The 121,896-nt window shown below is 40.8% G+C and overlaps 2 protein-coding genes, 1 long non-coding RNA gene, 1 other non-coding gene and 1 pseudogene across 4 annotated transcripts; 3 read left to right on the top strand and 2 right to left on the bottom strand.

Moving 5' to 3' along the window:
• Nucleotides 1-19,814: 19,814 nt before the first annotated feature.
• ARL13A (ADP ribosylation factor like GTPase 13A) lies at nt 19,815-32,369 on the top strand. Its single transcript, XM_038588814.1, is given in 8 exon segments — nt 19,815-19,873; nt 20,251-20,321; nt 26,478-26,687; nt 26,690-26,776; nt 28,014-28,114; nt 28,854-29,068; nt 29,786-29,840; nt 32,205-32,369. Coding segments are annotated over 8 exon segments (963 nt in total).
• LOC119868473 lies at nt 21,035-21,312 on the top strand (annotated as a pseudogene).
• A 22,792-nt stretch (nt 32,370-55,161) lies between the features above and the next one.
• On the bottom strand, nt 55,162-100,463 carry TRMT2B (tRNA methyltransferase 2 homolog B). Its single transcript, XM_038588815.1, is given in 17 exon segments — nt 55,162-55,339; nt 62,484-62,575; nt 62,988-63,115; nt 64,103-64,204; nt 64,338-64,381; nt 64,383-64,547; nt 64,875-64,964; nt 67,236-67,312; nt 67,372-67,452; nt 67,516-67,662; nt 91,308-91,374; nt 93,288-93,316; nt 93,318-93,393; nt 94,194-94,327; nt 96,807-96,861; nt 97,577-97,835; nt 100,448-100,463. Coding segments are annotated over 17 exon segments (1,740 nt in total).
• Nucleotides 82,284-82,387, top strand: LOC119868626. The gene has a single exon (XR_005386612.1). It is a non-coding gene; the product is annotated as a U6 spliceosomal RNA (small nuclear RNA).
• A 4,689-nt stretch (nt 100,464-105,152) lies between the features above and the next one.
• Nucleotides 105,153-107,372, bottom strand: LOC119868474. Its single transcript, XR_005386388.1, has 3 exons — nt 107,079-107,372; nt 106,614-106,686; nt 105,153-105,203 (listed from the first exon to the last, which is right to left on the bottom strand). It is a non-coding gene; the product is annotated as an uncharacterized LOC119868474 (long non-coding RNA).
• Nucleotides 107,373-121,896: the final 14,524 nt, after the last annotated feature.

Here is a 121,896-nt window from a genome sequence, read left to right on the forward strand (position 1 = left end):
CCTCAAACAGTTAAAAATATACCTGCCCTACGACCCAGCAATTGCACTTCTGGGGATTTACCCCAAAGATACAGATGGAATGAAACGCCGGGACACCTGCACCCCGATGTTTCTAGCAGCAATGGCCACGATAGCCAAACTGTGGAAGGAGCCTCGGTGTCCATCGAAAGATAATGGATAAAGAAGATGTGGTTTATGTATACAATGGAATATTACTCAGCTATTAGAAATGACAAATACCCACCATTTGCTTCAACGTGGATGGAACTGGAGGGTATTATGCTGAGTGAAGTAAGTCAGTCGGAGAAGGACAAACATTATATGTTCTCATTCATTTGGGGAATATAAATAATAGTGAAAGGGAAAATAAGGGAAGGGAGAAGAAATGTGTGGGAAATATCAGAAAGGGAGACAGAACGTAAAGACTGCTAACTCTGGGAAACGAACTAGGGGTGGTAGAAGGGGAGGAGGGCGGGGGGTGGGAGTGAATGGGTGACGGGCACTGGGTGTTATTCTGTATGTTAGTAAATTGAACACCAATAAAAAAAAAAACAAAAAAAAAAAACAAAAGCAAAAATGAACTATTGGGACTTCATCAAGATAAGAAGCTTTTGCACAGCAAAGGATACAGTCAACAAAACTCAAAGACAACCTACAGAATGGGAGAAGATATTTGCAAATGACATATCAGATAAAGGGCTAGTTTCCAAGATCTATAAAGAACTTATTAAACTCAACACCAAAGAAACAAACAATCCAATCATGAAATGGGCAAAAGACATGAACAGAAATCTCACAGAGGAAGACATAGACATGGCCAACATGCACATGAGAAAATGCTCTGCATCACTTGCCATCAGGGAAATACAAATCAAAACCACAATGAGATACCACCTCACACCAGTGAGAATGGGGAAAATTAACAAGGCAGGAAACAACAAATGTTGGAGAGGATGTGGAGAAAAGGGAACCCTCATACACTGTTGGTGGGAATGTGAACTGGTGCAGCCACTCTGGAAAACTGTGTGGAGGTTCCTCAAACAGTTAAAAATATACCTGCCCTACGACCCAGCAATTGCACTGCTGGGGATTTACACCAAAGATACAGATGCAATGAAACGCCGGGACACCTGCACCCCGATGTTTATAGCAGCAATGGCCACGATAGCCAAACTGTGGAAGGAACCTCGGTGTCCAACGAAAGACGAATGGATAAAGAAGATGTGGTTTATGTATACAATGGAATATTACTCAGCTATTAGAAATGACAAATACCCACCATTTGCTTCAACGTGGATGGAACTGGAGGGTATTATGCTGAGTGAAGTAAGCCAGTCGGAGAAGGACAAACATTATATGTTCCATTCATTTGGGGAATATAAATAATAGTGAAAGGGAATATAAGGGAAGGGGGAAGAAATGTGTGGGAAATATCAGAAAGGGAGACAGAACGTAAAGACTGCTAACTCTGGGAAACGAACTAGGGGTGTTGGAAGGGGAGGAGGGCGGGGGTGGGGGTGAGTGGGTGACGGGCACTGGGGGTTATTCTGTATGTTAGTAAATTGAACACCAATAAAAAAAAAAAGTTACTCCCTCCTCTAAGAGGTCCTCCCCCAACTAGTTTAGCCTACACTGAAGCCCCATCACCAGTAATTCAATCACTATTGTCAGGTGCTGTATTTAACTGGTTTCAGGGGCAGCCTGAATGGCTCAGCGGTTTAGCACCACCTTCAGCCCAGGGCCTGATCCTGGAGACCCCGGGATCCAGTCCCATGTCAGGCTGTATGGAGTCTGCTTCTCCCTCTGCCTGTGTCTCTGCCAATCTCTCTCTCTCTCTCTCTCTCTCGAATAAACAAACAAACAAACAAACAAACTGGTTTCGGTAGATATACCATCATCCCAGGTAAATACTATACTTCTTGAAGGAAGGAACTATGTCCTAATTTTCTTTTTTCCTGTTTGTCAAGACCAAGCATCTTGAGATTTATTGAATGTAAGTATACAATAAGCACTGGAAGGATGAAGAATTCAGAAAAAATAGCAGGGGACCAAATTTCAAATTTCATTTTTCTATTAGAGCTTCTGAGGACTTAGCTGGCCTTGTGTAGAAATATGCAGGCATAAAGGACAGCTCTGTCTCCCATCTACTCACTTAGCATTTTAAAAACACTCTTCTAAATAACCCTTGGGTTAAATAGAGAATCAAAACAGAAATTACAACTGTTCAGAAATGATTTACAGGGAAATCAACACCCATCAAAACCCACGATATGCAGCTAAAGTGGTACTCATAAGAAAGTTCTAGCACCAAATTCATTTATTTATTCTAATATACTCAAATATATTTCAGCTGGCAATATGAACTATTTTGGCTGACAATAAGTGAACTAAATGGTCAACTCAAGAATACAGATAACTAACAACTAAATACACCCAAGGAAGGCAGACAGGAAAGAATAAATTTTTTTTTCAAAATTAATGGCTCATTTCTTACCAATCCTCCCTCTTACAACAAAAAAACCCTGGATGAAATAACAATCAAGCATAGAAGAACCTGAAAAGTAGAAAGGAGTAAGTGGACTTTCTAGGGACTTTAGGATATAAGAAACACTACAATGGTAAGTTGTCCGGGTGCTCTTGGGGACCCTGGGTGGCTCCATTGGCTGGGCGCCTGCCTTCAACTTAGGTCATGATCCCAGGGTCCTGGGACTAAGTCCCTGCATTGGGCTCCCTGCTCAACAGGAAGCCTGCTTCTCCCTCTCCCTCAGTCTGCTGCTTCCCCTGCTTGTGCTCTAACTCTCTCTGTCAAATAAATAAAATCTTTTTAAAAAAAGTTGTCTGGTGCATCTTTTTGCCTCCTATATTGCAGATGGGGTGCTAGAGAAGCCTGCAACCTGAAACTGCCAATAAACCCAGACCAAAAAAGGGCCAAAGATAAGCTTGTTTCCTTTAGTTAAATAATCAGGGAAAGGGTGACCTAGCACCTTTTTGATAATACCCACCCCACTCTAGCCAAACATCAAAGGAAAAACTACCCCTTCCCTGTAGTATCAGTGGTATCACATAGAGTCACCCATGTCTGGTCCTACGTGGCAGCAGTTAGGCAGGGTGAGTTAGCTCTCTGTTTCCTCCACAGGGGAGGTGCCAACATGACCAAACAGGGAACTGAACATCCACCCCACCTCCCCAGTAGCAAAGAGATGGAATGAGGCAATACTAGGTGGTGCTAGTTAGCACTCCATCTTCCTCACTGTGGTAATATCAGTAGGGACTTCCTTACCTGGCAGCAATGAGGTGGTAAGAGTCAATCCATTGCCCATTTTTCCACCTGATGTGGAAGGCACCAGCAAGGGAGCTGAACTCCCACTGCCTCCCAGCAGTAATTAGAGATAAGTGAACCAAGTAAGCATTAGGACTTGCAGGAAAATAAAAAAAGGACAGAACATTCATATTATGGGAGTCATAGAAAAAGAGAAGAAAAGACTATGGAGCTGAAAGAATATTTGAAGAAATAATGGCTGAAAGCTTTCCAAAGGCTAAGATGTTGACATTAGTGGACTGTGATAAGTTACTAAGATATAATGCAATAATTAGAGCAACTACTAAAAAAAAATCTATGCAAAAAAATATAATCAAGACCTGTACAGATTAACCAAAATGGAATTATTATTGTTTTTTTAAAGAGTGATGTCACAGTTTTTATTTTTAAGCGCTAATATTTACAATATGCAGGCCATTACATCCTTTACAACTATTTATTTTTTAAAGATTTTATTCATTTATTAATGAGACCAGAGATAGAGAGGCAGAGACACAGGCAGAGAGAGAAGCAGGCTCCAGGCCGGGAGCCCAATGTGGGACTTGATCACGCCCTGGGCCAAAGGCAGACACTCAACTGCTGAGCCACCCAGGCATCCCCCAAAATGGAATTATTAAAAAAGATTCAAGTAACACATAGCAAAGCAGGAAAAATGAAGAGGAACAATAAACAGAGAGAACAAACAGGAAACAAACAAAAAATAAAACAACAAACTTAAGCTTTAATATATCAGCAATTATGTGAAATATAAAAGGCCTAAGTAAACCAATTAGAAAATGAGACTGACAGGCACCTACGTAGCTCAGTTGGTTAAGCATCTGCTTTTGGCTGGGGTCATGATCTCAGGCTCCTGGGATAGAGCCTGAAGTCAGGCTCCCTGCTCAACAGGGAGTCTGCTTCTCCCTCTTCCTCTGCCCCTCTGCCCCACTTGTGCACATACTTGCTCACTCTCTCTCAAAGAAATAGATAAAATCTTTTTAAAAAGTAATAAAATAAAAAATGAGATTGAAAGAATGGTTAAAAAAACATGACCCAAACATGCTGTCTACAAGAAATCCACTTCAAACATAATGATATAGGTAGGTTGAAAATAAAAGATATATCATACAAAAAGAGTAAAAAGATAAGGTAGACTTTAGAACAAAGAACATTACCAGAGACAGAGGAGACATTACATAATGATGAAAGGGTCAATTCTACAAGACAGAGCAAATCTAAATGTGTAGGCACCAAACGACACAGCCACAAAATATATTAAGCTAAAACTAACAGAAATGTAAAGACAAACAAATCCACAATTATACTTAGAAAACTTCAATACCCCTTTCTCAACAACTGCTGGAACTATTAGAAAATCATCAAGGAAGGAAAAAAAAAAGAAAATCATCAAGGATACAGAAGAACTGAACAGTACTATCAACTAGCATTTGCAAGACATTCCACCCACCAATGGCAGAACATACATTCTTTTCAAGAGCCTCTGGGACATTCACCAAGACAGACTATCTCCTGGATCATAAACTAAACTTGAACCAATTTTCTTTTCTGAACAAATTTTTAAAAACTACAACCATACAAACTGTGTTCTCTGACCACAGTGAAATCAAACTAGGAATCAGTACCAGAAAACAACAGGGAAATCTCCAAACATTTAGAAATTAAACAACTCATGTATAAATATGTCATGAGTCAAAGAAGTCTCAACAGAAATTTAAAAAAATACATTGAACTGAATGAAAATGAAAGCACAATATATCAAAATTTGTGGGATGCAGCTAAAAGCAGCGAAGAGAAGTAAATTTATGGCACTAAATACTTATATTAGAAAAGAAAAAAACTCACTCACATAATCTAAGCTCCTACCCTAAGAAACTAGAAAAACAACAGCAACATATACTCAAAGCAAACAGAATGAAAGAATATAATGATAAGAGCAGGAATCAGTGAAATTGAAAGACAGAAAAACCATATAAAAATGAAACAAAAAGCTGGGTTCTTTGGGGAAAAAAAATTAAAACCGATAAACCTCTAGAAAGAATAACAAAAAAGAGAGAAGGTACAATTTACCAGTATCATGAATGAAAAGGAGATATGGCCACAAAACTTTCATACATCAAAAGGATAAGAGAATATTATGAATACCTCTGCAGAGATAGATTAGACAACTTGGATGAAATGGACCACAATTCCTCAAAAAGCACAAATTACCACAACTCTTCCAATATGAAATAATTTGAATCTATAATTATTTAGGAAATTGAGCTCATAGTTCAAAAACTGCTGAAAGAGAAATCTCCAGGCCCATAAGGTTTCACTAGAGAATTCTACCAAACCATTTAAAGAATTATTAACAATTCTGCACAATCTCTTTCAGAAAAGATAAGGTAAAAAAAAAGATAAGGTAAGTCCAGCTTACATTTATGAGGGCAATATTATCTTGACACCAAATCAAACAAAGCCAGTAAAAAAAAGCTTACAGTCCAATATCCCTCATGGTATTTATATCCCTCAGATATAAAAATCCTCCAAAAGATATAAACAAATATAATCCAGCAATGTATAAAAATAATTATACACCACAACTAGGTGGGGTTTATTCCAGAAATCTAAGGCTAGTTCAATATTTAAAAATTAATGTCATTCAACTATCAACAGGCTAAAAGGAAAAACCACATGATCATATCAAAGGATGTAAAAAAAAAAAGCATTTGACATCCATTAATTATAAAAACTCTCAGAAAAACTAGGATACAAGATAACTTCATTAACCTAGTAAAGAAAATTCTCAAAAAAAAACTAGAGCTAATATCATACTTAAGATTAAAAGAATGAATAATTTCAGAAACAAGGCAAAGGTGTCTGCTCTCACCGCTGCTATTCAACATAGTACTAGACATTCTAAACAGCTTGATAAGGCAAGAAAAATGAAATCAAATAAATAAAGATTGGAAAGGACAAAATAAAATTCTCCCTATTTATAGATGACAAGATTATGTAGAAACCCTCAAGGAATCCAAGCACACAATAAAACTATTAATACTACACACAAGAAGTTGGATTGATCTAAAGGGAATTATGTTGAGTGAAAAAGCCATTCTCAAAATGTTACATACTGTATGCTTCCACTTATATAACATTCTAAATGATAAAATTATAGAGATGGAGAACAGATAAGTGGTTGCCAAGATTTAGAAACATGGGAAGAGAGATGACTTACAATAAAAGGGTAGCAGGGATCTTTGTGGTTACAGAACAGTTTTAGGGACACCTGAGTGGCTCAGTGGTTGATTGTCTGCCTCTGGTTCAGGTTGTGATCCCAGGGTCCTGGGATCGAGTCCTGCATCAGGCTCCCTGTGGGGAGCCTGCTTCTCCCTCTGCCGATGTCTCTGCCTCTCTCTCTCTCTCTCTCCCATGAATAAATAAATAAAATCTTAAGAAAAAAAAAACAACAGTTCTAGGTCTTTATTATGATGGTGGTTACATGAATCTATGCATGTGTTAAAATTGTTCAGAATTTTGGGATAACTATATATCCACCTGCAAACAAATACAGTTGGGACCCTATCTTATACCATATATAAAAATTAATTTAGGGGGACCTGGCTGGCTCAGTTGGTAAAGCATGCAACTCTTGGGGTTGTGAGTTCAAGGCCCACATTGGACAGAGTTTACTTAAATAAAAACAAAACAAAAAGATTAATTTAAAATGGATGAAAGACCTACATGTAAGGGATAAAAATTTAAAATTCTTAAAACAAGCATAAATCTTCACAAACTTGGATTAAGTAATGGTATCTTCAATGTGATAGCACACAACAAAAGGAAAAACAGATAAACTGGACTTCGACAAATTTAAAAATTTGTGCTACAAAGGATACCATTAAGAAAGCACAAAAATTATTAGTCAGCCATAATAAACAATGAAATCTTGCCATTTCCAGCAATGTGGATGGAAGTAGAGAGTTTTATGCTAAGCGAAATAAGTCAGTTCACAGAAAGACAAATACCATATGAATTTACTCATATATGGAATTTAAGAAACAAAACAAATGAGTAGAGGAAAAAAAGAGAGACGCAAACCAAGAAACAGACTCTTAATATAGAGAACAAACTGATGGTTACCAGAGAGGAGGTGGGTGGAAGGATGAATGAAATAAGTGATGGGGATTAAGGACTGTACTTTGGGGGGCACCTGCATGGTTCAGTTGGTTAAGCATCTGCCTTTGGCTCAGGTCATGATTCCAAAGTCCCAGGATGAAGCCCACATTGGGCTCTCTGCTTGGCAGGGAGTCTGCTTCTCCTTCTGCCCCTCCCCCTGGCTCATGCTTTCTCTCTGAAAGAAGAAAGAAAGGAAAAAAAGAAAAGAAGAAAAGAAAAGAAAAGAAAAGAAAAGAAAAGAAAAGAAAAGAGAAAGAAAAGAAAAGAAAAGAAAAGAAAAGAAAAGAAAAGAAAAGAAAAGAAAAGAAAAGAAAAGTCTTTTAAGAAAAAGGAGTACAGGGTTCCCTGGGTGGCTCAGTGGTTTAGCACCTGCCTTTGGCCCAGGGCACGATCCTGGGGTCCCAGGATTGGGTCCCGCGTCAGGCTCCCTGTATGGAGCCTGCTTCTCCCTCTGCCTGTGTCTCTGCCTCTTTCCCTCTCTGTGTCTCTCATGAATAAATAAATAAAATCTTAAAAAAGAAAAAGAAAAAGGAGTACACCTTCGATGATGAGCACTGGGTGATGTATGGAAGTGTTGGGTCACTGTGTTGTACACCTGAAACTAGTACTACTCTGTATGTTAACTGGAATTTAAATAAAGACTTAAAAAAGAAAGTGAAAAATACAAAAATCAAAAACAAAAAAAACATAAAAAAAACAAAGTGAAAATGCAACCCACATGACAGAAGAAAATTTTGCTCATTATTTATCTAATAAAGGACTTGAATCCAGAATATATAAATAACTCTTACAACTCAATAATAAAAAGACAACGAATTTTCTTTAATGGACAAAAGATATAAATAGATACTCTCCAAAGAAGATATACAAATGGCCAATAAGCACATGAAAAGATGCACATCATTAGACATTAGGGAAATCCAAATCAAAACTGCAATGAGATATCTTTTCACACCCACTAGGATGGCTATCATCAGAAGCACATAAAAAAGTGTTGGCAAGGATGTGGCAGAACTGGAACCTTCATCCATTGATGGTGGGATTGTAAAGCAGTGTAGCTGCTTTAAAAAGTAATCTGGCAGTTCCTCAAAAAATTGAACATGGAGTTACCATATAACCCAGTTATCATATGATCCCTACCTAAGTATATGGTCAAGAGAAATAAAAAGATAAGCCCCCCCCATACAATTTTGTACATAAATGTCCATCACAGCATTATTTCTAATATTCAAAAAATAGGGCAGCCCTGGTGGCGCAGCAGTTTAGTGCCGCCTGCAGACCAGGGTGTGATCCTGGAGACCCAGGATCGAGTCCCGCATCCGGCTCCCCGCAGGGAGCCTGCTTCTCCCTCTGCCTGTGTCTCTGCCTCTCTCTCTGTGTGTGTCTCTCATGAATAAATAAATAAAATCTTTAAAAAAATAAAAATAAAATAAAATAAAAACAATCCAAATGTCCATCAATTGATGAAAGGATAAATAAAATGTGGTATATTTAGGCAATTGGAATATTATTTAGCAATAAAAAATGAAGTCCTCATACATGCTACAACATGGATGAATCTTCAAAATATTATGCGAAGAAGCCAATCACATGTGCTCGCTTCGGCAGCACATATACTAAGAAGCCAATCACAAAAGATTATGTTCCACTTATATGAAATGTCTAGGATAGCAATCAATAGAGACAGAAAGGAAATTAGTGGCCATCAAAGGCCAGGGGTGGTAAGAAAAGACAAGTGACTTTCATCCAAGAATACTCTACCCGGCAAAGTTATTATTCAGAATTGAAGAAGAGATCTCCAGTCAAGCAAGAGCTAAAGCAGTTCATCACCACTAGACCAGCCTTACAAGAAATGTTAAACGGATTTCTTTAAGCTGAAACAAAAGGGTGCTCATTACTAATAGGAAAACATATGAAAGTACAAATCTCACTGGTAAAGGTAAATACATAGTGAAATTTAGGATAATCTAGTGTTGAAAAAGTGGAGAGTTAATCACTTATAAAGCTAATGTGAAGGTTAAAAGACAAAAGTAGTAAAAATAATGACAATAACTTGTTAATGGTTACACAAGATAAAAAGATGTAAATTGTGACATCAAAAACATATTGCAGGGGAGTAAAACTGTAGGGCTTTAGAATGTGTTCAAATTTAAGTTACTTTCAACTTAAAACGGATTGTTATGAATCTAAGTTATTTTAAATAAGCTTCATTGTAACCACAAAATGAAAACCTATAGAAGATATATAAGAGAAACAGAAAGAAATCTAAGCATATCACTACAGAGAACCATCAAATCACAAAAGAAAAGAGCAAGAGAAGAAAATAATAGAGGAACTATAAATCAACCAGAAAACAATGAACAAAATGGCAATAATGTCTTTAAATATAGATTGACAAAATGCTCAAAAGACATAGGCTGGATGGAAAAAAGTCTATATGCTACCTACAAGAGACTCATTTCAGATGTGATGACACACAGACATAGAAAGTGAAGGGATGGAAAAAGATGTTCCATGCAAATGGGAACCAAAAGAAAGTTGGAGTAGCTATACTTTTATCACACAATAAGACTTTAAGACAAAGACTGTAATAAGAGACCAAAAAGGTCATGACATAATGATAAGGGTATCAATCCAACAAGAGGATATAACTTTTGTAATCCATTTATGCACCCAACATCAGAATAGCTAAATATATAAAGCAAATATTACCAGACCTGAAGTGAGAAAGAGACAGCAATACAATAATAGGGGCATTAATATCTCAGTTTCACTCATGGATAGATCGTCCAAACACTTTAGACCAGATGGACTCAACAGACATACAGAACATTCCATCCAAAAGCAACAGAATAAAGATTCTTCTCAAGTGCACACAGAACATTCTCCAGTATGTATCATATGTCAGGTTACAAAACAAGTTTTAATAAATTTATGAAAATTGAAATCATATCACACAACTTTCTAAACAGAATGGTATAAAACTAGAAATCAATTACCAGAAAAAATGGGAAAATTCACAAATAGATGCAGATTAAACATCATGCTACTGAACAACAAATGGGTCAAAGGAGAAATCAAAAGATACCTTGAGGCAAATACAAGTGGAAATACAACCTGCCAAAACTTATAGGCTGCAGCAAAAATTTTCTAAAATTGATTGTAGTAATGGATACACAATTCTTTGAACATAATAACCACTGAACTGCAGATTTTAAATGTGAAAATTGGTTTGTGAATTATTTCTCAATAAGGCTATTATTTGGGGCACCTAGGTGGCTCAGTGGTTGAGTGTCCGCCTTCTGTAAAACTATAATTATTTCAAAATAAAAAGTTAAAAAGGCAAAAACAAAAAATCTTGATTATAGATACTTATTCTAGCTCTATTCATAATTGTCAAAAATTGGAAATAATCCAAACAGCCTTCAAAGGATTAAATAAATACACTTGTTAGTACATCCATACAATGGAATATTACTCAGCAGTAAAAATAAACCAACTATTTATACACTCAAAAACTTAGATGAATTTCAAAGCCATTAGGCTTAAGTTAAAAAACTAGTTTGGGACACCTGGCGACTCAGTGGTTGAGTGTCTGCCTTCAGCTCAGGTCATGATCCTGGGGTCCTGGGATCAAGTCCCACATCAGGCTCACCGTGGGGAGCCTACTTCTCCCTCTACCTATGTCTCTGGCTCTCTGTGTCTCTCATGAATGAATAAATACAATCTTTAAAAAAAACTAGTTTCAAAAGGTCATATACTAGTGCTCGCTTTGGCAGCACATATACTAAAAGGGCATATGCTGTACGATTCAATTTATGTAACATTCTCAAAATGACAAAATTGTCATAATAGAGAATAGATTATTGGTTGCGAAAAGTTAAGAGTGTGTAGGGGGAGAGGTTGAGGGAGAGGTGTAAGTGCCAAGAAATAACAAGAGGAAATTGTTATTGTGGGGGTGATGCAATCATTTTATATATAGATTATGGTAGTGGATACATGAATCTATGTGTGTTAAAACTCTATGGATAGATGTGTTTTTTAATTTTTAAAAAAAATTTATCAATTTATCTGGGGCTCCACCGTGGCTCAGTCAGTTAAGCATCTGCTTTCAGCTGGGGTCATGATCCCAGGGTCCTGGGATTGAACCCCGAGTCGGGCTCTCTACTCAGCAGGAAGCCTGCTTCTCCTTCTCCCTCTCCTGTCACTCCCCCTACTTGTGGTCTCTGTCTGTCAAATAAATGAATAATATCTTTTTAAAAATATTAAAGATTTTGCTTATTTATTTGAAAGAGAGAGTAAGTGAGTAAGAGAGAGAGCACGAGCTGGGAGGAGGGGTGGAGGGAAAGGGAGATGCTGACTCCCTGCTGAGCAGAGAGCCTGATGCGAGACTCGATTCCAGGACCTGGGACCATGACCTGAAGGCAGATGCTTAACCAACTGAACCACGCAGGTGCCCTAGATGTGTTTTTCAAAAGCCTATTTTAAAATATAATAATTTTAAAAGAAAACAAATGATAAAAGAAAGGAATGAAGAGTAAATCTGTAGATTAAATGAGATGTTAAAATATCAAGTTTTCTAAAATGGACAATACTACAGTGTGTAAGGGGATGACATCAGCTAATGGCAGAGTAGGCAGCTCCAAACTCCCATCCCTCCACAGAAACACAGAAAAACAAGCAGAAACTGTCAGAACCAGTGTTGTCAGAACTCTGAAAAACAATCAAAGGTTTAGAAGCAACCAAGTGAACCCTGAATTTCTTTTTTTTTTTTTAAAGAAAACTTAAAAATGGCAAGAAAGCTTTGTGGTGTTTTTACCTACCCTTGCCTCACCCCTGTGCAGCTCAGTAGGTGGTCCTGAAAATGGTAGCCTACATTCCCAGTGTAGGACCCTGGTCCTTGGTTCCAGAGATGGTGGAGCAGACCTCACTCACAAATGATTCTGTGGATCTGTTCTAACTCATCTGGAGGATACCTGAAGGAGTGACACTATGTTCTAGTCTTTGTTTCCCCTAAATCAGAATTCATTCAGGGCAGAAAAGTGACAGGTACTGCTCAAAAATATTGTAAGACAAACAGAATCCTGCAGCTGCCTGGGGTAAAGATTATCTTAAGCCATACCATCAATATATGACCTAAATCCTGGGAGGAAAAGCCAGGAAGAAAGTTCCTTTGGGAAATTAGAGCATTCAAAAGTGCCTGTGTATATTGGGGAATTTAGAAAGCTACATGCATACCAAGGGCAATACATATACTTAGAAAAGACCTGAGAAGACCCTAGGCTTGCTCCCCTGACTGATATCTAGATTCAGTACAAATAGGAAGTGAAGGCTAAGGTAGAGGGTGTAAACAGCCCAGATACAAATTGAAGGAGTCCCCCAACACAGAGCTAATCTGCAAAGACTAGAAGACGTGGGGAGTTTTTTCTTTTGTTTTAGTTCTTGATATTCAAAGAAATGTCTTCAAAACTAGGTGAATACAAGCTAAAAAACCAAGACTTCCATGACAACAAATAACACATAATATAGTTTTTGCAAAAATGGTTTGGAAATATCATTAGACAAACAGATGAACATAGCCCTCAACAATAAAAAACAGAACTCTGGGGGAAGGGGAAATCTGGTTTCCAGAGTTATCACATTATATTTAAATGTCTAGTTTTCAATTTAAAAACCACAAGGCATACAAACAAACAGGAAAGTATAATTCATTCACAGAAAAAAAAAGTGAACTGATAGAAACCATCCCTGAGAAAACCCAGATATGAGACTCATTAGACAAAGATTTTAAATTAGCTATCTTTTTTTTAAAAAGATTGTATTTATTTTTTCATGAGAGACACAGAGAGGCAGAGACATAGGCAGAGGGAGAAGCAGGCTCCCTGCAGGGAACTCTATCTCAGGACCCCAGGATCACAACCTGAGCCAAAGCCACAGGCTCAACCACTGAGCTACCCAGGTGCCCCTTAAATTAACTATCTTAAATATGCTCAGAGAGAGAAAACAAATCATGGACAAAGAACTGAAGGACATCTGGAAAATGATATGTGAACAGAATGAGAATATTAATAAAAAGACAAATTCTAAATAGAACCGTAGAAATTCTACAGCTGAAAAGCACAATAACTAAAATAAAAATTTACTAGAAGGATTCAATAGCCAATTTGAGGAAGCAGGAGACAGAATCAATGAACTTGAAAACACAACCAGCAAAATTATGAAGTCTGAGGAGTAGAAAAAAGGAATGAAGAATGGTGAACAGAGCTTAAGAGATCTGTGGGACACCATCAACTGGACCAACATACACATTATAGAAGTCCCAGAAGGAGAAGAGAGAGAAAGAATTTGAGGGAATAGTGGCTTAAATTTCCCAAATTTGATGAAAAGACACAAATCTACACATTCAAGAATCCCAATGAGCTCCAAATATGATACTCAAAAAGATCCACATGAGAGGGCAACCTGGGTGGCTCAGCAGTTTAGTGCTGCCTTCAGCCTAGGGCATGATCCTGGAGACCTGGGATCGAGTCCCACATCAGGCTCCCTGAATGAAGCCTGCTTCTCCCTCTGCCTGTGTCTCTGCCTCTCTCTCTCTCTCTCATGAATAAATGAATAAAATCTTTAAAAAAATAAAGATTTCTTAAAAAAAAAAAAGATCCACACTGAGACATAATGAGTCCCATAATGTGTCAAACTGTTGAAATCCAAAGGCAAAGAGAGAATCTTAAAAGCAGCAAGAAAGCAGTGACACACACATACAAAGGATCCTCAATAAGATTATTAGCTAATTTATCACTGGAGATATTGCAGAGCAGAAGTCAGTGAAATGATATATTTAAAGTGCTGAAAGAGGGGCACCTGGATGACTTAGTCAATTAAGTATCTGGTCATGATCTCAAGGTGGTGAGATCAAGCCCTGTGTTGGACTCCATGGAATGGAGCCTGGTTGGGATTCTTTCTCTTACTCTCCCTCTGCCCCCTTCACCTCCTACCTCCATGCTTGCTTGCTCTCTAAAAAAAAAAATAATAATTAATAAAGTGCTGAAAGAAAAAAACCGTTAACCAAGAATTCTGTAACTGACATAGCTGTCCTTCAAAATTGGAATAATTAAGACATTCCCAGATAGGGCACCTAGGTGGCTCAGTGGCTGAGCATCTGCCTTTGGGTCAGGTCATGGTCCCAGGGGCCTAAGATCGAGTCCCACATTGGGTTCCCCACAGGGATCCTACTTCTCCCTCTGCCTATGTCTCTGCCTCTCTCTCTCTATGTCTCTCATGAATAAATAAACACAATCTTTAAAAAAAAGATAAATGCATAAAAATAATTTTAAATTTAGGGGCATCTGAGTGGCTCCATCAGTTAAGTGTCTATCTTCAGCTCAGGTCATGATATCAAGTCCCTCATCAGTCTCCTTGCTCAATGGGGAGTCTGCTTCTCCCTCTCCTTCTGCCTGCTGCTCCCCCTGCTTATTCTGGGAGCACAATAAAATAAATAAAATCTTAAAAATAATAACAATTTTAAATTTGTATTATTGGGCACATAATATATAAAATTTAAGTTGTAACAACAAAGCTGGGTGGAGTTGCAAAGGAGCAGAATGATTGGATGCTATTGAAGCTAAGTTGGTTATCAATTTAACAAGTTTTTTAAACTTTATTTATTTATTCATGAGAGACACAGAGAAAGAGGCAGAGACATAGAGGGAGAAGCAGGTTCCTCACAGGGAGCCCGATGCGAGACTCAATCTCTGGACCTGGGATCATGCCCTGAGCCGAAGGCAGACGCTCAACCACTAAGCCACCCAGGCATCCTGGTCATCAATTTAAACTAGATTGTCAGGGGTGCCTGGATGGCTGAGTCAGTTAAGTGTCTTGGTTTCAGCTCAGGTCATAATCTCAGGGTCCTGGGATGGGCCTAATTGGGTTCCAGGCTCCGCAAGGAGTCTGCTTGTGGATTCTCTCCTTCTTCCTCTGCCCCCGCCCCTGCTCACGCCCTCTCTATATCTTTCTCTAAAAATAAATAAATAAATCTTTATTAAACTTGACTGTCATAAATTTAGGGTGTTCCTGGAAACCACTAAAAAAATCTCAAAAAAATAAACTATTGTGTCTAGGGATACACACTTAGGTGACAGAAACCATAAAGAAACACAAGGATGTGACTCCTAAAAGTCATGATAGTGGTTACTTTTTTGTTCTATTTAGGCTTTCAACTGATTGGGTGAGGTCTACATATTAAGGAACACAATTTGCTTTACTCATTTAAATGTTAATCTCATCCAAAAACACTGTCTCAGATACACCCAGAATAATGTTTGGCCAAATGTCTGGGCACTCCATGGCCCAGTCAAGTTGATACATAAAATAACTTATCACAGTATATGTATTTCAAATGTATGAAACAACTTCACTAAAGGAAGTAGGATAAGTACTGACCCAAGTAACTTTGTTAGTTGGTGGAATAAGTGGAATCTGTAACAGCAAAAGCAAAAGGAAGTGCACACAGCACTATAGTCTAGCTGATCAAGTTGTTCCCCATGGATATGAGTTAATGATTCTAATACTGCTATATATGTATACTGGAATTGAACAATCAAGTAAATAGATCATGTATGATAGAAGCTGGGGAGGGAGAAGGCTGGAGTGATCTACATGGTGATGGGTTAGAGTTGAAAATATCAGTATGATCTCACATTTAGTTCAATTTACATAAACACTATCACATAAATATTTATAGGTATATACACAAGTTAGTATACATTTCCTTTCTCTGTCATCTGAGAGGGCCTAGAAGCAATGACACTTCAGTAGCAATGAGCACATCTACTACCCAGATCTGGATTTCTAAGACCATTCTCTAATGAAAGGATCCAGGACTCCTTGAAGAGTCCTGATTCTATGTGTAGGGCAAGGAATACAGAGGAGCCTGAAAGCATCTTATAGTGCCAGAAAGTAAAGAAGTGCTCAAAAAGAAAGAAAGAAACAAATAAACAAAAACACAATGATGGAGGTATGTCAGAAGGATATGGGAGTGTATTGAAAGAATTCCCAGTGCCAAAATTGGAACAATTTGAGCAAAAAAAAAGTAGTATTGGATTATAATTCAAAGTATAAAATAATACCCATGAGTCCATACTGCATTAATAAATGACTTAATAAACAAATAGGTGAAAATAGACAAACTTCCCATACAGAAGAATCCCAAATAATTTATGCAGATACTCCACTTTCAAGGAAGTAGATTATAGCTCCCCATTCCCTAAGTGTGGGCTGCACATAGTGACTTTCTTCCAAAGAATCAAGTATAGAAAGGGGAGAATAGAGTTACTTCACAGTGTAGAGACTGGACAAACACCACCTCAGCTAGGTGATCAAAGTCAACATCATCAACAATTAGCATGTTGACAGCATGGGCTCATGATATGATGTGATGAGAAAGGCCTTTGCCTGTGTGGTTTTCCTCCCAAGAATTCATAACTCTAGTTTACTCATGAGAAAAATATCAGACGAACACCAAGTGAAGAGCATTCAACAAAAAACCTGACCAATACTCCTGTTTTGGTCATCAAAAACAAAATCTGAACAACTATCACAGCCAAGAGGAGCCTAAGACTTAACAACTAAATGTACTGTGGTATTCTAGATGGGATCTTGAAATAGAAAAAGGACATTAAAGAATATTGGTTCACTAATTGTAAAAAAAAGTACACCATACTAGCACAAGATGCTCAGACTAGGGGAAACTGGGTGTAGAGTATTTGGGAAATCTCTGTAGTATCTTTGTGATTTTTCTGCTTAACTAAAACCATCCAAAAAAAAAAAATAAAACCATCCTTAAAAAATGAAGTTTATTTTTAAAAAGTTCACTAAAAAAAGATTAAGTAAAATACAGTTTGGCCAGAAGAGAGAGAGAGACCCAGAGCAGAGGCAGTTTCTTTGGTACCTGAGATCCCCATTCAAACCACCTGTGAGAATCTTAACCTTCTGTACAGGCTCTGAAGCTAGAACACTTGGGTTTGAATTCTGGCTTCATCATTTCCTAGCTGGGTAACCCTGGAAAATTACTTAACCTCTCTGTGAACCTCCTCTCCAAAAAGTAGGAATGACAGCCCTTGCTTTCTGTCAATGTTGTAACAGGGATTAAATTAGTTAATATGTATAATGTGCTTAAATGAGTGCTGGTACATACTAAGTTCTGTATAAATAAATATATACTTTGTATAAAACAATTAATACTTTGTATAACATATATAAATACTTTGTAAACTAAAAAAAAACTATGATGACTAAAATTTAATAATTAGTTGTAATGATACAAGGTAGGAAGATGTGGGTTTGGTTGCTATGAACCAGGCAGTAGTTGCCATAAATATGGCAGAACCTTGAAGCCATTGTTAGGCCACTACCATACCCTTCACAAGTAGGCAACTGATCTGTACTAATCTGGCAAGAAGGCTAGAAAGCTCAATACACCTTCCTATTACTCTACACATCTTATGTCTTTCATCCAAAAAGAACCAACTTCCAATCAGATAAATGATTAACCACCTCAAGGTAAGCAAAATATATCATTATCTCCATTTTATAGAAAAGAGATCTGAAGGTCTAATTTAGGTGATTTCATACCAGGATACCTATGAGAGACACTGGATACGAAAGAAGGGACCAGTAACCCCTAGTCAAATTGTTTTCCTCCTCAGTTAACCTATTTATCCATCTTTAGAGTGAGTTCTTGAGGAAAAACTTGTGTGATGTCAGTTTGATTCTTCTTGGTGGCACTAACAAATACAGAGAGCCTGATATCAAGCTAGGAAGCTCTGCCAATTATCAGGAAATGGACATGAAGCTGTTACTGGCCTCATCTCAAAGGGAGATGGCTATCATAAAACCCAGACAATTGGGCTCTGGTGTTTCAGGCTCCAGGTCTTATCAGCTTCAGGAGCAAAGCAGGAATAAGGCTGGATTTGATCACTGTCCATATGTAAGTTTTCCCTTTCATTGAACAAAAGTCATAGCCATTCTCCAGGAGGTCCTCATGGAGAGCCAAATGATTTTCCTAGGGAATAAACTGAACTCTAAGTAATGCTATGAACTGTCTCTATTTGATAAGCTGGACATGCACTGTGTTCATTAGGTAGCTAGGCAAAGTCCATCTGAAGTATCAGCTGCAGTACTTTGCTAACCCAATCAGAACTTCCCCCAGCTCCAGGCTCCAATAGAATTAGTCATTAGGAAAATGTAAATTAAAACCACAATTAGATACCACTTCCCAACCACTAGGACAGCTATAAACAAAAAGACAACAAGTGTTGGTGAGGATGCGGAGAAATTGGAAGAACCCTCCCGTACTGCTGGTAGGAGTGTAAAATGTTGTAGCCACTATGGAAAACAATCTGGCACTTCCTCAAAAGGTTAAACATAGTTATCATGTGACCCAGCAATTACACTCCTAGGTATATATCCAAGAAAACTGAAAACACATGTCTAGAAACTTGGATGCAAATGTTTATAACAGCATTATTCATATGAACCAAAAAGTAGAAACAATCGAAGTGTCCATCAACTGATGAATGGATAAACAAATGTTGGTATATCCACACAATGGAATATTATCCAACCAGAAAAAGGAACAAAATACAAATATATGCTCCAACATGGATAAACCTTGAAGTGGTTGTCTAAATTGCCCTTTTTACTTAGGTGATCACTTCCAAACACAGCCACACTTTGAAATCACCCAGGGAGCTTATGCAGCTCCCTACAGTCTTTGAGAGTGGGGCACCTGGATTGATGTTTGAACTCTATTAGACTGGGTGATCTCTAAGGTCCCTTACAGCTCTAGAAATTGTATGAAAATCTAAGCCATTGGGTCACCAATTCTCACATTTTTGAAGCAGAAGCAATGAGAACCAAGCCTAATGGACAGCTGTTACTTACAATAGGTCCCCCAATAGGTTCTTCTTGAAATCTAATCTGGTTCTTCTCCAAGGCATTGCTGCACACCCCACTCACACCCAGGAGTGAATGAAGATATTCCTATGATGGGATGAGCTATGGCTGAAGGGACAGGCCACACCTGATGTTATGCCCATGGTGGGTTGCTTTAATAAGAAATCCCCCTACTTTGCAGGTACCTTCCAGTGGGGTTAAGAATAACCAGTCTTTCCATCTGTAATATTTATAGACAAGATTGGATACAATGAAGTTATGGACTTCTGACTTCAGACCTTGTTTATCACCACCTGTGTAGTCCTAAGGTGACTTAGGTTCAGTGTTAACAATGGGGCTGAGTTTTCATGTATCTGTTTCCCCTAATATTAAAGAACCAAGCTGAAAAATGTTCCAGCTGCTGACTTCCAGCTGGTCTCGGGTAAAGACAACTGAAGAGACACGAAGGTAATATTGCAGTTATTTCCCTAGACCTATTCCACCATTTCCTCTGATGTATCCACCCAAAGTCCTTGAAAGGAGGAATCTTCATGATCTACATTGTGAGGGAAAGTGATTAAGCAATATCTGCCAAGATTGGAGGCGAGGTTGGGAGAGGAGGGCCAATTCTCCAAGGCAAGTAAATGAGGGGAAAAAATGCATTCTTGCAGGCTTTAGGAGGGGGTTCCCATACCGCTTTCTACCACCTTGGCTATGCTTTTTATGGTATATGCATTGGGACTACTGCATGCAGAGCCTCAACATGAACAAAGAGTAGAATTCTTTATCCTCAGAACTAGCAGTGCTTTTTAAGGCTTCAGCTCATTTTTCTTTTCTATTTCCAGGAATGTGACCATCATCATCATTGGATTGGACAACTCAGGCAAAACAGTTCTTGTGGAGGCTTTCCAAAGATGTAAGGGATTATTAAGAACATTAGGGCTAGGTCTCCTATGGGCCCCAGGGACCAATGAAATAATCATTCCTTCCTAGCCTACTTCATGGCCTGCAGGTTCCCTCTTTTGAGGATAAACATTTCCTAACACACACACACACACACACACACACACACACACACACACACCTCCTTGGGCATTAGCAGCCTGTTTATGTAATGGTTGTCACCTCTCCCTTTACAAGTTATCCCAATTGAAGGTCCTCTCATAGTGTCAGTATGAATAAGCTCAAACTATGTAAAGTACTGCAGTCAATTATAAAGGATAGCATGTTTGAACAGTGTCTGGTTTCAGAACTCAAAGTGGAATTTGGTCTAGATAAGAGAGACAAGTATGGGATAATGAAGAAGTTTAATAACATGAAACTCTTTGTGACAGTTAATATAGAGGGTTGGAGCTTGAGAAATGTTGTCAGTTCAGAGACATGCAAGCCTAATACCAGATCTCCAGTTTAATACCTTGACATTTCAAGCAATAGTCACGCAGAATCTCAGGGAGCTACTATTCTAGTTGTGAAAACCCATTTGACTGCTGGCCAGCCAATCGGGGAGCCCAGCATACGATGCCATTGACATTTATAAAATAAAAGAAGGGGTATGATAATGTGGCTGAGCTTTACATAACCTAGGGCCTCAGAAAAGTACAGGAAGCGTGGTCCATGTCAGCTTCCACCATGGCATACTGTGGTCAGGGCCAAAAAGTGCAGAAGGTGATGGTTCGCCCATCAACCTCATCTTCAGATACTTGCAAAATAGATCTCGGACTCAGGTGTGGCTTTATGAGCAAGTAAACATGCGGATAGAGGGCTGTGTCATTGGTTTTGATGAGTACATGAACCTTGAATTAGATGATACCGAAGAGATTCATTCTAAAACAAAGTCAAAAAAACAACTGGGTCGAATCATGCTAAAAGGAGATAATATTACCCTGCTCCAAAGTGTCTCCAACTAGAAGTGAGAAGTTCTTGAGAAGGCTATGTGGTTTGTTTTTTTAGATGTCCTTTGTTTGGGAATATAGTTCTAAAACCCTTGTTTGTATTGTTTTGATTACTTTTATGTTATTACCAGAGGACAATAAATGCTGGGGGATTGCTTTTATTTAGAAAAAAGAAAAGAAAAGAAAAGTACAGGAAAGGGCTAACCTGACTCCTAGGCTAGTTGTTTACCTGAAACCTGTATCAATTTCCTTGAACTACAGTGACTGCCTGCTGGCTGATCTTGGGATCTCTAGTTGTCCACCCCCCGCCCCACACACCCCATCCTGTATTCAATCCACACAGTTGTCTGAAGGATCTAATCCAAAAATCTGATCATGGAGCTTCCCTGCTCAACACCAAAGGCTCCTCATTATCATCAAAACAAAATTTAAATTCCTTAGCAGCATACAAGGTCCTCTACAATTTGGTCCTTGACTTCGCCTCCAGCTTCCTTTGCCCATGCTCTCTGCATATGCCCCCTGATTAAAGCCAAAACTAATTATTTGCCATTTCTCTGTGATCATACATTCTGGTTCACATGCCCACACTCTGTACATGCTATCTCACTGCCTAGCATTTCATCCACTTCATTACCTAATTGCTTAATCAAACGCCCTGAGACACAAGCCTAAGCTTGACCCCAGCTCTACCCGGGCCACCCCTAATGCCCAGAACCTCCTTCGTCAGCTCCCAGTCAATTCTCTGCCTCCCTCTACCTTGCACTTATCACAACATCACTCACTGTACAATAGCAAGTCCATCCCCTAGACTGTGAGCCCCTTGAGAAGTAATAGATCTTTTCAGCTCTGTATCTTTAGTCTCTGTACTTCTAGTACCCTCAGGCAGGTACTCAATAAATATTTGTGGGATGAAGGTTCTTCCCCATTCTCCTCTGACAACATACTACCGTTTTACAAGTGCTCCATCCCCTGTCCTTTCCCTTTATAGGCAGCAAACTTGACTCCCTGCCTCTCTCAGTTCTCTGATAGGCAGAAACGGTAAAAAGGTAAGGAGGAGCAGGAAAAATCAAGGAGCTGAGATAAATCACAAGATTACTGATAAAAGTGAGGATAATTATTAGAGCCCCAACTCAGCCCCTCCCCTAGATTCTCATCCACTCTGGTGGGGCCTGGGAATCTAGCTTTTAAAAACTCCCCAGGTGTTTCTGATGGCCAGCCAGCTTTGGGAAGCATTCATTTGCAATTAGCCATGTGCTATTCTGTCTGTGAAAACAATGCCTGCTTTTCATTCTAATTCCTAGAGGAAAGAACCTGTACTCTATTTAATGTGTTACTGTATAACTTGCCTTGTGCTTGGTGACTAACTTGGAGCTGATCCATAAACCAATAGGTTTATAATTGTGACTTTATTCAAAGAATAGTTTTTGTTTTTTTTAGCTTTTCACTTTTATTATTTTTATTTTTTAATAATAAATTTATTTTTTATTGGTGTTCAATTTGCCAACATACAGAATAACACCCAGTGCTCATCCCGCCAAGTGCCCCGCTCAGTGCCCATCACCCATTCACCGCCCCCCTCCTCCCCTTCCACCACCCCTAGTTCGTTTCCCAAAGTTAGGAGTCTTTATGTTCTGTCTCCCTTTCTGATATTTCCTACCCATTTCTTCTCCCTTCCCTTCTATTCCCTTTCACTATTATTTATATTCCCCAAATGAATGAGAACATATAATGTTTGTCCTTCTCTGATTGACTCATTTCACTCAGCATAATACCCTCCAGTTCCATCCACGTTGAAGCAAATGGTGGGTATTTGTCGTTTCTAATGGCTGAGTAATATTCCAGTTTTTAATGGTCAAGAAGCAAAGTGCCACTGATATCACATTCTTTTTTTTAAAAAATTAATTTATTTACTTAGAGAGAGAGAGAGAGAGAGATCATGAGCAGGGGGAAGGGCAGAGGGAGAATCCGACTCCCTGCTGAGCAGGCAGTGAGATGTGGGACTTGATCCCAAGACCCTGGGATCATGACCTGAGCCGAAGGCAATTACTTATCTGACTTAGCTACCCAGGCACCCTTGATGTCACTTTCTAAAGAATGTCTCAGGCCATCTTTATCCATGCAGGACAACCAGAATCAATCTAGTAGGTTGCTCTGTACCCAAAATGCAATAGCTTGCCTCCCCTGCTCTTGCAAATGTTTATGATTACCAAGAACAGATAATAGCCTAGGAAGGAAATTCCAATCTACAAGTTATAACTTGTGTGAACATTTGAAGATGCCAACTATAAAATATTTTGGGACATTTAAAATAAACCATTATTATCAATGACACCATTCACTCTGTTTTGTCTGGCATGGTCACATGGGGGCAAGAAACCCAAGCATGAACACAAGCAGGGCATTTAGAGCAGTGCTTCTCAAATCTGGCTATACATTTCAGTTACCTGGAGAGCTTTAAAAAAATGCTTAAGTCCCACCCCAGATGTATGGCATCAAACCTTCAAAGAATGAGGCCTAGCATCATAGGTTTTACATGCTCCACAATGATCCAGGAGCATCATGAATACTGAGAGCCAAAACTCAGAATCAGCTGAGGAGATTTCATGCCTACTGACGCAGGTGCCTGGAGGTTCAGATACTATGGTCTGGGTGCCCCACAGATTCAAAATCTTATCAAGTGCACCAGATGATGCTGAGACACAATAGGCTTGAGTTTCACTGCTCTCTAAGGCAATGGTCTCAAGCTTTAAAGTGCAGGAAAATTAACTGGGGATTTTCTTAATTATAGGGGTTTGTTAAACATATGAATGCTTGGGTCCCAAACTTAGAGGTTCTTATTCACTTGGTATAAAGTAGAACTTAACAATCACCTCCTTGTACCTCTGAAGCAGAGAGTCCCCAGACTGTGCTTTATGAAACACTCTGCTAGGGATAGAGAGATAAATTGGACTCAGTACCTGTCCTCAGGGAGTTTATAAATTAATAGCAGAAATAAAAGAAATGTAAATAATCAGGAAACAACTTCTCATGGCTTCTATGGTTCACCAACATTAGATTGCACTATTGAAAGAACTGCTAAGGTTTCAAGTAGAAAGAACAAAAAAACTAGGGAAAATGTTTTGCTCTGACAGGGAAAAGATGATATAAAGCTTGCCTGGATGCAGGAAACAAGATTTAAAAATTACCTTTAGAGTTTCAACCTATTCCACTCACTATTTTTAAGTCGTCTAATAGACATAGCAAATATCATACCAAAGTTGTGACTGAAAACTATGCAATCTGAAAACTATAATTAAGATCACTGAGTAACATGAAAACACAAGTTATAAGATCACATTAGAGTGTAATAAGATACACACATATGCATATATACACACACATACATACATGTAAAGCTTTCAAGTTTCTTACTAACTTCTCAGCTAAATGACTCATTCTGGCAATCCCATGGAAAATGTCATAGGTAGATCTAAGACTATATATAAATAAGAAGCTACTGATTCTGGTGTTAAAACTCCCAGGTATGAGTGTAGAGAATCTATAAAATCATTTTACTCCTTATATGAGGAGAGACCCAGGCCAGGACTATTAGTTCAAAAGACTAAAATGTGTGTAAGACTGTCATTTTGGGGATCCCTGGGTGGCGCAGCAGTTTAGCACCTGCCTTTGGCCTAGGATGCGATCCTGGAGACCCGGGATCGAATCCCACGTCAGGCTCCCGGTGCATGGAGCCTGCTTCTCCCTCTGCCTATGTCTCTGCCCCCCTCTCTCTCTCTCTCTCTGTGTGTGTGACTATCATAAATAAATAAAAATTTAAAAAAAAACCTGTCATTTTGAACTGCATTTCTATGGGAGCTGAAAGAGGTATGGAATGCCCTATGGGATTCTATGCTCTGGCCATAGCCTTGAAACAGTAAATATATCTGAGTTTCTAATGGTTTCTTGGAGATATGAGGAAGAGGACTTCATATTTTCGTCTACAATAATATGTACCACAAACATTTTTTGAACACCTACTATATGTAAGGTAATGCAGAGCCCCTCCCTGACAACTTATATTTTAGTTGGAAAGACAGGACACGCACAAAATGAGGTTAAGAACCAGTTCAATAACCATGTGCTCAAAAAGAGAGAAATGAGAACCGGACAGGTCAGACAGGCTTCCTAAAGAAACTGCTATTTGAGCTGGGCCTTGAAGAATGGGTGGGAGAGAAGGGCCTCTTGTTCATTCATTCATTCATTCATCAGAATTCATTCAACAAATATTCATCTGTTGTGCCAGCTATGTACCACTTTCTGTGCTCAGCATCATGAATATTATGGTGAATAAAACTGAAAGGGTTCCTGTCCTGTTGTAGTTTCTAGTTCAGATAACAAAATCATAGATTTCATAGCACTTATATGTGCTGTGAGTGGTAAGCTTTCTAGTGGAAACAAGATCTAAATTGATCTATTTTTTAAAAGCCAAAAGTTTCCACCAAAGAGTGGTGGAAGAGTGTCCTAAGCAGTGGGAATAGCATCTTGTGAAGGCCTAGGGCAAGACAGAGCATGGCATTCTTGTGGAGTGGGAGGACCATGAGCCAAGGAGCAGAGGGAGGAAGAAACTGGGTGTGTACCAGAAGCACTGTAGACACCAGTCAGGTCTGGCAGGTTAGAAGGCAAAGGCATCAGTATTCTATCCTGGGAGCAGTGGGCACTCACTGAAGGTTACTGAGCCAGGAAAAGGTAGCATGACAAAGTGCTGGTTTAGGAAGATGAATCTGTGACTATGAGCATGATGGCAAGATGCCTCATTTGGTATCCTCAGGGCAAGCTCTGGTCAAGCCTTGAAATGTTAAACAAATTGTTTAACAAATTCTTACATCTAACTATTGTTTAATCTAAAGTTATTGTTTAACAAATTCTTTTTCTTTTTAAAAGATTTTATTTATTTATTCATTCATGAAAGACAGAGAGAGAGAGAGAGAGAGAGAGAGAGGCAGAGACACAGGCAGAGAGAGAAGCAGGCTCCATGCAGGGAGCCCAATGAGGGACTCCATCCCAGGTCTCCAGGATCAGGCCCTGGGGCCGAAGGCAGGCGCTAAACTGCTGAGCCACCCCGGGATCCTCTGTTTAACAAATTATGATGTCTAACTCTATTTCTCTGCTTTGTGGTTGCTTCTCCTTTCTTCTCTGTGTAGTACTTCCCAGTAGGATGGACAATTGTATGAAATCTGAATTGACTAAACTCCTGCTGGATGAGTATGAAGTTTCCATCTATAACCTGAACGGAGACATGAAGGGCTGAAAAATCTGGCCAAACTACTAGGCGCAGGCACACGGACTTATTTTTGTCCTGGATTCCAGTGACTTAGGATGCATGCAGGAAGTGAAGATCATCTTGACACATCTACTTCTGATACAAGGGTGGTGGGGAAACCTATCCTATTGTCAGACTCTGCTTTTGTGCCCAATTTCCCCTTCCCATGTACCCTGAGAAGTAGGCAGAGGAAGGGTGGTCCCTTTGTCACACCCTGCTTGACCTCCTCTTCCCTTCAGCTCAGTGAGGGAAAGGGGGCCAGTCCTCTGGGGGAAGTTTTCAAAAGCCACTTTCTACCACATACTGTCATGGGAGAATATGTTACCTAACTGTAGGAAGGTAATTCTGGGAGCACCTGGGTGGCTCAGTGGTTGAGCGTCTGCCTTTGGGGTCCTGGGATCAAGTCCCGTATCAAGGTCCCCACAGGGAGCCTTCTTCTCCCTCTGCCTATGACACTGCCTCTCTCTCTGTGTCTCGCATGAATACATACATACATACATACATACATAAGAAAGGGATTTCTGAAGGCAAGCATCAAAGGGAAATGGAGAGTAATATCTGGATCTTTAACCCCCTTCCCTCAACTCTTCCTGAAAACTGCCTTCCTGAATTTCCTTCTTTTCTGCCTTCAGTCTCTGATCCTGAAAAAGTGGCAGAAAACAACCCCTATTTTGTATAATTGATGTTAATGGACTCCTCCTTTGGCCAACTACCCCAGAGTTATGTAACTAGCATTCATTCCAGGGTAATAGTTCTGGTGATAGTTCTGGAGGCCCATCAACCCTCACCCTTCCCCCACTCCCTTTTTGCTTTTTTTCATTCTTCATTAGTACATCCAACTCGTGCATGAACAGAGAGGTTCAGAGAATGTGTAAAACCTTCAAATCTGTTCATATCCTGGTTAGCAATTCTTTCTTTTTTTAAAAAAGATAGTTTATTTATTTATTTAACAGAGAGAGAGAGAGAGAGAGCACAAGCAGGGGGAGCAGAAGGAGAAGCAGACTTGCCACTGAGCAGGAAGCCCAACACACAGGGCTTGGACTGGGATCAGGTCCTGGGATCAGGACCCAAGACTGAAGGCAGATGCTTAACCAACTGAGCCACCCAGGCTTAGCTAAACCCTCGGTTAGCAATTCTAATTCAGGTTTGGTGGCATAGTGTAGAGGAAATGAGAAACAAGGCCTTGGGATTATCTTGAATTCAATTTATCTGTGCTCTTCTTTCCTCCACTGAGAGTTAGCCAGAAGAATCTCTGCCTCATCCCATTGCTTATGTTTTTAAAGCTAGTTCCTGGATATGTAGTAGTTGTACTAGAATTGGTTCTTCTCCTCTTTCCCTTCTTTGCTTACCCTTGGTCTCTATTTCTGTTACACTCTTCCTCTTCTCTTCCCTCCCTCTCTCCAATGCCTTGCTCTAGCCTGGCAAACAAACAAGAAGGACGCCCTCCTACCTTGTGATACTATTGAGTATCTACTCCTAAAAAGGCTAGTGAATGAGAACAAGTCCCTGTGCCAAGTGGTAAGTATCAACCCCCCTTCCTTCCCTGCCTCACCCTCACCCTCTCGAGCTCAGCTGATGCATCCCTTGGCCTATTCCATAATCAGCCCCATCTGCTGAGTCTCAGGCAAAGCCTCTCCCCCATGGCAACATCTACAGTGATGATTTCTGACTCAACACTGACAATAAATAAAACATTTTTATAACACTTTCACATCTTCTTTCTTATTAGGCCTTCAAAATAGCTCTGTACAGTTAGAAGTCTCATATCTTCATTTTATGGATAAGAAAGCTATGGCTCAGAGACTATGGGTGACTTGCCCAAGGTCACACATCCAGGACATTACACCACAATCACTTTATTAAAGGACCTTAACTTCTGTCTTTCATGTACCTTCTCAGGAATGAGTGCTGAGTGTCTCCTAGGAAGTCTTAGAGCCTCTCTGGGCATAGCAGAGTTTAAGTGTACCTCTGCTCTTGGCTGAGAATAATTGGGACTTTGGGACTCAGGGGTCCCAGACCCTTGGGTTAGAAGCTATTCTTCTGGGCAGCCCGGGTGGCTCAGTGGCTTAGCGCTGCCTTCGGTCCAGGGTGTGATCCTGGAGACCCGGGATCAAGTCCCATGTCGGGCTCCCTGCATGGAGCCTGCTTCTCCCTCTGCCCGTGTCTCTGCCTCTCTCTCTCTCTCTCTCTCTCTCTTATGAATAAATAGGTAAAATCTTTAAAAAAAAAGAAGCTATTTTTGTCCTTTTTGTCATAGGAACCCTGTTCAGCCATCAAAAACCTCCAAAGAAGGAACCATAAAAAAAAAAAAAGAAGAAGGAACCATCAGCCCATAATTGAAGGGCTGCGCTGGCTATTAGCCGCCATTGAGGATAAATATGAAGAGCTGTGTACTTGCCAACAGCCACTCACCTCAAGCATTCCAACCTCCAAGGGCACCAGAGGCTCTGGGGAAAGATGCTCATCAGACAGGTACTGAGCTGCCTCTGTTAGGTGTGCTGATAAGAAGAGATGCAGGAGTCAATCTTCAGCATATGCAGGGAGGTCTGGGTGGCATATCGATTTTGCGCAGTGCTGAGCAAGTGTCTCAAGATCAGTTGGTCCAAATGAGGCTAAGGCGATGACCACGAACATTCCAACATTGTTAACTATACTCTCCCCTCAGCACAACTTGAGTGGCCCTGTTAGTGAGGTGAATTGTATAAAGGCAAAGCCAACCTATCAGTATTAGAGCTTCTCCAAAACAGGGCTTCTGTTGCCTGGTTTGCCACACAGAGGAGAAAAGGAACATGAGCCCCTTAAGAAGCTTACTGAAAACATTCCGTGGCCAAAAGTCTTAAAGCTACCCTACATTCTCTGCTTACAGTTCTCTGATCCTCCTAATAATAAGGAAAGATGAACGAAAACACAAATATGGAAAAGAAGAAGAAATAGGAAAAAAAAGAAAACAGGAGTTAAGATTTTGAGGAATAAAAGACCTAAATGTCCTCTTGCTCTGTTGTCCTTTTCAATGTCCAAAAGCATATGGCAGGGATGGGGTAATAGCTACATTCAATTAAAGAATCTCAAGTGTGTCTATTTTCACTATTGCTGCTTCTTTCCTCTCTTCCTCAGCTTTGCTACCAGGATGGGAATGTCCAAAGAAAAAAGACAGCACCAAAAAAAAAAAAAAGAAAAAAAAAAAAAAAGGCAGCACCTAGGACAATGCTAAATGGAAGCTAGGCCCCTAAAGCCAATTCTACAGGTAAGTGGCTCTTTAAATGTTACTGTCCCCAGGGACCAATCCCTGCCTGAACTGTCAAAGCACCAACTGACTTTTTGTTTTTCCCCTCCATCTTCTTGCTGTCCAGAAAGAAGGTTTAAGAATAAGGCCTAGGGGATCCCTGGGTGGCTCAGCAGTTTAGTGCCTGCCTTTGGCCCAGGGCGCAATACTGGAGTCCCGGGATCATAAATAAATAAATCTTAAAAAAAAAGTAAGGCCTAAAAAGAATATATCAGTAACATTTGCTTTAGATGAACCTATGGAGGAAGGTGAATGTTCTGGGGGAAACAGAACTCAGAACACTACTGAGCTTTGCTATGATCAAAGTGATGACTCGCAGCCCCCAGCTCCAAACACCGATGATGATTATCTTTTTTTATGTATAAATTTATTTTTTATTGGTGTTCAATTTGCCAACATATAGTATAACCCCCAGTGTTCATCCCAGATCTTTTTGAAGGTAATGCTGGACCAGTGATTAGTCAGAAAAGATACACAGCCCTTCTCTCACAATTTATAAAAGGGTATTCCTATTGTAAGTCTGAAACTCTTTTCTCATGCTATGGTTGGTGGTTAGAAGCAGCGGATGAAGTACAGGGAGAGTGCTTGGGGACTACCATCTGGTAGCCCAGTATGATGCCCCAGCACTCCGGCACTGGCTGACACAAAATCTTTGTTAGCACGGCTATCAGATTATCTTAAAGGTTATGATTTCCAGTGGTGGAAGTACAACCTTCTAATTGGTACAACCTTCATGGTGAGTAGTTTGGGTGTCTGTCTCCCTCTCTCAATGTGTGTGTGGGGGGGTGGGGGGGTGTGGGTATGTGAATGAAGAACTTTAAAAATGTGGAAACCCAATAGTGTATACAACAGCTAAAAGTTGGAAAAAAGCTGAAGGACTAATAACGGGGTATGGCGAAATAAATTATGGTGCATTCATACAACAGAATACTATGCAGACATGAAAAGAGATAATGCTGACTTACATTTACTGATGTGGAAAGTTTTTCACGGCCTGATCTTTTGTGAGAAAAAATGGTAGATAAGAGTCTAGCATGTTCAGCGTGATGCATATACATGCACAGAATAATCCAAAGAGAAATCACCAAAACATCAGCAGTGGTTTTTCTCTAAAGGTGAGATACTATGTGATTTCAAGAAGTAAAAGGCCTAGGTGACTTTCTTTGGATTTTTGTTTTTTTTTGGAAATTCTTAGTTTTTACATTAAGCATATACAATCTCTCCCAATGCAATAAAGGCATTAAAAGAAAAAAAAAAGCGAGACCTTGAAGTCCCATTGTTTTTTTTTTTTAATTTTTTTTTTAATTTTTATTTATTTATGATAGTCACAGAGAGAGAGAGAGAGAGAGAGGTGCAGAGACACTGGCAGAGGGAGAAGCAGGCTCCATGCACCGGGAGCCCGACGTGGGATTCGATCCTGGGTCTCCAGGATCGCGCCCTGGGCCAAAGGCAGGCGCCAAACCGCTGCGCCACCCAGGGATCCCTTGAAGTCCCATTGTTAATGGCCACTCCTCAACATTCCTTGGAACCCCCCAACTGTCAATATTACATGACCTCTGCTCTCCAAGGGATCTAGCCCTTCAGGCTGCCCCAGACATTTGGGTTGTTATACCTATACAGAGGGGCCCAGAATTGGCCAGGGTCATGGAGGAGGAGGAGAGAGGCACTGCTCTGTGGATAAGGGGTAAGGATGAGAGCTGAATGGAAGAAATCTGGTAGAAGAGCAGAGGAAGTGTTTTTCTAGATGCCAGAAACTACCCCTAAATCTCTGTCCAGAATTGAAATCCATTTTTCATTTCTATAACCTCAGAATCGAGGGCAAAAAAAAAACAAAAAAACAAAAAACGGAGACCTGGGACACAGAGATGTTACTGGAAAACCCTTGCGAAGAAGCCTTTGGATCCTGTGGTCAGTATTACTTAAAGGGGAGAGGAAAGAGAGCAAGACTGAGAGAAAGCACGAGGCCAAGGCAGAGGGCAGGTGCCTGGAGGGGTGCAGTCTACACCCCCTTGGGTGTAGGGACCAACATCTGGGAAGGACAGGAAACCCGGTGCTTAGCTTCACTTGCAGTGACTGGCTGTTTTCTTTCTCTTATTAGACTTTTAACAACAGAGTACTAAAGAGAAACATGGAGGGAAGTCCAAAAAAAAAAAAAAAAAACCACTCATATCCCTCCCTCAGTAAATGGGTTCATCTTTAGGACCATCAGGACTTCTCAGTTTTTTACTTCTATTTGCTAACACCTCTAAAGTCCCCCTACAAGTCCACCTACTCTAACATCACAATCCTAAGGACTCCCATTGTCCCTATACATCTACATTCTAGCCGTCAAATGAAGCTTATACTTGTCGAGGGGCTCAAGAAAAGTTAGGTGGCATCCATTTGAGAAGAAAGATGACCTTGGCAAAGAAGACTAGAGATGTTAAGTATCTGCACCCAGCTGCTTCTCATGAAGCCTATGAACAACATGGGCGTTGGGTGACCAACTGAAATCGAGCCTTAGAAGTAGAGGGTCAGTTTAGAGTTAGGTTTTCCCCCACCCCAAGGTTCTTCAGTGTAAGGGGATTGGCAGAGAATAAATAGAACTTTTCGGCTGAGAATTATGCCCTAATGAATCATTTTCAGTCACGCCTCCGGGGGAAAAAAAAAACAACAAAACAAAACTCAGTTTTAAATTCCCAGCCATGGTCTGTGAAGCCTGGCAACAATTCCCTTGCTCTCGCTCCAAGAAACAGCAATTGCTGCCTCTCCCAACCCTTCGGTTAGGTAGGCAAAAACTGTAGGAGCTTGAACACATTCAGCCCTCCATCCCATGGAGGGTAGTGGTAGTATTTACTATTACTACAACTATTACTTGCATCATCAGTACCACAGCCACCATTTGAGTGCCTTCTGGATGTCAAGCCTGAGGCACAGGCCTCAGTTCCTCACATTCATTATGTTATTCACAACAACCCTTAAGGGTAGGCAGTATCCCTGCCTGCATTTTCCAAATGAGGGAACTAAGGAACAGATGAGTTCAACAACTTGCCCCAAGGTCCCACACCCTGTAAGAAGCAGAGCAGGGATTTGAATCCAGATCTGACTCTAGAGCTGGCATAAGGCCAGGAATATCTGTTTATGCTGTTCTCTAACTCCATGCTGAAAGGAAAAGCTACATCCAGGAAAAGTGCTGAAGTGAAGCCATGGCCAAGTCAGGAGAATTACGCTGATAGAAATAAGCACACCACTAGTTGTAGCAGATACAGATGACTGACTTTCTATTTTGCCAGGTGCTGGGCTAAGTGCTTTACATACTATTGCCTTTCACCTTCACAAGCCTATGAGGTCAGTACTATTATCATCATCTTTTAGAAGCAGAAACTGACAGGTCAAATCATTTGGCCCAGGGCACCCATTAAGAAGTGGCAGAACTGGTTTTCGGACTAAGGTCCAACTCTATAACTCAAGCTCTCTCTCTTTTTTTTTAAGATTTTATTTATTTGAGAGAAAGAAAGTAAGAGAGAGCACGAGCAGTGGGGAGGGGCAGAGGGAGAAGCAGACTCCCTCCCTTAGCAAGGAGCCTGATGTGGGACTCGATTCCAGAACCCTGGCAGCATGACCCAAGCAAAAGGCAGATGCCTAACGGACTGAGCCACCCAGGCACCCCCATAACTCATACTCTTAAATTCTACCTTATACAGCTTCACCTGGCAAGATAAGCCAACTAGCCCATAATTGTTTCTGGAGGATAAAAACCTTGCATCAGTCTTATAAACCCATCTAGAGGGTTGAACACTAAGTCTACAACACTTGCTATTACGCATTACACATGGCCTTATCTCCAAAAAACCCACCCGAGGCACCTTGTGGATCTTTTTTTTTTAAGATTTTATTTATATGAGGGATGCCTGGGTGGCTCAGTGGTTGGGCGACTGCCTTCAGCTTTAATCTCGATTAAAGATTTATTTATTCATGAGAGACACACACAGAGAGATCAGGAGGGGGGTGGAGAGATGCAGAGGGAAATGGACAAGCAGACTCCCTGCTGAACAGGGAGCCTGATGACAACCCAGGGCTAGATCCCAGGACGCTGAGATCATAACCTGAGCTAAAGGCAGACACCCAACTGACTGAGCCAACCAGGTGCCCCCCCCTTGTGGATCTTTGATAGGATTCTGATTGAGGCTCAGACTATTAATCATGGAGCTGGAAGTTACCTTACAGAGTCTCTAGTCCAACCTCAGTTGCCTAACAGATGAGAAGATTGGGGTACAGAGAGGTTAAGTGACTTGCCCAAGATTGCACAGCTGATCACTGACAGAGCTGCTTTTTTTTTTTTCAGAGCTGCTCTTAAGATCCCTATCTCCTGTGTGCCTGAGCCAGTACTCTATTTTTCCTGTTCAAAAATACTGCTTCCTCTGTGGGTCTCCCCTGGCCACTGCTGACCCACCTACTATCCTCCAAATTGCCTAATAAATGTCACTGGAGAATTCTGTTAACAATCATTCTCACCCAGGGATTCAGTAAATCTCTCTACTGAAGAAGAGTTTTATCAAACAGGAAATGTAATTGAACAAACTAGTGTTCTTAAGAAAACTGTATCATCCACATTTGTCTTTATGGCATGTATGTTTATGAGGCAGGCATACTTTCTCAGCCAAGAGGGAAGTGTGGTTTAAAAGGGGTGGGAGTGCTACCTATAAATGTGGGCAAGTTGGAGAATTTAAGCTGAAGCAACTTGATAAAACTGCATTTCAGGTATATTGGCACACTTCCCTCTGTACAGTGTATGTGTTCCTGAATGTTAACCAAATTTTTGTACATAGACTCCATCAATCACAAAGTTATTTAAAGAAAATCCCCCAAATACAGCCTGCATACCTCTATTTATTTTTTGAGTGAATCTTATTTTGTTGCTGCAGTCTGTTACTGTACTTTCCAAATCTCAAATCCCAAATTGCTGGGTAACTCTGGCAATTTCCCCCAGTGAAGACAGAAATAAGAGTACCTACCTCACAGAGTTGTCAGGATCAAAGGGGAAAATCCATATAAAAATGCTTAGCATCGTGCCTGGCACATAATAAGTAGCTCATTAAATGTTAGCTACTATTATTATGATTAGGGGAGAAGCTTAGATCATTAGAGAGCTACACCTCCCTTCTGGGAAAGAGATCCTCTTTTCTGTAAAGGACAACCCAAAGAGAGATGCCTTGGATTCTAATGTAAAAATAGCATTGAGAATTTAGGGTAACTACAACCACTGCTAATCACTGCCTCCCATATCCTTGCCTTTGAAAATCCTAAATCTGCCAAAGAGGTCTTACGAATCCATGTGTCAACATGGCAGCCCAAGACCTAGAATAGGGATAGCCCCTCAACCCTAGAGGGCAAATTTTCTTTTTTTTTTAAGATTTTATTTATCTATTCATGAGAGACACAGAGACAGAGAGGCAGAGACACAGGCAGAGGGAGAAGCAGGCCCCATGCAGGGATCCCGACGTGGGACTCGATCCCCAGTCTCCAGGATCACACCTGAAGGTGGCGCTAAACCGCTGAGCCACCGGGGCTGCCCCAAATTTTCTTTCAAGCAAGTGGTTGCCTTGGAAGTTTCCTTCCTTTCATTGTCAAGGTCTTGGCCTCCCTCCTCCAGGACTTTTAAGGCTTAGCTCCTTGTCAGAATCTCTGTGTAAGCAAAAGGCCCTGGTCCATCATTCAACAAACCCCATATGGCTCTGAGTACTTGTCTGTTTGTATTATAAGACAAGCCTGGGTTTTCTAACTAGAGAATTCAGTATGCAGAGGTGGTGGTGGGGGTCCCTCTGTTTGCAATGATTTTCAACTCCTGACATCTACTCACCACTCTTCATTTGTATGTTGTTTCTACATGCCAGGAGTACCCTGTCAGCAGTACTGGTATCCAGTGTGATCTGCAGAACACAGATCATATAGTGAGTACACAGTAAGAGTTAAGAAAGAACAGTCATCAATTAGGATCAGAGCATGGAAACCAATAGTAGCTAACATAGCTGTACCTCCCTTGAATATCTGAGTGTTTGGTGCTTGGGCCATGTGTTCTGGATATCTCTTCCCTCCCAGTAACCAATCAGAATCACTCATTTTCAAGGCAGTTGCTACTAGTGAGACTTAACCAAATGCACTTAATAGAACTCTTCTCAGGAGAACCTCACCAATTAGCATTCTCAAGCATAAAATGCCATTAGCCACCTGAGGGGCAGAGGTCACACCTGGACTCCCTGCTTTGTCTCTAACCTCCTTTAACCCTTTACTGGATGACCAAAACTGAGATTTCTGAGAGGAAGGGGGTAGAGAATGAGAGCTATTGCCTAGCTTGCCAGGACTGGAAACCATCCCCACATCCTACTTCATTTTCACAGGTGTGCCGAGATGAACTGTAGCCATGGCACCCTTACCTGTACCTTACTTCTTTAGCTAGAATAATCCATCCTCCCACTCTCCCTGCCTTTTCTCTTATATCAATCTCTATGAGACACACAGGTGGAGTTATCCCAGGTGAGTGAGAAAGCAGCAAGAACTTCTTGCTGTTGGCACAGAAATAGTATCAGCTGGGGGTCGTGGGAGTCAAGGCTCTTCATCGCTATGCCTATGAAGTGCACGGCCCAGGTCCAGGGAACCCAGAGGCTCTGCTGTCGACTGGTGGGCAGAGTGATGTTAACAAAGCACTCAAACTGTGCTGTGTGATGATGACTCATGAATCCCACGCAATCCCACGCTCATGCTAGTCTCCACTTCCAGGAACTAAAATAGACCTCTGGTGCTAAGAGACGGCAAGCCTTTTATATCTGCTTAGAAAAATGAGCGCAGTCCTAAGAACTATCATGCTATTCAATACAATGGAACGTTACCTAGCCATTAAAGATGACAATTATGTACACAGCACAAGTGGGAAGCAGAATGTAAAATAATGTTAAGTGAAAATAGCACATACACATGCTGATTGCAACTATGACAAACATACACAGAAGGATTCATCCCTCAAGAACGTAAGAGAACGAAGAGTGTCATAGTTCTTTTAAATTCCACTCCCCCTCCACCAAAACTTTTTAAAATTGTCATGGTGGTCAAACTAGGTTACAGAAACACCTGCCTTTTGGCTGATACAGGAATTAATGCCACAGTTTTTTGGATCCAGGGAAGAGAAAAGGAACGGAATGCTAAGGGAGCTGATGCTTTAAAATGGGCTGGACCCAAGGCAGCCCCAGTGGCTCAGCGGTTTAGCGCCACCTTCAGCTTGGGGTGTGATCCTGGAGACCCGGGATCGAGTCCCACGTCGGGTTCCCTGCATGGAGCCTGCCCCTCTCTCTCTGTCATAAATAAATAAAATCTTTTTAAAAAAATGGGCTGGACCCTTACTCTTCCCACTCCTCTCATGTTCAGGGCACAATTACCATTTCAGGCTTAGCACTACAGTGAGAAACTCCTTCCCAATACCTAGCTGGCCAAACTCTAAAATGGGAGTTAAAATAAAATAAAATAAAATAAAATTAAATTAAATTAAATTAAATTAAATTAAATTAAAATAAAATAAAATGGGAGTTTAAGACAACATATATATTTGGACCTCCTTTTTTTAACGTTTTTATTTTTTAAGTTTTTAATTCCAGTAAACATAGTGTTAATTTCACATGTACAATATAGTAACTTAACATGTCCACAAATTGCCCTGTGCACATCACAAGTGTACTCCTTAATCCTTATCACCTACTTCACTCATTCTCCCACCCACCTCCCCTCTGGAAACCATTAGTTTGTTCTCTATACTTAAGAGTCTATTTCTTGGGACTCCTGGGGGGCTCAGCAGTTAAGCATCTGCCTTTGACTCAGGATGTGATCCCAGTCTGGGAATCGAGTCCCACATCAGGCTCCCTGCAAGGAACCTGCTTCTCCCTCTGTCTGTGTCTCTGCCTCTCTCTCTGTCCCTCATGAATAAATAAATAAAATCTTTTTTCAAAAAGTATATTTCTTGGGGCACCTGGGTTTACTTGGTTAAGTGTCTGCCTTCGGCTCAGTTCATGATCTCCTGGTCCTAGGATCAAGCCCCGTGTCAGGCTCCCTGCTCAACAGGGAGTCTGCTTCTCTCTCTTCCTCTGCCCCTGTCCCCTCCACCTTGTTCTCTCTCTCTCTCTCTCTCTCTCTCAAATAAACAAAATCTTTAAAAAGAGAGAGAGTCTTTCTTGGTTTGTTTCTCTTCCCTTTGCTCATTTGTTTCTTAAATTCCACATGAGTGAAATTATATGATATTTGTCTTTCTCTGACTTACTCTCTAATACTATATTTATCACTGCAAATGGCAAGATTTCATTCTTTTTTGGGCTAAGTAATAATCCATTTTATATATATTCATACCACCTCTTTATCCATTCATCAGTCAATGGACACTGGCTGTTTCCATAGTTTGGCTATTGTACACAACACTGCTATAAACATTGGGGAGCATGTATCTTTTGAATTAGTATTTTTGTATTCTTTGGACAAATGCCTAGTAGTGCAATTGCTGGATCATAGGGTAGTTCTATTTTTAACTTTTTGAGGACCCTCCATACTGTTTTGCACAGTGGCTGCATCAGTTTGCATTCCCAACAGCAGTACAAGAGGGTTCCCCTTTCTCTTAACAGTTTATTTTTGCTTTTGTTTCCCTTGCCTCTAGAGATATATTTAGAAAGAAGCTCCTATGGCCAATGTCAAAGAGGTTACTGCCTGTATTCTCTAGGATTTTGATGGGTTTCCTGTTTCACATTTAGGTCTTTCATCCATTTTGAGTTTATTTTTGTGTATGGTGTAAGAAAGTAGTCCAGTTCCCAACACTATTTGTTGAAAAGACTTCTTCCCATTGGATATTCCTTCCTGCTTTGCCAAAGATTAATTGACCATATAGTTGTGAGTTCATTTCCAGGTTTTCTATTCTGTTCCATTGACCTATGTGTCCATTTTTTGTGACAGTACCATACTGTTTCAGTAACCACAGCTTTGTAATATAGTTTGAAGTCCAGAATTGTGATGCCTCCTCCTTTGCTTTTCTTTCTCAAGGTGGCTTTAGCTGAATATTCAGGGTCTTCTGTGATTCCATACAAATTTTAGGAATATTTGTTCTAGCTCTATGAAAAATACTGTTGCATTTTGATAGGGATCACATTAATGTGTAGATTGCTTTGGATAGTATAGGCATTTTAGCAATATTTGTTCTTCTGATCCATGAACATGGAAGGTTTTTCATTTCTTTGTGTCATCTTCAATTTCCTTCATCAGTGTTTCACAATTCTAAGATTACACGTTGTTCACCTCCTTGGTTAGGTTTATTCCTAGATATTTCATTGTTTTTGATACAATTGTAAAAATGGGATTGATTCCTTGATTTCTCTTTCTACTGCTTCATTATTGGTGTATAGAAATGCCACAGGGGCACCTGGGTAGCTTAGTTGGTAGAGCATCTCACTCTTGATCTCACGTCTTGATCTCAGAGTTGTGAGTTCAAGCCCTGCATTGGACATGGAGCCTACTTTATTTTTTAAATATTATTTAAATTCAATTATTAACATATAATGTATTATTGGTTTCAGAGGTAGAGATTAGTGATTCATCAGTCTTATTATAATACCCAGTGCTCATTATGTCATGTGCCCTCCTTAATGTTCATCATCCAGTTACCCAGTCCCCTCACCTACTTCCCCTTCAGCCACCCTCTATTTCTTATGATTAAGAGTCTCTTACAGTTGGTCTCCTCTGATTTCATCATTTTTTCCCTCTCTTTCCCTATGATCCTCTGTTTTGTTTCTTAAATTCCACATATGAGTGAACTAGAGGATATTATGCTAAGTGAAATAAGTCATTCAGAGAAAGACAATTATATGATCTCACTTATATGTGGAGCCTACTTTTAAAAAAAAAGAAATGCAACAGATTTCTGTATGTTAAATTTGTATCCTGCAACTTTACTAAAAGCATGTATCAGTTTTAGCACATTTTTTGGTGTTCTTTAGGGTTTTCTATATAGAGTATAATGTCATCTGCCAATAGTGAAAGTTTAACTACTTCTTGGTGATTTAGGGTGCTTTTTATTTCTTTTTGTTGTCTAACTGCTGTGGCCAGGACTTCCAGTACTATGTTAAATAGCAGTGGTGAGAGTGGACATCCTGTCTTGTTCCTGCCTGTAGAGGAAAACCTCTCAGTTTTTCCCTAGTGAGGAGGATAATAGCTGTGAGTTTTTTATATATGACCTTTATTACACTGAGGTATGTTCCCTCTATACCTTTGTTGAGAGTTTTTATCACAAATGGACGCTGTACCTTGTCAAATGCTCTTTCTGCATCTATTGAAATGATCATATGGTTCTTTTTTTAAAAGATTTTATTTATTTATTCATGAAAGACAGACAGAGACACAAGCAGAGGGAGAAGCAGGCTCCATGCAGGGAGCCCAATGTGGGACTCGATCCCGGGACTCCAGGATCAGGCCCTGGGTCAAAGGCAGGCGCTAAACTGCTGAGCCACCCAGGGATCCCCTATCCTTTCTTTTCTTAATGCAGTATATCACTATGACTGATTTGCAAATACTGAACCACTCTTGCAACCGAGGAATAAATCTCACCTGATCATGGTAAAGGATTCTTTTAATGTATTGGTGGATTCAGTTTGCTGGTATTTTATTGAGAGTATCTGTATCCATGTTCCTCAGGGATACTGGCCTGTAGTTCTCTTTTGTCAGTGGAGTCTTTATCTGGTTTTGATATCAGGGTAATGCTGGCCTCATAGAATGAGTCTGAAGTTTTCCTTCCTTTTCTACTTCTTGGAATAGTTTGAGAGGAATAGGTATTAATTCTTCTTTATATGTTCAGTAGAATTCACCTGTGAAGCCATTTGGCCCTGGACTTTTTTTTTTAAAGATTTTATTTATTTATTCATGAGAGACACAGAGAGAGGCAAAGACATAGGCAGAGGGAGAAGCAGGCTCCATGCAGGGAGCCCAATGCGGGACTCCATCCCAGGACCCCAGATCACACCCTGAGCTGAAGGGAGGCGCTAAACCACTGAGCCACCCACGCATCCCTGGCCCTGGACTTTTGTTTTTTGGGAGATTTTTGACTACTGATTCAATTTCTTTCCAGGTTATCAGTCTGTTCAAGTTTTCTATTTCTTCAGTTTCAGTTTTGGTAGTTTGTTTCTAGGAATCTATCCATTTCTCCCAGGTTGTCTAATTTGTTGGCATATAGTTTTTCATATATTCTCTTAGAATTGTATTTCTGTGATGTTGGTTGTTATTTCTCTCTCTCATTTCTGATTTTATTTATTCAAGTGTTTTCTCTTTTTTTGATAAGTCTGGCTAGTGGTTTATCACTTTTATTAATTGTTTCAAAGAACCAGCTCCTGGTTTCATTGATCTGTTTTATTGGTTTTTTTTTTTTTTAGTTTTATATCATTTATTTCTGTTCTAATCTTTATTATTTTCTTCCTTCTGCTAGCTTTAGGCTTTATTTGTTATTCTTTTTCTAGCTCCTTTAGGTGTAAGGTTGTTTGAGATTTTTCTTGCTTCTTAAGATAGGCCTGTAATGCCATATACTTCCCTCTTAGGACCATATTTGCTGCATCCCAAAGGTTTTGAATGGTTGTATTTTCATTCTCACTTGTTTCCATGTTTTTTTTTAATCTTTGATTTCTTGGTTCATCCCTTCATTTTTAGTAGCATGTTGTTTAACCTCCATGTATTTGTAGTCTTTCAAAATGTTTTCTTATGGGTGACTTCTAGTTTCATAGCATTGTGGTCAGAAAAGGTGCACAGTATGAGTTCAATCTTTTTATATTTGTTGAGGCCTGATTTGTGACCTAATATGTGATGTGTTCTGGAAAATGTCCCACATACACTTGAAGAGAATGTGTATTCTGCTGTTTTAGGATGGAATGTTTTTTTCTTTTAAAGATTTTATTTATTTACTCATGAGAGACACAGGGAAAGAGAAGAGGAGACATAGGCAGAGGGAGAAGCAGGCTCCATGCAGGGAGCCCAATGTGGGACGCAGTCCCGGGACTCCAGGATCACGCCCTGAGCTGAAGGCAGATGCTCAACCACTGAGCCACCCAGGTGTCCCATAGGATGGAATATTCCGATTTTATCTGTTAAGTCCATCTGGTCCAGGGTGTCATTCAAAGCCATTGTTTCCTTGTTAATTTTCTGTTTAGATGATCTGTCCACTGATATAAGTGGGGGTGTTAAAGTCCCCTCCTATTATTGTATTATAATCAATTAGTTTCTTTATGTCTGTTAATAATTGTTTCGTGTATTTGAGTGCTCCCATGTTGGGTGCATAACTACTTATAACTGTTATATCTTCTTGTTGGATTGTCCCCTTTATTATATTGTGCCCCCTTTACCTCTTGTTACCTTTGTTTTAAAGTCTAGTTTGGGGGATCCCTGGGTGGCTCAGCAGTTTGGCGCCTGCCTTTGGCTCAGGGCGCAATCCTGGGGTCCCGGGATCGAGTCCCATGTTGGGCTCCCAGCATGGAGCCTGCTTCTCCCTCCTCCTGTGTCTCTGCCTCTCTCTATATCTATCTATCTATCTGAATAAATAAATAAATAAATCTTAAAGAAAGAGAGAGAAAAAAAATAAAGTCTAGTTTGTCAAGGGGCACCTGGGTGGCTCAGTCAGTTGAGTGTCTGACTCTTGGTTTGAGCTCAGGTTGTGATCTCAGGTACGTGAGACTGAGCCAGTGTCTGGCTCTATACTCAGCAGGGAGTCTGCTTGAGATTCTTTCCCTCTGCCTTTCCCTCCATTCCGCACTCTCAAGTAAATAAATAAATCTTCAAAAAAAGTCTAGTTTGTCCAATATAAGTATTGCTACTCCAGCTTTCTTTTGACATCCATTTGCATGATAAATATTTCTCCATACCCTCATTTCAACTCTGCAGTATTTTTAGGTGTAAAATGAGTCTCTTGTAGGCAACATGTAGATAGGTCTTTTTTTTTAATCCATTCTGACACCCTATATGTCTTTGACTGAAGCATTTATATTTGGACCTCTTTTAGGTCAGTCTGCTGTGTTTTGAACCAGGCTAACTTATACTGAAAGAAAGGAACTATTTTTGATAGGCTACCAGAAACACCTTATTGTAAAATAATTGCTACATGCTACTCCTGTCCCTTGTCACCTTGTCACAGGTAATGCTTATGCACATAACTGAGTATCTAGGTGAGCACTCACTATTCTATCCCTGAAGCCCTGGCCTGAACACACTTGGTTTTATTAGAATTAGCTTTCAATCAGGATATTTAGTTTTTAAAAGACTATGTTAAGGGTTCATTTTTTAAAACTGTTTTGAAATAATTTTAGATGTGCAAAAGAACTGTAAACGTAGTAGAACTCCCATATACACTTCCCTCAGTTTCCAACATGAACACCCAATATAACTCTGTACATTGATCAAAACTATGACACTAACTATATAGTACAATACTATTTACTAAACTACAGACTTTATTTAGACTTCACCGGTTTTTCTATTAATGTCCTTTTTCTGTTCAGGATCCAATTTAGGATCCTATGCAGCATTTATAGTATGTTTAGTTTAAAAAAAAAAAAACACCCCTAGAAACAAGTTTCCTTTTAGGAGGTGGAAAGGGTAAGCCAGTAGAGGTTATGTGCAATTTATGATCCTGAGCTATTGTATCCAGAAGGGAACTTTATCATTTCTGTACCAAAGCCCTTAATTCATGACACCTCATCACGGTTATTTTCAGAAAACATGCCTTACATTAGCACTTCTCACAGCAGCACAAAGGATTTGACAAGTGGGTTATTTTAGCAACCAATATTTTGAGGGTGACAAAATGAGAGGGATGGCCTTATCTGTTTCTGTGCTTCATTTTTTTCTCCAAACTGTATTTAAACTTTTTACTAGAAGTTGCAATATTTGACTATAACATAAATGCTGAGAAACACCAACATGGAAGAGACTTTTTCCAATGTGTGGTTGGTTTTATTTGCCTGAAATTAAGTATTGAAGTCTTACAGAAACCAAATTGATTAGGTTATTTTTGCTTGGTACTCTCAAGAGAGGGAAGGGAAAGTAGGCTATGACATCCATTTATTCCTTCAACAAATAATTGGATTATTAACTCCCACCTTCGTGCACACAAACTATGTACCAGGTAATTTGCAAGGTGCTTTACAAATAATGTTTTGCTGAATGGGTCACAACAATCCCATCATCTAAGTACTACTATTACCCTTCTTTTCCAGGGAGTGGGGCAGGGAACAGAGGGCTGGAGAGGTTAAGTAACTCACCCAAGGTCACACAGCATGTAAGTGATGGAACCAGGATTCAAGGCCAGGTCAGACAGATTTCAAAGCCAGTCCTCTTGGCCAGTAGGCTATATTGCCTCTCTGAGCACCTGCACATTCCAGACACTGGACTGGGTGCTAAACAAAGATAAAACAGTAAATAGGATATAGCCCTTATGCTTTCAAACCTTATGGTCTAGTTTATCATTCCTCCTCCTAGTTGGAGGAGGAAAACTATTAAATAGCTAAATATATAGAATAAAGCCCTTTCTTCTTAGGTATTCCTTGGATTGGTTATAAATACAGGTGATCAGGAAAATGCAAGCAGTAAATCCCAAGACTTTTACATATCTAAATTCCTTTTTTAGGGGCGCCTGGGTGGCTCGGTGTTTGAGTGTCTGCCTTTGACTCAGGTTGCGATCCTGGGGTCCTGGGATCGAGTTCCACATTAGGCTCTCCACAGGGAGCCTACTTCTCTCTCTCCCTCTGCCTGTGTCTCTCTGCCTCTCTCTGTGTCTCTCATGAATAAATAAAATATTTTAAATAAATAAATAAATTCCTTTCTTTTAGATCCTCAGAGCAATGACCCCTCTCCCTCCGTGTACTCTGAGGATCCCTAACAAGTTAGGAATGGACTTGATATTGACATGTTCCTCCACTATATGAATCTGGGTTAGATGTCAGCATTGCAATCCCACTTAATCTCCTTTGAGAAGAAACAATGGGAAATATAATGTGGAAATACATATAATGATAGAACCAAATCAACTGATGGAAAATTTTTAAATCTGGGACATAATTATATTCCATTTCAATTGTCCTTTTGCACTTGAATTAATTGGTAATCTCTGAGGGAGCTTCAATTGGTTCATGACTGCATTTTATGGCCATGTCATTTTGAAATACATCTCTTAGAAAAATGACAATGGTGACCCTGTAAATTATAAATTGGCAATGTAATTTTGAAGGTGAAGGGTTGGAAGACTTATATCTCAGCAAATAATAATCATTCTCTTCTCCCTTCCAACCCCCAAACAATCAAATAACCAAAACTGGCTGCACATTGGAATCACTGTGGAAACTTCAAAATTACCATCGCCTATGTCCCACCCCAGAGGTTGTGATTATTTAATTGGTGGAGGGTGTGGCCTGGATTTTGGAAGCTTATTTAAAAGATCCCTGGGGAATTTTATTATGCAGACAAGCTTGTGAACCACAGCCCTAATTGGAGGATCATAACCCCAACTGCACATTACAATCACCTTGGGTGATCTTTTAAAACCACACCCCAGATCAATTAAGTCAGAATATCTGGGTTTAGGGACCAAGCCCCAGGAACCAGGAGTTTTTTAAATTTAATTTAATTTTAAAGACTTTTTTTATTTTTTTTTATTTTTTTTGACTTTTTTTTATTTGAGAGAGAGTATGAGTGGGGAGGAGAGGGAGAAGCAGGCTGCCTGCTGAGCAGGGAGCCCAACTGGGACCGATTCCAGGACTCAGGGATCATGATCTGAGCCGAAGGCAGACGCTTAACTGAGCCACCCAGATGCCCCCAAGAGCTTTTTTTAAAGCTCCCAAACAAGTCCATTGTGCAGCTAAGACTGGGAACTACTGCCATAGGTAAAACTCCAAACCTACTCTCAGGGAAATGGCAAAATTGCACTTAAAGGTTCAGCAACTCTAGGTTGAGCCTAATGAGAAGCTAGTTCTGGAAAACCTGTAAAAAGCAGGCTGAGGAGAAATCCTTAAAACAACTGTCCCACTTTAATGTTAAAATGAGCCTCACTTTTCTCTTGCCACGTATAAAGGTTACTTTAAGGCTTCGCTAGAATTACTAGCAACTGACGTGCATATCAAGCCCCACTCTACCATATCCACCAAAATAACTGCTGAAAGAACAGGAAAGAGAATGCTTTCAAGGGATGAAAATCTTTTCAAAGGACTGCAAACCAGTGCTTAGAGACCCTTGGTGGGTCTAGACAAGGAAGAAGGAAAAAAAAGCAAGCTATTTGACCTATGCATTACATATCTAGCTAGTTTTTTTTATCTGTAATTTGATGTGCACTTTCACTCATCAAGTCAAACACTAGACTTGGAGACAAAAACCCTGGACCATGGTTTTCAGCCTTACCTGCACATCAGAGTCATCTAGGAAGTTTTTAAAATAATACTGCTAGGGCCACACCCAAGATAAATCTGAATTTCTGAGGCGTTGACACCCAGAAACCTCTGTTTTGAAAGGTCCCTGGGATCGAGTCCCACATTGGGCTCCCTATGGGGAGCCTGCTTCTCTCTCCACCTATGTCTCTGCCATTCTCTCTTGAATAAATAATAAAATCTTTAAGTAAATAAATAAATACATACATACATACTGATGCCTGAGCCCCTCCCTAAACAAAATAAATTGGAATGTCCTGGGCCCAGGGATCCATGCTTTAAATTGCTCTCCAGGCGATAATAATGTGCAGTGAAGTTTGTGATCCACTGCCCTAGACCTAGATATTTTACAGTTGAAAGAGATTTAGTACAAACCCTTACATCTCCTGGTAATTTTACAGCTACTTTAGCTACTACCAGTATACATATCCCAACCCCAATTTCCATTGTTCTTTCTCAATCATTACTATTAACAATGTGACCAATTTAGGGTCACCTACTTATTCTACCAGTTTGCATAGGATGCTTCTGGTTTTAACACTGAAAAGTCCCAGGTTCAGAGTAAATCAGGATAGCTGGTCACTGTACGAATGTTTTACAGCTCACAGACAGAATACAGTATTTTAGATTTTGCTTCTAACATTCAACATCCAGATCTTGGGGTTTTTTTGTTTTGTTTTTTAAAGATTTTGTTTATTCATGGGAGACACAGAGAGAGAGGCAGAGACATAGGCAGAAGGAGAAGCAGGCCCCATGCAGGGAGCCTGACTTGGGACTCAATCCCAGGTCTTCAGGATCACGCCCTGGGCTGAAGGTGGCGCTAAACTGCTGAGCCACCCGGGTTGCCCCAGATCTTGGTTTCTAAATACCATTCTCCATTAAAAGGAACCAGGGTTCCTTGGAAATGGCTGTTTCCAGGACTGGGGCAGGGAAACATATGGTAAGCCTAGGAATCTTGTAGCAGAATCTAAATAAGTGTTAGAAGACACATGGAGGAATGTCAAAAGGACATTGGAGTTTAGCCATTCCAATAGGTGTGAGGTGATATCTCATTGTGGTTTTCATTTGCATTTCCCTGATGATGAGTGATATTGAACATCTTTTCATGTATCTGTTGGCCATCTGTAGATCTTCTTTGGAAAAATGTCTATTTGTGTCTTCTGCCCATATTTTAATTGGATTATTCATTTCTTGGGTGGCTACACTCAACAACACAAGAAAGAACAGGTGTTGGTGAGGACATGGAGAAAGGGGAACCCTCTTGCACTGTTGGTGGAAAGGCAAACTGGTGCACCCACTCTGGAAAACAGTTTGAAGGTTCCTCAAAAAGTTAAAAATAGAACTACCCTATGATCTAGTAGCTGCATTACTAGGCATTTACCCAAAGAATACAAAAATACTAATTCAAAAGGATACATGCACCCCAATGTTTATTTACAGTAGCATTGTCTACAATAGCCAAACTATGGAAACAGCCCAATTACCCACTGAATGATGAATGGATAAAGAGGTTTCATACACACACACACACACACACACACACACACACACACACAATGGAATATTATTCAGCTATAAAAAGAATGAAATCGGGGACACCTCGGTGGCTCAGTGGTTGAGGGTCTGCCTTCAGCCCAGGGCGTGATCCTGGAGTCCCGGGATTGAATCCCACATCGGGCTCCCTGCATGGAGCCTGCTTCTCTCTCTGCCTCTCTCTCTGTGTCTCTCATGAATAAATAAATAAAATCTTAAAAAAAACACAAGAAAGCCACCTAAGAAATAAGAAATCAACATTTTCCAACCCCCAATTAAATCACCAAGCCAGGGAATACATTTTAAAAATTAGAAAACCAGGGTTGCCTGCATGGCTCAGTGAGTTGAGTGTCTGCCCTCCACTCAGGTCATGATCTCAGGGTCCTGGGATGGAGCTCCACCTCTCGCTCCCTGCTCAGCGGGGAGTCTGCTTCTTCCTCTCTCTCTGACCCTTCCTGCCACTCGTGTTCCCACTCTTTCAAATAAATAAATAACATCTTTTTTTTAAAAAAATTAGAAAACCAAATTACTGAGTCAGGAAACAATAACCAATGGATGCTAAAATCTTTAGGTGAGATGTCACTAGGGAACAGGACAATCATATGGTACCAAAGTAATACTCCATAGATGTCTTGCTAATTATAAAGTCACATGGAAAATTCTGAGGGCCACCACCTAAATCATTACCTTTACTAAGAACAGACAACTGACATTACATGCCTCCTGATAAGATGTGACACAAAGCAGACATTACTTATGAAGCATTCTTATCAAAAAATGGTTTAAGGATGCCTACGTGGCTGAGTTCGGCTCAGGTCATGATCCTAGGGTCCTGGGATCAAGTCCCACATCAGGCTCCCCGAGCCTGCTTCTCCCTCTGTGTATGTCTCTGCCTCTCTCTGTCTCGAATGAATGAATGAATGAATAATCTTTTATTTTTATTTATTTTTTTAAAACAATCTTTTAAAAAATGGTTTCATCTGAATCAAATTAGGCCTCTAATCCCAAGCGCTTCTCATTTACAGGAAATTCAGAGGCTGGAAGGAAGAGCTAAACACAATTATAAGGAAACAAACCATCCTATCCCTAAATACAGGATCAGTGTTTCAAGCAGGAGAGTCCCAGGCAAACCAGGATGGCTGGTGACACTACAATCAGCCAGATTCCTAATGTGGGACAGAGCTAGCTTCTAAAAGTCAGTACCATTAAAAAAAAAGTTATTTAAATTAAAAGCAACACCACACTCAAATGCAATATATGAACTGGCTATAAAAGACATTTAGGAGACAGCTGGGGAAATGTAAATACAGCCCAGTGCTCCTCAACCAGCCCATAGATGTAAATGAACTATGTTACTAAACACATTGTTTTATTCAGCTTTTTTTTTTTTTTTATCACAAAGCTTTCTCAGTGAAGTATGTGGTACACTGATACACTATGGTGCAAGCTCCTTATCTCCCTGCGAGCCATCAAGCAGTCTGCAAACCATACTTCAGGAAGCACTGGATTAGATATTAGATAATATTTGTGAAGATTGGTGAGGTACTATTAATTTCTTTGAGCTGTGCTTATGGTATGATGTACCATACAATTATAGAGAAAAACATCTTAGGTGTATGCTGAGGGATTTTTTTTTTCTTTTTTCAAGTATTTTATTTTTTTATTCATGAGAGACACAGAGAGAGAGAGGCAGAGACACAGGCAGAGGGAGAAGCAGGCTCCATGCAGGGAGTCTGCCATTGGACTTGATCCCGGGACCCCAGGGTCACGCCATGGGCTGAAGGCAGGCACTAAACCGCTTAGACACCCAGGCTGCCCTATGCTGAGGGATTAAAGGTGAAATGTCCTGATGTCTACAACTTACTTTCAAGTAGTTTACTAAAGAACAGACACACAGGTAAAGCAAATACATGGCGAAACGTTAGCATGTGTTGAATATTGGTGAATATATTGGTGTTTATTGCACTATTTTTTCAACTTTCTTGTATATTTGAAAGTCTTCATAATAAAGATGAAAGAAGCATGACTCTAAAATCATCTTATAAAATAATAAAATAACAAAACTATCAAAATAACTAACAAATTAACTAACTATAAATAACTAACAAAATTATCAGGAAGTTGATTATCCACAGCCAATTCTATATTCCTTGGGGAATAGCTAAGTTAAAAACAGAAAGGCAAGTAAAATTAGCCAAAAGAGGTAATGAAAAGTGCATTCCAAGGTGAGGAAATAGAGTACGAAAAGTATGAAGAAATTTGTATTTTTCAGGGAAAGTAATTCAATGCATATAGAGAAATGAGGCTGTCCAGATTATAAAGGGGTGTTGAGGCTACATCAAGAATTTTGGACTTCTAAAAAAGAAAAAAGAATTTTGGACTTCTTGGGGTGCTTGGGTAGCTCAGTCGGTTGGGTGTCTGCCTTAGGCTCAGGTCGAGATCTCAGGGTCCTGGGATCAAGTCCCTTATCAGGCTCCTTGCTCAGCAGGGAGTCGGCTTCTCCCTCCCTGTCAGCCCCTATCCTCTGTTCATGCTCTCTCTCTTTCTCACTCTCTCTCCCTCTTTCCAAATGAATAAAATCTTTAAAAAAATCTTGGACATTTTAAAAGCAGTAAGAAGCCAATAACAGATTTTAAGCACTGGAGAAACACAATGACATTGGCATTTTAGAAAACTCATTATGGCTGTAGAGAATGGAATGGATGAGGGAAAGAGTGGATATAGCAGCTTAAGTGAAGATGGCCTTTTGAGCAATAATGTGGTAAGAAACGATGGCAATCTACTGGGATAGAGACTTGGTGATATGCTGGATGGGGGCAGGAGGTAGAAGAGAAGGATTACTCAGATATAATTCCCAATCTTTTTGGATTGAGTGAATGAGTAGGCTGGTATATTCATCAAGACTTGGAATATTGGAGCAAGAACAAGTTTGGGAGACAGATGTGAAGCATACCACATTAGATACATTGATTTTGGAGTACCTAGAAGATACCCAGGTAGAATCCCCCTTGTAGGCAGTTGGGTATGAGACTGAGAGAGATAGCTCTGATTTCTGGCTTAGATAACTAATAGATAGTATTACCATTTACAGATATGGGGAACAAAAGAGGAGAAAATAAAAATCACTTTCCCATGACATAAAATGAAAAATAGGGAAATGAAAATAAAACTTATCTGATTGCCATAAGTCAACACTTTTTTATCACTTTATTTTTTTAGATATTTTTATTTATTTATTCTTGAGAAACACAGAGAGAGTGAGAGAGGCAGAGACACAGGCAGAGGGAGAAGCAGGCTCCACGCAGGGAGCCTGACATGGGACTCGATCCCGGGGCTCCAGGATCACGCCCTCGGCTGAAGGCGGCCTTAAACCATTGAGCCACCAGGGCTGCCCTTTTTTATCACTTTATATTAATATCTCCTTCTAGGTGATCCCTGGGTGGCTCAGAGGTTTCGCGCCTGCCTTTGGCTCAGGGCATGATCCTGGAGTCCCGGGATCGAGTCCGCGTCAGGCTCCTTGCATGGAGTCTGCTTCTCCCTCTGCCTCTGTCTCTGCCTCTCTCTCTCTCTCTCTCTCTCTCTCTATCATAAATAAACAAAAATAAATCGTTAAAGACATTTTAAAAAAATAAAATAAATAAAATCTCCTTCTAGCATTTGTTATTCTTTTTAAAGATTTTATTTATTTACTCTTGAGAGACAGAGAGAGAGGCAGAGACACAGGCAGAGGGAGAAGCAGGCTCCCCATGGGGAGCCCAATGCGGGACCGATCAGAGGTTGTTTGGGATTGGAACCAACCAGGTGCCCTCCTTCTAGCATTTTTTAAATGAATATGTATAAAGTAGCTCTAATAGCCACATATTTCTGAGAAGGAAGCTTCTCTATAAGTATTTAGGATTGAGGGATCCCTGGGTGGCGCAGCGGTTTGGTGCCTGCCTTTGGCCCAGGGCGCGATCCTGGAGACCGGGGATCGAATCCCACGTCGGGCTCCCAGTGCATGGAGCCTGCTTCTCCCTCTGCCTCTCTCTCTCTCTGTGTGTGACTATCATAAATAAATAAAAAATTAAAAAAAAAGAAGTATTTAGGATTGAGAAAAATACTAGTTGACCCAAAATCATTTTGTAAATCAGATTTTTTTACATGTCCTTAGGCTCTTAAAAGATTCAAAACATAATCTAAATTGTTCAACAAATAACCAGGGAGAACTCAAGACCTGAAGAAATCATGCACTAGAGAATATCAGTTTTGATATCCAGCTTATTATACCATATACAGGATCATTGGAGGATTCTGGAGCTTTCTGCATACTACATAGCACAGTTATAGGTATTCAGTCTCTTCTTTAAAGATCTTCTTTCCCAGGCAGCCCAGGTGGCTCAGCGGTTTAGCGCCTTACCTTCAGCCCAGGGCCTGATCCTGGAGAACCGGGATGGAGTCCCACGTCGGGCTCCCTGCATGGAGCCTGCTTCTCTCTCTCTCTCTCTCTCTCTCTCTCTCGAATAAATAAATAAAATCTTAAAAAAAAATAAGATCTTCTTTCCCATAAAGTCTCTACTATAACCAATTCTCCTTCCATAAGTGAGAGCTGATTGGTGCTATTGCTCCTACCATTTTTTAAAGGGTATTCTAGAACTTCAAAGCCTAGAAAACCCAAAGGAATGAAGCACTGTGATCACACAGTCACCCTATAATCACATTATAGCTTACTCTGCTTTTTTAAGAAAAGCTAGATTTGTTTCTAGTTCTAATCCTTGGTTACTTAATAAATGCAGGACATATCTACGAAAATCTCTTGGCAAATACAGAGACCCAAGTCAATGTGATATTATTACCAGCAGCAGGGCAAAGCTCAGTTGTGCTATCACCATACCACAGAGTCAGACAGAGGAGATAAGACTGAACTAGGACCAAGGGAGCCATGACAGGATGACAGCAAAGAACAGTCTAGATCTTGGGCCAAGGAGTAGCCACAACCAGGCCAACATCCATGAAAGCAAGGGAACCTGAAAACTAAGGTTATAAATCTTCATCAGATAGAAGGCCTGCTATGGCTGACCCTTGAACAACACTGGTTTGAACTATGCAGAAGAACTTATCCATTGATTTTTTTCAATAAACACCATATAGTAAATGTATTTTTTAATAACATTTTATTTTCTCTAGCCTACTTTATTATAAGAATATAGTATATAATACATATAACATATAAAATATGTATTAGTCAATTGCACCCAAAAGCATAAGATACCTAGGAATAAACCTAACCAAAGAGGTAAAGGATCTATACCCTAAAAACTACAGAACACTTCTGAAAGAAATTGAGGAAGACACAAAGAGATGGAAAAATATTCCATGCTCATGGGTTAGAAGAATTAATATTGTGAAAATGTCAATGTTACCCAGGGCAATTTACATATTTAATGCAATCCCTATCAAAATACCATGGACTTTCTTCAGAGAGTTAGAACAAATTATTTTAAGATTTGTGTGGAATCAGAAAAGACCCTGAATAGCAAGGGGAATTTTAAAAAAGAAAACCAGAGCCGGGGGCATCATAATGCCAGATTTCAGGTTGTACTACAAAGCTGTGGTCATCAAGACAGTGTGGTACTGGCACAAAAACAGACACATAGATCAGTGGAACAGAATAGAGAATCCAGAAGTGGACCCTGAACTTTATGGGCAACTAATATTCGATAAAGGAGGAAAGACTATCCATTGGAAGAAAGACAGTCTCTTCAATAAATGGTGCTGGGAAAATTGGACATCCACATGCAGAAGAATGAAACTAGACCACTCTCTTTCACCATACACAAAGATAAACTCAAAATGGATGAAAGATCTAAATGTGAGACAAGATTCCATCAAAATCCTAGAGGAGAACACAGGCAACACCTTTTTTGAACTTGGCCACAGTAACTTCTTGCAAGATTCATCCATGAAGGCAAGAGAAACAAAAGCAAAAATGAACTATTGGGACTTCATCCAGATAAGAAGCTTTTGCACAGCAAAGGATACAGTCAACAAAACTCAAAGACAACCTACAGAATGGGAGAAGATATTTGCAAATGACCTATCAGATAAAGGGCTAGTTTCCAAGATCTATAAAGAACTTATAAAACTCAACACCAAAGAAACAAACAATCCAATCATGAAATGGACAAAAGACATGAACAGAAATCTCACAGAGGAAGACATAGACATGGCCAAAAAGCACATGAGGAAATGCTCTGCATCACTTGCCATCAGGGAAATACAAATCAAAACCACCATGAGATACCACCTCACACCACTGAGAATGGGGAAAATTAACAAGGCAGGAAACCACAAATGTTGGAGAGGATGCGGAGAAAAGGGAACCCTCCTGCACTGTTGGTGGGAAAATGAACTGGTGCAGCCACTCTGGAAAACTGTGTGGAGGTTCCTCAAAGAGTTAAAAATAGACCTGCCCTACGACCCAGCAATTGCACTGCTGGGGATTTACCCCAAAGATACAGATGCAATGAAACGCTGGGACACCTGCACCCCGATGTTTCTAGCAGCAATGTCCACAATAGCCAAACTGTGGAAGGAGCCTCGGTGTCCATCAAAAGATGAATGGATAAAGAAGATGTGGTCTATGTATACAATGGAATATTACTCAGCCATTAGAAACGACAAATACTCCCCATTTGCTTCGATATGGATGGACCTGGAGGGTATTATGCTGAGTGAAATAAGTCAATCGGAGAAGGACAAACATTATATGGTCTCATTCATTTGGGGAATATAAAAAATAGTGAAAGGGAATAAAGGGGAAAGGAGATGAAATGAGTGGAAATATCAGAAAGGGAGACAGAATATGAAAGACTCCTAACTCTGGGAAATGAACAAGGGGTGGTGGAAGGGGAGGTTGGTTGGGGGTGGGGGTGACGGGCACTGAGGTGGGCACTTGATGGGATGAGCACTGGGTGTTATTCTATATGTTGGCAAATTGAACACCAATAAAAAATAAATTTATAAAAAAATATGTATTAGTTCACTGGTTCTGTTATCAGTAAGGCTTCCAGTCAACAGTAGGCTATTAGCAGTTAAGTTCTTGAGGAGTCAAAAGTTATATGTATAAATTAAATTTTTAAAAAATATTTTGAATTAAAAATAAAATAAAATAAGGTATATGCAAATTTTCAACTGTGTCAGCGGCCCTAACCCATGTTGTTCAAGGGTCACCTGTATAATTCTTCCTGCTCATGATCCAAAGACTGGTTTCTCCAATAACGCAGTCAGGATCTGTAATGTAGCAATATGCCAAATCTGGGAAGTTACTGAAACTTCTGCCTTAATAAAGAGCCTGCAGTATCATAGGAGGCTGATTCGCAAGTGAGGAGGAGCACCAGCTTGCAGTGCATGGTGGGGGAGAACAGATCAACAGGCACAGCTTTTCTCAGAACAAAAGACTCACCAAAGAGCTTCTTAGCTGAGTCTGGAGGACAGCATAGTCCTATAGAAACAGATAGTAATATCAGTTTCTAGAAACCAAGGAGAACCTATAGTAGCACCATTTCTTAAAATGTAAGCCCTTTCCTGTGTTCTGATAGCCCCCTACGTTTCTCCCTATGACAGCATTTATCATATTTAATGTAACTACCTGGGTTGTTTTTTTTCTTTTTTTTTTTTTAAATTTTTATTTATTTATGATAGTCACAGAGAGAGAGAGAGAGAGAGGCAGAGACACAGGCAGAGGGAGAAGCAGGCTCCATGCACCGGGAGCCCGATGTGGGACTCGATCCCGGGTCTCCAGGATCGCGCCCTGGGCCAAAGGCAGGCGCCGCCAAACCACTGCACCACCCAGGGATCCCTTTTTTTTTTTTTTTTTTTTTTGGGGGGGTTGTTTTTTTTCTTAACCATCTTCCTCAGTGGAGTATAATCTTTTCAAGGGTGGAAACAAGGCAAAAACTGCTTATTATCCATCCCTGTGTTCCCAGTTTGTGACACAGAGTAGGGGTTCAATAGTGAATAGAGCAAGTTGCCTAAGTCATATACTTTTCTGTATGATTTGTACATGAAAGGTAATTAATTGGGGCACCTGGGTGGCTCAGTGATTGAGAGTCTGCCTTTGGCTCAGGTTGTGATCCCAGGGTCCTGGGATCAAGTCCTGCATTAGGCTCCTGCAGGGAGCCTGCTTCCCCCTCTGCCTATGTCTCTGCCTCCCTCTCTGTGTCTCTCATGAATAATTAAATATTTTTTTTAAAAAAGAAAGGTAATTAATAAATATTACTGACTTAAATTATTCTGTTGAAATTTAAGCAGGTTACTTTTCCCCCTTATTTCAAAGACAGTTGATCAAAAATAAGCATAAAAACTCACCTATTGGGACGCCTGGGTGGCTCAGTGGTTGAGCAGCTGCCTTTGGCTCAGTGCATGATCCCAGGGTTCTGGGATCGAGTCCCACATGGGACTCCCTATGAGGAGCCTGCTTCTCCCTCTGCCTGTGTCTCTGCCTTTCTCTCTGCCTCTCTTGAATAAATAAATAAGATCTTTAAAAAAAAAACTTACCTATAAACCCAAGGACCACTGTGGACTTTTCAGGATATATCTTTCCAAATATGTATATTTAATTTGGTTTCTTAAAATGGAATCCCACTTTACATACTGTACATACTGCTTTACAACCAGTTTCTTCAGGTAATCATAGATCATATACATCTCTCCACCATATGTAAGGCTACCTCTCATTTTACTGGCTCTATGGTATTTCATTAAATGTGTGTACATAGTTTATTTATCTAATCCCTTGCTATTGGAAATTTAGGCTGTTTTCTAACACTTTACTATTTCAAAAAGTCCCTCCATGAATATCTTTAATAGTTATATCATTGCATACATTTTTAGTTACTTGGTAGAACTGCTGAGTTGAAGGACTGACATGTTTGTAAGGCCCTAAGATATGTACCACTAAACTGTTCTAAAATTGTTGTACAATTTACTCTCAAACCAACAAAACAGAAGAGTTCTTGTTTCCCTCGCTGATTCTCAATAGTTTAAATAGCACTGTCCCAGTGAAATCAGAACAAGACAAGATATTCACTATTGCTTCTACAATGGAACATTTTCTTAGCCAGAATAATAATAAGAAAGAAAAAGTACTGGAAGGAGAAAGACAGACTCTTTTGATATGGTGGTCACATGGTCAGCTGACAAGAAAAATGGCCAGCTACCAAGCAAGAGAATCAACCAGAAAATAAAACTAATAAAAGAATAAGGAAGCTGGACACAAGGTTGGCAATAACTGCTCAGAAAAAGTAATGAAAAGGTCGCATTCATAATAGCAATAAAAACTTTATCTTACATTAACCCTAAGAAGACCTGTATTGGAAAGAATTATATGTATATTTAGCTTTAGAGAATTATATAAGACTAGAGTAACTGAAGAGATATATCACATACTTAAACATAAAAAATACTGTAAAGATTTCAATTCTCCCTAAAGTAAATTCAATGCATTTCCAATCACAATCCCAAAAGGATATTTTTGATAAGTTGATTCTAGAGCTCTGTTAGAAAATAGCTGAAAATGTTAAAAGTATATATCCTCTAACTCAGCAACTCCACAACAGGAATTTATCTACTATATATACTATCACATACACTTATTCATCACATATACCTATCTATACACTGTACATATGTGCAAAGATTTATGTACAAGGATATTCATTGCAACATTGTGCTTACAAGAGTAGAAACAACCTTAAAATTCATGAGCAAGAGACTAAATGACATATTTATGTAAGTAAAACTGTATAGTCTATTTAAAAAATTAAGTAGACTTGTAAGTATTGATGGAGATTCTGTATCATTGTAGAACAATCTCCAAAATCTAATGTTAAGTGAAAAGCATGTTGCAGAACAGTGTTTAATCTGTTAAGAAAAAAGGGATGGTATGTATACATACACGTATCTGTACACACACACACACACACACACACACACTTTTATAGTCACAGAATATCTCTGATAGGCTACACAAGAAACTGGTAAGAGTGGAGACATCTGAAGGACCAGGGGTCAGGAGTAAGAAAAACTATTCACTGCATACTCCTGTATTGTTTGAATTTTTCTGCCATATGCACGTATTGTCTTTTCAAAACAAATTTTTCTTACCTTTTTGAGGCCATGTTTATTGTTTTACTCACTGTTAAGTGTGAGCAGAATCCTAGGTTTACTCTTAATCGTTGCATTTTTAAATTTATTGTCTTGCATAATGAGTATTTTCATTATATTCAAAAATGAAATAACATAAAAAGGTATTCAGTGAAGTCTCCTTCCCAACTGTGATACTCATCTCCATAGTTCTCTCTGACCATAGACAGCTACTATTATCATTTTCTAATATGACTTACCAGTTTCTCTATGCCTATACAAATGAATATAAATCCATATTCTTCTAATCTTTTGTCCTTTTGTACAAAGACAGTTTCCTATTATATAAACAATTCTGAAAAAAAATAAACAATTCTGTATACCTTACTATTTCCACTTAGCAACAGACCATAGAACCAATATCACAAGCCACAAAAGAAAATAGTCTGGGGCAACTGGGTGGCTCAGTGGTTGAGTGTCTGCCTTTGGCTCAGGTCATGATACTGGGGTCCTGGGATCAAGTCCCACATCAGGCTCCCCACAGGGAGCCTGCTTCTCCCTCTGCCTATGTTCCTGCCTCTCTCTTTTTCTGTCTTTTTCATGATCAAATAAGTAAAATCTTTAAAAAATAAAATAGTCTGGACATATTCAAAATTGATACTCTTACTGATACTCTTACTTAAAAGGACACCATAGAGAAAAGGAACAGAGAACCCACAGAATGGGAGACAATTTTGGCAAATCATGTATCTGATAAGGGGCTTGTATCTAAAATATATAAAGAAATCTTAAAATTCAATAAAAAGGCATACCAATTAAAAAATTGACAAAGGATCTGAATAGACATTTCTCCAAGAAAAGATATACAAATGGACAATAAATACATGCAAAAATTCTCAACATCATTAGCCACTGGGGAAATGCAAATCAAAACCCCAAGGACATATCACTTTTCACCTGTTAGGATAAATAGAATAAAACAGACAGTAACAAGAGTTGGTAAGAATTTCGACAAATTGGAACTCTTCACATGCTGCTGGTGGAAATGTAAAATAGGGTAGCTATTTAGAAAACAGTCTGGCTGTTTAACACAGGGTTACCACATGACCCAGCCAATTCCGCTCCTAGGTATCTACCCAAGAGAAATGAAAGTATATGTTCACACAAAAATTTGCACCTGAATGTTCACAGGAGCACTATTCACAAATGGCAGAAACAACTTAAATGTCTGTCAACTGACACGAGAATATATAAAATGAGATATATCCATGAAATGAAATATTATTCAGCCATAAAGGAGTGAAATACTGATACATGTTACCCCATGCATGAACCTTGCAAACATCATGATAAGCAAAAGAGGCCAGATGCAAAGAACCATATATTGTATGACTTCATTTGTATGAGGTGTACAGAATAGGCAAATCCATAAAAACAGCAAATAGATTAGTGGTTGCCTAAGGCCAACGGGTTGGGAAAAAATGGGGAGTAACAGGTGAGAGGTTCAGGGTTTCCATTTGAAGTGATAACAATGTTCTGGAGATAGGGGTAATGGCCACGTAAGTCTGAGAACATACTAAAAAACCACAGAATTGTACACTTAAATAGATGAATTTTATTTTATTTTTTTTAATTTTTATTTATTTATGATAGTCACACAGAGAGAGAGAGAGAGAGGCAGAGACACAGGCAGAGGGAGAAGCAGGCTCCATGCACCGGGAGCCCGACGTGGGATTCGATCCCGGGTCTCCAGGATCGCGCCCTGGGCCAAAGGCAGGCGCCAAACCACTGCGCCACCCAGGGATCCCCATAGATGAATTTTATATATGAATTATATCTCAATAAAGCTATTTAACAACAACATACCTTAGAGATCTTTCTCTATATGTACATAGAGAATATCTGTATTCCTTTTTATAGCAGCACAGTGTAGCAGCACAGTATTCCATTGTATGGATTTAGCATTGATGGTTTAACCAGTTCCCCACTGGCAGTTTTAGGATATTTCACTGCTTATTGTTACAATATTGCAGTAAGTAACTTTGTGTCTGTCATTTTACTGTGTGTCAGTATATTTGTAAGATAAAGCCTCAGGAATGGAATTACTGGTTTAAGGGGTATTTATGCATTTATAACCTGTATTGCTAAATTTCCCTCCACAGGGATGGTACCAATTTACAATCTAACTAGTAATTTTTTAGAATTCATGTTTCCTCATAGCATTGCCAACAGTGTATTACCAAACTTTGGAAACTTTGCCAATCTGAAATGTAAAAAGAGACATCTCAGGGTACATTTAATTTGCATTTTCATTATAATTGAAGAGACGGAGCATCCTTTCATGGTTCTTAAACACATTGATATTTTCTTTCTTCTGTTAATTTTCCTTTGGTGCTTCTTTCTTTTTATTTCAGGCTTTTATTCAAATTCCAGTTAGTTAACACACAGTGTAATATTAGTTTCAGGAGTAGGATTTAGTTATTCATCACTTACACTCAATACTCAGTGCTCATCACAAGTGCCTTCCTTAAAGCCCATCACCCATTTAACCCATCTTCCCTGTCCACCTCCCCCCAGCAACCCTCAGTTTGTTCTCTATAGCTAAGAGTCTGTTTTGGGACGCCTGAGTGGCTCAGCAGTTGAGCATCTGCCTTCAGCTCAGAGCATGATCCTGGAGTCCCCGGATCAAGTCCCACGTCGGGCTCCTTGCATGGAGCCTGCTTCTCCCTCTGCCTGTGTCTCTGCCTCTTCTCTCTGTGTCTCTCATGAATAAATAAATAAAATCTTTAAAAAAAAAAAACAGGGTCTGTTTTATGGTTTGCCTCATTCTCCCCCCTCTATGCCCAACTTGTTTCATTTCTAAAATTCCACATATGAGTGAAATCATATGGTATTTGTCTCTTTCTAATGGACTAATCTCGCTTAGCATAATACACTCTAGCTCCATCCATGTCATTGCAAATGGCAAGATTTCATTCATTTTGATGGCTGAGTGATATTCCCTTATGTGTGTGTGTGTGTATATATATACATGTGTGTGTGTATCCATTCATGGTATCACATCAATGGACATTTGGGCTCTTTCCATAATTTGCCTATGTTGATAACACTGCTATAAACATCAGAGTGCATGTATCCCTTCGAATTGCTTTTTTTTTAAGATTTTATTTATTTATTCATGAGAGACACAGAGAGAGAGAGAGGCAGAGACAAAGGCAGAGGGAGAAGCAGGCTCCATGCAGGGAACCCGACGTGGGACTCGATCCCGGGTCTCTAGGATCATGCCCTGGGCCAAAGGGAGGCACTAAACCACTAAGCCACCAGGGATCCCCACCCCCCGCCTTTTTTTTTTTTTAAGATTTTAACCTTCAAAACACTTTTATATCCTTTGAGTAGCATGAGTACTGGATCACAGGGAGGTAGTTCTATTTTTAACTTTTTGAGGATCCTCCATACTGTTTTCCAGAGTAGTTGCATTAGTTTGCATTCCTACCAACAGTGTAAGAGGGTTTCCCTTTCTCCACATCCTTGCCAACACTTGCTGTTTTCCTGTGTTGTTTATTTTAGCCATTCTGAGGGACGCTGGGGTGACTCAGTGGTTGATAGTCTGCCTTTGACTCAGGGCATGATCCCGGGGTTCTGGGATCGAGTTCCACACTGGGCTCACTGCAGGGAACCTGTTTCTCCCTCTGCCTCTCTCTGCATGTCTCTTATGAATAAGTAAATAAAATCTTAAAAAAAAAAAAAAAAAGAACTGACCAGGGCCAGACCTGGAGGGAAGCAAGAGGCATTCATCTTGGGTACAAAACTTAAAAGGGTGCTAAAAAACTCAGTAATCAAGACAAATAATATTCTTTTAAAGATTTTATTTATTTATTCATGAGAGACACAGATATAGAGAGAGAGGCAGAGACACAGACAGAGGAGAAGCAGGCTCCATGCAGGAAGCCCAATGCAGGACTTGATCCCAGAACTCCAGGATCATGCCCTGAGCCAAAGGCAGGTGCCAAACCGCTGAGACACCCAGGGATCCCCCAAGACAAATAATAGTTTAATACAGTATTTTGGAAAATCAAATTGGAAACAATCTGCAGGCTGGTTCCCTGCTTTTATAAATAAAGTTTTATTGGAACCAAGATTAGAATAAGATGAGTGAGGCAGGGTTTAGCAAGCACAGGTGTGAATCTTGCTTTTTTCTTTTTAATCTTAATGTGTTTTTCATCATGGATTTCTTGGACTAATTTTGATTTTTGAAAATGATGTATTATAAATGTATCTTAATTACTGATATTTTGTGTACCATCTTATTAAATTTTACACCCAAAGTGAGTTGCTTTACTTGCCTTACCTGAGACCTGGCCCTATAACTGACTATTGATGGTATAATAATGCCTTTTTTCTGTCTCCTTACATCACTCTGTGTTTTCTAAATCTGTACAGTAAATATGGATTACTTTGATAATCAGGAAAAAATAATTTAGAAAAAGAAGTCATGACTCACTCAATGATGTTCCTTGTGGTTTCACCATGGGGCTTGCAGGAAATAAAAATCTGCGTGCGGATAGCCCTGCAGTTTTGAATGGCTTGAACCACCTGATAGTCTGAAGGAAGAAACACATTGCTATTAATATAATTAAACCATCGTGGGTTAGCAGAAACTACCAACTGGCTAGCACCTAGGATTGGTTAGGAAAAGAGGAGAAGTAGGTTCAGAGCCAGCTCACTGGGAGCTCCCTTAGGATTGTATGGGAGTAATGGACTAAAGATGGTGGACATCAGGACGCCTGGGTGGCTCAGTGGTTGAGCATCTGCCTTCAGTTCAGGGTGTGATTCCAGGGTCCTGGGATTAAGTCCTACATTGGCCTCCCCCCATGGAGCCTGCTTCTCCCTATGACTCTACCTCTCTCTCTGTCTCTTATGAATAAATAAATAATAAAATCTTAAAAAAAAAAGATAGTGGACATCATGAGAATACCCAATGAGTTCTGTAACAGAAAAGCTATGCATTCCTATGCAGTCCTGCCTGGGCTGGGCTCACCACAGCAACAATGAACTGCCAATTTTCCTTTGACTGTAGCAGCTGTGGTAAAATCTTCTCTGCTCAACCTGTGTGGAATTCACAGTTGGTGATACCTGCAAAAGAGAGGACCACATGACAGAATTCAAAACTCAAGCCCAGCAGTGAGGGAAGGTAGTAGAGGGAGGCTTTACAGAAATGTACAGGAGCCCAGGCTCTGCCGTCTTCCCTTTGGACGTAGCATACCTCTGACTAACAATAAAAGAAATGCTGTTGGATCTGCCTCATTGTTGCCAACACACTTTCCTTTGCAATATCTCAGTAGGTCTTTCAGCTTTAGATACTAGACCATGTTATTTTAAAACTTAGTGACACATAGTACATAAGTACCTACCAAAAAGAAAACCTTAACTTTTACTCAAGTGCTCTGTCTGCTATCTTAGAGATTTTCAGAGCCTCAAGAGTTCTCTGGAGGTAGGGTAGAGGGAACAAGGGGATCTGTTTTCTTTTTTTTTTTTTTATTTACGATAGTCACAGAGAGAGAGAGAGAGGGAGAGGGAGAGGCAGAGACATAGGCAGAGGGAGAAGCAGGCTCCATGCACCAGGAGCCCGATGTGGGATTCGATCCCAGGTCTCCAGGATCGTGCCCTGGGCCAAAGGCAGGTGCCAAACCGCTGCGCCACCCAGGGATCCCGGGGATCTGTTTTCTATATTGCAGTTTGGCATAGGATTTTGTTCAAAGAAAAGGTTCTGCTGCTAACAGCTGTTTGAAACCTATTGTATCATGCTATAATGCCTCATGAGTCTAATGTCAAGAAGGCTCCTCTTCTACATTATCCAAAGTTTTGCCAGGTTATCTTCCTATCATCTAGTCTAGGCCTGTTCATTGCCTCAGGCTCTTCTTCTGGATAGAAAAAATAGGGAGATTAGCTATCAGGACCTCTGTCAGAAAACCATCAGGACCCAACTCCAAGCACTATAGGATTCTCTCCCGCCCTCTGCATAGGTCATGGATATAGTAAATGCCCTTTCCCACACAACACTTTACACAGCACAGAAACAACTGCAGCTCTTAATTTCTCTCCATAATGTGAACAGTATACCATTGAAGGCTGCAGTCCACCTGGCATCCTCTACTGCCTGTTCCACCAAGTTAATACCAAGGACCTGGGAGATATACTGAACCAGAGAGAGACCAATCACACCTAAGGAAATAAGAGGATTTTAAGCCAGTGATGTTATGCCTGCACAACTACTATTACTTCCCCATCTGGGCCCTGGGTGTGGGGGGAATGGAAGGTAAGCAGCATGTAGATTCTGCCCTGGGCTGCCACTCGCTAGTTCCACAGCAGATATCGAGGAGGATGGTGTTAGAGTTCACTCAGCTCCCTCACTGTCCGATACAGCACCTCTGCACCAGCATTATTAATCTGGAAAAAGGCTTCTGGAGAGATACAGATCTTCAAGCCCAAGAGATCTTCAAAGAGATGGGGTTCCCCAAATAGGAGCTGATAGGGGGACTGCTGATGGCTGCAATGCATCATGGTGCTGGAAAACAACTTTTAAAAAAGCATTTTAGAATAGTAGACCATTCTATCTCTAGTGTTTTGGAGGGGCGGGCAGCATCTCAGCCAAGAGACACAGCCTCCATGGCATGGCCCTGAGAGGTCTGTAGGAATTACCTCTCAGGGGATGGAGATATATGCACACACTCCCTCATCTAAATTTGGCCTGGGTTCCCAGACCTGGCTGCTGTACAAGGACTGCTACCACTTACCCCAGTTCTCCACAGTCAGCAGCCCTGCCTCAGCAAGCAACAACTCAGAATATAGCAAGCCATTGGCTTCTTGCTCTGTTTGGCTACCCCAGGTTTACCTTTCCTGAAAGTAAAGGGATGTCAAATCACAGACTGCTCCTGGCCCAGTGGTGAAAAACTTTAGAGTCTCTCTGAATACTGAGCTCCTCCTGCCCAGATCACAAAATCAGTAGCCAAGCAAAGACTCATCTCTGACAAATTTTCTCTCCAAGCTCTATAAAACTCAGCCCTGCAGTAGTCAGACAAGAAAGCACATTTCTCAAATCCTATTATAAATGACACTTAACATAAAGCAATGTTCTATGTGACAAAAAATACACCATTTTCACATCTCAGAAGCACTGCTTTGCTTATCAGCTTTTGACAAATCCTATACAATAGACATGCTACTTTCTCCAGTTTGAGCCTTCTTAATAGTTTTCTAAAGAAAGTGTGAGAGTTATCCATATTATAAACAAGGAGCTAAACTAAGCTTTTGCCCTATTATGAAGACGCAATAACCCTTTATACTTCTCTGCTTCAAATATCCCAATCACCCACCCAAACGCCTCGAAGATGTGAGTCCTTAAAGAAAAGAAAGAGGGCATAGAAGGGAATCATCACGGTAACTAAATTCTTTCTTTGAATTCAGAACAGTTTAAAATTCTTACATGACTGCAGAGAGCCTAAATATTAGCTTGACACAGGATATATCACAATAAACTATGTTGGAGCTCTAGAGTTAAAAGGCCAAGAATTGTATTTTGGGGGTAAATACCCAGTAGTGTGATTACTGGATCATAGGGTAGTTCTATTTTTAACTCTTTGAAGACCCTCCATACTGTTTTCCACAGTAGCCATACCAGTTTACATTCCTACCAACCGTACAAAAGGGTTCCCTTTTCTCCATATCCTTGCCAACACTTGTTGTTTCTTGTACTTTTTATTTTAGCCATTCTGACACATATGAGGGGATACCTCATTGTGGTTTTCATGTGCATTTCCCTGATGATGAGGGATATTAAGCACTTTTTCATGTGTCTCCTGGCCATCTGTATGTCTTTGTTGGAGATATGTCTGTTCATGTCTTCTGCCCATTTTTTTAATACAAGAACACTAATTCAAAGGGATATATGCACCTTGATGTTTATAGCAGTGTTATTTATAATAGACAAATTATGGAAGCAGTCCAAGTGTCCATCAATAGATGGATAGAGAATAGGGTGTATATACAGGCAATGGCATACTATTCCGCCATAAAAAAGAATGAAATCTTGCCATTTGCAACACGGATGGAGCTAGACTATAAATGCTAAGTGAAAATAAGTCAGAGAAAGACAAATACCATATGATTTTACTCATATGTGGCATTTAAGAAACAAAACAAATGAGCAATGGGAAGAGAGAAAGACAAACCAAGAAAACACTCTTAACTATAAAGGACAATCTGATGGTTACCAGGGGAGAGGTGGGTGGGGGAATGGGTGAAATAGGTGATGGGGATTAAGGAGTGCACCTGCTGTGATGAGCACTAGTTGATGTATAGAATTTTGAATCACTATATTGTATACCTAAACCTAATATAAACTATATGTTGGGCAGCCCGGGTGGCTCAGCAGTTTAGCGCCGCCTTCCGCCCGGGTTGTGATCCTGGAGACCCAGTATCGAGTCCCATGTCAGGCTCCCTACATGGAGCCTGCTTCTCCCTCTGCCTGTGTCTGTGCCTCTCTCTCTCTGTCTCTCATGAATAAATAAATAAAATCTTTAAAAAAAACACTGTATGTTAACTACACTGGAATTCTGATATAAATAAATAGTTTTTCTTACATATGTAGAAAATTAAACTAATATATTTTGTCATTGTGCTCACCATTATTTACTGCATCTTCCGTTAAAGTAGCATTGTGTATTTTCCTGTAGATCTGTCAGTTATTAGGTATATGTAACTTTAAATTTTATTTTTCTTTTAGGTTGAACCTTCTACCTTTATTAAATCTTCTTTTTTATCTCTAGTAATACCTGCTGCCTTGGAATCTACTTTGATGTTAATAGTTATATCTGTTTAACTACATACATACATATATAAAAATATAAAAGGCCAGGATTTGTGTGTCAACTATGCCAATTTTTTTTAATTACAAAAAAAGGTCAGGAATCAATGATGTGGGTTCAAGCCCTAGCTTGGCTATTTACTGGCAGTTCAACCTTGGGTACTCTATGCCTCCATTTGCTCATCTGAAATGAGGATGACAATACTTTTCCTTCTCTCATCTACTATACAAGTTGGTTGAGATGATCACATTAAATATAGGAATATTTTAACATGGGAATGTTTGAAAGCCCTAAGTGAATTACAAATGTAAAGTCTTATTTGAGTTATGAAATTCTGACTGTATTCTACTTTCTATTGAATTGGCTTCTAAAGTCAGTAGAATACCTACCAACTTCCATGGGCAAAGTTCTTGTGAAAATACTTGGGAGTCCTCACATCATCATTAACATGGAACTTCACCTCAGTCTGTGGTTTGATCATGCCAACAGCATGTTTAAAGAGTATCCTTGCTTCTTCCTCCTTACCCCTAACCCCTCTTCCCAACCCACATAAATATTCTGTGGATGTGTAATTTCTGCTACCTGCCCTGACACTTCCAAAACCAACTGCAGGACAGCGAAAATAAGGGTTGCTACAAAAACTGCCCCTAATTGTCCTGTGACTATCACCTGTCTTAATTCCTGGGGATGGAAAGTGATGATGGCCATTGTGTGCCCTCGGCTATCGGTGCAGAATATGAGCTCACACCAGTACCCACCTTCATGAAACAAAAAGCAGGACTCCATTGCAGACTGTCAAAGAAATACTTCATAGTACTAAGGAGAAAACAGAACTGTTATGTAGACAAATATAACAAGTTCCACAGCTGACTAGTCACACTGAATGTTATGGGCTTAATTGCACCCAGCCCCAGGCATTCTGTTGAAGCCCCCAGTACCTCAGAATGTGACCATATTTGGAGATAAGGTCTTTAAAGAGGTGATTAAATTAAAATGAGGCCCTAATACAACTGACTGGTGTCCTCATAAGAAAGAGAAAATTGGGACACATAAAGAGACACCAGGGATGCCCAAACAAAGGAAAGATCATGTGAAGACACAGAAGACGGCCATCTACAAGCCAAGGAGGCCAGCCTCAGAATAAGCCAAACACCCTTATAGGACTTCAAGCCTTCAGAACTGTGAGAAAATAAATTTCTGTTAAGCCATGCAGTCTATGGTACTTTGGTATGGCAGCCATAGCAGACTGATACAGATTTTGATTCCAAGAAGGGGCATGAAACTATAACAAATACCTAAAAATAAGGAAGTGGCTTTAAAACTAGGAATGGGTAAAAACTGGAAGCATTTTCAGATGCATGCTAGAAAAAGCCTAGACTGCTTTGAAGAGACTATTGGTAGGAATACGGATGTTAAAGGTGATTCTAGGAGGCACCTGGGTAGCTCAGTGGTTAAGCATCTGCCTATGGATCAGGTCTTGATTCTGGGGTCCTGGGATTGAGCCCCCCATCACACTCCCCATGGGGAGCCTGCTTCTCTATGCCTCTCTCTGCGTCTCTCATAAATAAATGTTTAAAAACAAATAAAGGTGATTCTGGGGAGATCTCAGAAATGAGGAGCATGCTATTAGAAACTGGACAAAATTTGATCATTTTAAAGTAACAAAAGAACTCAGACGAATTGTGTCCTAGTGTTGGGTGGAAGGTAACAATTCTAAGTGCTGGGGATCCCTGGGTGGCTCAGTGGTTTGGCGCCTGCCTTTGGCCCAGGGCACGATCCTGGAGTCCCGGGATCGAGTCCCGTGTCAGGCTAGCCGGCAGGGAGCCTGCTTCTCCCTCCTCCTGTCTCTGCCTCTCTGTCTATCATAAATAAATAAATAATTTTTTTTAAAAATTCTAAGTGCTGAACCTGGATATTTAGCTCAGGGGATTTCTAAGCTGTGTTGAAGGTGTGGCCTGGTTTCTGCTTGCTGCTCAGACTAAAATGTATGGAGAGAAGAAAGACACATTGAAGGAATGGATGATCAAAAAGGAACCAGAACTTAAAGACTTGGAAAAATCTCAGCCTATCCATAGAACAAAATATCAAAGCATGTTCAGGAGGCAAAACCAAGGTTATGGCTGGACAGTCTTTTTGATAAAGAAATTATAGGTGTGACTCATGAATCCAACCAGTCATCTCAGTAGAACCCAGGAACAGAGATGAACTTTTATCAGCAGAAACACTGCCAGCTAAGTCTGAAGGGCACAGAGACAAGGATATAATGAAGGCAGGCCATCAGACTTCTGGGATTCCACAGGATTGGAAAATGGACCTAACTGACTGCCAACAGGTGTTACTCTTCAAGAATGACCCCAAGGCAATTCAGAGATCAGCAGGGTGGGTGCCACCAAGATAGACCCAGAGGGGACAGGCCCCAAAGGTCAAGGCTGTAGCCTCAGTTACAGTGGGCCAGACTACAAATGTCCAGAGCCTAAAGTATGACCCTGTAACACCAGTAGGCCAAAGGACAGAGCATCAACCCAAACAGGATAATTCTTGAGCCTTAAAACCTCAAGGAATTTGCCTTACTAGGTTTCAAACTTGCCTGAAACTTATGATACCTCTATTCTTTCCAATTTCTCCCTTTTGGAATGATAATGTCCACCCCGACTGAGCCACGCAGGCACCCCTCAAGATTTTTGCCTTAAGATGAATTATACCTTGAGTCTCATCCACATTTGATTTAGATATTCAGATAAGGCTTAGAATTTAGGGTGCATGCTGGAATGGGTTAAAAATTTGAGGCTGTTAGGGGTAGACTGGCTGGAGTGTGACTCTTGATCTTGGGATCACAAGTTCAAGCCCCATGTTCGGCATAGACCTTAAAATTTGAGGGCTGTTAGGAAGGGATGAATGTATTTTGCATGTAAGGAGAACATGACTTTTGGGGTCCGAAGGATACAGAATTATGAACTGAATTGTGTCCCCCTAAAATTCATATGTTGAAGTTCTAAAACTCCAACACCTCAGACTGTGACTGTATTTGGGAATAGGGCCTTTAAAGGGGGGTGATGAAGTTAAATGAGATAGTTAGTATGGACCCTAATTCAATCTGTTGTTCTTGTAAGAGGAAATTTGGACACACACAAAGACACCAGGGATTGCAGATGTGCACAGAGAAATGACTATGTAAAGATATAGTGAGAAATTGGCCATCTGCAAGCCAAGGTGAGAAGCCCAGAGAAACAAAACCTGATGACACCCTCATCTAACCTCCATACTTTGAGGAAATGAATTTCTGTTGTTAAAGCTACCCAGTCTGTGGAATTTTGTAATGGCAGCTCTAGCAAACAAAAGCAGTGATTTAAGAAACGTTTTCCTTCCTCTGCAACCTTACAAAGGAGTATTATCCATTGTATTCCAAAGAGTATGCTCCATGAAGGCGTGGAGTTGTATCCTTAGTCTGGCACACAATAGGTGCTCAATAATTGCTAATGAAAGAAAGTATGAATGGATGAACAGGAAAAGTGTTTTTATGTAGAGTCTCAATGTATTCAGTATACAGTATAAAGTACAGGAATCTTGGATTTCTGTGAATTGCTCCTGGAAATGATTCCTAATAGAGCACTAGGTTACTATCATTCCACATTTACTTGTAACTTCCTGATATAAATGCATCATTTATCTATTTCTTCCAGATACCAACTACACCATGGCTTAGCTGGATGCTTTATTTCCTCCTTGTGAATACAAATCAAATGTAATCCTTTTTAATTTTTTTTGTATATTTTTATTGGAGTTTGATTTGCCAACATACACTATAATACCCAGTGCTCATCCCCTCAAGTGCCCACCTCAGGGCCGGACACCCAGTCGCCCCATCCCCCCGCCAAACTCCCCTTCCACTACCCCTTATTTATTTCCAAGAGTTAGGAGTCTCTCATGTTTTGTGAACCTGATTTTTCTCACTCATTTTCTCTCCTTTCCCCTATAATCCCTTTCACTATCTTTTTTATTCCCCGAATGAGTGAAACCATAGGACGATTGTCCTTCTCCAATTGACTTACGTCACTCAGCATAATACACTCCAGTTCCATCCAGATCAAAGCAAATGGTGGGTATTGGCCCTTTATAGTGGCTGCATAATATTCCATCATATATATTTACAAAACTTCTTTCTCCATTCATCTGTTGAAGGACACCAAGGCTCCTTCCAGTTTGGATACGGTAGACATTCCAGCTATAAACACAGGGGTGTAGGTATCCCAGCATTTCACTGCATCTGTATCTTTGGGGTAAATTCCAAGTAGTGCAATTGCTGGGTCATAAAATAGCACTATTTTGAACTCTTTGAGGAACCTCTACACAGTTGTCCAGAGTGGCTGTACCAGTATGCATTCCCACCAACAGTGCAAGAGGGTTCCCCTTTTTCCGCATCCTCTCCAAAATTTGTTCTTTCCTATCTTGTTAATTTTCACCATTGTCACTGGGGTGAGGTGGTATCTCATTGTGGTTTTGATTTGTATTTCCCTGATGGCAAGTGATGCGGAGCATTTTTTCATGTGCTTGTTGTCCATGTGTATGTCTTCCTCTGTGAAATTTCTGTTCATGTCTTCTACCCATTTCATGTTTGGATATTTTTGTTTCATGGGTATTGAGTTTAATAAGTTCTTTATAGATCTTCGATACTAGCCCTTTATCTGATATGCCATTTGCAAATATCTTCTCCCATTCTGTAGGTTGTCTTTGAGTTTTGTTGACTATTTCTCTTGCTATACAGAAGCTTTTTATCCTGATTAAGTCCCAATAGTTCATTTTTGCTTCTGTTTCCCTTGCCATCACAGATGTTATCTTGCAAGAAGTTACCTTGCAAGAAGTTGCAAGATGTTATCTTGGAAAGAAGGCCAAGTTCAAAACGGGTGTTGCCTGTGTTCTCCTCTAGGATTTTGATGGATTCTTGTCTCACATTTAGGTATTTCAAACATTTTCAGTTGATCTTAGTGTATGGTGTAAGAGAATGGTCCAGTTTCATTGTTCAGCATGCAGCTAACTTTTCCAACACCATTTATTGAAGAGACTGTCCTTTTTCCAGTGGGTGGTCTTTCCTGCTTTGTCGAATATTAGTTGACCACAGAGTTGAGGACCCATTTCTGGGTTCTCTATTCTGTTCCATTGATATATGTATCTGTTTTTGTGCTGCTCCCCAAACTGTCTTGATGATTACAGCTTTGTAGAACAAATTAAAATTCATCATTGTGATGCCCCAGCTCTGGTTTTCTTTTTCAAAATTCCCCTGGCTATTTGGGGTCTTTTCTGATTCCAAACAAATCTTAAGATTATTTGTTCCAACTCTCTGAAGAAAGTCCATGGTATTTTGATAGGGATTGCATTAAACGTGTAAATTGCCATGAGTAACATTGACATTTTCACAATATTAATTCTGCCAATCCACGAGCATGGAATATTTTCCCATCTCTTTGGTTCTTCCTCAATTTCTTTCAGAAGTGTTCTGTAGTTTTTAGGGTATAGATACTTTACCTCTTTGGTTAGGTTTATTCCTAGGTATCTTATGCTTTTGGGTATAATTGTAAATGTGATTAATTCCTTAATTTCTCTTTCTTCAGTCTCATTGTTAGTGTATAGTAATGCCACTGATTTCTGGGCATTGATTTTGTATCCTGCCACACTGCCAAATTGCTGTATGAGTTCTAACAATCTTGGGGGAGGGGGAGTCTTTTGAGTTTTCTATGTACAGTATCATGTCACCTACAAAGACGGAGAGTTTGACTTTTGCCAATCTGAATGCATTTTATTTATTTATTTTTTGTTTTCTGATCGCTGAGGCTAAAACTTCTAATACTATGTTGAATAGCAGTGGTGAGAGTGGACATCCCTGTCTTGTTCCTGATCTTAGGGGAAAGGCTCCCAGTTTTTTCCTATTGAGAATGATATTTGCTGTGGGCTTTTCATAGATGGCTTTTAAGATGTCGAGGAATGTTCCCTCTATCCCTACACTCTGAAGAGTTTTGATCAGGAATGGATGCAGTATTTTGTCAAATGCTTTCTCTGCATCTATTGAGAGGATCATTCGGTTCTTGTTTTTTCTCTTGTTGAGGAGATCTATCACATTGATTGCTTTACAAGTGTTGAACCAACCTTGCATCCCGGGGATAAATCCCACTCTGCCATGGTGAATACTTTTCTTAATGTACGGCTGGATCCTACTGCCTAGTATCTTGGTGAGAATTTTTGCATCTCTGTTCATCAGGGATCTTGGTCTATAATTTCTTTTTTGATTGGGTCTTGGTCTGGTTTTGGAATTAAGGTGATGCTGGCCTCATAAAATGAGTTTGGAAGCATTCCATCTCTTTCTATCATTTGGAAAGCTTTAGTAGACTAAGTATTATTTTTTCTTTAAACATTTGATAGAATTACCCCTGGTAAGCCTCTGGCCCTGGACTTTTGTGTCCTGGGAGGTTTTTGAAGACTGCTTCAATTTCCTCCCTGGTTATTGGCCTCTACAGGTTTTCTATTTCTGCCTGTTACAGTTTTGGTAGTTTGTGGTTTCCCAGAAATGCATTTATTTCTTCTAAATTGCCTAATTTATTGGCATATAGCTGCTCATAATATGTATTTTTTAAAGATTTTATTTATTTATTCATGAAAGGCACAGAGAGAGAAAGGCAGAGACATAGGCAGAGGGAGAAGCAGACTCCAGGCAGGGAGCCTGATGTGGAACTCGACCCTGAGACCACAGATCACACCCAGAGCCAGGGGCAGGTGCTCAACCGCTGAGCCACCCAGGCGTCCCTCATAATATGTTTTTAGAATTGTTTGCACTTCCGTGGTATTGGTTGTGATCTCTCCTCTTTCATTCATGATTTTATTGAGTCTTTTTTCTTTTTAATACGGCTGCCATATGGTTTATCAATTTTATTAATTTTTCAAAGAACCAACTAGTTTTGTTGATCTGTTCTACAGTTCTTCTGGTCTCTATTTCATTGAGATCTGCTCGAATCTTTAATACCTCTATTCTTCTGCTGGGTGTAGGTTTTATTTGCTGTTCTTTCTCCCGTTCCTTTAGGTACAAGATTAGCTTGTGTATTTGAGTTTTTTTCCAATTTTTTGAGGGATGTTGTATTACGATGTATTTCCCTCTCTGGACTGCTTTTGCTGCACCCCAAATATTTTGACCAGTTGTATCTTCAATTTCATTAGTTTTCATGAATCTTTCAAATTTCCTGTTTGAAAAAAAATAAAAATAAATATCCTGTTTGACCCATTCATCTTTTAGTAGGATGTTTTTAATGTCCATGTGATTGAGTTTCTTCCAAATTTCTTCTTGTGATTGAGTTCTAATTTCAAAGCATTGTGGTCTGAAAATATGCAGGGGACAACCCCAATCTTTTGGTATCAGTTGAGACTTGATTTGTGAAGCAATATGTGGTCTATTCTGGAGAAAATTCCATGTGCACTTGAGAAGAATGTGCATTCAGTTGTGTTCAGATGCAAAGTTCTGTAAATATCAGTAAAATACACCTGGTCCAGTGTATCACTTAAAGCCCTCATTTCTTTGGTGATGTGCTTAGAAGATCTGTCATTTGCAGAAAGTGCCATGTGGAAGTCTCTTACTATTAGTGCAGTATTATCTAAGTATGTCTTTACTTTGGTTATTAATAGATTGACATACTTGGCAGCTCCCAAATTAGGGGCATAAATATTCATGATTGTTAGGTCTTCTTGTTGGATAGACCCTTTAAGTATGATACAGTGTCCCTCTTCATCTCTTACTACAGTCTTTGGGATAAACTTTAATTTATCTGATATGAAGATTGCTACCCCAGCTTTCTTTTGAGGATCATTGAATGGTCAATGGTTCTCCACCCCTTCATTTTCAGACTGGAGGTGTCCTTAGGTCTAAAGTGAGTCTCTTGTTGACAGCAAAGAGATGGGTCTTGCTTTTTTATCCAGTCTGAAAACCCGTCTTTTGATAGGATCATTTAGCCCATTCACGTTCAGAGTAACTATGGAAAGATATGAATTTAGTTTCTTCATAATACATATTCAGTCCCCGTTTTTCTGGACTATTTCTTTGGGCTTCCTCTTTCTTTTAAGGGTCCCCCTTAATATTTCATGCAAAGCCAGTTTGGTGGTCACATATTCTTTCCATTTCTGCCTATCTTGGAAGCTCTTTATGTCTCCTCTTCTGAATGAGAGCCTTGCTAGATATAGTATTTTTGGCTGCATGTTCTTTTCATTTCATACCCTGAGTATATCTTGCCAGCCCTTTCTCGCCGGACAGGTCTCTATAGAGAGGTCTGTTGTTAATCTAATATTTCTCCCCATGTAAGTTAGGGATCTCTTGTCTCTTGCTGCTTTAAAGATTTTCTCTTTATCTTTGGATTTGTAAGTTTCACTATTAAATGTCAAGGTTTTGAATGGTTTTTATTGACTTGAGGAGGGGAACCTCTCTATCTCCTAGATCTGAATGCCTGTTTCCCTCCCCAAATTAGGGAAGTTCTCAGGTATGATTTGTTCAAATATGCTTTCTGGCTCTTTGGCCCTTTCTGTGCTTTCTGGAACCCCAATTATAGGTAGATTCTTCCTTGTGAGGCCATCATTTATTTCCCTTAACCTTTCCTCATGGTATTTTTTTTTTAAGATTTTATTTTATTTCTTCATGAGAGACAGAGAGAGAGAGAGAGAGGCATAGATACAGGCAGAGGGAGAAGCAGGCTCCATGTAGGGAGCCCAATGTGGGACTCTATCCTGGGACTCCAGGATCACACCCTGGGCCGAAGGCAGTCGCTAAACCACTGAGGCCAAAGGCAGTCGCTAAACCACTGAGCCACCCAGGGATTCCCCTCATGGTCTTTGAATTGTTTTTCTCTATTTTCCTCAGCTTCCTTCCTTGCCATCAAATTGTCTTCTATGTTGCTCACTCTCTTCCACCTCATTAGCCCTCGTCATTAGGACCTCCAGTTTGGATAGCATCTCAATTGATTTTTAATTTCGGCCTGATTAGATCTATATTCTACAGTCATGACATCTCTTGAATCCTTTATGCTTTTTTCCAGAGCCACCAGTAGCTGTGTAATTTGTGCTTCTGAATGGGCTTTCTGACATCGAATTGTAACAATTTTCCGTAACTCTGTGGCAGAGAGTACTGCTTCTGATTCTTTCTTTTGTGAGGAGTTCTTCCTTCTAGTCATTTTGCTCAGTGCAGAGTACCTGTGTGAGTGCACTGAGTCAAGATCAACCATTGGGCAGCCCCAGTGGTGCAGCGGTTTAGCGCCTCCTATAGCCCAGGGTGTGATCCTGGAGACCCGGGATCAAGTCCCAAGTCGGGCTCCCTGCATGGAGCCTGCTTCTCCCTCTGCCTGTATCTATGCCTCTCTTTCTGTGTGTGTCTCTCATGAATAAAGATTTTATTCTTTTATTAATAATTAATAATTATTATTTATTCTTTTAACTAATTTATTCTTTGATTAATTCTTTTAATAATTAATTTGTTTAATAATAATTAATCATCATTAATTATTCTTAATAAAATATTTGTTTATTTATTCATGAGAGACACAGAGAAAGAGAGAGTGAGACAAAGTCAGAGACACAGGTAGAGGGAGAAGCAGGCTCCATGCAGGGAACCCGACGTGGGACTCGATCCTGGGTCTCCAGGATCATGCCGTGGGTTACAGGCGGCACTAAATCACTGTGCCACCAGGGCTGCCCAAATGAAATCTTTAAAAAAAGAAAAAGAAACAGAAGAAGAAGATCAACCATGACCTATGTAAATTTCACCCTAGATAATTCTGATGAGGTTAAAGGCCAGAAATGAAAACAAAGATCATGAAGAATGAAAAGGACCACTAAAGTGAAAAACAAATTTTAAAACAAATACTAAAAAGTAAAAGGCCAAGAATCCCAAAGAAGAAGAAAAAAAGAAGAGAAAAAAAGCAAAAGTAAATAGGAAAAAAATGAAAAAAGAAAAAAAAGAGAAGAAAAAAAGGGGGTCCTGTGAGATAGTGGTGGAGGGAAAATGTAGTCTACCTGAGGGGTCCTAGAGGGTGATCCTCTTGGTTCTGAGGGTATTAAGTTCTGTATGTTAGAGGATGCTCAGTCTCAAATTTATATAAACCAGCAATATTTGTAGAAAGCCCCACCATTGACCACCAAATCATAAACAAGGTCAAAGAGAGGGGCAAAATGGGAATGGAGAATATAGTATCACAGAATGAATCAGCACAGCATTCTACTTGGTTCTGGGTGCATGCTGGTCATGTTTCAGAAGGCATTAACTTCTGCCATAGAACAAAATGAGGCAGAGAAAACAAAAAAAACAGAAAAACATATCTCATATAGTTCCAAAATTAAATTGAGTATGTTGAAGGGAATCTAGAATTGGAAAATATATCTAAGCTCTGTAATTTTAGAAATTTAAAAGTCAAAAAGGAAGAAACTTAAAAATGAAGAGGTGTTAAAATATTGTAGTTAAGGTGGGAAAAGAGAAAAAATATTGGAAATTTTTAATTTGATATAAAAACGAGTTGTACTGGAAAAGAGGGGGGAGGAGGGGTACTGTCTAGTTCTATATACTGTAAATCCCTCGACTTTCCCTGGAGCTTTCCAGTGCTGCTAGGTCAAGAATTTGCCCTTCCCCTGTCCTTCCAGCTGGTCTTCTGGGGGAGGGGCCCGCTGTGCTGATTCTCAGGTGTGTGCACCTGGGGGAGCTGCCCCGCCCCCTGCCGGGAGCCGGTTATCCTGTGAGGCCTTTTTCCCCTGGTGGCCCTGCTTCTCCCAGGCACAGGGTGAAACAAGGAGGAAAAACAACAATGGTGTCGGCCAGAATTCCAGCCCTGAAGTCAGCTCCCGGATAGTAACTAATATCTAACGCAGTCTCCCAGTCCGCACTGGCCTAGATGCTCCCGGGCTGGTGCGGGTGCGCTGATCCGCACAGCTTGGGGACACCCGGTGGCAAGGGTGTCCTCACTGTCCTGTGCCCTCCCGGCCTCCACGTGTCCCAGGAGGAGCGCAGGATCCTGGGCTGTGTCCCCAGCGCCCTGGGCTCTGGGGCCTGTGCTGCTGGAATCATGCTCCCAGGGGCGCAGCTCCCAAAGGCAGCGGGGTGCAGACCCTCTGTCCCGTGCCACCCAACTAACCAACTGGCTTCTCCCCGAGGCCCCGGCCGGGTGCGCGCTCCAGCGCTTTACCGAGATCCATCCAGTTTGTGTTGTGCTCTCCCCCAGGTGCACTTCCTCTATTAGTGACTCCGGGAGACTAGAGGCTCCCCGCCCCTCTTGCGATTCTGCTGGATTTCCCTGCTAAGAGGCTTTCCAGCCCTGAAGAATCTGGTGCAGATTTTTAACCTTCCTGCTTCTCCGGGGCTGGGCTTTCCTGTCCTGGAGGTTTCCGCCTCCCAGCCTTAGCCCGGCTCCTAGCGGGCCCCTCCCCCACTGGATTCTTTTTTATTTTATTTTTTTCCGCCTTCCTATCTCCCTAGAAGCGAAAACCCTTCTCTCTGTAGCATTCAGGCTGTTCTTTCTTTAAATCTCAGGTTGAATTCATAGTGTTCAGGATGATCTGACAGTTATCTAGGTAAGTTGGTGGGACCAGGTGAGTTGAGGACCCTACTCTTCTGCCATCTTGCCCACTTTCTCTCAAATGCAATCCTGATTAGTTGTTGGGATAGCAAATACCCTTAAAGATAAACTTTTCAAACACAAGCCACTTGCTACCACAACAGGGCACACTATCTGATTTACGAAGTCCTTTCATTTTTATAACACATGTGTTCCAGTTTCACTGTATTTTCAAACAAACCCCAAATTATGCATGGAAGGGGAAGTTATAATAAAAAATAGTGCTGCCTAAGAGGGTAAAATCAAATATGTGGGAAATATCAGAAAGGGAGACAGAACATAAGGACTCCTAACTCTGGGAAACTAACTAGGGGTGGTGGAAGGGGAGGAGGGTGGGGGGTGGGGGTGAATGTGTGATGTGCACTGAGGGGGGCACTTTACGGGATGAACACTGGGTGTTATTCTGTATGTTGGTAAATTGAACACCAATAAAAAATAAATTTATAAAATAAATAAATAAATAAAAATAAATATTGGCTGGTTGGAAAACCATGTTTTCTGGAAGCAAGGTTCAACAGTCACTGGCATCCTGGAAGGATAGGAAATTGAAAAACTGAGTCTGATCTGAAAGATAATGGTAAATAAATATGAAATACAGCTCCTGCTCCTCTACTGTATGAACTAAGACCCTGATTTCTTCATTTATAAAATAGAAACTGAAACTCCTATTCCTACATGGCAATGCCTAAGTAGTAAGAGTGAAATGGGCCTTCTGGTTAAAATAACAGAACCTTCCTCATAAAAATCCTACTAAAATGGGAGTGTCTGCGGTGCATGGAGCCTGCTTCTCCCTCTGCCTGTGTCTCTGCCTCTCTCTCTCTCTCTATCATAAATAAATAAAAAAATTTAAAAAAATAAAAATAAATAAATAAATAAATAAATAAAAATAAAATGGGAGTGTCTGGGTGGCCCAGTTGGTTAAGTGTCTGACTTCTGATTTTGGCTCAGGTCATGAGCTCAGTGTTGGGCGTGGAGCCTGCTTAAGATTCTCCATCTTGAAAATTGGACAGGTACATGCAGAAAAAATGAAACTAGACCATTCTCTTACACCATACACAAAGATAAAATAGTTGAAAGCTCTAAATGTGAGACAATAATCCATCAAAATTCTAGAGGAGAACACAGGCAACAACCTTTTTGAACTTGGCCACATCAACTTCTTGCAAGATACATCTATGAAGGCAAGAGAAACAAAAGGAAAAATGAACTATTGGGACTTAATCAAGATAAAAAGCTTCTGCACAGCAAAAGAAACAGCAAAACTAAAAGACAGCCTATGGAATGGGAGAAGATATTTGCAAATGACATATCAGATAAAGGTCTAGTAACCAATATCTATAAAGAACTTATTAAACTCAACAGCCGGGATCCCTGGGTGGCGCAGCGGTTTGGCGCCTGCCTTTGGCCCAGGGCGCGATCCTGGAGACCTGGGATCGAATCCCACGTCGGGCTCCCGGTGCATGGAGCCTGCTTCTCCTTCTGCCTGTGTCTCTGCCTCTCTCTCTCTCTCTCTCTCTCTCTCTCTGTGACTATCATAAATAAATTTAAAGAAAAATTTAAACTCAACAGCCAAGAAACAAACAATGCAATCATGAAATGGACAAAAGACATGAACAGAAATTTCACCAACGAAGAAATGGCCAACAAGCATATGAGAAAATGCTCCGCATCACTTGCCATCAGGGAAATACAAATCAAAACCACAATGAGATATACCACCTCACACTAGTGAGAATGGTGAAAATTAACAAGATAGGAAAGAACAAATGTTGGAGATGATGTGCAGAAGGGGGAACCCCTTGCACTGTTGGTGGGAATGCAAACTGATACAGCCACTCTGGAAAACAGTGTGGAGGTTCCTCAAAAAGTTAAAAATAGAGCTACCTTATGACCCAGAGATTGCACTACTGGAGATTTGCCCCCAAAATACAGATGCAGTGAAACTCCGGGACACCTGCACCCCAGTGTTCATAGCAGCAATGTCCACAATGGTCACATTTTGGAAGGAGCCACAATGTCCTTCGACAGATGAATGGAGAAAGAAGACGTGGTCTATATACACAATGGAATATTACTCAGTTGTCAGAAAGAACAAATACCCACCATTTGCATTGAGGTTGATGGAACTGGAGGGTATTATGCTGAATGACATAAGTCAATTGGAGAAGGAAAATCATCATATGGTTTCATCCATATGTGGAATATAAGAAACAGTGAAAGGGATTATAAGGGATAGGACAGGAACTAAGTGGGAAAAATTAGAAAGACAAACCATGAGAGACTCCTAACTCTGAGAAATGAACAAAGAATTGCGGAAGGGGAGGTGGGCAGGGGGCTGGGGTAACTGGGGGACAGGCACTGAGGGGGGTACTTGATGGGATGAGCCCTGGGTATCATACTATATGTTGACGAATCGAGCTTCAAAAAAAACAAATGAAAAAAAAAGATTCCCCCTCTCCCACAGCCCCTCCCTCTCCCTGCATACATGCGTTCTCTCTTTCTCTCAAAAAATCCTACTGAAATGAAATTAAGGAATAAAAAAGGCACAAGCTTATTTAGCTCATTACTCCACCAATTCTCCTTTCTTTCTCCTGCACCATCATTTTCCTGTCTCTATACTGGAACACTCCTATCAACATATAAGACTGCTCTTATTCTCCCCCCTTTAACAAAGAAAGGGAACTTCCTGACCCCACTGTCCCTACCAGCCAGTTATATTTTGCTGTTCCTTTTTGCAGAAGAACTCAAAAGAACTATATATATTCATTGACTCCCACTCCTCTCCTCTATTCACCCACTAGAATCAGGTCCCCACCACTCCACCAAAATGGTTCATGTTAAAGTCACCAATGACCTCCTTGTTATGCAATTCAACATAGAACCATCTCCACTGCTACTATTACTGCTCTGTCATCTCTCATTTGGATTACTTCTACAGCCTCCTAACTGGTCTCTCCTTGCTTCTATCCTTTCCTCTAATAATCCATATACAGCACAACAGCCAGAGTGACTCTGTGAAACCTAAATCATATCATGACACGTCCTCCAGCTCCCCATCAAAACCTCCAATGGCTCAGAATAAAACAAAGTGCCTACAATGACCTCCAAGGCACTACATAATCTTGCCCTCACCCATCTTACCTGATGTCCTCCTATACTTCTAAGCCTACTTTCAGCCTGTCATGCTCCCATCTTGGGAGGGGTTTTCTCTTTTGTCATGACTTTTCTCTTTTCCTAGAAGGCTCCTCCCTCTGACCTCTTCAGAGCCGATACCCTCACTGCCAATAAGTTTTAAATGCAAGGTTTCTCATCCTCAGCACCACTGACATTTTGGACTAATTCTTTGTTATGGGGAGCTATCCCATGCACCGCAGGATGTTTAACAGCATCCCTGGCCTCTACCCACTAGACACCAGTAGCACTACCCAATCATCCCCTAGTAATGACAACGAAAAATGTTTCCAGATATTGCCAAATGTCCCCTGCAGGGCAAAACTGCTCCCCAGTTGAGAGCCACTGCTTCATTCAAATACTGTCTTCTTCATGAAGCCTACCTTGACCCCATTTAAAACTACAACCTGGGCAGCCCCAGTGGCGCAGCGGTTTAGCGCCGCCTGCAGCCCAGGGTGTGATCCTGGAGATGGGGGATCGAGTCCCACATCAGGCTCTCTGCAAGGTGCCTGCTTCTACCTCTGCCTGTGTCTCTGCCTCTCTCTCTCTAGCTGTGTCTCTATGAATAAATAAATAAAATCTTTAAAAAAATAAAATAAATAAAATAAAATAAAATAAAATAAAATAAAAATAAAACTACAACCCATGCTCGCTTCAGGAGCACATATACTAAAATTGTAATGATACCAAGATTAGCATGGCCCCTTTGCTGGAAGAACACACAAATTCACGAAGCATTCCATATTTTTATAATCTCAAAAGACAAACACTAACAAAATGTGTTACTTGTAGAATCATGATTTAGCTCCCTACTTCTGAGTGCTCACTTCCGCAGCACATACATTAACTCTCTACTTCTGTAAATAAACTTATATTTTTAAGTTCTAGAATAACAACACAAAATCACAACCTATGCTTCTCCCAACGCTAGAATTTATCCTCCTGATCCTGCTGTACTTTTCCCATGGCAATTGTCTTAATCTGGTTGGGCTCCTATAACAAAAATACGGTAAACTGTGTAGCTTGTAAACGACAGAATTTTTTTTTAATTTTAGCCTATTCATTGGGAGAAAGAGTGCACACAAGTTGGGGGGAAGGGCAGAGAATAGAGGGAGAAGCAGACTCCCCACTGAATAGGGAGCCCAATGTGGTGCCCAATTCCAGGACCCTGGGATCATGACCTGAGCTGAAAGTAGATGCCTAACTGACTGAGCCACCCAGGTACCCCTAAACAACAGAAATTTACATCTAATAGTTCTGGAGGCTGGGAAGTCCAAGATCAAGATCCTGGAGTCCTGGGATCGGGTCCCACGTCGGGCTCCTTGCATGGAGCCTGCTTCTCCCTCTGCCTGTGTCTCTGTGTCTCTCTCTCTCTGTCTCTCATGAATAAATAAATAAAATAAAATAAAAAGAAGCTAATGGAGGTGGTACTCCAGTCAAATGGGTTTTTTTTAAGATTTATTTTATTTATTTATGAGAGACACAGAGATAGAGAGGCAGAGACATAGGCAGAGGGAGGAGCAGGCTCCCTACTGGGAGCCCAATATGGGACTGATCCCAGGAACCCAGGACCACGCCCTGAGTTGAAGGCGTGAGCCACCCAGGCATCCCCAACTGGGGTTGTAAACCAGAAAAAGAAGACAGCAGAGCAGCAAAAGGAGTCCCAGGTTAATAGCCATGCAGAAGGCCTTGGGAGCTGAGGATGGAAGATTCCAAGAAAAGAGTCTTCAGGAAAAAACCGAACTTGAGTTGTTGAGCATATAGTGAATGCAGATGAATGTTTAACAGAGCTCCTAAGAGTTCTTGGGAAAAAATGAGTTATAGGTTCATAGAAACCTAAACCAATGGAAAAATGAGGTAATTACTCATGCCAATAAAAAGTTATAAAAATCCATCACACCGAATAGGACTATGCAGCTATTAAAAAAAAATGAAGTGCAATATTATGTGAAAAAAAAAAAGGCACAGGGGTGCCTGACTGGCTCAGTCAATACAGTGCGTGATTCTTGACCTCAGGCTTGAGTTCAAGCCCCACACTGGGTATAGAGAGTACTTAAAAATAAAATCTTCAAGGGATGCCTGGGTGGCTCAGCAGTTGAGTGTCTGATCCCAGAATCCGGAATCAAGTGCCACATCAGGCTCTTTGTGGGGAGCCTGCTTCTCCCTCTGCCTATGTCTCTGCCTCTCTCTCTGTGTCTCTCATGAATAAATAAAAAATCCAGACCACTAATTATTACCAATCAATCAATTAATCTTGTCAGGGGCACCTAGATGGTTCAATCAGTTAAATACCTGCCTTCTGCCTTTGTCTCAGTTCATGATCCCATCCCAAGGTCCTAGGATCAAGCCCCACAGATCAGGTCAGGCTCCCTGTTCCCTGCTCCCTGCTCCTTTCTGAGGATCCCTCTGTTGCTGCCCCTGCTTGTGCTTACTCCCTCTCTCTGTGAAATAAATAAATAAGATCTTTAAAAATCCTTTAAAAAATATTTTTAGAGGATCCCTGGGTGGCTCAGTGGTTTAGCGCCTGCCTTTGGCCCAGGGCACGATCCTGGAGTCCCGGGATCGAGTCCCGCGTCAGGCTCCTGGCATGGAGCCTGCTTCTCCCTCCTCCTGTGTCTCTGCCTCTCTATGTCTATCATAAATAATAAATAAATATTTTTTAAAAATATTTTTAAAAATTCTTTTTTAAAAGCAGGTGCAGAATAGTGTCCATATTAAGCTACCTTTTAGCTAAGAAAAGTTTTTTTTAATAAGCAAAAGCAAAACTTGTTACTTTTGAAAGGAGGGAGGGAACTGGATAGAAAGGCCAAAGATGATAGCTAGACCTCTCTAAAGGTACCTTTATTTTGTAGATTTGATTTTGGAACCATGTAAATATTTTACAAAATTGTAAAAGAAAATTTCATAAAAATAAAAAAAACCTCAATTCCTAACATTTGAAAGCAAGCAAAATGAAAAAAGTAAAAAAAAAAAAAGAACCTGTGTATCAAGGTAGTGTCTTTTTTGAAAAGATGTTATTTATTTAGAGACAGAAAGAGAGTGTGTGAGCAGGAGGAGGGGACAGGAGCAGGGGAGAGGGAGAGGGAGAGAATTTGAAGTAGACTCTGCACTGAGCACAGAGCCCAACACGGGGCTTGATCCAAGGACCACGGCTTGATCCCAGGGCCCTGAGATCATGACCTGAGCCAAAATCAACAGTCAGATGTTTAACCAATTGAGCCACCCAAGCACCCCAAGTTAGTGGCTTAGCTACAAAGAGAGGTAGTATGTCAAGACGCACAGTAATGTGACAAACTAGATATAAATCTTCAGCTCTTTTTTCAGTTATCATTTATTGGTAATAACATTAGTATTCATGTTCTGAAATTATATATAGAGAGTAATATATATAGAATAAATAATTATGTTAATAATTAGAATAAATAAGATATAAATAGAATATAAATATATAAATAGAATAAAAGATATATATACACATATATATACTACACACACACACACACACATATACACACATACACACACAGTAGGATATAATAAATAATTACGTTAATGTCCAGACTATAATTTTCATTGTAAGACAAAAGATAAAAATATAAAAACCAATGGATTACAGTAAAAGTTCTGTCATTCCAAATTTGATCTAAATATATCACTATGAACTGATATTTTCTCTTTAAAAAAATATTCCCTGGCTCTGTACACTAGAAAGGCCTTCAAATATTACCAGCCCAGTATAAGTAACCACCCTAGCACCCATACTATGCCTCCAAATACCATTTCCCACTAAAAGAGACAAGTATTCTTTGAAAAAATGGATGATTCACAGTATCAGGCAGAAAAGATGTAGATGTGCTAGAAATATTTTATCATTACAGAACTAGTAGGGCCATCCTAGGGCTGAAACAACTTAAAGCAGTTCCAACTGGCTACAAACAAAACAATTTGAGTACCAAAATAATAGTAAATTCGGTGGACTAAAACATATCAAGTATGTTAAAAATCCATGATTTCATGATACTGAAACAAAGTTAACTGATCATCTTTTGAAGAAGGTGAACCAAGTATTTACCCTGTCTTGATTGTATCAGTACATCAGGGTAACCAAATAGCTGATAAGAAGTTATTTTTAAGGATGCCTGAGTGGCTCAGCAGTTAGTCGCCTGCCTTTCGCTCAGGGCGTGATCCCAGAGTTCCAGGATCGAGTCCCACATCGGGCTCCCTGCAGGGAGCCTGCTTCTCCCTCTGCCTATGTCTCTCCCTCTCTCTGTGTGTCTCTCATAAAGAAAGAAAAGAAGAGAAAAGAAAAAAGAAAGAAAGAATAAAGGAGGGAGGGAGGAAGATTTTTAGAAGAATTCCAACTAATAAATGAACACATGATAGACTAGGCAATGATCACCAATGACTGTGAAAACCATTAGGTGAAAACCCAACAGGAAAAAAAAGAAAAAAAGAAACCCAACAGGAAATTTTTTAATAAGTGGATCAGGCTGATGACACTGAATCTACTGTTCAATCTTAACATCACTGAAAGAGAGGCCATCAGACACATACACATTAAAAATATTCTCACCTCAAGTTAAATCTGAATCTAATCATCTAGATCTACCAGTTTATAGGGAATACAGGGGACAGAGGAATAACATTAAATGCCATCATGAGAATATAATCAGCAAAATCCAGAAGAAGAGTTTCCACAGAAAACCAATCAGTTTCTTAAAAAAATAAACGGCAAGAACAAAAAAATTAAGAAGGAAGGGTACTCATAAATTAGAAGAGAATGAAAAGACAGGTTATCAAATTCAGACCTTGTCTGAATACTGATTTGAACAAACCAACTATAAAACTCAAATCACTTGGGGCAGCCCCGGTGGCTCAGTGGTTTAGCGCCACCTTCGACCCAGGGCCTGATCCTGGAGACCTTGGGATCGAGTCCCACGTCAGACTCCCTGCATGGAGCCTGCTTCTCCCTCTGACTGTGTCTCTGCCTCTGTGTGTGTGTGTGTGTGTGTGTGTGTGTGTGTGTGTGTGTGTGTGTGTCTCATGAATAAATAAATAAAATCCTTTAAAAATTTTTTTAAAAAAACTCAAATCACTTATGTGATACACCAGTGTCAAACCTGAACATTTACTGGATATTTGATGATATTATGGGATAAATGTTTATTTCTGGATTTAATGAAGATATGAAGTTATGTTTTAAAAAATTAAGTTCTTTCTTTTAGAACTCACGCTGAGTTCACATTTTATGTGATATAATGTCTGGAATTTGCCTCAAACTAATCCAAATGGGTTGGTGGAATGTGGGATGGGTGAGAGTATAGGTAAAATAAGATTGGACACATACTGTCCAATTTTGAAGCTGGAGAATGGTATATGGGATTCATTATACCATTCTCAAGTACACCTTTATGTTTGCAATTCTTCACAATATAAAATGAAACAAAAATTTGTACAATAAGGGCAAATAAAATCTTAGTACATGTTCTTGACTCAGGAGTGGATATCTACGTGGTCACAGCAACATAACCACTAAATATTAACCAAGAACTGTGCTATAAAAATAGAAAAAGAAGAGTAGTTTGGGAAGAGAGACAAAGTAAGGGAGAGAAATTCTTAGATGCTGTAACTGGAAGCCAACAAATAATATGTCATTTTGATAAAGTAAAATCCATCAGAACCATGTACTATTTAGAAATACAGAAAACCAGAAGAAATAGCTAAAATAATTGCTGTGGTTTCTGGGGAGTAAGACTCAAGAGCAAGGAAGGGTGGGGTGCCTGGGTGGCTCAGGGAGTGTCTGCCTTCGACTCAGGGCGTGATCCCGGGGTCCTGGGATCAAGTCCCACATTGGGCTCCCTGCGGGAAGCCTGCTTCTCCCTCCACCTGTGTCTTTGCCTCTCTCTCTCTCTCTCTCTAATGAATAAATAAATAAAATCTTTTTAAAAAAAAAAAAAGAGCAAGGAAAAAAAAAGAGTAAGGAAGGGTAGGGCAGAGGAGTGCCATTTTTCCTTACTAACCTATTAGTACTAGCTGACTTTTAAAACTATGTCCTTGTATTTCTTTGACAGTATTTTATTTATAGACTGGTTCATAGGTCTTGGTGCTCTGTCAACTCCCATAAAATTCTTATTTTGACTCAAGAGCCAACATTTAAATCTCAAATCGGGGCACACTGGGTTCTCTCATCATCTTAATGGAGTAGAATGTCACTACCAGGAACAGGGTAAGAGAGATGAAGGTAAAATAAAAATAAAGGGCAGCCCCAGTGGCGCAGCAGTTTAGCGCCACCTGCAGCCTGGGGTGTGATCCTGGAGACGGGGGATCGAGTCCCACATCAGGCTCCCTGCATGGAGCCTGCTTCTCCCTCTGCCTGTATCTTTGCCTCTCTCTATATATCTCTCTCTCTGAATAAATAAATAAATCTTTAAAAAAATAAAAATACAAATAAATAAAAATAAAAAGTGAGAACAACCAAGGGCTGTCCATATGGTATTATTTTTATTCCAGTGGGCATCTAGCCTGTATTTGAGTACCTACTGGCTTGGACCATAGGTCCCAATACAGATTTTGCAGGGAAAAGGAATTCCTCTGAATAGATGTGTAGGGCAAACAATTTGCCCAATGGAAGCTGGAAGGGCTAGAAAGTTGAGTAAATATTGCAAAGAGGTGTTCATTCTGGGACACCTGGGTGGTTCAGCGGTTGAGTGTCTGCCTTTGGCTCAGGGCGTAATCCTGGGGTCCAGGGATCGAGTCCTGCATCAGGTTCCCTATAAGGAGCCTGCTTCTCCCTTTGCCTATGTCTCTGCCTCTCTCTCTCTCTCTCTGTGTGTCTCCCATGAATAAAGAAATAAAATCTTTAAAAAAAGAGGTATTCATTCAAACATTTGGTGAGCACTCACTATGTGTATGAATCCATGCCAAGTGCTGGGCTACAAAATTAAATAATACACAGCTGCTAACTCCACAGTCTAGTTCGGGAAGCATTGATGCACAATACAATATGGTATAACAAGGGGAGTAACAATAAGCAATGGGGGATATAAGAGTACAGAAAGGAGAAATCCCTGATCAGACTGAGAAGTAAGATATGGTTTTCTATAGGATCTACTGCTTGAAATGAATCTTTGAAAATAAGCAGAAGCCCAGAGAAGACTGAGGGCACTGTGGAGAAAGGACAGTCTCAGGCAAAAGGGAGACTGATCAGGATAACTTTAGTTCCATGTGAATGGAAAGAGGAAACCACATGAGGATGTGGCAGAAGAGGCCAAGGAACTTCTTATGAAGATCCACCAGTGCAAAGGTAACAAATTTAAGCTTTACTCTAAAAGCTATTGGATAACTATGGAAGAATTTTAAGCAAGATTGCAGTATGATTTTATTTGCATCTTAAGGACGCCTCAGGCTGCAGTGTATAGAGTAAGCCAAGGTAGGGGCTGGAACTAGTGAGACCAGTTTGGAGGCTGCTATATAAGTTTAGGCAAGAGAAGATGGTAGCTTAGAATAGAGTGGTGGTGGTGGTGGTATAATGGTAGAAATAGAAGAGGGTGGACTCAAGGTATTTTTAGAAAGGAAAATTGACAGGACTTGGAGACTGATCAGATGTGGCTGAGGGGGAAGGTGGGGATTAAGACACAGGAGTGTAGGATGACATGTTTGTAGCACATGGTGCTACCATTTACTAAGGTGAGAAAAAAGAAGCATATTCTGAAAGAGAAGATGATAGTTTAAGGCAGTGTTTCTCATCTGGAGGTAACGGTGCCCCCCATGAGACATCTGGAGACAATTTTGGTTGTAACAACTAATGGTATCTTGTAGGCAGAGGCCCACAAGATACTGCTAAAGTCCTATAATGCACCTAACAGCTCCACACAACAACACAAAAAATGATCCAACTCAAAATGTCAATAGTGCAGAAGCTGAGAAACCTTGATCAGCAATGCTGATTTGAAGAGCTCTGCAGGCCAGCTAAGTAAGTTTTGTAGCCTTTTAGAAATGCAACTCCTAAAGCTCAAGAGGGAGCCAGAATACAAATATAAATTTAGGAGTTATCAATTTGCAGGTGGTCATTCCAGTCATCAACTATACTTGGGTACAATTTCCCATGAATATATTTGAAAAGAAGAAAATATATTTGAAAGAAGAAGGCCAAGGACAGAGTCCTGGGAGATACCAATACTTATAGTAGCAAAGGAGGAAAGAAAAAGATCCCATGGGAAAGATTAAGAAGTGGCCAGCAAGATAGGAGGAAAACCATCAGAGAAAGGAATCATGGAAATCAAAGATAGCGTTTCAAGGAAGGAAATAAGAAAAATAAGTGGTAAAAAAAAAAAAAAGAAAAAGAAGTGGTGTCAAAGGCAGAGAAAAGTTGAGGAAGTTAGGGAAAGTTTCCATTGGATTTGGCACAGTAGTGGTCACTGATGACTGTGACAAGATCAATTTCTATGAAATGTTAAGGACAGAAGAACCATGACATTTTTTTAAAAGATGGGAGACATTTAATATGTTTATGAACTAAAAAAAAGAGCCAATAGAAGTCATAGACAAGGAGGTACAGAAACAGAAGAAAGAGGGTATGCAATGAAGGAGCAAGAATTTAAAGAAGGGAGGAGAGGAGTCCAAGATGGTGTTTCAAGGAGGAAGGATAGCCTTAAACAGGGGAAGGACCAATCACCTCTTTCACTGAGATAGGAGGAAAGAAGGGATAAGATTTCAGTGAAAATGGCAGACGTTAAGAGAAGAAGCTAAAGGAGTTCTCATGTGATGGCCTTAATTTTCCGGGGAAGAATTAGGTACAATTAGGGAAAGGGTAGAAGTGATGGGGTAAGGAATTGAGAGGTAAAAGTTTAGAAAAACCACTTGAGAGAATGGGAGAAGAAGCTGATGAAGGAAGATTTCTGGAGAACAATTCTACAAAGGAAGATGCATCCTAGCAGGGAAATCTTGGAGGTCAAGATGTATTCTATTAGAAGGCATGGCCCAAGTGTCAGGAACTTAAATCCTTAGGAGGGTGGGTGCTGGTAAGGACCAACAGGGAACAAGAGTGTCAGCTGGGAGTCCTGTTCAGTCCTCATGAGCAAGGCTTTTGACTTGTTTTTTTAAGTTCCACAAGGGCAGGTACCATGCCTGTTTGTGTCATCATTGGATCCCCAGCACCTAGCACAGTGCCCAACGCATAGTAGGCACTCAATAAATAGTAGGTGCACGAAAAAGAAGGAAATAGAAATGTCTTAGAGGCCAACCTCATGATGTAGATGCCATACCACTTACATCTCTCATGATATCCCTCAGTTCTGTTCTGCAGAAAACACTAGCCTTCCAAATATTTCAGACACTTGGCCATTTGTTACGCTGCCCTCATCAGTACCTCTTTTTCCTAATACTTCCTTCTTATTAAATTCCTTGGATGTCTGACATGAGTGATAATGGATGAGGTTCTCTCTCCTGCCTTCCACCCTCCCTAAAATAAAACATTGGCAATGTTCTCTCCATGTTACAAGGTATGCTTTCAGAACAGAGCTCCTCCTCCCCTGTAGCACTAGAAGCTGCTCTATTATTAAAACGTCAGGAAAACAAAAAAAAACAAAACAAAACAAAAAAATGTCAAAGACACTATGGTTAGACTGCAATGCCTAGGGTCATCTTCAACCAGCCTTTGTTCTTCATTACCTAGGCCACTTGATTGTGTTTTTCAGGGATGTTCTTCAGATGGTTAGAGGGTACACAAACGATGTTTCTGTCTAAAGAAAAGAGAAAGGATTTGATTTCTATGGTTTTCTTGATGAAAGATTATTTAGAAAATAATGTCTGGCAATTCAAACTCCCTCCTTTCAGAGGCATATGCAGATACAAAGGAATACCTAATTCAAGCTCAAGGCCACTTCTCAAAAACCTGTTTCCTGGCCTAGCCATTACAAAACTTATTCCTAATAGAACAAGTCTGCAATATTTTCTCTCATGCCACAAATGCACAATATGACAAGGTCTGCTTTCTGTTCATATTTTAAGAGGGAAATAAAATGTAACTGGTTTTGTTTTTGTTACTGAATAATAGAACACTGACGTCATAGACTCATTTAATTCAGCACACAGGCAGGCGAGGAAGAGCCAAGTGCCTGCCCTAATGAACTGTAGTTTAAGGCATATGGGTATTAAACAGTGTGACTAATATAAAATGATGGTGTTTCAAGTGGATTTATTGAAAAGCAGCAAATGGAAACTTCAGGAATGGAATCTGGGAATGGGTACTGGGATTAAGTCTCAGAAACATACCATTGTGATTTCCCTGACCACCACTCACCTCCTCTACCAATTACTTTAAGACATATTTATCACAGAAAGCTCTAGTTTTCAGAGATCTGGAGATATGAAATATAAAAGGTGGGGCACCTGGGTAGCTTGGTGGTTGAGGGTCTGCCTTTGGCTCAGGTCGTGATCCCAGGGTCCTGGGATCGAGTCCCACATCAGGCTCCCCACAAGGAGCCTCCTTCTCCCTCTCCCTATGTCTCTGTCTCTCTATGTGTCTCTCATAAACAAATAAATAAAATCTTCTTTAAAAAAAGAAAGGAAGGAAGAAAACAAAAGAAAAGAAAAGAAAAGAAAAGAAAAGAAAAGAAAAGAAAAGAAAGAAGAAAGAAAGAAAGAAAGAAAGAAAGAAAGAAAGAAAGAAAGAAAGAAAGAAAGAAAGAAAAAGAAAAGAAAAGAAAGGGAAGGGAAGGGAAGGGAAGGGAAGGGAAGGGAAGGGAAGGGAAGGGAAGGGAAGGGAAGGGAAGGGAAGGGAAGGGAAGGGAAGGGAAGGGGGGGAGGGAAGGAGGAAGGAAGGAAGGAAGGAAGGAAGGAAGGAAGGAAGGAAGGAAGGAAGGAAGGAAGGAAGGAAGGAAGGAATGACTCTCGGGTTGCCTGGGTGACTCAGTGGGTTAAACATCTGCCTTCAGCTCAGGTCATAATCTCACGGTCCTGGGATCGAGCCCTGCATCAGGCTCCTTGCTCACTGGGGAGTCTGCTTTTCCCTCTCCCTCTGCCCCTCCTCCCCACACATGCTATCGCTCTCTCTTTCTCTCTCTCAAATGAATAAATAAAATCTAAAACAACAATAAAAAAAGGCAATTCTCTAATAAAGAGGAGACTGTTCCCAGTATGGAAAGGTGCATAAAATGATAATGACAATGGTAAGTGGACAGTGGCAACAACATTAACATTTACTAAGTGTCAACTGGAGTTCAAGCATATATGACTTTTATTTTTTTAAGGTGTATTTATTTATTCATGAGAGACACACAGAGACAGAGACATAGGCAGAGGGAGAAGCAGACCCTTCACAGGGAGCCGGAGGCAGGACTCAATCCTGGATCCCAGGATCACACCCTGAGCCAAAGCAGATGCTCAACTGCTGAGCCACCCAGGTGTCCCCACATATGGCTTTTAGAAAAAAGTGTGAAGGTTGTGATTCCTAGTAATATGTGACAATGACTACCTGCCCAAAAGCATCCAAAATCAACTCTGTGATCACGTTCCGCATCAAACACTTCATCCTTCTCCTTTAAGGCAGCCGTATTTTCCATTCTTCTCCACCCCCACTAACACCGTTCCTGCACCTTCCCTCTCCTCTCAGCCCTTGGTTTGTTATTTCTACTAGTCATGGCCTTCAACTGAATTCTCCAAGTTCCCAAGTAGTACCCCCATGGTCTTTGTATTGCCATCTGGACCTCAGTTCACAGAGAAGGTGGACTTATTTTGGTAGCCATTGATGACAGGTTGCAGAAGGCAGGGCAGGAGAAGCACAACAGGACAAATGAAACCAAAGAGAACATCAATAAAAGGAATGTAAGAAGGTCCTCTAGATGAGGACAAGTAAATGTGCTTGCTTGAAGGTTATTGCCTATGTGAGAGTCCATAGCTGAGGTCAAGACACTTCACAGACACTCCATAGTGAAAAGGAGTTTCAATCTTGCCATGAAGCAGGGGTTAGCAAACTTTACTAGGAAAGGGCCAGATAACAAGTTATTGTAAGTTTTGCAAGTCATATGGTCCTTGTCACAACTACTTAATTCTGCCATGTAGTGTAAAAGCAGCCACGGACAGTCCATAAACAAGTGAGCTCAGCTGTGTTCAAATAAAACTTTACAAAATAAAGCAGGGCTGGAAGACAGTTACGGCCTAAGGGCCATAGTTTGCCAACTCTGCCATAAATTAAGTTCTACCTCTCTGAGGCCTCATTAGGTTTCCAAAGTCTGAAATCTTTCTAGAGGTTAACACTGTAGTGGTTGAGAAAGTGAGCTTTACATCAAATTAGACCTGAGTGTGAACCTCAGCTCTGGCACTTTCTAGATGTGTGTCCTTGGGCAAATCACTTAATTTCTCTGAATCCCAACATCTTCAGCTGTAAAATGATAATGCTGACCCCTCAGGGTGACTATAAACAGTAAACTAGACAATGACACATGTTAATCACTTAGCACAGGGCCTGGTCCCCAGAAAGTGCCCAGTAGGTACTGGCTGATATTATTAGTTATTAAGGGGACTTAGTAGATAAAGAAAGGGAAGTGAGAGCTTACAGAGGATATAATAGGATGGAAAAGACAACAGAGCCCCTCAGCTCTGGGTACAGATGTTGTCACATTGACTCCATTGAGCTTTTGGAAGTAAGACTCTAGTCTCTATAAAATTTTCTTCTGAGCTTCAAATTTCACCTGCAAAAGAAAAGGACTTATGCAGTATCACCTCAAAGAAAGGAAAACAAAGAGGAAAAGAAAAGGCTGTCCCACAGATTCCTGGGTTTTGGTCTTAGCAGACAAGAAATCCATAATGATGTGCCAGCAGTAGACCTAAGAAGGTATTGGGAGAAAGGTCAAGAGTGAGCTCTTGTGTAAGCTCTTCATTTTATCTGATCTTTCAGTTTGAACACTCAAGCTATAGGTCAGTGCTGGGATAATGGAAATGTTTTATGTTGGTATTATGTTCTATATACTATGGTAACCACTAGCCACATGTGGCTAATGAGCACTTTAAATGAGGCTCATGTGACGAGGAACTGAATTTTTAGTCTCATTTAATTTTAGTTAACTTATACAGTCATCTCTGCTATAAGAGGACAGAAGCATTTTTATGCTATGCAAAATCACACAAAAGAAATCATTGAACATTAATAGAGTACTAATACACAGAATTGCTGAATCACTATACTGTATGCTGGAAACTAATTTAATACTGTTGTTTAACTATACTGGAATTAAAATTAAAAAAAAAAAGAAATCACAGGGCTCATGAGAAAAAAGGGGTTAGGCACACATTCCAAAACTTTATCAGTAATGCACATAAAAGAGAAAGGAACCTAACATAACAGGTAATATAGTTTTACATGTTAAATGGTTAAGGAATTTATAGATACATACTACAGGAAGAATGACTCTTTGCCCTGACAAAGACCTTAAGTTTGCTTATGGAAGTGGCTATCCAGGGATCCCTGGGTGGCGCAGCGGTTTAGCGCCTGCCTTTGGCCCAGGGCGCGATCCTGGAGACCCGGGATCGAATCCCACATCAGGCTCCCGGTGCGTGGAGCCTGCTTCTCCCTCTGCCTATGTCTCTGCCTCTCTCCTCTCTCTCTCTGTGTGCCTATCATAAATAAATAAAAATTAAAAAAAAAAAAAGGAAGTGGCTGTCCACTTGTAAGTTACCATGAAGTGGTGAAAGAAGGGTTATGTGTCACACAGAAAGACCTAGCAGCAGATGTGGATGAGTGTGGCTCATAACATGCTCAGTGAACTGTGGGAACCCGTAGATGTTTGAGGGGTGTGTGCGTGTTCATTTTATGTATGCTTATGCAGCTCAGTTCTGCTGGGTGCAGTTTGCTTCTTTCATCTGGTATTTCTCGCCGACGAAATCACTTCTAAGTCAACGTGATATTTGCATTATGTTCAAATTGTTCCCTGATCTATCAATTCCTTGGAATAAATGTGTGCTTTTAAAACAAGCATTAGGGATCCCTGGGTGGCGCAGTGGTTTGGCGCCTGCCTTTGGCCCAGGGCGCGATCCTGGAGACCCGGGATCGAATCCCACATCGGGCTCCCGGTGCATGGAGCCTGCTTCTCCCTCTGCCTGTGTCTCTGCCTCTCTCTCTCTCTGTGACTATCATGAATAAATAAATAAAATCTTTAAAAAAATAAAAAATAAAAAAATAAAACAAGCATTACAGCAGAATTGACTGTATTTAAAATCAAATAGTCACTTGTAGCTAGTGGCTACCAGGCTGGAAAGTGCAGCTATATAAAGCACTCATACATACAGAGCTATAGGAATAACAAAAAGGCAAGGGAGAAAGGAAACAGGCATTTTGATATATGGCTCCAGAGTTTGGAAGACATAACAGGTGCAAAGTTAAAATTTTGGATTCATATTACTCAGCCACCAAAAAGAATGAAATCTTGCCACTTGCAACGATGTGGATGGAACTAGAGAGTATTATGCTAAGGGAAATAAGTCAGCCAGAGAAAGACAAATATCATATGATTTCACTCATGTGGAATTTAAGAAACAAAACAGATGAACATAGGAGAAGGGAAGGAAAAATAAGATGAAAACAGACAGGGAGGCGAACCACAAGAGACTCAACTCTAGGATACAAACCGAAGGTTGCTGGAGGGGAGGTGGGTGAAGGGACGGGGTAACTGGGTGATGGGCATTAAGGATGGCACTTGAAATAATGAGCACTAAGTGTTGTATGCAACTGATGAATCACTAAATTCTACCTCTGAAATTAATAGTACAGTATATGTTAATATAAAAAATAAATACATTTGAAAAAAAAAACTTTTCAGATTCCTTAGCATGTTGATTTTAAGCACACACTTAATTTTTAAGTTACAGCATCTGGGTAGAGCTGTCCAGTCAAGCTTCCTATATGTCTGGCACTATTCATCCTGATGGAAGTAAGGAGTGAAAACTCAAGCTGGGAGAGTACCTGGGTGGCTCAGTGGGTTAAGTGTCTGCCTTCAGCTCAGGTCATGATCTCAGGGTCCTGGAATCGAGCCCCTCATCAGGCTCTCTGGTCTCAGGGAGGGAATCTGCTTCTCCCTCTCCCTCTGCTCCTCCCCATTGCTTGTGTGCTCTCTCTCTCTCTGTCCCAAATAAATAAAATCTTAAAAAAAAAGAAAACTTAAGCTGGGTACCAACCTTGATCTGTTCCTCACAGCTCAGTCTCCAGAGTGGTGTCACAACATAGGCCAGCCTTAAAAAAAAATTCAGGCACTTCATTTTGTGTGTGTGTGTGTGTGTGTGTGTGTGTGTGTATACTGGGCACCTACTATGCATAAGTACTTCCTGCCACCATTTTCTCTGGCATTTTACTTATTCAGAAACCTAACTCTAATGCCCCTGGGGAGATACAGTCTGGGAGAAGAGCCCATTTTGGCGCTGTCTACTTAACAAAGCAGAACAGATGGGCAAACTTAATATAAGAAAAAATCCAGATTTATCAGGAGGTAATTAATCATATTACAAAAGGCTTCACTGTTGGCTTCCTTTAAATAGCTCACCTCCCTAATGCTTTTAAAATATAATTTGATTTAGAAAATACATTCGTTGTATAAAATGAGGTATATTTGTGTTTGCATGGCTGCAAGGGGACTATTCATTTGTAAGCCATCTGATGTCTCTGGATTCCTGGTTTTCAGCATACCTGCCCTGGACCTTTATAGAGACAAGGTCCTACTTTAATACCTCATTTCTGTGAAAAAACACACTTAAAGACAAAGAGAGTATTTTCTGCCATCACAAAGCATTTCCACCAACATTCTTCAGATGTCTTCAAATTTGCCCTTGGTATCCTACCTTAGGTACCCCCTTGAATCCTTGCAATGCCATGTTACATCAGGAATACAGAATTTTAGTAAGCCCAGGGATTCAAACTTGCTAATGAGAAAGGATATCAGCCTGGGCCTTACCTTTCCTGCCAGGAACCATTAGGTGGTCCAACATGGTTTGATTTCTTCTAACTTTTTTGCCCTCTTTGACACTTCTTGGCTATCACGTAAGTGAAGTTTCCCTTACATGCTGAGCTCTTAAAGAGCTGTGACCAACCTGGAGGTTTTGTGGCACACCAGGGGAGTAATCTTGGTTTGGAGAGAAGACCCACCCTGGAGAAGAAACACCTCGGGCTATGCATTAGGACTCTTTTCATAATACCTGCCAACCACAGAAACACTGAAATTCACCTGCATGAAAGGTGAACAAACAGAAGTTGAGAAACAGAAGCACAACTCACAAACCCCTTCATTCAATTACAAACCCTTATGGAGGGACAACTGAGTAGCTCAGTGGTTGAGCGTCTGCTTTTGGCTCAGGTCGTGATTCTAGGGTCCTGGGATCGAGTTCCGTGGGAGCCTACTTCTCCCTCTACCTATGTCTCTGCTTCTCTCTCTGTGTCTCTCATGAAGAAATAAGTAAAATCTTTAAAGAAAAAACCCTTATGGAAGCTCAGCATGTAGCACAGTGCCTGTCACAGAGTCAACCCTTGGTAAAAGCAGGCCTGCTGAATGGTACTGCATGTCAAGTACTGGCTTAGGTTCCCAAAATAAAAAGATGAGGGAAATAGACTCTTGTCCTCCAGAGATGTGTTTGACTCCCTGGATACACTTCTATGGCTAGTCCCTCTCTATATCCTAGCCTCCCACTCAAAAACCAATCAGTCGTCAACTAACACTTAGAAAGTGCTAATGATGTGCAAGACACCGTGCCACACAACATAGTGAAAGGGTTACAAAGGTTACAATCGAATTGAGAAGGGGACACCTGGGTGGTTCAGCAGTTGAGCGTCTGCCTTTGGCTCAGGGCATGATCCCGGACTTCCGGGGTCAAGTCCCACATCGGGCTCCCTGCATGGAGCCTGCTTCTCCCTCTGCCTGTGTCTCTGCCTTTCTCTCTCTGTGTGTCTCTCATGAATAAATAAATAAAACCTTTAAAAAATCTAATAAAGAAGATCAAGTGCAGATGCAGGAAAAGATGGTAATAAATAACACAATATGCTTAGGTCCTGACTAATGCTCAGGAAAAGCTTCCCAGAGCAGGTAAGCCTTGCACCAGGTCTTAAAGGATGGCAGGGAGGTGAATCAGATAAACATCTGGGCAATGGCTAAGTCAGTCTGGCTAAAATAGTAGTTCATTTTAGGGAACAGTGTAAATGAGGTTGAAAATTTACATCAAAGTGAGATCTGGAAAAACTTTAATGTCTGATTAAAATATGGACTTTATTATGAAGGCAACAATGGGTTGATGGTGGCTTTACATAGTGAAATAAAGATGAAATAGGGAGGTTGGGGCGCCTGGGTGACTCAGTGTGTTGAGTGTCTGCCTTTAGCTTGGGTCATGATCCTTGGGTCAAGGGATTGGGCCCTGCACTGGGCTCCTTGCTCAGTGGGGAGTCTGTTTCTCCCTCTGCCCCCTATCCTCTGCTCATGTTCTCTGGCTCTCTCTCCTCTCTCAAATAAATAAATAAATAATAAAATATTTTTAAAAAGGAACAGGGAAGATAATGAAAAGCTTCAACGACAGGGATGTCCACTGTTATTCAACAAAGTACTGGAAGTCTTACCCTCAGCAATCAGACAACAAAAAGAAATAAAAGGCATCCAAATCAGCAAAGAAGTCAAAATCTCACTCTTCACAGACAACATGATACTTTATGAAGAAAACCCAAAAAAATCTACAAAAAAATTGCAAGAACCAATACAGGAATCCAGCAAATTTGCAAGGTATAAAATCAATGGTCAATGCACAGAAGTCAGTTGCATTTCTATATACTAACAAAGAGACAGAAGAAAGAGAAATCAAGTAATCGATCCCACTTACAATTGCACCAAAACCACAAGATACCTAGGAATAAACCTAACCAAAGAGGCAAAAGATTTGTACTCAGAAAACTATAGACCACTCATGAAAGAAATTGAGGAAGACACAAAGCAATGGAAAAACACTCCATGCTTATGGATTGAAAGAATAAATATTGTTAAAATGTCTATGCTACCTAAAGCAATCTGCACATGCAATGCAATAATACCATCAGCACTTTTCAGAGTTGGAAAAAACAATCCTAAAATTTGTATAGAAACAGAAAAGACCCTGAACAGGCAAAGGAATGTTGAAAAAGAAAACCAGGGCAGCCCCCGTGGCACAGCGGTTTAGCGCTGCCTGCAGCTGGGGATGTGATCCTAGAGACCTGGGATGGAGTCCCAGGTCGGGCTCCCAGCATGGAGCCTGCTTCTCCCTCTGCCTATGTCTCTGCCTCCCTCTCTCTCTCCCTCTCCCTCTCTCTCTCTCTCTCTCTCTCTGTCTCTATAAATAAATAAATAAATAAATAAATAATCTTAAAGAAAAAGAAAAAGAAAACCAAAGCTAGAGGCATCACAATTCCAGACTTCAAGCTAGATTACAAAGCTGTGATCATCAAGACAGTGTGGTACTAGCACAAAAACAGACACATAAAAAAATAAATAAATAAAAAATAAATAAAATAAAAAATTAAAAAATTAAAATTAAAATAAAAATAAAAAAAAAACCAGACAAACAGACACCTAGGTCAATGGAACAGAATAGAGAATCCAGAAATGGACCCTCAACTCAACTCTAGGGTCAACTAATCTCTGACAAAGCAGGAAAGAATATTCAATTTAAAAAAAAGAGTCTTGGGGCACCTGGGTGGCTTAGCTAAGCATCCATCTTTGGCTCAGGTTGTGATCCTGGAGTCCTGGCATTGAGCCCCACATAGCGTTCCCTGTTCCCTACTCAATGGGGAGTCTGCTTCTCCCTCTCCTTCTGACCTTCTGACTTGCTCATGCTCTAGCGTGCACTCTCTCTCTCAAATGAATAAATTTTAAAAATAAAATATATAGGGATCCCTGGGTGGCGCAGCGGTTTAGCGCCTGCCTTTGGCCCAGGGCGCGATCCTGGAGATCCGGGATCGAATCCCACGTCAGGCTCCCGGTGCATGGAGCCTGCTTCTCTCTCTGCCTGTGTCTCTGCCTCTCTCTCTCTCTCACTGTGTGCCTATCATAAATAAATAAAATTAAAAAAAAAATAAATAAAATAAAATATATAAAACAAAAAAGACATTTTCTTCAAGTGATATTGGGAAAACTGGACCACCTTCTTATACCATACACACAAATAGACTCAAAATGGATTAAAGACCTAAATGTGGGGGCCACCTGGGTGGCTCTGTGGTTGAGCCTCTGCCTTTGGGTCAGGGAGTGATCCCAGGGTCCTAGGATGAGTCCTGCATCTGGCTCCCTGCGAAAAGCCTACTTATCCCTCTGCCTATGTCTCTGCCTCTCTCTGTGTTTCTCTCATGAATAAAAAAATAAAATCTTAAAAAAAGACCTAAATGTGAGACAGGAATCCATCAGAATCCTATAAGAGGGGCATCTGGGTGGCTCAGTCTGCCTTTGGCTTGGGTCATGATCCCAGGATCCTGGGATTGGGCCCCCAAGCATTGGGCTCCCCGCAGGGAGCCTGTTGCTCCTGCTCTGGCTGCCCTTTGTGCTCCCTCTCTGCATCAAATAAATAAATAAAATCTTTAAAAAAACATTCTAGAGGAGAACACAGGCAGCAACCCCCTTGACCTCAGCACAGTGACTTCTTGCTAGACAAGTCTCCAAAGGCAAGAGAAACAAAAGCAAAATGAACTATTGGGACTACATCAAGATAAAAAGCTTTTGTACAGCAAAGGAAACAGCCAACAAAACTAAAAGACAACTTATGGAATAGGAAGATATTTGCAAATGTGTTACCAGATAAAGGGCTAGTATCCAAAACCTACAAAGAACTTATCAAACTCAAACACCTCCAAAACACCCAAAAAATCTAGTCAAGCATGGGCAGAAGACATGGACATTTCTCCAAAAAAGACATCCAAATGGCCACAGACATGTGAAAAAATGATCCACATCATTTGATGAGGGAAATACAAACCAAAGCCACAAGATACCACCTCACATGGGTCACAATGGCTAAAATTAACAAGTCAGAAAACAACAGATGTTGGCGAGGATGTGGAAAAAGGGGAACCCTCTTCCACTGTTGGTGGAAATGCAATTTGGGGACTCCTGGATGGCTTAGTGGTTGAGCATCTGACTTTGGCTCAAGGCGTGGTCCCAGAGTCCTGGGATCAAGTCCCACATCTGGCTTCCCTCAAGGAGCCTGCCTCTCCCTCTGCCTGTCTCTCTCATGAATAAATAAATAAATCTTTTAAAAAAGAATATCACTTAGCCATCAAAAAGAATGAAATCCTGACATTTGCAACGATGTGGATGGAACTAGAGGGTATTCTGCTAAGCGAAATAAGTCAAAGAAAGACAAATACCGTATGATTTCACTCATATGTGGAATTTAAGAAACAAAACAGAGATGCCTGAGTGGCTCAGCGGTTGAGGGCCTGCCTTTTTTTCGTATATTTTTTTATTGGAGTTCGATTTGCCAACATATAGCATAATACCCAGTGTTCATCACCCAGTCAAGTGTTCCCCTCAGTGCCCATCACCCAGTCTGCGTTTGGCTCAGGGAATGATTCAGGTATCCTGGGACCCAATCCCGCATCAGGCTCCCTGCAGGGAGCCTGCTTCTCCCTCTGCCTGTGTCTCTGCCTCTTTCTGTCTCTCCTGAGTAAATAAATGAATCTTAAAGAAAAAAAAAACAGAGTACATAGGGAAAGGTGAGGAAAAATAAGATGAAAATAGAGAGCAAAAAAAAAAAAATAGAGAGCAAGGCCAATCATTAGAGACTCTTAACTCTAGGAAATAAATAGAGGGTGGCTGGAGGGTAGGTGGGTGGGGAAAAGGGATAATTAGGTGATTGGCATTAAGCACTGGGTATGATAGGTAATGATGAACACTAAATTCTACCCCTGAAACTAATAATATATGTTAAATAATTTGAACATGTAAAGAATTCAAATCAAGAATTTAATTAGATTAATAGAATTAATCTAATTCTAAATCAACTCTAAATCAAGCATTTAATTTAAAAAATAGAGAATAAAAGCAAGTTCAGGGATACCTGGGTTGCTTGCTCAGTCAGGCACCTGACTCTTGGTTTTGGCTCAGGTCATGATCTCATGGGTTATGGGGTCAGGTCCTGCGTTGGGCTCCATGCTCAGCGGAGGGACTGCTTGAAGATTCTGTCTCTCTGCCCCTCTCCTGCTCACAGGTACTCTCGCTCTCTCTCTCAAATAAATAAATCTTTTTTAAAAAAGCAAATTCATGTATGAGGCCTGTGTTTGCAATGGTAAGGAAAATATCTAAATGGAAATGTCTAACAAGTAAGTAAAGAAGCAGTACTACGAGTCATAAGAGAAGTCAGGGTTAGAGATTTGGTCAAGTGTCTAGGTACAAGGTGTAAGATTTAGAAAAAAAGAGAGCTTTCAGGAAAGAGTAAAAGGTCAAATGACTTCACCTGAGAAAAAGGTGCTACTTAGAGAAAAAGAAGAGATGCTGGTGACCCAGGAGAACGTGGAACTTAGAGACCAAGGAAGATGCCTTTAGGTAAAGCACTGAGATATATCCAGTAAGTCCAAGGCCAAAGAAAGAAGGGAAATAAGGCAGCAGTAAGTGGCAGACAGGAGAGACAAATGAAGGTTCGAGATCATAGGTGAGTAGACCCTAGAGTCAGGCAGACCTGGGTGGTCCCCTGGCTCCACCACTTATTAGTTAAGTGGCCTCTGGCAAGTTAATCATTCCCCATGACTTTCCTTTTTTTTCATTCATAAAATGGAGATAGCAATAGCACCCACCTCATAGAGCAGCTTTAAGAGTCAAATAAAGTATAATTAATAAAAAGTACTCAGCAGAAGATTAAGTAGAGATGATGTTTGTAAAGCTCTGCGCACAGCACCCAGTACCAGGCAAAAACTCAGTATGTGTTCATTTTAACTGCTGCGATGTTTAAGGACAGTACAGGACTGGGAGGGGATGGCAATATTGAAGGAGGGGAGCAGGGGGAAGGAAAGGTAGGAGTAACTATAAGGCAAAAGCTGCAAGAGTTAGGACAGGTGAAGGGCTCACTTTGGGAGAAGGAAGGAATCCCTTTGCCCCCAACACAGGACTCAGTGTTGTCTATTTACTTCACGGTGCCTGATCATTGCTATGTAACTTGTTTGAGTACCAAGGACATGTGAATGGACTTGGCTGGACACCTTAATGATGAGCTGTGAAATTACCTTTTAACCCTTGTCCCCTACCTTGGATTACATTCCAATGTTAAATCATACCTTAATTCAAAACACACATACACACGTGTCTCCAATGTATGTAACAGATTTGTTAACAAAGATTCCTCCCCGGCTTTCTCTTATTACTGCGAAATTAGTATGCTATGACCACTAGGTAACTTAAAGGATGCTGACATGGGTGCTGTAATGTCACATACCATTTTGTGTGTTTACAAAGTACCAAAGAAGGGACACCTGGGTGGCTCAGCAGTTAGGCATCTGCCTTTGGCCCAGGGCGTGATCCTGGAGTTCCAGGCTGGAGTCCCGCATCAGGCTCCCTGCATGGAGCTTCCTTCTCCCTCTGCCTGTGTCTCTGCCTCTCTCTCTCTGTGTCTCTCATGAAGGAATAAATAAAATCTTAAAAAAAAAAGTACCAAAGAAAGCAGCTGTCACAACATGGAAGCATTTCAGGGGAACTTCAAATTTCTAACAAAACAGATTTAAGCTGTCCCAAAGTTCAGGTGTTTATATTGATAGCACCCTCCACACAACTCCCAGGAAAAGGCAAATTATTAAGAACATGGGCTTTGGAGTCATATTTTGATCTCAGCTCTGCTGCTCACTAGCTATGACTGTGAGCAAGTTACTTAAGCAAATGTGTCATCATCTATAAAATCAGGACTAGGAACACCTACCTTTCAGGGTTGTGCTAAGAATTAAAGAAGCTCATATATTCGAAGTGCTCAGGATGGTACCTAACACAGCAGGCAATGGACATGTTTCACTGCCCTGCCTTAGGCTCTAATTCAAAGTATATCACTTGATTTCTTTTTTTAATATTTTATTTATTTATTCATGAGAGACACAGAGAGAGAGGCAGAGACACAGGCAGAGGGAGAAGCAGGCTCCATGCAGGGAGCCCGTCATGGGACTCGATCCCAGGTCTCCAGGATCACACCCCAGGCCAAAGGCGGCACTAAACCGCTGAGCCACCCAGGCTGCCCCATACTTGATTTCTTCATGCCTCAACATGTCTGACCTGCAAAACTGGTGGGATGTAATAAAGCATGTGAGTGATGTTAAGTAAAATTATGTGCTGTCAAGTATTTTTTAAGGAAACTTAAAAAAATACAAACAAAAGAACTTTCATAACATTCTGCATTAGTGCCTGCTAGGCTGCGGTGAGCTTAAGGCCTGCCTGGACCCTATTAATATTATTAAAAGTGTGTGGGGATACCTGGGTGGCTCAGCAGTTTAGCGCCTGCCTTCGGCCAGGGGCGTGATCCTGGAGTCGTGATCCTGGAGTCGCGGGATCAAGTCCTGCCTCGGGCTTCCTGCATGGAGCCTGCTTCTCCCTCTGCGTGTGTCTCTGCCTGTCTCTCATGAATAAAATATTTTTTTAAAAAAGTGTGTGATCTGTGATAAACATTTTCCTAAAGTGAATTAAAAGTATGTATTTGATATGAAGAAAAGCCAAAGCTAGAGAGAGGAAATGAGTGAAGAGGTAGGAGACAAAGAATAAGGAAAGGGTAGAGTGGGGGTAGGCTGCAGGGGGAGGGAGTCCTTCTGGTCCAGAAAAGCCCAGTCCCTCCAGGTGACAGAGGATTAAGGAAGCTGCAGGCCCAATTAGGAGTGGCAGAGGAGGGACAGGGGAACTGAGGATTGAAGACAGCTAACCATACCCCATAACATTCAGATTTGAGTGTGTAGGTCCTCTCACTGATGAATACCACCACGACTATGCTCCACTTGCCCTGTACCCCAGCAGTGGGCTCTTGTGCATCTAGGTTTCTTCCTCTAAATTATCAGATATCATCTAAAATAGGGCTGTACTGGGCACCTGTGTGGCTTAGTGGTTGAGTGTCTGCCTTTGGCTCAGGTGCTGGGATCAAGTCCTGCATCAGGCTCCCCATGGGCAGCCTGCTTCTCCCTCTGCCTCTCTCTCTGTGTCTCTCATGAAGGAATAAAATCTTTAAAAAGGGGACGCCTGGGTGGCTCAGCGGTTTAGCGCCACCTTTGCCCCAGGGTGTGATCCTGGAGACCTGGGATCCAGTCCCATGTCGGGCTCCCTGCATGGAGTCTGCTTCTCCCTCTGCCTGTGTCTCTGCCTCTCTGTCTGTCATGAATAAGTAAAAATATATGTATTTTTAAAAAAATAAATTTAAAAATAAATAAAGTAGCACTGTACTATTGCAACCAGTCATCTCTCCTGGTAAAGACTCTTTCATCATATTTAGTAATTTCTGTAGTAAAATATATTTTTCAAGGCAGCATAACAATACCAAAGTGAATTATGTTTGTTTCTTGATGTCAGAGGGGGCATCTGCCCACAGAAAAGACTAGTTTCTTTTCAAAGGTGTTCCTATTTTATTTTTTATTTATGATAGTCACAGAGAGAGAGACAGAGACACAGGCAGAGGGAGAAGCAGGCTCCATGCACCGGGAGCCCGATGTGGAATTCGATCCCGGGTCTCCAGGATCGCGCCCTGGGCCAAAAGCGGGCGCTAAACCGCTGAGCCACCCAGGTCAGGGATCCCAGGTGTTCCTATTTTAAATAAATGCTCAGGATAAAAAAAAAAAAAGTGTGACATCTGCTCAGTTTTTGCCTCAGGAATTAATCAGAAGGGGACTCAAGAGTCCAGAGCTGCCAGATAGGAGGGTAGACTAAGTCTCTAGGATGGAATAGCTAACCTGCGTGAAATGCTCAGAGGTTCCAATCTCAGACTTATTTGGTAGGTCTGATCCGGGTGGGGCCAAGAAGCTTCTTGGAGGAAAAAACTTACCCACAGACAAGGGTCCTGCTTACACTCTGTTTACATTTCCTTCAGTTAGGCTGGCCCCACACACGGTTCTCAGCTAAACGAGATGGACATAGGGGTGTATTGCTGCGTCCTTCCAGCAATGCACGTTCAATCCGGTCCTTCCCCCACCAGACCCCTTCACCAGCCCCTCCACACCCCTCTTCTTCGGGCAAGTTCCACCCACCGTGTCTGTAGGAAAGACTATCACGGAGTTTGGGCCTAGGGAGGGCTAAGGTCACAGAACAGGCGGCCGCAGGGCTGGCCGCAACCTTGAACAGCCAGCATAGGTCCCGTCTGCGTCCCCACCTCCGCCAGCCTCTCAATTCCCCGCCCCATGGGCAGATTGGCTCACGAAGCGCTCTTCTACAGTTAGGGTTCCATCAGGCTTTCCATCAGGCTCTCCACGTAACCCCCATACCTTTGTAACCAACAAATCCTCCTACAAACCTGAGGCGGCAAACGAAAAAGCCAGCGGACAGCGTGGATCTCTGCCGCTGGGAGTCACTTCCTGGTGCGTACGGCGGCTCGACTCCCGACGCACACGCAGCCAGCCCAGGGTCGGCGCGACGGGACGCGGGGCTCCTCCCAGGCGCGGGTCAACCGGCCCTGCCCCGGGGCAGCCAGTTTCGGGGGGCCCTCCTCCCTACTTTAACGCGGCGCTTCTCTAGAGCCTTTCCTCAAAAATCACTCAACGCCCTATGCCCTCACCCCTGCCTCCCCCAGGTTTCTCCCCAAGGCTCCCTCTCCTCCCCTGCCAGCGCCCCCGCCCACCGCTTGCTCTTCTCCCCGTCCCATTGGTGGGTCTGGACCAGCCTCAAACATCACAAAGGAATTTGAACCGCAGGTTAAGAGTGCTACCCATCTCGGGGCGGGGGTGGGGGGGCTTGCAATTCTACTCAACCAAAACTATAAGCTCAGATCCATGATGGGTTGAAAGATTAGGAGGTGAAGGGTGGGGTGGTTTCTTCAAACCTTTTAGTCGGCCTTATTTGGGGCCCTAGGGTTTTCCAGGCATTCGTTCTCTCCTCTATTTTATATTGCTTCAAAAAAGTGTTCTGTTCTTGCAAGGTAAAGCTAGTTCCTTAAGTGGATCCCACGCAGGGCTACTAAGTCCTCAGGGCAAGAATTGTTTTTCAACTTCAAAAGACAGAAGGAGGCTAGATAACTGATGTGGGAAACAAAGGCAGAATGAAACGTACATAAAATTAAATGTCCTTGTAACCTGCAGTCCATTAACAAATACTTGAGGGGGACGCCTGGGTGGCTCAGTGGTTGAGCGTCGGCCTTTGGCTCAGGGCATGATCCTGGAGTCCTGGGATCGAGTCCCACATCGGGCTCCCTGCATGGAGCCTGCTTCCCCCGTCGCCTGTGTCAATGCCCTCTCTGTGTCTCTCACGAATAAATAAATAAAATCTTTAAAAAAAAGTACTTGAGGCAGGCAGAGAGTATAACCTTTCTCCAGGAAGCCCCCAACTGTGTTATGCCTTGATAGAGGGAAAAACAACCTCAGTTTGACAATAGCAAGGCCTCCAGTATCCTGTGAGTCTTCTTTAGCATATGAAAATCCTGTGCAACTTCTCTTATCTTTTACTTCCCCCAGTCCCAAAGTATATAATTAGCTGCTCCTCACAATCCCAGTGGGGGCAGCAGCTCTTACTGCCCACCGGTCCTGTCCCCATGCTTTAATAAAATCACCTTTTTCTACTGAAGACATCTCAAGAATTCTTTCTCGGCCCTGGACTTCGGACCCCACGAACACACCAACACTACTCCAAAAATATATCAGATACCATTAATTCATTTACTAACTCCTGGAAGAGATTCAGCGATTCCTTTAATTTTTAGAGGGTTCAGGAACCCAACCAAATGAGTAAGAGAACGTTGAAGTAGGGACGCCCGGGTGGCAAAGCGGTTGAGCGTCTGCCTTGGACTCAGGGCCAGATCCCGAATTTCCAGGATCAAGTCCCACATCGGGCTCCTTGCATAGTGTTAGGTTTTTTCCAAAATGAACGGCGGAGAGATTAAAAAAAAAAAAAAAACAGCAGAGCCAGACCATAGATTCGAGAGTGCTTTTAATGGGGAGCGCTCCCGGGCGAGGTTCCGTGACTGGGAGAGGTGGCCGGAGTCAGGGAAGTCGCGCGGGGTTTTTAAGCCTTATTGGTTCCGGTCTGGATCCGGGTGGGTCCCTTGCCAAATTAGGAAGGGAACACCGTGGCCCTAGGTGACTGGCTGGGGGTGGGGATAGCACGGACGATGGGGGGTGGTCCCTGGCTGGAAAGTCCTGGATGGAAAGTTTCGGTTTCCCGTCTCGACTTCGATTACTGGAGATGATGTGGTTGGTGGTCATGGCTGCTTTGGCGGGAAGATCAGCCATTTTGACCCAATTTGAGATGTCCGCCATTTTGGGTGCCCCTGTCTCTCAGCCAGCCCAACGCTAGAGCCTGCTCCTCCTGTCTCTGTCTCTCTCTCTGTGTCTCTCATGAGTAAATGAATAGAATTTAAAAAATAAATAAAATAATAATAATAATAAAATTCTATTCATTTACTCATGAGAGACACAGAAAGAGAGGCAGAGACACAGGCAGAGGGAGAAGCAGGCTCCATGCAGGGAGCCCTACGCGGGACTCGATCCTAGGTCTCCAGGATCACACCCTGGGCTGAAGGCGGAACTAAACCGTTGAGCCACCCAGGTTGCCTAAATAAAATCTTTAAAAAAAAAAAAAAAAAGAGAGCGAGAACGTTGCACACACAGGTTTTTATTAAAATTTACAGCAAAGTAAATTTACATTTAATGACACGTAGTTTTTATATTTAATAGTAAGTGGGCTTTAGTGGAAAGCCCTCTATAGCCAACATTTCAGTTATTTACATATATTCAAAGCGTAACATGCCTATTATGCGCAAGGCAATGCCATAGCCCTAGTGAGTACAGCAGTAAGTTAAACCTGGCCAGGGCACCGAGGTGGCTCAGTGGTTGAGCGTCTGCCTTTGGCTCAAGTCGTGATCCCGGGGGTCCAGGGATAAGTCCCCCATCGGGTTTCCCGCAGGGAGCCTGCTTCTCTCCCTGTCCATGTCTGTGTCTCTCATGAATGAATAAATAAAATCTTAAAAAAAAAAAAGGTAAGCCTGACTAGTACCTCAAGTAACAGCCAGACCAAAGTTCAAAGTCCAGACCTGCCAGTTATAAGCTGTGTGAACATGGGCAAATTACTTAATTGCTCAGAGCCTCAGTTTCCTCATCTGAAAAAATGTCCATAATAATTGCACCTACTTCACCAGTAAATAAGTTAATATATGCAAAGTACTTAGAACAGAGTAAGCACAGACTCCATGTTAGCTATTATCATCCAAAAATAATTTTACATACTGTGTGTGTATACAAGCCTGCACATACATGGTTACAGACCCTTTAAAAAAAGAGACATCTTTTACTTCCCATTCCAAAGGCCTGAGCAGGTATATGCTTGACTCAATTTATGGCCTTTTCTAACCACTCTAATGGTTCTTTATCACTATTTGAACTCAAGTCATTGTTTCAGGTTTCTAGGCTTGCACATTGCTACCAAATAATACCAGGCTGGAGAATGCACCTTTGATTTTCTTCTCCCTTTCTCTTCTTTTAGTCCCTTTTACGCAGGTAGCCAGCTCTATTCCTTTCTTCACCTCTTCTTCCCTTTCTTCTCCTTCCCATGCCCTCCTGCTCCATTATCATTTCTCATGTTGGCACTCACTGTTGTGCCTAGCACAGAGCCCTAATAGGAGCTTGATGAATATTTGATAAATTGAATTGAATCCTCCCCTTGTCTACTTTGAAAGGGAAAGGGAATATTTTCACTCACCCCCATCCCCACCCCCACCCCCACCCCCACCCATTCTGAGCATCCAGTGAACTCCTTTATTTTTTTTTTTTTTCAGTGAACTCCTTTAAAGCAAGTCTGTCATTTGAGAAGGCAGAACCCTAAGGGGCAAAGAGAGAAAAGAAATTAAGGAAGCTATAATATAATTATTTAACCATTAACCCTTTCATTTTTTTATAAATTTATTTTTTATTGGTGTTCAATTTGCCAACATATAGAATAACACCTAGAGCTCATCCCATCAAGTGCCCCCCTCAGTGCCCGTCACCCAGTCACCCCCACCCCCCGCCCACCTCCCTTTCTACCACCCCTAGTTCGTTTCCCAGAGTTAGGAGTCTCTCATGTTCTGTCTCCCTTTCTGATATTTCCCACTCATTTTTACTCCTTTCCCCTTTATTCCCTTTCACTATTTTTTTATATTCCGCAAATGAATGAGACCATATAATGTTTGTCCTTCTCCGATTGACTTACTTCACTCAGCATAATACCCTCCAGTTCCAACCACGTCGAAGCAAATGGTGGGTATTTGTCGTTTCTAATGGCTGAGTAATATAACCCTTTCATATTTATTTAATCTGATAAAGCATGCTTTTCTATAAAAGAGAAATCATCACATTTGTAAGAGGGGTAAGAAATATCCCATGTTATGGATATTCTTCAACTGGAAAAGTCAATAAATGGACATGTCATGGGTGACAAGCAATATTGTTAAATTAAATAAGAGCTGAAATCAAGATAACCTTTGCCTAACTTTATTATCAGCAAACCAAATTACAACACAGTGAAGTTTCTAGAAATTTGTCATTCTCACTTTGGTCCAGAGAAAATTTCTCTGGGCACTACAGCATTAGCTTTCAGAAATAACATGAATATTTTTAAGATTTTATTTTTATTTTGGGGATCCCTGGGTGGCTCAGCGATTGAGTGCTGCCTTTGGCCCAGGGCATGATCCTGGAGACCTGGGATCAGGTCCCATGTCAGGCTCCCTGCATAGAGCCTGTTTCTCCCTCTGCCTCTCTTTATCTCTGTCTCCCATGAATAAATTTTTAAAAGATTTTATTATTTATTCATGAGAGACCCAGAGAGAGAGGCAGAAAGATAGGCAGAGAGAGAAGCAGGCTCCCCGTGGGAGCCTAATGCAGGACTCCATCCCAGGACCCAAGGATCACCACCTGAGCCAAAGGCAGAGGCTCAACCACTGAGCAACCCAGGTGTCCCTAACATATATTTTTAAAAAGATTTATTTATTTGAGAGACAGCAGGGTGCAAGCTGGGGGAGGAGCAAATGGAGAGGGAGGAGCGGACTCCCCACTGGGTGGGAATCAGAGTCTTAGAACTCCAACCTAAGACCCTGGGATCATGACCTGAAGGCCGATGCTTAATAGACTGAGCCACCCAGGCACCCCGGAAGTAGCATGCATTAAAATCACTTACACTGCGTTGTGTAAGAATTTCTCAAAATGTGTGGTGTGCCTGGGTGGCTCAGATGATTAAGCATCTACATTTGCCTCAGGTTATGATCTCAGGATCCTGGGATCCAGCCCTGCATCAGGCTTCCTGCTCAGCAGGGAACCTGCTTCTCCCTCTCCCTTTGCCCCTCCCCCTGTTCGTGTTTGTGAGTGCACGTTCTCTCTCTTTCCCTCAACCAAATAAGTAAAATCTTTAAAAAAAAAAAAAAGAGGGGATCCCTGGGTGGCTCAGCGGTTTAGTGCCTGCCTTTGGCCCAGGGTGTGATCCTGGAGTCCTGGGATCGAGTTCCACATCAGGCTCCCTGAATGAAGCCTGCTTCTCCCTCTGCCTGTGTCTCTGCCTCTCTCTCTCTCTCTGTCTCTCATGAATAAATAATAAATAAATAAATAAATAAATAAATAAATAAATAAAAAGAATTTTTCAAAATGTAGACAAGGGCCCATCTGCAATGGAATCAGCTGGGGTGATTGTAACAAATGCAGGTTCCTGAGCCCCACCCCATTCCTACAGAATAAAAATCTCAGGGAGAAAGGACTCAGAAATATTTGGATTTCTAACAAGCACTGGTAGTGATGTCCATTAAAATTTGTCCTACCATCATGCAGCAACTGAAATACCAGATGATTAGTTGAAAGTTCAAAAAAATCAAATCATAAAAGCCATAAAATAGAATATAGATAATTATGCGTCTGCGATTTGGACATAGGAGGACTTTCTAAACTGAAAACCAGTAGGAAAAAAAAAAACACCAAGTAGGTAGAGTTTACTATGTGAACCTCAAGAATTTCTATATGACAAAGATATAATTAACAAATAATACACAATGAACAGAAAAAGATAGGCAAGTATGGCAAAGAGTAAGAAAGACACAGTGATCCTAATAAAGACCTTGGCAAAGATTTGAAGAGGTAATTCACAGGAAAAGAAACAAAACTGGTCAAAAAGTGCTTTGTTCTACCTCACTAGTAATGACAGAACATGCAAAGTATATCAATTGGCAAAGATTTAAAAAGATCTGTTATTCCTCAGAGTAGACCATGGACAATTAGACAGATGCTCTCACACATTGCCAGTGAGATTGTAAATTGATATAAAGTTCCTGGAAAGTTATTAGAATCAAGAATCTTTTTTTTTAAGATTTTATTTATTCATAGAGGCACAGAGAGAGAGAGAGAGAGAGAGGCAGAGACACAGGCAGAGGGAGAAGCGGGGTCCATACAAGGAGCCTGATGTGGGACTCGATTCCAGGTCTCCAGGATCACGCTTGGCTGCAGGCGGCGCTAAACCACTGTGCCACTGGGGCTGCCCAGAATCAAGAATCTTTTAAAATTAAAAAAAAAAAAAAAGAATCTTTTAAAATATCACACCATTTGCCCCCAAAATGCCACGCCTGGAATTCTATTCTAAGGAGATGGAAATGCAAACAAAGGTATACACTCAAAGGGTCTTACAGTTAAGAATAAAAAAGCATCTTTAATATCCAACATTAGGGGACACCTGGGTGGCTCAACAGTTTGAGCATCTGCCTTTGGCTCAGGGCGTGATCCCAGAGTCCCACATCCAGCTCCCTGCATGGAGCCTGCTTCTCCCTCTGCCTATATCTCTGTCTGTCTCTCTGTGTGTCTCTGTGTGTCTATTTATTTATGAATAAATAAATAAAATCTTTTTAAAAAAAATAAGATCTGGATAGGCCCAGTGGCTCTACGGTTTAGTGCCACCTTCAGCCCAGGATCTGATCCTGGAGACCTGTGATCGAGAGTCCCACGTGGGGCTCCTTGCATGGAACCTGCTTCTCCCTCTGCCTGTGTCTCTGCCTCTCTCTCTCTCTGTGTGTGTGTGTGTGTGTGTGTGTGTTTCTCATTAATAAACAATTAAAATCTTTAAAAAAAAAAAGATCCAACATTAGAAAAATAGGGAATGATTACATAAAATATGATCTATCCATAGACCATTGCAGAGACACTAAAAATGACACTCATAGTGTGGTGTTAGAAATGAGAGGGACACCTGGGTGGCTCAGGAGTTGAGCATTGAGCATCTGCCTTTGGCTTGGGGCGTCATCCCACGATCTGGCCCTGTTGGGCTCCCTGTGGGGAGTGTGCTTCTCCCTCTGCCTGTGTCTGCCTCTCACTTTCTGTGTCTCTCATGAATAAATGGATAAATCTTTGAAAAACAAAAAGAAGGGATCCCTGGGTGAATCAGCGGTTTGACGCCTGCCTTTCGCCCAGGGCGCGATCCTGGAGTCCTGGGATGGAGTCCCGCATCGGGCTCCCGGCATGGAGCCTGCTTCTCCCTCTGCCTGTGTCTCTGCCTCTCTCTGTGTCTCTCATAAATCAATCAATCAATCAATCAATCAATCTTTAAAAAAAAGAAATCAGAATGGCAGGGCACCTGGGTGGCTCAGTTGGTTGGGCATCTGCTTGGGCACAAGCCATGATCCCAAGGTCCTGGGATGGAGCCCCACATCTGGCTCCCCACTCTGTGGGGAGGTCTGCTTCTCCCTCTGCCTGCAGGGCCCCTGCTTGTGTGCACGCTCTCTCTCTCTCTCTGTAAAATCTTAAAAAAACAACAACAGAAAGAAGTCAGAATAGCATTATCTTTGGGATGTGGGGAGTGGCTGGCAGGGCGAATGAGGGGGCTTCTGAGGTGCTGATAATATTCTATTTTTTCATCTGGGTGCTGGTTATGGAGGCGTGTTCACTACGAAAATTTAGCAATCTGAACTCTTGATATGTGCACTTTTCTGAATGTATGTTACACTTGAGTAAAATTTTAACTTAAAATTGTGTCTTTGAAAAGTTTGTAATGACATGGAAATATGTGTGGAAGGCACCCGAAATGCAAAAGGCAGGATAAAGAATTATGCATTCAGTATGATCCTATATGTGTAAAGCAAAAAATGCATTGGAAGGCAATACACCAACTGTTTATAGTTGTTGCCTCTAGATAGCAAGCTTAAGAATGATTCATTTGTCAGCTTCTTTTTCATTTTTGTACTTTTCAAAAAAAATTTTTTACAATGGGTAGCCATTACATTGATGTTAAGGAAAAATAATAAAATATCAGAGAAGAAATGTGAATTGGCGTATCTTGGTAAAGCCCCCTTAGTCCAGACTGAAACTGAGAACCTCCTTAGTCTCAGTGAAACTGAGAACCAGATTTTATCAGTTCCTGTGGAAGTGATTTAGACTCCAAGGGACTAACTTAACACGAAGCAGATTTATAGGATACTGGCTTACAAGCCAGTTTCTAGTGACTGAAATATTCTCATCTCCTACCTAGGATCATACCTACCAGCTATTCATGGACTGAAGAAACCAAACTAGCAATCAGAAGGTCACTTGAAATTTAAACAGAGATGAAAGGATTTGAGAGAGCTCTTTGGGTTAATTGTAACATGCCTACCAGACCGATGTTCTTGTTACTTGAACAGTGTTGGGTAAACACTCACTCTCCACTGTTCTTTTTTTCCATCACCTCTAACTGCTTACCAGAATTTTCTGTCATTACAATATTACCTGCCTCCTAGCCTCATGTCACAGTTGCCAAGGTAACAGCTCATCTTACATGAATTACATTCTAGGTTGGTAGCTCCCAAGTGAGATATTGGGAAGCATCTTAATCTCATCTGCAGTATATCTACAGATTATATTTACAAGAAGTTGCTTCAGGGAAGAGTCACAGATGGCTAGTTTCATTCACTGTGAGCTTTTTAAAACATTTTTTTTTCAATTGAGGAGTCTATCATTTCCTGATCTATGTTTCTAATTTTTTCTAAACTGTATCTCTTAGGTTTGGAGATACGTATTACGTTTGGGACCCTTCAGTTCACTGATCAATATCAAGGGTTTTTGAAGAGAGTACTTAGGAGAATGGCATTGACGCTTACAAAAATAGGGAAATCATCAGAAAGGGAGTTTTTTGAGAGAGATGATAGTGGAATATTCAGTGAGGGTCCAGTGGGCATGCAGAGAAAGAATTAACATAATAGGGAAGCTCTCATGTTGTATGTGGGAGGAATTACCCTGGAAACTGTCACCAAACTACCTAGCTACCTTTATGTTCTGGTTTCTAGGGTAACACAGATATTTACTACTTCACATCTGCATGGCTGGTGCTGATGTTCATTTTCTTACTTAATGAAGTCCCAACTCTTGCTTTTAATAGTGTTGACATTTGCAGTTTAATATTAATAGCATTCCAACACTGGCATCTCTTCCCTTAGAGTTAGACGTAGAGAAATAACATGGAGACATCTATCCCATGTCCTGCTCCACATTGGATACCATCAGTACACGAGCCTCTGCTTCATGCCTGGTACTCAGCCCAAGGGCACAAATTCTACAACCGAGAATCTACAGTTTCAATCCCCTCCAAATCACCATCACCTGCAAATCTTTAACAAGAATGGCACTCATCTCTACTTTCTGTTCCTGATGCTGTACACCTGGATTTCTTTTAAGACCCATTCTCAGTTTGAATGGAATGGTAGGACTAGATTGTTTTTAAGATGCTCCCCTATGCTTTCATGTGCCATGATTCTGGGAAGAAACATAAATGAAATACTTTCTGCCCTGCCCCCACTAAGTTGTTTAAGATACTGTTTAGTTTCTGATCTTGTAGCTAAGATCTTTTCCAAAGGAATCCAATTATGTTGGAAATGAAAGTGATTATCCAGAACAACTCTCATAATAATAATTAATAATAATGATAATGATGACAATGCATATTCAACATGTATTGAATCCTTATTTTGTGCCTCATACTGTGCTTGGTGCTCGATGTGCATTATCCCATGTAGGTACTATTTTACAGATAAGAAAATTGGTAGCTGTATTTTACAGATGAGGTAACTGACATTTAGTGAGAGATCAATAACTTGCCCAAGGTCACACAGTCACTGGTGGAATCAGAACTTGAATTCAGCTGTCTGATGTCCATGTCTCCACGTTTAATCTTTTAGCTTTTCATCAGTGGTTCTCAAATTTTAGTGTGCATCAAAATTCCCTCGAGGACTTGATAGAACAGATTGCTGGGGCTCCTTTCCAGAGTTTCTGATTCAGTGGGTATAGGATAGGGCCAGAAAATTTGCATTTCTAACAAGTTCCCAAGTGATGCTGTTGTTGCTGGAGCAGAGGACCTGTACTCTGTACTCTATTGGCTTCCATCAAGGACAGAGGAGCCTCCAGCTATAATGACAGGCAGAAAGGTTGCACTCTCCTCATGGTTCAGTGCTCAGGGACCCTGCGGATGTTTTGAACTCAGGTTCCAGTCACAGTCTCTGCCTCTCCAGGAAGACCAGACAGGAGATTCCACCCCAGGAAAGAACACAGTGCATAGGCTGTGCTCACAGAACACGGTATTTCTGGAAATGGACACATGCTGGGTTAGGCTCAGTTTCTAACTTGGTCCCCACAGCTGGTTCTCTTTTGTAAGTAACTAAAAGTTAAAATTGAAGAGCAGTATTTGTCAAGTATAGTTCCCTGGTAGTTGGGATTTTGATATAACTGACACATTCAGTCCAATGCGGTAGAGGACCTCAATTAGCACTACTTGTGAAGCTGAGGAAAGAGCCATTACTGTGCAAGCTGTCCTCAGAGCTTGTTGTTCACACCTACCTTATAAAGAACATATGTCACCTATGGTAAACAAAAGCACTCACCCCACTATAACCTTGTTTCTCTTTTCACTTTTCACTCTTTGCCCACCTTGTGTTTCCCTGAGATACAGTTGAGGTCACTGAGTTTTGAGGACCAGAGTCCAGTGTTCATTAGTATGGCTGCACATTGGAAGTCACTTGAAAAGCTTTCTAAAAATACCTGTGCTGGGGACTCCACCCCAGACCAATTAAATCAGAATCTCTGCAGATGGGCCCTGCTTCTATGACCTAAAAAAGAAATTTCCAGTTGATTCTATTTTTTTAAAGATTTCATCCATTTATTCATGAGAGACACGGAGAGAAGTAGAGAGAGAAGCAGGCTCCATGCAGGGAGCCCGATGCAGGACTCCATCCCGGGACTCCAAGATCATGCCCTGGGCCAAAGACAAATGCTCAACCATTGAGCCACCCAGGGTCCCTCCAGTTGATTCTAATGCCAGCCAAGGTTAAAAACCAATAGTGGCCCAAAAAGTAGGCTCTGCAGTTAGGCATACTCTATTTTGAGCTCTACCACTCATGAGATTACCTTGGGCATATAGCCTAACCTCTTTGAGCTTCAATTTTCCCATCTGTAAAAATAGATAGATAGATCTTTTATAATAGAACTCATTGGACTTGTTTCCCAGGGATGTCTTGAAGCTCGAATGGGCTGATGTATGTACATAATGTCCTGTAATTATACAATACCTAGCACAGAGTGATTGCTCCACATGTGATAGATAGTGATAACATGAGGGCATCTTACTGCAGCCTACAGAGCAAGTCATGAAGTTATGACCCTATGGAAGATATGGGTGTTATACCCATTCTACTGAGAATCTCACAGTATTTTGGGACCACTATGGAACGACTATGACAAGGCAAATAAGTTTGCAGAATATCTACCTTGTACATGTCACAGAAAACCTCTCCCATAACAAAGAAGGGAAATGATGTTTCTTTGAATAAGACAACAAGTAAAAGCGAGCCAGAAACAAAGTAACATTGATACTCTACCAGACAAGCTGACAAAGTACCTAAAGGAAATACTATAGCAGTTGGGGTTCTCAGACCACACTGAAAATCAACAAAATTTTGATCATTTCAGAATGAAGGATGATCTGTAGTGTACATAGATGGTGGCCTCATTAGCAGTTACCCCAGAATTTTAAGAGCATTCAGGGATCACTATACAAAAAATTTAGTATCTGTTGCCTAATACTTCATGGGATTTACACATTTACATGAACTCTTCACCTTCTGTAGGCATATAAGTTTGTGACCTCTGGTGTAGTCACTAACCAGAGACCTCTACAATTGGAGCAGAAACCTGCAAATATGCAAATGATAGGATGTACAGAATGGTATGGATCAAGAATACAATTTCTTGTGGCGCTTGGGTGGCTTGGTCAGTTGAGCATCTGACTCTCAGTTTTGGCTCAGATCATAATCTCAGGATCCTGGGATGGAGCCCCACGTTGGGCTCCACATTCCACAGGGAGTATGCTGGAGATTCTCTCTCCCTCTCCCTCTGTCCCCCTCTTTCTCTCTAAAAAGTAGTAAATAAATCTTTTTTAAAAAATGAATAGAATTTCTCATGCCCCAAGAGACAACAAGGAGGGTCACCTCTTTAGGAACCAGGCACTGGATCTCAGTTCAGTTTCAAGTTCAAGTTTATTTATTTATTTTTTAAGAGACTCTTTTTTTAAGATTTTATTTATTTATTCATGAGAGATATACAGAGAGAGGCAGAGACACAGGCAAAGGGAGAAGCAGACTCCCTGCCGAGAGCCTGATGAGGGACTGGATGTCAGGACCTCAGGATCACAACCTGAGCTGAAGGCAGACACTCAACCACTGAGTCACCCAGGCATCTCTCAAGTTCAGGTTTAAAAATCCAGTATTCGGGATCCCTGTGTCCCTGAGAGTATTCGGGATCTCTCTCTGTGTCTCTCATGAATAAATAAATTAAAATCTTTAAAAAATAAATAAATAAAAATCCAGTATTCTATTTTGCCTCCAGAGCCAAATAAAGTTAAAGACTCATCTGAAACAAACAGCTAATATTATTATAAATGACAAAATAGAAGTTAGTGTAATGTAACAGTTAATAAAATGGACTTTTTCCAGACATACCTGTTTTTTTTTTTTCATACCTGGTTTTAAATCCCAGCTCAGTAACATACAGACATGTGACTTTGAGCAAGTTACTTAGCAAAACAGGGCAGCCCTGGTGGCACAGCGGTTTGGCGCAGCCTGCAGCCTGGGGTGTGACCCTGGAGACCTGGGATCCAGTCCTACATCAGGCTCCCTGCATAGAGCCTGCTTCTCCCTCTGTCTGTGTCTCTGCCCCTTTCTCTCTGTGCCTATGAATAAATAAATAAAATCTTAAAAAAAAGTTACTTAGCGAAACAAAGCCTAATGATAGTTCCTATTTTGGGGTGTTGCTGTAAGGAATGAATGAGATAATGTATGTAAAGCACTTATAATGGCATTTGACACAGGGTAAGCCCTCAGTAAATGATAACTCTGTATTACTAAAAGCATTCTTACTAGGATTGAAGACAAAGCTAGGTGGCTGCCATTTAAAAGTGCTTAGAGGGACGCCTTGGTGGCTCAGAGGTTGAGCATCTGCCTTCGGCCCAGGGCGTGATCCTTGAGTCCCTGGATGGAGTCCCATGTCAAGCTCCCTCAATGGAGCCTGCTTCTCTCTCTGCTGTGTCTCTGCCTCTCTCTCTCTCTCTCTCTCTTTCTCTCTCTGTCTCTCATGAATAAATAAATAAAATCTTTAAAAAATAATAAAATAAAAGTGCTTAGACATGTGCTGAGTAACCAGTACTATCCTCAGACCTGGGCAAGAGGGGCTTCTGCTCTGGCACCCACAGTTTAGAGGATCCTTCATATTACAAATATACAAAAATGAATTTATTAAGTAAGACAGGGGCATTTGTGTCACTTGGGGTCCAGTGCTCAGTGTGGCACACACATGACCCTAATACTCTGCTCTCATAATTAACATCATTTAAATGTAAGGGGAATGCTTCATATTGCTTGCCCTGTGTACTGGAAACAAAAGGCAAATGCATCAGAATCCCATGAAGGGTTGTCAGTTATGCTGCTGCTGCTATCAGACACTGCTTTAGTGCGCAGGGAGAATTTGAGCAGCAGAAGTGCTTAGTAAGAGAAAAGATAAATCAACTTGTCAAGTCTTTTCTCTCTCAATAGCAATAGATTCTTCCATAACAATGATCCTTTCCCAGTAGTAACAAGCATTGGCTTTCTTGCTTCTCTTTGTGTTCCAATTCATGGTTCCTTGACATGTGGTAAGTGGGCCTCCATTTGTACTCTTGCCCCAGGCCAAGCAAACGTTAGAAGCTGGCCTGTAGCTAACACAGTAAGATGTGAAAAAGGAATGAGGTATAACTATTGGAAAAGAAACAAAAATCATCATTATTTGTAGCTGCTTCGTTCGTTGCTCCTCAGAACACCCAAGGGAATCAACTGAAACACTCAGATTTAACTCAGAAAAGAGAGTTCAGAAAAAGAGTTCGACAAAGTGGCTGAATAGCAATCAATAGTTTTCCTTTAAGTCAGCAACAACCAGTTAGAAGATATAATGGAGAAAAAAATCCATTTGTGAAGATGACAAAAAATAGCATAGAATCCCTAGAAATAACTTTTAAAAATGCATATGCTCTAAACAAAACAAAACAAAAAAAACAAGGATATTTCTATATCTCTCAGCAACTAGGATTTGAATAAATGGAAATCGATGCCAATTTCTGGATAGGAAAGCTAAATTTTGAAAGATGCAGCTTTTTAAAATTTTTATTTAAACTCAATTTGCTAGCAAAGTATAACACCCAGTGCTCATCCCATTGTGTGCTCTCCTTAATCCCTGTCACCCAGTTACCCTATCCCCCTCACCCACCTCCCCATCATGATAGCTTTTAAAAATTAATTATATGTTTAATTCAATTTAGACAAGATTCAAAGTTATTTTACTGTGATAAAGTCATTTTAAGTTCACTTAAAAGAATAAATTGAGGGAATAGCAAAGAATAGCAAAGAAATGTTCAAAAAAGAATAATAATGATGGGATACTCGGCTTATAAGTTATTAAAATGTATACATAATATTTAAAACAGGGCAGCTCGGGTGGCTCAGCGGCGGTTTAGCGCCGCCTTCAGCTCAGGGAGTGATACTAGAGACCCGGGATCGAGTCCCACATCAGGCTCCCTACATGGAGCCTGCTTCTCCCTCTGCCTCTCTCTGTGTCTCTCATGAATAAATAAATAAA

The sequence above is a fragment of the Canis lupus genome, chromosome X (assembly GCF_011100685.1).
Source record: "Canis lupus familiaris isolate Mischka breed German Shepherd chromosome X, alternate assembly UU_Cfam_GSD_1.0, whole genome shotgun sequence".
Taxonomy (NCBI): Eukaryota; Metazoa; Chordata; class Mammalia; order Carnivora; family Canidae; genus Canis; species Canis lupus.